Source organism: Eubalaena glacialis, chromosome 15, assembly GCF_028564815.1.
Source record: "Eubalaena glacialis isolate mEubGla1 chromosome 15, mEubGla1.1.hap2.+ XY, whole genome shotgun sequence".
Classification (NCBI taxonomy): Eukaryota; Metazoa; Chordata; class Mammalia; order Artiodactyla; family Balaenidae; genus Eubalaena; species Eubalaena glacialis.
The window spans coordinates 57,621,209-57,765,304 of NC_083730.1; the positions used below are offsets into that span (position 1 = coordinate 57,621,209).

At 37.4% G+C, this 144,096-nt stretch overlaps 2 protein-coding genes across 3 annotated transcripts; one reads left to right on the plus strand and one right to left on the minus strand.

Annotated features, from left to right (window-relative positions):
* Positions 1 to 24,168: 24,168 nt before the first annotated feature.
* METTL4 (methyltransferase 4, N6-adenosine) lies at positions 24,169 to 58,372 on the minus strand. Of its 2 annotated transcripts, none has more exons than XM_061169838.1 (9): positions 58,298 to 58,372; positions 57,170 to 57,566; positions 55,587 to 55,649; positions 46,517 to 46,886; positions 44,290 to 44,359; positions 33,148 to 33,322; positions 30,685 to 30,791; positions 30,209 to 30,300; positions 24,169 to 24,422 (listed from the first exon to the last, which is right to left on the minus strand). In XM_061169838.1, the coding sequence occupies exons 2-9, from the start codon at positions 57,557 to 57,559 to the stop codon at positions 24,277 to 24,279; spliced, it is 1,413 nt and encodes a 470-aa protein (XP_061025821.1). In that variant the 5' UTR covers positions 57,560 to 57,566; positions 58,298 to 58,372; the 3' UTR covers positions 24,169 to 24,276. The 2 variants fall into 2 exon arrangements, with proteins under 2 accessions (XP_061025821.1, XP_061025822.1); XM_061169839.1 differs by having other exon boundaries at positions 58,275 to 58,335.
* A 118-nt stretch (positions 58,373 to 58,490) lies between these two features.
* On the plus strand, positions 58,491 to 119,625 carry NDC80 (NDC80 kinetochore complex component). Its single transcript, XM_061169950.1, has 17 exons — positions 58,491 to 58,565; positions 59,881 to 59,990; positions 61,388 to 61,465; positions 64,325 to 64,448; positions 64,553 to 64,725; positions 65,419 to 65,521; positions 84,854 to 84,943; positions 87,101 to 87,194; positions 88,669 to 88,775; positions 89,521 to 89,665; positions 92,074 to 92,279; positions 95,183 to 95,335; positions 98,231 to 98,320; positions 105,563 to 105,655; positions 106,179 to 106,309; positions 107,125 to 107,227; positions 119,356 to 119,625. The coding sequence occupies exons 2-17, from the start codon at positions 59,890 to 59,892 to the stop codon at positions 119,491 to 119,493; spliced, it is 1,929 nt and encodes a 642-aa protein (XP_061025933.1). The 5' UTR covers positions 58,491 to 58,565; positions 59,881 to 59,889; the 3' UTR covers positions 119,494 to 119,625.
* Positions 119,626 to 144,096: the final 24,471 nt, after the last annotated feature.

Genomic DNA, 144,096 nt, shown 5'->3' on the forward strand with positions numbered 1-144,096 from the left:
CACCTACACACAGAAGGCATGGTCACACTCTAGTCTCCCATCTGCTTCCCATGAGAAGGAAAAATTATTTCACAGGCATCAGGTCTCATGGAGGAAACTGTCCTGAGGTTCTTGCAATCCATATAAAATCACTTTGTCTCTACACCTTGGACTCTCACATCTTGGATTCAGCTTCACTCCCACAGCAGTAAAATTACATCTGACTGATTATGATAATTAATACGTTGAACTTCAACAAACTCAGTTTTGAAACTATGGAATCCTTTTCCATGATAGGCAGCCCTGTTAATCTGGATGATCCAGCATGTAGGAGGTCCAAATGGCAAGTGGAAAAGCTGGCAAAGAGAGCAGTGAAGGGATAGTTTGAGAGGAAAGAGTTGCAGCATGGAGCCAGGCTGGAATAACCACACTGGAAAGGGCACAGGCCTAAAGGGGCTGACATTTCAGGGACATAAAAGATGACAGAGCTGAGAGGCAAAGTGAGATTAACTAGTCATCGTTCTCACTGGGATGCATCACAAGTTACTGCGCTGAGACAGAAGAGTATTGTGTGTTGCCTTTACTAAAGGCAGAAATCTCTAACCTACAGAGGATTGATCTGATCTGGGCTCTGAACTGAACACTGGTTTAAAAAAAAAAAAAAGTTTTATGCTTTAGCAAATTATAGCTGCTAGTAGACTGAGTTGCCAGGTGAGGGTGAGGCCCATATCACAATGGAAGTAACCAGAATTCTGGTGACCTTTTAGGGAAGCAGAGTAAAATGACATCAAGGCGATGCTCTGTCCTCACACTCAAACTCACAGGACTCCGGTTCTACTTTTATCTTTACACATAATTTTTCAATCAATTTGCTTCTATTCTATACTCTATAAATCTGGCACTTATAAACTGTAAGCCCAGGAGGCCAAGGACTGGGTCTGCTTGTTCCATACCATAACCCCAGCACAGTCCCTGACAGGTAGGTATATAATAAATATTTGAACTAATAAATTAATTACATCGTTGACCCAAGTGCCAAGCACTCTATCATCATATCTCCCACTTTTTCAAGATGTACTGAAAAAAGTCAAGAGAAAACATCTAGAATATTCTCATGTCATTTTTTAGGCCCTTTTTCTTGGGTATGAGCAAAACTATTATGTCACAGATTAAGGACTTAAAGCAAATTTTAACACTCGAAATTACAAGTAGGATACTTAGAATATTATAAAAATAAAGTATATCAATACATGAAATCTTCTAGGTTTCACTGAGGTGGGCACAAGTTCCGGATATTCATTTCCCTATGGACACTTCACCTCCATCAGGTGAATGCATGCTCTGCTATATTTAGATAGGGGGTAGTAGTGGGAAGTGGGTGGTACATGACTATCAAAACAGCAGCAGTTGTATAATTTTACACAGAAATGTCTTGACATTTATAGAAGAAAGTTTTCTAAAATATTAAGTTCCACAGATATTTCAGCAATAAACTATGAAACATTAAAAAAAATGACATGAAAAATTTGAATGGTGACATAAGAAATTCAGTAAAATCGTAAAGTATATTTTGCATAATAACAATTCTTACCAATATATGTCTTTTAGCAAATGTTTATGAATACCTTAGAGAAATGGGGTACAGATTTGTAGCCTTTAAATATTTCAGAAAATAATTACTTCTAAGTACAAAACAAATTGACTAATACTCCCCTACTATTGTAAGTTACTTACTTTAGCAACTTTAAATTGTTTGTAAACTATACATTTACAATTGAGCTAATATTATAGAACAGCTTGTGGAGTTATTCAAATCATTAACTTTCCCCAGTTAGTAAATATGTAAGAAAACAATTTTACTTGGAAAGGATTTTCCCCCATGAAGAAAGTAAGAGCGTCCACTCTTACAGTAATCTGCCCATCCTTAGGTCTTCCAATCTTTCTGTCCCACTGAAATGTCTTTTCTCAGGAAAGCCATGAAGGTTATTGAAAAATTATATTTTCCTTAATATTTCTGCAGCTCTGAAACCTCTGCTAATCCCCTCCTTCTGGAAAACTTTCTCTCTTCCATTTGGGGAGAAAGGAGAACTGGGTTTGAGACCTAACTCTGCCTGTAGGTGTAACAAGTCACTTAACCTCTCTGTGCCGCATAAGTAAAAGAGGAATACCGATATCCTATAGGATTGTTGTGAGGAAAAGTAAGACCCTGTAGGTAGCAGTCCTTGGTAAACTGTAAAGTTATAGAGACACAATAATGTATTATATTTGGCAAGTAAAATTTCTGCTCACTCTGTCAAAGCTCTCTCTTCCCTCCATTCACCTTCAACTTTAATGCCAACATCTCCAATCCAGCATTAAACATATACTTATTGAGTTCCTACCACGTAATAAAGCACTGTGAGAAGAACTAAAGATCCAAAAAGGAATAGTCAAGAGGAAGGAGAAAATTGTATGGGCTCAGCTGTCCCATTGTATTTAATAGAAGAGAACAACCTTGAGACATGTTGTATACAAGCGTAATCAAAATGCTTGACATTTTTTTAACCTCAGCTTTTTTTCTCGTTTTCCTTTCTTTACGTTCGTTCACTTGCTAAATTTCAAGAATGCCAAGAAAGGAAAAATATATTTTTTTAATTAAAAGCTTTCAGAGCTGAACTTACTATAGAACACTGTACCCTTGGAGACAATGAACCATCCTTCCCATCAATACGATTAAAATCATAGCATGATGTAATAACAAAAATACTATATTTCTTAGTCTTAACAAATGGAAAGGTTGACAAAATCTCTCAAGTTCCTGATCCCTCCACTGACTGCCTAACCTCATCAGAGATCCTTGGGAGCATGTTCCTGGTCCTAAGCCCCTGAGACCTCTCCTACCCAGGTGAGCTTGGACAGACCATGAGTAATGCAAAGACTCCTTCCAAGGCTAGAATTGTACTCTCCACTCATCCTCTGTACTTTACTCTAGTGCCTGCTAGGCTTTCAAAGGATGAAAGTGAAAGGGGAGGTAGACCTGGGCCCTTCTTACCATCATATTGGAGAGAAAAGAAGGGCAATGAAAAGGAAGGGAAGGAAAAGGGAGAGGAAGAGATCCAAAATAGATGCCCACTCCCCCAAAAAATCATGCAGAAAAAAGCACTTTTAACCTCCTTATACTCCCCTCTGAAACTTTCCCCTTTATGCCAATTTCCACCCCACAGTCTAGCTGTATGCACCTGAGGACTCCATTAAATATCTCAGTTACTTTTCCCTAGAAGGCAGGGACGAGCAAGCGTGGTTCCTTGAGCCCACACAGAGTAAAGAGTAAGTCTCTACATTATCAATTTAACCACTTCAATCATGTTTTCTTTTATGAAACTCAGTCCTGAATTTGTCAAAATGATAAAAAACCATTCCCAATGGAGGAAATTTAAGTGTTTTTTTTTTTAATTTGCATGCAAATTTTATTTGGACCTGCCCATATCTGCTATGTCTATTAAGCTCTTATTTTTAGCTTCATTTTTGGTGAGCTAAGAGAACACAAACCTCTCCCCATCGAATGGCCTGAGTACCTCTCAAACTCAACTTTAATGAGCTGAATTGGGTCAAAATACATGTAAAGATTGGCCTTTGGAGAATAATTGCTACCAAGATGATATCAATAGAAAGAAAACTCCACATGTAATCCTACTGAAACCATACTTTATCAGAGCTGAAAGGAACCCTGGATTTCATCGACTCGAGTGCTTTGTGAAATGGGTTCTGTACTGTAGTGGAGGAGCTTGGGAATTACTGAGAGATAAAGGGATAGTTTAATGCACAGGACTCTGCTGCCCCTTCTCATCCCACCCCTAACTTTCACCTCTATCTTTCTTTTGAGAAAGATATGTTTCCATTGTTAAACATAAATTTGAAAAACAAAAGACCCCTCATTTTATAAGTAAGTAACAGTCCAGGGAGATAATTTGTCCAAGCTGCTTAATGGCATAGCCAGTTCAGAACACAGGTCTTCCCATTCCATGATACTATACTGCCTCCTCTCCAAAAACAGCTTAACAGAATCCACTACACAGAGACAGAGAGAAGCTGTGCACACTTAACATATTTTTTTGGTAACTCAAATTCCTTTTTTGTTGTTGTTTACAAAATACTACTTATGAAAAAAATCAAATTGAGAGTCTGAGTTGATAAAGTAACCATTAGTCACATGTGGCTACTTAAATTTAAATTTTAATTAATTAAAAGGAAAATTCCAGTTCCTCAGTCTACTAGCCATATTTCAAGCACTCGAGGGCTCCACATGACTACACTGTTGACAGCACAGATATAGAACAGTTCCAGTGCCACTGCTGCAGAAAGTTCTATTGGAAAAGAATGGTGTCGACAATATCTCAGCACGCCTAAACAAAACAGCACTTGATTCGTGTGTCACAAATGCCACCAAGAGATGCTAATCACCTCAATTCAGTATTATAATCCCTTTCAAAGAAGAATAGGGCAAGATGCACATTTCACTCCCCATTTTCTTCTATTTAGCTAAGAGTTCAATTGTACGTCATACATAAACGTTGGAATTTATCCTGTCACAATGGAACACAGAGTCAGTCATGTTCAAGGAGAAAGTTTATATATGGGAAAAATGATTATTCAACTCATTGCTAATATCTTTCCTAAATATAATTTTCATATGAAGCAAATAAAAAATGGAAATAACATTGTCAAGTTTTTTTTTAATAGGGTTAGGTGAGGAATCTAGGAACTCTATATTGATACTTTATTATTAAGCATTCTCCACAAAATCAATCCACAAAGTAGAGTTGGTTTTTTATAATTTAAGAGGAAATTCCTAGAGTAAGATTTATTCAAAGGTTACACACCTTTTTGACAATACTCCAAAGGACCATAAAACATTTGAGAAAATAATATTACCATTGTAAAGCAATTATACTCCAATAAAGATGTTAAAAAATAATAATAATAATATTACCATTAAAAAGATTTCAGTTTAATGTTGGGCTTGGTCCCAAGATAAGTCAAATTGCTTCAGAAATTCTTTGGGAGCATAGTAAAAGATAAATTAGTTCTTTTAGCATCAAGAGCATCTTAAAATGAAAAAGAAGGACTCTAAGATAAAAATGATATTAAAGACAGAAAGAAGGGGACCTGGGAATTTTACAGCAAGTCCTCATTTCCTGACATTACTAAGTATTACTTAAAGGTAAACATAAAGCTTAGCACCTTTGCTTTTCTTGCTGGAACTCTTAACAAATATCACAGTTACCTTTCTTACTAAACAAGGAAGTAGCCATTATTTAATACTTTTTTTTAAAACACAGTCAGGGGCTTCCCTGGTGGCACAGTGGTTAAGAATCTGCCTGCCAATGCAGGGGACACAGGTTCGATCCCTGGTCTGGGAAGATCTCACGTGCCATGCCGCGGAGCAACTAAGCCCATGTGCCACAACTACTGAGACTGCGCTCTAGAGCCCATGCTCTGCAACAAGTGAAGCCACGACAATGAGAAGCCCGTGCACTGCAACGAAGAGTAGCCCCCGCTTGCCTCAACTAGAGAAAGCCCATACGCAGCAATGAAGAGCCAACACAGCCAAAAATAAAAACAAATAAATAAATAAATTTATGAAAAAAAAAACCAGTCAGAATTATGATCTGATATTACAATATGGAAATGCCCATTCTAGGTAATGTTTTTATTAAAGTATGTAGGGCAGATTTCCTATGCACCTTAGTGGTTATAAGATTATATATATAACCATAAAGACTCCATCAAAAAAAACTGTTAGAACTAATAAACGAATTCAGTAGAGTTGCAGGATGCACAATCAACACACAAAGATCATTTGCATTTTTATACAATAATAATAAACTATTGGAAAGGAAAATTAAGAAAACAGTCCCATTTATAATAGCATCAAGAAGAATAAAATACTTAGGAATAAATTTCACTAAGAAGGTAAAAATTTTGTATGCTGAAAACTATAAGACATTGATGAAAGAAATTTAAGAATACACAAATGGAAAGATATCCCATGCTAATGGATTAGAAGAATTAATACTGTTAAATAGTCCATATTACCTAAAGCAATCTACAGATTCACTGAAATCCCTATCAAAATTCCAATGGCTTTTTTCACAGAAATAGAAGGACAATCTTAAAATGTATATGGAACCACAAAAGACTCTGAATAGCCAAAGTAATCTTGAGAAGGAAGAACAAAGCTGATTTCCTGATTTCAAAGTATATTATTTCAAAGCTAGAGTAATCAAAACAGTATGGTATTGGCACAAAAACAGACAAATAAACAGAACAGAATAGAGAGCCCAGAAATAAACTCATACATACATGGTTAACTAATTTATGACAAAAAAACAAAGAATATACAATGGGAAAATACAGTCTCTTTAATAAATGTTGTTGGGAAAACTAGAAAGCCACATGCAAAAGAATGAAACTGGACCCCTATCTTATACCATACACAAAAATCAACTCAAAATGGATCAAAGACTTGAATGTAAGACCTAAAACAATAAAACTCCTAGAAGAAAACAGAGGGGGTAACCTCCTTGACAATGGTCTTGGCAATGATTTTTTTTAACTTGACACCAAAAGCAAAGGCAACAAAAGCAAAAATAAACAGAGGGACTACATTAAACTAAAGAACTTCTGCACAGCAAAGGAAACCATCAACAAAATGAAAAGGTTAGTGAAGTAAGTCAGAAAAAGAAAAACAAATATCGTATATTAACGCATATATATGGACTCTAGAAAAACGGTACTGATGAACCTACTTGCAAGGCAGGAAAACAGACGCAGGCGTAGAGAATGGACTTGTGGACACGGGGAGAAGGGGAGGGTGGGAAGAATTGAGAGAGTAGCATTGACAAATATACACTACCATGTGTAAAATAGATAGCTAGTGGGAAGCTGCTGTATAGCACAGGGAGCTCAGCTCGTGCTCTGTGATGACCTAGAGGGGTGGATTGGTGGGGGGGGGGGGCAGTGGGAAGGAGGCTCAAGAGGGAGGGGATATATGTATACATATAGCTGATTCACCTTGTATTGTTCTAACACAATATTGCAAAGCAATTATACTCCAATTTAAAAAATAAACTTAAAATAAAATATCCATCTAATATCAAAAAAAAAAGAAAAAGAAAAAAGAAAAGGCAACCTATGGAATGGGAGAAAATACTTGCAAACCACATGTCTAATAAGGGTTTAATAACTAAAATATACAAGGAACTCATACAATTCAAGAGCCGAAAAGCAACCAAATTTAAAAACAGGCAAAGAACCTGAATTGACCTTCTTCCAAAGAAGGCCTACAAATGGGCATAGGTATATGAAAAGATGCTCAACATCACTAATCATCAGGGAAATGCAAATCAAAACCACAATGAGAGAATCCTGTGGCGGTCCAGTGATTAGGATTCCGGGCTTTCACTGTCAGGAGCCCAGGTTCGATCCCTGGTTGGGGAACTAAGATCCTGTAAGCCACGTGGCGCAGCCAAAAAAAAAAAAAGCCCACAGCGAGGTATCACATCACACCTGTTAGGATGCTTATTACCAAAAAGCTAAAAGATAACAAATGTTGGCAAGGATGTGGATAAAAAGGAACCCTTGTGCACTGTCGGTGGGAATGTAAACTGGTACAACCACTATGGACAACAGCATGGAGTTTCCTCTAGAAATTAAAACTAGAACTACCATATGATCCAGCAATCCCACTCTAGGTATATATACAAAGGAAGTGAAATCACTATCTTGAAGAAACATCTGTATTCCCATGTTCATTGTAGCATTATTCACAATGGCCAAGGTACAGAAACAACCTAAATGTCCACTGACAAATGAATGGATAAAGAAAATGTTATATATATAACATATGTGATATATGTATCAGAGAAAGACAAACACTGCATGGTATCACTTATATGTAGAACCTTTTAAAAAAAAAAGTCAACTTATAGAAACAAAACAGAACAGTGATGGCCAGGGTCTGGGGATTGAGGGGGGTGAGGAAAATAGGGAAAGTCTGGTAAAGGATACAAATTTTCAGCTATAAAATAAATAAGGTCTGAGGATCTAATGTATAAATGGTGACTGTAGTTGATAATACCGTATTGCATAATTGAAATTTGCCTTTAATGTTTCCATCAATCTAAGGCACTCAAAAAAAAAAAAAAAAGAGCCATTCAGATTATATGGCAAATGAGGAAGAATAATAAGCAACTATCAATACAAAATGCAACAGTTCAAGTACAGAGAATGAGAAAATGAATAAAGTTGAAAATTACTTACAGATGTCATAGAGATAAGGTAAAACTTTATAATGAAAGCTACATTTGGGGGATTTCATGTAATGCAATTAGAGGTATATTCTGGATATTCAGAGTTGTCATTTTATTGATCCTTAAATAATGTTTTTTACTGTAGCTTAAAAGAAAACTAACTGAATCATTTTATCCACCTGTCTCTTTCATCAGGACAGATGATACTTCCAGCTCTCATTGGTCTCAAGAAATATGCCATATTTCTCAACATTCTAAGTTTATGGTATCTGTAGGTTGGCATTTCAATGACAGCATATACCATCTCACTCTAGAGACCAGAAAAAATGGGTACATGCTGATTAATTTCCATATTTGAACCAGAAAGAAGAAACCTTTGTGCTAAAAGCAGCATATTCTGGCATTACTTAGAGCAGCTGGCATAATGCCTGGTGGGAATGCCTGTGCACAGTGGACATTAAAGGGTTTATAAACTTGCCTAATTGGCCTTGAGTCCTAGTTCTGCCATTTACTAGCTGTGAGACCTTGGATCTCCCTTTCATCATCTGTAAAACAGCAATAACAATAGCTGCCTTTCAGGATTGTTGTGAGACCTAGAAATAATTATGTAGGTAGTGTATCTCTTATTTTTAAACTAGCTTTCTTTATCAACATAAAATATTCTCATGGCAGGAAGACAGTTGAACAGTACTTAGGAGGACAAAATGGCATTCATACTTGTTCATGTTGAAATAGGTTACTTCTGTTTTAGGCTAAGATAATCTCAGTTGTGTCGTTTCAAAGCAAATTTGTCCCTAAAATGTTTAGTGCATCTCCTTTCACTTCTACCATTAGATGCCCCTTCCTTTCAAGAGAAGTTTGATGATGTAGCTGAAAGTGAAGTAATCAAAGGATTGAAAGTCTGTAATTCAGGCTTCATTACTTGTTAGCTCCATAAGCTATGGTCAATGACTTAACTTCTCCAAATTCTAATCTTCTCAACTACATAGTCCATATAATAACCCCTAAGCTGGTCTATCTCAAGGAAATATAAGGAAAAAATGCACAATTTATGGAATGGTTCTTTTTAATCAATAAAAGCATCAACTTTTCCATATCTGGAAAATATTTAGTGAATACATTGAGAAAATATTCAGACTATTTAGTGAAACACTTACATTGTCCAATTCACTCTTATGAAGATAATAATAGCAATGGTACATTGCTTTTCTAGCAAAGTAAATTTAGCAATGCAATTTTTAGTAATGGCAAGAGTATCTCACTTGAAATTAAGAGATTTGTGTTAATTTCCATTAATCATTTAATATGCAATAGTGCTTTATTCACTGTAATGTACAAGTAACATACAATAAAATATATTCATTTATTTGTTCAACAAATATTTATTGAACACCTACTAGGTGCCACCACTGTTCTAGGCACTAAGGATACAGCAAAAAACAAATTATTGTTTAAGTAGACAGTATATCTTCACATACATAGTCTCATTTTGATACTCAAAACCACCACATGAGGTGAACTGGTGAGGCCAGAGATGTCAGTAGATTTTACCAGGATCAATAACAAGTTGTGTCAGCTTCAGTCCAGTTCTTCTGATTCTTAATACAGTTCTTCCTATATTCTCTGTGAAAATGTAAGTGCTGATTCTTTCAAGTATAGCACTCTAGGGACTTCCCTGGCAGTCCAGTGGTTGAGACGCCGCACTCCCAATGCAGGGGGCACGGATTTGATCCCTGGTCGGGGAACAGGGATCCCACATGCCACACCATCCAAAATAATAATAATAATAAAAAATACATAAATAGATAGAAAATTTTTTAAAAGTTAGTTAAAAAAAAAAGTATAGCGCTCTACTGGACAAGATTATACTATCCCCAGATGACCTAAACCCAGCTAGAAGAAATACTCATTCCTGTAAGTCCTGGGAACAACAATGTTTTTTTGGTAATGAAATAGTAAGACATTTAAATTAAAAGCTGCTTCCAGTTACTGCCCATTTTTCTGCTCATTCTATATAACAAAATTCCTTAACAGAATGATTTATATTAATTCTCACCATCTTCCTCCCCTCCGTTATCTCTTTAATTCACTCCAGTTAGACTTTTATCCTGCTACTCCATTAAAATCACCTGTGTTAAGATGACCAATCTGGTGCGCATTCATGTTATTCCAAACGTATGCATCATTGATGCAGTTGATTACCAACTGCTTGTTTAAGCATTTTCTTTACTTGGTTTCAGAAATTTCAGTCTTGTTTCCTTTCCCAGATCCCCTTCCTTTGCCATCTTCCCATCTTTTCCCATTTTCCCTTTCCATTTTCCTTTCCTGGGGTAGAAGAATTAATGGCAGGCAGAAGTATGGAGGTGAGAAGAGGACATGTGAAGCATCTTGGCAGCACACCTACTGGTGTCCAGGATGTGGGATGTGAAGGAGTGAGGGAGGGAGCCACATGGAGGCATAACTTCAGCTTTCTCAACCATGCCCAAGAATGCAGGGGTGCTGCAGAAGGTGGGGGAGGGGCCCCACCTGCACAAAGAAATATTGGCAAGTGCCTCCAGATTGATTAATAGCTTCAACTTATCTCCAACCAAAACCCAGTAGGTATTTTTCTAGAAACTGTTATCCTGATTCTAGAATTTATACGGTAATTCAAAGTACCTACAGTAGCCAAAACAACATCATGCTAGGTGAAATAAGCCAGACAGAAAGATAAATACTGTATGATCTTACTTATATGTGAAATCTAAAATAATCAAACTCATAGAAGCAGAGAGTAGACTGGCAATTACCAGAAAAGGGAGGGGGAAATGGGAAGGTGATGGTCAAAGTGCACAAAATTTCAGTTGTGCAAGATAAGTAAGTTCTTGAGATCTGCTATACAGCATAGTGCCTAGAGCTAACAATACTGTATTGTATACTTAAAATTTGCTAAGTAGGTAGATCTTAGGTGTTCTTAATACACACACAAAGGCACACACAAAATAATAACAATAATAGAAGTGGGAGAAAATTTTGGGAAGGTGATGGACATGTTTATGGCCTTGATGATAGTGATGGTTTAATGGGTATATGCTTATCCCCAAACTCATCAAGTTGTATTCATTAAATATGTACAGCTTTGTACATGTCACTCATACCTCAATGAAGTGGTTTAAAAATAGAAAGAAGAAAGAAAGAAAGAAAGGAAGAAAGAAAGAAAGAAAGGAAGAAAGAAAGAAAGAAAGGAAGAAAGAAAGAAAGAAAGAAAGAAAGAAAGAAAGAAAGAAAGAAAGAAAGAAAGAAAGAAAGAAAGAAAGAAAGAAAAAGAAAGAAAAAGAAAGAAGAAAAAGAAAGAAGAAAAAGAAAGAAAGAAAGAAAGAAAGAAAGAAAGAAAGAAAGAAAGGAAGAAAGAAAGAAAGGGAGAGAGAGAGGGAGGGAGGGAAGGAGGGAGGGAGGAAAGATTGATTGATTTTGGAGTGAAACAGACTGGGGTTCAGGTCCCAGTTTTGCCACTTATTAGCCATGTGACCTTGGCCAAATCATTTAAACTCTCTGAATCTCACTTTGTTCATGTGTAAAATGAGGATACCACAGGAGGAATAATATGATGTCTGAGATTTTCTTTTTAACAATCCAGGTAGGAGTGGGCAGGGGTATGAATTAATCAAAACTGGCCATAGGTTGATAATTACTGAAGTTGGATGATGGATACACAGAGATTAATTATATCATTGTCTCTATTTTGCATGTATTTGAAATTTCTATAATATAAACCTTAGAAAAATTAATTTTAAAATATGAATGCCTCATCAGAAAAATGGATAATCAGAAGGAACTACTGATGATCCATGAAAGAAATATAAATGGCCAAACATTCTTAACTGTTTGATTTCACTAATTTTTAAATGTAAATTTACATACAAAGATAATATCTCTTAAGTGATGACCAAAAGTAAGAAAGAAGAATAAAGGTTGTGAACTGATCTTATTTGATTTCAAGCCTACAGTAATCATGATAGTGTGGAACTGACATAAATGAAGACAAAATTCAATGGAACAAAACTGAGAATCCAGAAATAGACACATATATCTTTGCCAATTGTTTTCAACAAAGATGCCAAGGCAACTCAATAGTGGAAAAGAAGTATTTATCAGCAATTAGTGCTGTAATTAACTGGTTATACATTTGGGAAAAAATGAACATTGACCTTTACCTCTATACAAAAACTCACACAGGAATGTTCATATAAACTTTATTTATAATAGCCCCAGACTAAAAACAACACAAATGTCCATCGACAGAAGAATTATAGTAGGAAAATTCTAAGAATGACCCCCAATAACCCACATCCTAATATACTCTCTTCTCTGATTATGAGCTGAACCTATGAATATGATTATGTGGCAAAATGGAGATTATCCAGGTGAACCAATTAATCACAAAACCCTTTAAAAGCTGAGTGTTTTCTCTGGCTGATGGCAGAAGGTGAAGTCAGTGAGACTGGAAACACAGGAAGGATTTGACACACTGTTGCTGGCTCTGAAGATGGAGGGGGTACAGCCTCTAGGAGCTGAGAGCCACCTCTGCTATCAGCCAGCAAGGAAACAGAGACCTCAGTCCTACAACCACATGGAACTGAATTTTGTCAACAATCTGAATGAGCTTGGAAGCAGTCTATTCCCTAGAGCCCCCAGATAAGAGTCCAGATTGACCAACAATTCCTTGCTTTGGCCTCCTGAGACTCTATGCAAAGAATCCAGTTTAGCCTGCCTGGAATTCTTACCTACAGATTTGTGAAATTAATTTTTTAAAAAAATAGTGTTGTTTTAAACTACTGTGTGGTAATTTATTACACAACAATAGAAAACTGATACATATTTTGGTACCTGGAAGTGGGGTGTCATGATGATAAACACCTAAAATGTGACTTTGAAATTGGGCAATGGGCAGAGAGAGACTGGAAGATTTTGAGGAGCATGGTGGAAATCTTGAACAGACGGTTAGTAGAAATATGGACTTTAAAGATACTGCTGGTGAGGACCCAGAAAGAACTGAGTGGAACTCAGAGGAACATGCAATTGGAAACTAGAAGAAAGGAAATCCTTGTGTTGTAGAGACAGAACACTTAGCAAAATTATATCCTGCAGTTATATAGGAGAAAGGAAAATTCAAAAGTGATGAACTTGAATACTTAGGAGATTCCAAGCCAAGTGTTGAAGGTGTTCCCTGTTTTCTTCTTGCTGCTTATAGTAAAATATAAGGGGAGATAAATTGAGGAAAGAACTGCTAAGGAATCAGGACTTGCTGATTTGGGAAATTCTCGGCCTATCCAGATGGAAAGAGATGCTAAAAGTAAGAGATTGCTTCTGAAATCATGGCATTAAGAACAGGCTGGGCATGTAACCATACAACCCTTTGCCAAAACCCTGGAAAGATCAAAGGGTCAGAGTATTCAGGCACACAAAAGATCCTTCCAAGTGATTAAGCGTGTTCCTAACAGATCTTCTCAGTCAATCAAGAGGGCCTTGAGAAAGTTTAAGAGAACTGCCCCTCAGCCAAAACACAGAGATCTTTAAAAGATTTGTGGATTTGGCTCTTGTCTGATGGGAGTGAATCCCCTTGAATTCCAAACAAGATCCATAGGTTTTTGAGAATTTTATATCAGCAGACACAATACCAGTGTGGATTGAACGGCAGAGAGTATAAAGTGAAAAAAAAGGCTGTCAAGTCCCCCAAATTCTACTGACAGGAGGAGGCTGATAAAATAATTCAGCTGTAAACACATGCTACCTTTCATAGAAAAGGATGGTTCAAACTATTCGGTATAAAATAAGCTACAAGGATCTATTGTACAACATGGGGAATATAGCCAATATTTTATAATAACTATAAATGTGGTATAACCTTTAAAAATTGTGAATCACTGTGTTGTACACCTGTAACTTATATAATATTACTGTACATCAACTATACTTCAACTTTTTTAAAAAAGAAAGAAAAGAATGAATCAAAAGATGAAAACAAAAGCCTAGAGAGCAGAATCAGAGCTCAGAGGATGGAGCCAAGAACCCAAAGTGCAGAGCTCGGAACCACCCATTATTGCCAGGCCTTGAAGCTTTAATCAAAGAACTCTGTCTGGAGTTTACCTGGCTGGATTTTTTAACTGCTTTGGACAAGGAAAATTGTTATCTTTTTCCATCCTCCCCTATTTTTCAACTGGAATAGCTATAACTCTTATGCTATGCCCATCCAACTACTGTGGGAGTGTTGGAGGCAGATCACTTTTTTCTTTAGTTCCACAGGTCCACAGACAGAGAGAATTTTGCCCAGGAGCTGTACTTAACACCAGAGCCTGTTCTAACCTGATTTAGATTTAGATGATGAGATTTGGGACTTTTAAGCCAGTAGAATTTATATGATGGAATGATACCATTTCGAACCTTAGGATAGGTTGAATGTATTTCACTTGTGGGACAGGCATGGATCGTTGTGGGCCAGAGGTTGGGTCATATTAGGCAAAATTCTAAGAATGACTCCCAATGACCTTCTCACTTGTATAACCTCCACTTTGAGTTTGGTGGGAACCTGTGACATGATGAACTATCACTCCCATGATTATGTTACATTATATGACAAAAGGGAGATTATCCAGGTCGGTCCAATCTAATCACAAAAGCCCTTTAAAAGCAGAGAATTTTCTCTAGATGGCAGCACAAGGCAAAGTCAGAGAGAGTCAAAGGGTAAGAAGCACTCAATGTGCTACTGTGACCTTGAAGATGGAGGGAATCATGGGCAAGGACCAGAGAGCAGCCTCTAGCAGTTGATTTGACTCCTAGCCAACAGCCAGCAAGGAAACAGAACTGAATTCTGCTATCAAACTGAACGAACTTCAAAATGGATCCTTCCCGGGAGTTCCCTGGTGGTCTAGTGGTTAGGATTCAGTGCTTTCACTGCCATGACCCGGGTTCAATCCCTGGTGGGGGAACTGAGATCTTGCAAACCACACGGAGTGGCCAAAAGTTAAAAAAAAAAAAGAAAGAAAGAAAGAAAGAAAGAAAATGGATTTTCCCCTAGAGCTTCCAGATAAGAGCTGAGCCCAGCCAACACCTTGTTTTTGGCCTTCTGAGATCCTGAGCCGTGAACCCAGCTGAGACTGCTCAGACTTCTGACCTACAAAACTATAAGCTAATACTCGGTGTTGTTTCAAGCCATTATGATTGTGGTAATTTGTTATGGCAGCAATAGAAAACTAGTACATGAGTAGGTAACACGTGGTATGTCCATACAACTGAATACAACTCAGTAATAAAAAAGAATGAGTTATCGATACACACACAAAAAATGGAAGACTCTCAAAATAATGACGCTGAGTGAAGGAAGCTAGGTAAAAATAAATAAGAGTACATGCTGTATGATTTCATCTATGTACAATTCTAGAAAATGCACACAACTCTATGATGCAGAAAACAGATCAGTGATTGCCTGGGGATAGGATGGGGAAGGGTGGTTAAGGAAGGTGGATTACAAGGGGCCATGAGAAAATCTTAGGAGATGATGACTGTGTTTATTATCTTGTTTCTGATGGTGGATTCACAAGTGTACACATAAATCAAAGCTCATAAAACTGTATGTTATAAAATGTGCAATTTATATAATTATACCTCAATACAGCTGTAAAAATGTTAAAAGTAAGCCTCCTAGACAACTGTAGAAAAGATGTCCAAATAACATTTTCATTCAAAAGGTAGAAAATGCAGAGAAGCAGATTTTTTTAATCCTGTTAATTTAGCCTCCAGTTAAAAAATAAATTGTGTGCACTATCTTCTATATTTCTATAAAAAGAATTTTTAAAGCTTACAATCTACAAAGAACAAAATGCTTCCTTTGTAACTCTTCTGAACTTGCACATTTTAGCTGCCTACTGTCTAGTAACATCATTACAGCCACTACCTAGAGTTAGAAAATAAACCAAAATTTAACCAGCATGTGGTTCCTGTTCTCCATTTCTCACATTGCTCAGCGATCTCTAAGTGATGTGCTTCTCTAAACTTCTGCATCACTTTCCATCTGTTCCCCAGCTTAGTGTTTACTGTATACTGTGGTTTGTTAAGCTCTCATGGTTTCTTGCAGGAGTCTTGTCTATTCCATTGAATTCAAAAATACCTGAAGGCCAAGAGTCCATTCATTCATTCATTAAATATTGGCAGTTCTAGATATGCTGATAAGAGAAACATAAATTAAAAATTGTCCTACCTCCCATAATCTACTGAGAGAGAAGATGTAAAATCTTTTAAAAAAAAAAAAAAAAAAAGAGAGCCACCTACAGAATAAACCACTTTCTGATTTCATGATAAATGTGAGGAAAAACCTAGCTAGATAATCCATGTATGTGAAAAGTGGCTCTAAAAGCAAGAATAAAGGCTTTTCTTTAGGAGACAAAAAAAAGGTGGATCACAAAATAAGAGGTGCTGCCAGGAAGACTGTGAATAAAGAGAAATAAGCATATATATTGAATACCTTCTAGGTACCAGGCCCTACACTAGGCACTTCACATATGTTATTTCACTTCATCCTCATAATAATCCTACAAGGTCCAAAGATTAGGCCTCTTAACCTCAAAAAAGGAAACAAAACAGGAAAACATAGTTTAAATAATTATTCAAATTCACTCAGAAGCTAAATATTAAGACTCAATATATAGATCCAGCTGATCCCAAAGCCTAGTTTTTTCCTGACAGAGGAAGGTCCATGAGCAAAAGCAGAGTCCTAAATTCAGATAATAGCAAATATCCAGTTAGACTAACATTTAAGGCATATATGGGAATGTTGGGAGAAGCAGCTAAAAATCAAGCTAAGTACCATATGTTTTTCCTTAAAGATATTGACCAAAAATGATGTTAACACTGCAAATGACCATTCATTTGCCTTAGTCATCCAAAGTTATCCCATTGTTGTGTCACAGTTACCTGATAATTAGTACAAAGTCTAATAAGAAAAAGTTGGTGAAAAAAAATTTTCCTCATGGTCTCCACTCCTAGAGATCAATTTGTTTTTATATAGTCCCAAGAATTTGGACTGATACTGAAAAAGTCCAACAAGTTCACTCAAGTTCACAGAAGCCCTAGAAAACCGAGGTTAACTCCTAGGAATATTTAGAGGAAAATATTTAGTGTAATTATCATGGTATTCTGGTATTCTGACTTGCTTTCAAGCTGGAGCAGACTGGTCAATAGATCCATGAATTTGGATTTCCTTGGTGGCACAGTGGCTAGGAATCTGCCTGCCAATGCAGGGGACACAGGTTCGAGCCCTGGTCCAGGAAGATCCGACATGCCACACAGCGACTAAGCCCGTGAGCCACAACTACTGAGTCTGCGCTCTAGAGCCCGCAAGCCACAACTACTGAGCCGTGTGCCACAACTACTGAAGCCCACGTGCCTAGAGCCTGTGCTCTGCAACAAAGAGAAGCCACCGCAATGAGAAGCCCGTGCACCGCAACGAACAGCAGTCCCCACTCGTGGCAACTAGAGAGAAAACCCGCGCACAGAAACAAGACCCAACGCAGCTAAAAATAAATAAATAAATAAATAAAACGTTTTTAAAAATAGAGCCATGAATTTAATTAAGACCCTCAATGGAGTTTTGGGTTGGTCTATACCCTGATAGCAGATAACCATGGTGCATTAAATAATTTGCACCTGTACTTACATTACTTAATCTAACAATTTGAACAACCACCTTCAAGTCCAAGTCTGTATCTTGCAGAAGGGCTTCCTTAAAAATGTAAATTTAAAATGGCTAATCTGATTGAGGAAAATACAATTGCATGGTAAATGTGCTAACAGCTTATGTCAAAGGGTTTAGCAGGCTATCTGATTCTGAGTGATTCTGAGTTGCACTCAGGCTATCAGTTCAACTAATGTCACTAAAATCTCTAACAAAAAATATTGAGTTAATAATCCAAGACTGATGATATCACATATTGAGAAAGGTATGTTTGGATGACTACATATGAACCATTCTAAATTTGCTTCAGGCCAAACAGTGGATCCTCTGATTAGTAGCTGATGAGCCTATTAAGATCTCAGGTTCATTAGCAAACATGGTACAACATAAAGTGTTTTAATTTAGGAAACAGAATAGAATTCAAGTCTTGGTTCCCTTATTAGCCATGTCAGCTCGCCTCTATGAACGTGTTCTCTCATTAGAACTACAACTTCATATGACTACTTTGAGAATAAAGTGATATAATTGAAGTAAAAGAACTCTGATAACCAGAAAACTATGCCAACAGTGCTGTGGTGCTTCCCAGCATGTGGTAAGCCAACGGTACATGATATGTCAAATGAGGTGAATAGAGCAGCATCTTCAAGGAAGGGAAAGCCATTGAAGGTGATTATAATCCTCCTCTGAATCACAATCAGTACAAAATCCAATGTCTCACTGAAGCTGAAAACACAAATTCGCTAAATATATGTCTCTAGAGTACTAAGCCTGAAAAGGTAAGATTTGGGGGCCTACAGTTTTCTGGTAAGAGTGAGTTTGAGCCATAGAATTTGGATGACTAGAACAGGACAAGGTAGATAGAGCCTACAGCGAGGATAGAGCAAAGGCAGCAACTAGAGCAAGGCTCAAAGTTAAGCCTCTGATATTCACATACTCAAAGAATGAACAAACTTCAAAAATAACAATTTTATTTGGCAAAATCAGTAAACAAATTGGCAAACTTGACAGATAATCATTTCAATCTAACATTTTACTTAGTAGATAAATATTTGTAGAAAATCTGTAAATAAACTCTTTTCTCAAAACGCTAAGTGAAAGGCCAAACACAATAGATTACATATTCTATGATTCCATTTATATGAAATTCTAAGAAAGCAAAACTAATGATACAAAACAAATCATTTGTCAAGGGCCAAGGGTGGGAGGATGGGATTGACTGTAAAGGGACACATCAATTTTGGGGGATGAAGGAAATGTTCTAGATCATGATTATGGTGGTAGATATATATGTATGCCTTCAAAACTCATTGAATTCGACACTGATAATTGGAGAATTTTATTATGTGAATAGTATACCTCAAAAAAATTTTAAAGCTTATATATAATAAATCAGCATGTTTTTCAAAGAACCATTTCAGTAAAAATATTTTACCTAGTAAACAAATTATTTGTAGAAAATCTGGAAATAATATAAAAAAATTTTTCACAATCATAAGCAGTAGTTACTTTCTTTTTTGTAATTTTTATTTTCTAATTTAATTTTTATTTTATATTGGGGTATAGTTGATTTACAATGCTGTATTACTTTCAGGTGTATAGCAAAGTTGTTCAGTTATATATGTACATATATCCATTCTTTTTCAGATTCTTTTCCCATATAGATTATTACAGAACACTGAGTATAGTCCCCTGTACTAGACAGTAGGTCCTTGTTGATTATCTATTTTATATATAGTAGTGTGTATCTCTTAATCCCAAATTCCTAATTTATCCCTCCCCCCACCTTTCTCCTTTGGTAACCATAAATTTGTTTTTGAAAACAATGAGTCTTTCTGTTTTGTAAATAAGTTCATTTGTATCATCGTTTTAGAGTCCACATATAAGTGATATCATATGATATTTGTCTTTCTCTGTCCAATTTACTTCACTTAGTATGATAATCTCTAGGTCCATCCATGTTGCTGCAAATGGCATTATCTCATTCTTTTTTATGGCTGAGGAACATTCCACTGTATATATGTACCACATCTTTATCCATTCCTCTGTCGATGGACACTTAGGCCGCTTCCATGTCTTGGCTATGGTAAACAGTGCTGCAATGAACACTGGGGTGCACGTATCTTTTTGAATTACGGTTTTCTCCAGATATATGCCCAGGAGTGGGATTGCTGGATCATATGGTAGTTCTATTAATTTTTTTAGTTTTTTAAGGAAACTTCCACACTGTCCTCCATAGTGGTTGTACCAATTTACATTCCCACCAACAGCGTAGGAGGGTTCCCTTTTCTCCACACCCTCTCTAGCATTTATTGTTTGTAGACTTTTTGATGATGGCCATTCTGACCGGTGTGAGGTGACACCTCATTGTAGCTTTTATTTGCGTTTCTCTAATAATTAGCAAAGTTGGGCATCTTTTCATGTGTTTTTTGGCCATCTGTATGTCTTCTTTGGAGAAATGTCTATTTAGATCTTCTGCCAATTTTTTGATTGGGTTGTTTTTGTTTTTTTGATATTGAGCTGCATGAGCTGTTTGTATATTCTGGAGATTAATCCCTTGTCGGTCACTTCGTTTGCAAATATGTTCTCCCTTTCTGTGGGTTGTCTTTTCATTTTGTTTATGGTTTCCTTTGCTGTGAAAAAGCTTTTAAGTTTAATTATGCCCCATTTGTGTATTTTTGTTTTTATTTTCATTACTCTAGGAGGTGGATACAAAAAGATATTTCTATAATTTATGTCAGAGTGTTCTGCCTATGTTTTCCTCTAAGAGTTTTATAGTATCTGGTCTTACATTTAGGCCTTTAATCCATTTTGAGTTTATTTTTGTGTATAGTGTTAGAGAATGTTATTTCATTCTTTTACATGTAGCTGTTTTCCCAGCACGTTATTGAAGAGACTGTCTTTTCTCCATTGTATATTCTTGCCTCCTTTGTCGTAGATCAATTGACCATAGGTGCATGGGTTTATTTCTAGGCATTCTATCTTGTTCCATTAATCTATATTTCTGTTTTTGTGCCAGCACCATACTGTTTTGATTACTGCAGCTTTGTAGTATAGTTTGAAGTCAGGGAGCCTGGTTCCTCCAGCTCCATTTTTCTTTCTCAGAATTACTTCGGCTATTAGGGGTCTTTTGTGTTTCCATACAAATTTTAAAATTTTTGTTCTAGTTCCGTGAAAAAGTCCATTGGTAATTTGATAGGGATTGCATTGAACCTGTAGTTGCCTTGGGTAGTATAGCCATTTTGACAATACTGATTTTTCCAATCCAAGAACACAGTATATCTTTCCATCTGTTTGTATCATATTCCATTTCTTTCATCAGCATCTTATAGTTTTCAGAGTACAGGCCTTTTGTCTCCTAGGTATTTTGTTATTTTGATGCAATGGCAAATGGGATTGTTTCCTTAATTTCTCTTTCCAATCTTTCATTGTTAGTGTATAGAGATGCAAGAGATTTCTGTGTATTAATTTTGTATCCTGCAACCTTACCAAATTCATTGAGGAACTCTAGTAGTTTTCTGGTAGCATCTTTAGGATTTTCTGCAAACAGTGACAGTTTCACTTCTTTTCCAATTTGGATTTCTTTGGTTGTTTTTTTTTTCTTCTCTGATTGCCATGGCTAGGACTTCCAAAACTATGTTGAATAAAAGTGGTGAGAGTGAACATCCTTGCCTTGTTCCTGATCTTAGAGGAAATGCTGTCAGCCTGATCTCACTGATCTTAGAGGAAATGCTGCCAGCTTATCACCACTAAGTATGATGTTAGCTGTGGGTTTGTCATATATGGCCTGTATTATGTTGAGGTAGGTTCCCTCTATGCCCACTTTCTGGAGAGTTTTTATCATAAATGGGTGTTGAATTTTGTCGAAAGCTTTTTCTGCATCTATTGAGATGATCACGTAGTTTTTATTCTGCAATTTGTTGATGTGGTGTACCACACTAATTGATTTGAGGATATTGAAAAATCCTTGCATCCCTAGGATAAATCCCACTTGACCATGGTGTATGAACCCTTTAACGTATTGTTGGATTAGGTTTGCCAGTATTTTCTTGAGGATTTTTGTATCTATGTTCATCAATGATATTGACCTGTAATTTTCTTTTTTGTAGTATCTTTGTATGGTTTTGGTATCAGGGTGATGGTGGCCTCACAGAATGAGTTTGGGAGTTTTCCTGCCTCTGTAATTTTTTGGAATAGTTTCAGAAGGATAAGTGTTAACTCTTTTCTAAATGTTTGACAGAATTCACCTGTGATAGAATTCATCTGGTCCTGCACTTTTGTTTGTTGGAAGTTTTTTAATCACAGTTTCAATTTCAGTACATGTGATTGGTCTGTTCATATTGGTCTGTGATTGGTCTGTTCTTCGGTGGTTTAGTCTTGAAAGATTGTACCTTTCTAAGAATTTGTCCATTTCTTCCAGGTTGTCCATTTCATTGGCATATAGTTGCTTGTAGAAGTCTCTTATGATTCCTTTGTATTTCTGTGGTGTCAGTTGTAACTTCTCCTTTTTCACTTCTAATTTTTTGATTTGAGCCCTTTCCCTTTTTTCTTGATGAATCTAAAGGTTCATCAATTTTGTTTATCTTTTCAAAGAACAAGCTTTCAGTTTCACTTATCTTTTCTATTGTTTTGTTCATCTCTATTTATTTCTGCTCTGATCTTTATGATTTCTTTCCTTCTACTAACTTTGGGTTTTGTTTGTTCTTTTTTCTCTAGTTGCTTTAGGTGTAAGGTTATGTTGTTTAATTGAGATTTTTCGTTTCCTGAGGTAAGACTGTATTGCTATAAACTTCCCTCTTAGAATTGCTTTTGCTGTATCCCGAAGGTTTTGTATTGTAGTGTTTTTGTTTTCATTTGTCTCTAAGTATTTTTTTATTTCCTCTTCGGTGATCCATTGGTTGTTTAGTAACATTGTTCAACCTCCACATGTTTGTGGGGGTTTTTTATTTTTCAAATATTTATTTATTTATTTTTGGCTGTGTTGGGTCCTCGTTGCTTCATGCAGGCTTTCTCTAGTTGCAGTGAGCAGGGGCTACTCTTCGTTGCAGCGCACAGGCTTCTCATTGTGGTGGCTTCTCTTGTTGCGGAGCACTGGCTCTAGGCGATCGGGCTTCAGTAGTTGTGGCACACAGGCTCAGTAGTTGCAGCTCATGGGCTCTAGAATGCAGGCTCAGTAGTTGTGGCACATGGGCTTAGTTGCTCCACAGCATGTGGGATCTTCCCGGACCAGGGCTCGAACCCATGTCCCCTGCATTGGCAGGCGGATTCTTAACCACTGCACCACCAGGGAAGTCCCATGTTTGTGTTTTCTACAGTTTTTTCCTTGTAGTTGATTTCTAATCTCATAGTGGTGTGGTTGGAAAAGATGCTTGATATGATTTCAATTTTCTTAAATTTACCAAGGTTTGCTTTGTGGCCCAGCATGTGATCTATCCTGGAGAATGTTCCATGCGTGCTTGAGAAGAATGTGTATTCTGCTGGTTTTGGATGGAATGTTCTATAAGTATCAATTAAGTCCAAGCAGTGTTTACTTTCTGACATTATTAAGAATTTATTTTTCTTCTAGAAAAACAAGCAAAACTAAAAATTGAAAAGTGACCCTGAATGAAATTTAAAACCCTCCAAAAAATGTTTCATGAACTCAGTACAATGATGCAGTACTTAGCAGGTCTTTGAATACATTTTCCAGAATGTAGCAGTATACTAGACGTTCTAAATTCAGGTTGTACAGGGGTCAGGTAGACAATATAAGTGAGTGGCATGGGACAAGGGTTACTGTGGTAAACTGGAGAGTACATGGCCCTTCCCAAATGAGCTGCCACCACTGGGTCCCATAGACTGATGCCAGGAAAGAACACAGGCCGCAGTGTAGCCAGAGTTTCTGATGTTTAAAGAAAGGCAGAAATATGGACTTATTATGTGAAATTTCCTGATTTTTTAGAATGATGGCTCCAATTTTTTTTACAACACCATATGGGCCAAACAAAACACACCCATACATAGAATTGTGACTTCAGGTCCACAGTGCATGCTTTCTGAACTTTTTCAGTAACAAAGTCTTGCCATCATTCTAACTGCTTACCTCTTTATTCGTAGAGCCCAGAATAATGTGAAATACTAGTGCAACTGAAGTAAAATTCATCTCAAAATTATATGACAGCTAGTCACTTCTAATCATTTTGCTGAAAAACCAAGTCCTGTTTACATCTCTAAGCATATTGGTTGGTAATAAAAAGGAAAAATCTATTAGAATGAAGGGAGAAGGAGGAAAAACTGAAGAAAAACACAATTTTAAGAACATAGTCAACTTTTAGACTCCAGGGCAACAAAATAATCCACATGTTGAAATTTGAGAACTTCATTGCCCCAACTAGTCCAACCTGGCTGTAAATTTCGAGCAAACAATTCCAAACATTCCCCCTCTGGCTTGATATAGTCTTTTAGAACCTCTGTCCAGAAAAAAAAAGAGAAAACAACACAAAAATTATTATTAAGGAAGGAATCAATTTCCTTTAGCAGTAAAGAGTAGAAAAGCAGGGATGTTTCCTTAAAAAAAAAAAAAGGCAAGTTAATTTCAAGGATTTCATCACAGGCTTTACTATTTATAGTTAGAAAGTAATTTGAAATAAACACCCTTGAGATTGGGAACAATACCATCAGAACTTTCAATAGTCCTGATTTATCAGTTTTCATTTGTAGATAAGAAATGAGGATTTTAACACCCACACCAGTGACTTTTCAGTCTTCCAATAATGCTGACATAGCTCCTGAGTACTAACTTAATTTATTTTTTAATAAATGTAATCCATGCATGAAAAAAAGTCTATAGGAACAATACAAAGACAACCCACTTTAAAAACTAAGATAAAACATAAGTCTCTGCAAAAACATACTTTAGTGTAAGAGTTGGAAACACAGAGAAATATTCAGAACATATATCTAACAAATAACTCTACCTCCTCAGCTATAACTTGGTAGTACTGAGAACACTCCTTCACTTCCAAATTACAGATCTTTCTTTACCTCAAATTTCACCATATTATTTCCACAGTTAAGTATTCCTTATTCAATGTATTCATAACTACTGAAAATTATATTTTGTTAGGAAAATGACATCTCATCTATACCTTGGCTAAATAGCTGTGATCTACACTAACAGAAAAAAAGAGAATACCGTAGAAGCTTTTCTTTAAAGCACATGCTCATTTGAATGACAAATATTTAAATCAATTTAACCTTGATCACATTGCTGCTTAGCTATATTTTTTTCATATATGTATATTCTACGACAGGAACTGAGTATGAAAATAACGATTCAGGGATGAAAAGTCACTGGAACTGGCAAAATATAGTTCTTAATTGCTATATAAGATTGAGCTTGGAAGAAACCCATCAAATTCCCTTTAGCAATGATAAGGCTTCCTTAGAAATACTTGATATAGGTTAGATGTAAAAGATAATATATTTTAAAATGTATATTTCATGTTCTTCAGATGCTCTCACAGCAAAATAATTGTTTATTTGTCTGAAAGCACTGGTCCTGATTATCAAAAATCAAAGAATTTAAAGTATTCATTGTCTATAACTCACTCAAATCTGGGCTTTGATAGCTTCTAGGTGATGCTTACATGAGACTTCTAGTCCTTTCATAAGTATATAATTAAATGCTATTAAACTTGAGTGAGAAAAATTACCCCAGAGTCTTAGAACAATAAACTTTTGTATCACTTTTCCATTTTTGCCCCATGAATTCAATGCCTTACTGGCCTCAATTCACTTTTAATGTGGTCTAAGGTTATACTGAAGGCAAGGTTTTGTTTTCTTGTTTCTGCTTGTTCAGTTCTTTGGTACAAAGATGTTAGCAACTCTATTTTGGAATTTTAAACTGGAGTTAAACTGGAATCAGCCAGTCAATAATGTTTACTATTTCTGAGGGACTTCCCTGGTGGTCCAGTGGGTAAGACTCTGTGCTCCCAATGCAGGGAGCCCAGGTTTGATCCCTGGTCGGGGAACTAAACCCTGCATGCATGCCGCAACTAAGAAGCCTGCATGCCACAACTAAGACCTGGCACAGCCTAGATAAATAAATAAATAAATAATTTTTAAAAAAATGTTTACTATTTCTGAGCACCCATTATAAGTGCTATGGGACTTAACAAAAGAAATAGATATCCATGTCTTCTAAGAGTTCACAAGCTAATAGAAAAAGATGGCCAGGTACTTGGAGTGGAAAAATACATAAAACCTAAACCCATTTATCACCTTCTACTTTATCAATGGAACACATTTCTGCATGGCTTTTTTCCTTTCTAGTTGAGAAACACAGAAAATCAAGGAGTAATGTTTTTGTAATGTTAACCACATATGTTTAATTTCAAAACAAAGCAAAAGAAATAGAGGCAAATTAATGGAAATATTTTATTCTTACTAATTTTAAATATCAATTTAAAAGAAAATGCAAGATCTTAAAAGTTCTCATCACAGGAAAAAAATTTTGTAACTATGTATAGGCTTATTGTGATCAGTGAATATGTATATATTTCTTGAATCATTATGTTGTACACCTGAAACTAATACAATGTTATATGTCAATTATCTCAATTTTAAAAAAACAAATTCAAATGTATAAATTTAAATATGAGTATGACATATATATAAATAATTATATAACATCTGGCATTAGTAGAACATACTTGTAACCAATGGAGAGGAAGTAATTCATACATAGCCCGTCATTCCCCTTCTGCTTGGGAGCAAAGGGCATGGCTGGGGGAAAAGTGGCTCAAACGTCAGTGCATAGAATCTCATCAAACTATATTTAACTGTTCAGATACAAATTGTTGCGAGTAAAGTAGTAAAAAGGAGTAGAAATTCCTCTAAGGTACAATATGAAAAACAAAATTTTCATTCAAATACTTTTATTTCATGATTTTCCTACCTTCAATCTTTAAACTTAAAATATTATACATTTATGTTAGGTTATAAGCCATAGCTATTGTTGGCTTATGTTTCAGTCTATAGGAAGAAATTTCAAAACTTAAAAAGAGTAAATGTCTCATTTTGAAACAGAATATGCTTCCAATTTGGTGTTTTTTACATTTTGCAGTAGAAATAACAAATTAAAACTTTTTAAAAGAAAAAAAAACTTGGTGTTTCTAGAAGCAAAAGAGAGAACATTTCATTTTGTGAATTGGCATAAAGCAGTTTAAGAACATTTACATGTAAAAGTTCTAAGCATTATATAGAGAACATGTATTATCCCAAATCCTAGGGTTATGATTCAGAGTAAAATACTATTCTATTTATTTTTATTTATTTATTTTTTAACATCTTTATTGGAGTATAATTGCTTTACAACGTTGTGTTAGTTTCTGCTGTATCACAAAGTGAATCAGCTACATGTATACATATATCTTAATATCCCCTCCCTCTTGCACCTCCCTCCCACCCTCCCTATCCCACCCCTCTAGGCGGACACAAAGCACTGAGCTGATCTCTCTGTGCTATGCAGCTGCTTCCCACTAGCTAGCTATTTTACATTTGGTAGTGTATATATGTCCATGCCACTCTCTCACTTCAGAGTAAAATATACTGCAGAAATCTTAAGGTTGCTTTCTGATGGCTTTGTGTGGCTCTATATCCAAAATACAGGCACTTGCTATCCAGTAACATGAACTCAAAAATAAAGGATTATAAATACTTCTTGTCTACCAGTACTTAACCGAAACATAAGAATAACATATATTGAGTCACACAAAATTTTCCCCCCCCAAGATCTAACTTTTCTTTTTAAATATTCTCAATGCTAAAAATGTGTTTGTGCTGCTCTCTACTGGGAATACAGCAGAACTGCACTTCATAAGTACAGGCCGTAATATGTACTAATTTTTATTAGTATTAATAAAAGACTAATTTTAATCACTATTTTATAAAACCTTATATCTTAAGACTACTCTTTAAACATAATCTATGTAAAATGAATTAAGAAATAGTTTAACTATCATTTGGGAATGAAAGGTTTTTTGGGTCTGGCGCTTGGATTTTTAAAAGTAAAAAAATAAGCCCTAAGACAAACCCTAAATTAAGCTTTGGTACTCACCAAATGATAAAGAAAATTCAAATGAGAAGAATACAAATTAGATTTCCTCCAATGAGTATAACTGGTGGCAAACATAATTTTTTTCTCAAAGAACAGTACAGCTTCACTTTTCATTTAAGTCAAATGTTTAATGCATTAAAGAATCTATAACAGTCCAAAGTTCACAGGCAATTATTCACTGAGAATCCCTCTAAGTCAAAGAATGGATCAACAGGTAGACATCTGAACATTTCTCAAATGAATTAACACTAAAGACTCTCTGTATAAGCAATTTAAGATAACAGAAATCTTAAATGCTACCAATAAACATTCTCTTCGGAATCTGAATTCACCTTCCTATGTATCCTAGCTCATGAACTATCCCACATCCTGCAAAATCAGGTGATAAGCTGATAGCCTGTAGTCTTCCTGAGTGGCAGCTTGAAAGTTATGGTTTATTTAAGCCAGGACCACCAAATTAATAAAATATATATTTCTAAAGAAAAAATTTTAATAGTAAACTTTGAATGTCAAATTCAGTATCTCTCATATTCCTATCCCTATTACATTCCTATTTTTTAATTCTTTCACTTGAAAAATTTAGCATTTACTGATCTACTATATGCTACAGAATTTCAAATATAACCAATCCTCACAACTCTGAAAGATTAAATATCATTATTCGCCCTTCAAATGTCGACTTTGAGGTGAGGAAAATTATTAGAAAATTATTAGAGTAACTTGCTCAAGCAGCAGAACCAGGATTCAAACTCATGTTAGTCAATCTGAAAAGCTAAAGCTTTCCGTTATTCCTTGCTGCTTAGTTTCATTAAATGATGGACATTATACTAAAGCATTAAGACTAGTAAGAATTGCAGGCTGCAGCAATTATCTTTCCAATGGGTCAGAAAAGCAACACTACCTCAACATAAAACTGAGAGTGTCTACCAACTATCAAGGGAATTCTAACCATCTCTCTGACTGCTTTCTGCGCTCTTGGCTTTAGAGCCAGCAAGGGATAGAACCCCGACAGGACAATAAAGCACCTAGCAGAACTAGTCCTTACATGCACCATTAGTCTTCATTCTGCTGAGGGCAGTGATGGGATAACAACCCGGTTAGTAAGGGGAACCTAAAAAATGGCGATGAGGAAAGGCTGAGGTAATGTAAGACTAATCTGCACGGGTGCGCTGGGTGGTCACGCGGCTCCGTCTCCACTTCAACAGCGTTTTAACATAACAGACCCTTTCCAACCACCAACCACCCTCCAGACTCCTTTCCAGTTGCGACCTCCGGAACCAGGCAACACCGCTTTTGCGGTCAGCTCCTTAGTGCCACCCACGATGACCTCCCAGATTCGTGAGAATTATTCCACCCAAGTGGAGGGTGCAGTCACCCACCTGGTGGACCTGCATCCGCGGGCCTGCTACACCTACCTCTCTCTGGGCTTCTGCTCCGAGCGCCACAACGCGGCTCTGGAGGGCCAGGGCCCTGCCTCCTTCAGCGGGTTGGCCCAGCACCTCTCCAAGATGCAAAACCAGCGTGGCAGCAGCGCCCTCTTCCGGGACATGCCGAAGCCGCCCCAAGATGAGTGGGGCAAAGCCCTGGACGCCACAGAAGCTGCCATGGGCCTGGAGAAGAACCTGAACCAGGCCCTTTTGGATTTGCATGCCCTGGGTTCTGCCCACACAGACCATCTCTGTGCCTTCCTGTGGAGCCACCTCCTGGATGAGGAGGTGAGACTCAAGAAGATGGGTGACCACCTGACCAACCTCCGCAGGCTGGCCGGCCCCCAGCCAGGGCTGGGCAAGTACTTAGGACCAGTAGCCTTCGAGCCCAGCGGCCCTTGAGGGCCTGTCTCCACCTCCTGGTCTCAGGGTCTCTGCCTGAGCCTCTCCCTGCTGCCACTAGGCAGCTATGTAACCGCCTGGAGCCCTCTCCCAAGCTACGGACCAATTGGAAACAATAAAGCTTTCTGTAGCAAAAAAAAAAAATCTATTCTCTATTTCATAAATTCTGCTATATGATTTTAGAATATTAATTAAAATAACATATATCTGATTTAATTTCCAAATTTCTAGACTATTCAAATACTATCAATACATTCAACCCTTTTGTCAATTTCACAGACGTCGTAACTATTTTATAAAAACATACCAGCAAGAGGTGGCTTATGTGAGTGAAGCGTACAGGGCACACTGACAATTAACTTGTGATCTGGAATGGGGAGCTCTTTTACATCTGCATTCCTATTAAAACAGAACAACAACGTAAATTATATTTTAAAGGACAATTTTTTACATATAAGCCACAGTTGCCTTGATTTTTTTTCACCTTTCCAATAGTATCTGAATTTATAATAAATTTAAGAATAGAAATAATGGAAATCAACAACCTAAGTATTAAGAAATTTCAGATAGTTTCCTTTTCTACAATAATGACTCTTACACATTAGATAAAGCAAAAGATAATATAAAATTTCATGTGCCATACCATTCACACTTTTCTCATCTCGGCCATTTCCAGATTTTCAAAAATGTAAAAATTAACAAAAACTAATGATCACTGTGTTAAACTTTTAAAAGCCTTAAAATTAATACATTTATACAATTTTGAAAAATCACCTTTCCTACCTTAATGGTAAAGCAGCTTTTTCTCGAACTCTTCCCAGTATAAGACCTTCGTAAGGTTTTTTGTGTGGAGAATCTAATGGGAACACAAACTCTCCTGAACTGGTGATCTGATAAAAAGGAGTCAAAAACAAAAACAACCCATACATGTGTAAATATCCAGGAAAAGGATTGGGTTTTTTTTCCTACCACTATACAATTTCCACTAAAGAAAAAGAAGTATTAAACCTCAAGGCTACTGCAGTCCAATAAAAATATAATGTGGGCCACAAATTTAAGCCACACATGTAATTTAGATTTTCTAGTACCAACATTTAAAAAAGCAAAAAGAATGAGGCAAAATTAATTTTAATTGTATTTTAAGTTTTAAATAATTTTTAATTATTTTTAATTCAACCTAACATATCTAAAATATTACCATTTCAATATGTAATCAATTCAAAAAATTATTGAGGTATGTTATATTCTTTCTTTCATACTAAGTCTTTTAAATCCAAAACACTTATATTTTACATTTAGCACATCTCAATTTGGACTAGTCACATTTCAAGTGCTGAAGAGCTACATACTGCTAGTGACTACCATAATGGACAAGGCAGCTATGAAGGACTAAAAAATTTTAAATATCATTTTATCATCTTGCACACAAAAATCTCTATTTTTCATTAAAATTTATTATGGAAACCATGCCATCATTAATTCATTTATTTGTTCAAATAACATTTACCTATTACTGGCAATGTGACTAAGTCGATTACAATAAAGTATTTTCCTTTACTTATAGGAAACAATGTCATTAAATACTGTCAGAGCTAAAATTAATAATGAAAGAAGCTCAGGGATTGATGAGATAGACAATATGTGGTCCAATTTCTTGGCATTATAAATCCAGAAATTCGATCTTATCATTTCATCCTGGAGTAATCAGACTCCCAAAGACTCACTTTAGCTAATCAAACTCAAAACACAATTTATAATAATAATATCAATTCATTAATTAAGCATGGAAGAAAATATTTTCACTATCAGAATATTCATATCTATTCTCTGTGGAACCCTTTACGCTATGTCGAGGTACCTAAAAAACCAAATCAGTAAAGTCCTTTTATCACCTCTAGGGCCCATGAGAAACAGCATCTATTCCACACAGCACTGTATAAACACTGGCAAATTCTTATTCTTTGGACATCCTTTATACTCAATGCAGATTACTCCTTCTGATATAACAATATGTTCAATTACCTAATAAGTATTTCATAAAACATATTTTTGTTTTAAGCTATAGTCATATCATACCGTCTCATAGAACTGATTACTACCAGAAATGAACAGTGTTAGTTTTCATGTATTAACATTTTACTGGTTTTGATTTCAGAAGGTAACCTTTTCGTGACTTTGGCCCCAGTCTCTGATTATAAAAGAACTGCCATAATAGACAGAGTGGAATGGAGTTTTATATTCCTGTTATGGTCCTACAGCAAATCAACCAAAGCTAAGCCCAAAGCACAGCTGTAAAAGCAAAGACACAACTATAAGTGTTTGTTTGCCAAGTCTCACAAAATAGGTGCAAATAAATAATGTACACAGCTTTTAGAAGATATTCCAGTACACTACAAAGTACACAAAGCACATAAAAATAGAACCTGTGTCTAAATGAATATACAGTTATATAAATATTATATAAATGTTAAACATTCAACCCATAATAACCTGGTTTACCTTTTTTAAATTTAGGAGGGCTTTTGTGGAATTCACCTGGTAGACAATGTATCTTTAAAAGGATGTCCAATGCACTCTGAACTGATGCAAGCAAAGATATTAAAGATCATTCAACCAATACAAGAGTTGGAATCATTTCTTTCAAAAACAGGCACTGAGGACCTAAGTTAAGATTTAAAGTATAAAAGGTCCTTGCTTCTAGCATTTTCCCAACTCTTCCACGGTAGGTTTCTTTGCTATCTCCCTCTCATCCCCAGAAACATAAGAAAAAAAGAAAGAAAGAAGGAAGGAAGGGAGGGAGGGAGGGAGGAAGGAGAAGAAAAAAGAAAGAAGGACAGAAGTCACAAAGGGCAGCTGAAATTTTGGATGAGTAAAGAGGAAGAAGATGAACAGTAAGACAATTTCTATGTTTAGTGATGGACAAATCCCCCAAAGTTTTTGTTTGTTGTTTCTTAAACTACAGACATCAGAGCTTTTTAAAATGTCATCCTGATATCTCCGAGTGATTTCTGAAGGCCAGCAGTTTGGGATTCTACTACAAAAATATACAGAACAAATAGGTAAAAAGTCTTGAGAATAAGAAGACAAAGGTATTTAGCAGCAAAGTAAACATTTTAATTAGACCATGTTGAAGGAGTAGAGCAGTGACATGTTACGCATTAAAAAGTAGATGCTACCTTTATGTGACTCGTATGTCACACCTTATTAACAAATAAAGTTAACAAATACGTTAACTTCTAAACTTACTTTTACCCAGTGCCATTCAGCAACTATCTCCACAGACCAAGAAGGGTAAAGCTCTTCCTTAACAAAACGTAGGTGCTTCTGTCTATTCGTCACCCAAGTAACAACAAGACAGTTTGGAGCAGCCAGCTTAGGGATAGGTATCTGCTTTATTTGCAGTGGTGATAAATAACTATATCTAAAAATAAACAGAAAAAAATATTAGCAAAATTTGCTGCAAAAAGAAAAATAAGCAGGGAGAAGACCTGTATAACATTGACTCCACAAACACAAAGCTCCTATATTTATTTGTGCAACTAAATATGAAGCCACACTGACACCCAGTGGACACATTATTACACGCAAGTCAGAAATAATATTTTTAGTTTTTACTAATTTAAAATGATGAAGCCATATTTCTTTATCATTTCTAAATGTATTACATTTCAGTAATTTTACTAATATTTTCTATATGCTTTTCTAACGTTCAAAATTAAGCAAATATTATGGTTTGATAATCTGTACATTACAAAGGGACCCCATTAACAGTCTTGAAACTACTGTCTCAATATCCCACCAACATCTTCAATCTATCATCCTGTTTCTTTCATCCTTCCCAATCAGTTCTACTGGGCTCTCTGAAACTCTCATGCTTTCATTACAAAAAAAAATTCTACAGTCTTGCACCTCCTGGTCATTAGTAGTATGAAGTCTAGTTTCTCTTGCTAAAACACTACTTGCTCTACAATAACCCATTAAACCAATGTGGCCCTTTCTCCAGCACCCAACACACACAACAGAAAGAGGAGAGGTCAGTATTCTCCTAGCTCCCCTATTGCCAGTTCCAGGCTATCAGTCATCTACCTCTGTGTAAAATCCCCTTCTCTTTGAGAAGTACGCTATCTAGCCTCCAATGTTCCTTATCGAACCTATTACATCCTCATTCTCCATATTCAATGAGGATTTAAGTTCTGAGATCCTTCTACCTCACCAACATAAATCTTGCCAGTACCCTGGGCAATTTCAAAGCACAAGCTAAATAATGTACACACTCACCTATTCTTCCCCTAAATAAATACAGTTGCATTCACCCCACTTCAATAATCCATTCGAGGGGAGAAGTTAGGAAGATGGCGGAAGAGTAAGACGCGGAGATCACCTTCCTTCCCACAGATACATTAGAAATACATCTACACGTGGAACTGCTCCTACAGAACACCCACTGAACGCTGGCAGAAAACGTCAGACCTCCCAAAAGGCAAGAAACTCCCCACGTACTTGGGTAGGGCAAAAGAAAAAAGAAATAACAGAAACAAAAGAATAGGGACGGGACCTGCACCTGTGGGAGGGAGCCGTGAAGGAAGAAAGGTTTCCACACACTAGGAAGCCTCTTCGCGGGCAGAGACTGCGGGTGGCAGAGGGGGGAAGCTTCGGAGCCACGGAGGAGAGCACAGCCACAGGGGTGCGGAGGGCAAAGCGGAGAGACTCCCGCACAGAGGCTCGGCGCTGAGCAGCACTCACCAGCCCGAGAGGCTTGTCTGCTCACCCGCCGGGGCGGGCGGGGGCTGGGAGCTGAGGCTCCGGCTTCGGTCGGATGGCAGGGAGAGGACTGGGGTTGGCGGCGTGAACACAGCCTGAAGGGGTTAGCGCACCACAGCTGGCTGGGAGGGAGTCCGGGAAAAAGTCTGCAGCTGCCGAAGAGGCAAGAGACTTTTTCTTGCCTCTTTGTTTCGCGGCGCGCAAGGAGAGGGGATTCAGAGCGCCGCCTAAACGAGCTCCAGAGACGGGCGCGAGCCGCGGCGATCAGCGCAGACCACAGAGACGGCCATGACACGCTAAGGCTGCTGCTGCCGCCACCAAGAAGCCTGTGTGCGACCACAGGTCACTCTCCACACCGCCCCTCCCGGGAGCCGGTGCAGCCCGCCACAGCCAGGCTCCCGTGATCCGGGGACAACTTCCCCGCGAGAACTCACAGCGCGCCTCAGGCTGCTGCAACGTCACGCCGGCTTCTGCCGCCGCAGGCTCGCCCCGCCTCCTCCGTACCGCTCCCTCCCCCCGGCCTGACTGAGCCAGAGCCCCCGAAGCAGCTGCTCCTTTAACCCCGTTCTATCTGGGCGGGGAACAGACGCCCTCAGGCGACCTACATGCAGAGGCGGGTCCAAATCCAAAGCTGAACCCCGGGAGCTGTGCGAACAAAGAAGAGAAAGGGAAATCTCTCCCAGCAGCCTCAGAAGCAGCGGATTAAAACTCCACAAACAACTTGATGTACCTGCATCTGTTGAATACCTGAATAGACAACGAATCATCCCAAATTCAGGAGGTGGACTTTGGGAGCAGGATATATTAATTTTTCCCCTTTTCCTTTTTTTGTGAGTGTATATGTATATGCTTCTGGGTGAGATTTTGTCTGTATAGCTTTGCTTTATAATAGCTTTATTTTACTTCACTATATTTTATCCTCTTTCTTTCTTTCTTTCTATTTTTTCTCCCTTTTACTCTGAGCCGTGTGGATGAAAGGCTCTTGGTGCTCCAGCCAGGCATCAGGGCTGTGCCTCTGAGGTGGGAGAGCCAACTTCAGGACACTGGTCCACAAGAGACCTCCCAGCTCCACGTAATACCAAACGGCGAAAATCTCTCAGAGATCTCCATCTCAACATCAAGACCCAGCTTCACTCAACGACCAGCAAGCTCCAGTGCTGGACACCCTATGCCAAACAACTAGCAAAACAGGAACACAGCCCCATCCATTAGCAGAGAGGCTGCCTAAAATCATAATAAGGCCACAGACACCCCAAAACACACCACCAGACGTGGACCTGCCCACCAGAAAGACAAGATCCAGCCTCATCCACCAGAACACAGGCACTAGTTCCCTCCACCAGGAAGCCTACACAACCCACTGAACCAACCTTACCCACTGGAGACAGATACCAAAAACAACGGGAACTACGAACCTGCAGCCTGTGAAAAGGAGACCCCAAACACAGTAAGGTAAGCAAAATGAGAAGACAGAAAAACACACAGCAGATGAAGAAGCAGGGTCAAAACACACCAGACCTAACAAATGAAGAGGAAATAGGCAGTCTACCTGAAAAAGAATTCAGAATAATGATAGTAAGGATGATCCAAAATCTTGGAAATAGAATAGACAAAATGCAAGAAACATTTAACAAGGACGTAGAAGAACTAAAGAGGAACCAAGCAACGATGAAAAACACAATAAATGAAATTAAAAATACTCTAGAAGGGATCAATAGCAGAATAACTGAGGCAGAAGAACGGATAAGTGACCTGGAAGATAAAATGGTGGAAATAACTACTGCAGAGCAGGATAAAGAAAAAAGAATGAAAAGAACTGAGGACAGTCTCAGAGACCTCTGGGACAACATTAAACGCACCAACATTCGAATTATAGGGGTCCCAGAAGAAGAAGAGAAAAAGAAAGGGACTGAGAAAATATTTGAAGAGATTATAGTTGAAAACTTCCCTAATATGGGAAAGGAAATAGTTAATCAAGTCCTAGAAGCACAGAGAGTCCCATACAGGATAAATCCAAGGAGAAACACGCGAAGACACATATTAATCAAACTGTCAAAAATTAAATATAAAGAAAACATATTAAAAGCAGCAAGGGAAAAACAACAAATAACACACAAGGGAATCCCCATAAGGTTAACAGCTGATCTTTCAGCAGAAACTCTGCAAGCCAGAATGGAGTGGCAGGATATACTTAAAGTGATGAAGGAGAAAAACCTACAACCAAGATTAATCTACCCAGCAAGGATCTCATTCAGATTTGATGGAGAAATTAAAACCTTTACAGACAAGCAAAAGCTGAGAGAGTTCAGCACCACCAAACCAGCTTTACAACAAATGCTAAAGGAACTTCTCTAGGCAAGAAACACAAGAGAAGGACAACACCTACAATAACAAACCCAAAACATTTAAGAAAATGGGAATAGGAACATACATATCGATAATTACCTTAAATGTAAATGGATTAATTGCTCCCACCAAAAGACACAGACTGGCTGAATGGATACAAAAACAAGACCCATATATATGCTGTCTACAAGAGACCCACTTCAGACCTAGAGACACATACAGACTGAAAGTGAGGGGATGGAAAAAGATATTCCATGCAAATGGAAATCAAAAGAAAGCTGGAGTAGCAATTCTCACATCAGACAAAATAGACTTTAAAATAAAGACTATTACAAGAGACAAAGAAGGACACTATATAATGATCAAGGGATCGAGCCAAGAGGAAGGTATAACAGTTGTAAATATTTATGCACCCAACATAGGAGCACCTCAATACATAAGGCAAATACTAACAGCCATAAAAGGGGAAATCGACAGCAACACAATCATAGTAGGGGACTTTAACACCCCACTTTCACCAATGGACAGATCATCCAAAACGAAAATAAATAAGGAAACACAAGCTTTAAATGATACATTAAACAAGATGGACTTAATTGATATTTATAGGACATTCCACCCAAAAACAACAGAATACACATTTTTCTCAAGTGATCATGGAACATTCTCCAGGATAGATCATATCTTGGGTCACAAATCAAGCCTTGGTAAATTTAAGAAAATTGAAATCGTATCAAGTATCTTTTCCGACCACAACGCTATGAGACTAGATATCAATTACAGGAAAAGATCTGTAAAAAATACAAACACATGGAGGCTACACAATACACTACTTAATAACGAAGTGATCACTGAAGAAATCAAAGAGGAAATCAAAAAATACCTAGAAACAAATGACAATGGAGACACGACAACCCAAAACCTATGGGACACAGCAAAAGCAGTGCTAAGAGGGAAGTTTATAGCAATACAAGCCTACCTCAAGAAACAGGAAACATCTCGAATAAACAACCTAACCTTGCACCTGAAGCAATTAGAGAAAGAAGAACAAAAAAACCCCAAAGCTAGCAGAAGGAAGGAAATCATAAAGATCAGATCAGAAATAAATGAAAAAGAAATGAAGGAAACAATAGCAAAAATCAATGAAACTAAAAGCTGGTTCTTTGAGAAGATAAACAAAATTGATAAACCATTAGCCAGACTCATCAAGAAAAAAAGGGAGAAGACTCAAATCAATAGAATTAGAAATGAAAAAGGAGAAGTAACCACTGACACTGCAGAAATACAAACGATCATGAGAGATTACTACAAGCAACTCTATGCCAATAAAATGGACAACCTGGAAGAAATGGACAGATTCTTAGAAATGCACAACCTGCCGAGACTGAACCAGGAAGAAATAGAAAATATGAACAGACCAATCACAAGCACTGAAATTGAAACTGTGATTAAAAATCTTCCAACACACTAAAGCCCAGGACCAGATGGCTTCACAGGTGAATTCTATCAAACATTTAGAGAAGAGCTAACACCTATCCTTCTCAAACTCTTCCAAAATATTGTAGAGGGAGGAACACTTCCCAACTCATTCTACGAGGCCACCATCACCCTAATACCAAAACCAGACAAAGATGTCACAAAGAAAGAAAACTACAGGCCAATATCACTGATGAACATAGATGCAAAAATCCTCAACAAAATACTAGCAAACAGAATCTAACAGCACATTAAAAGGATCATACACCATGATCAAGTGGGGTTTATTCCAGGAATGCAAGGATTCTTCAATATACGCAAATCAATCAACGTGATACACCATATTAACAAATTGAAGGAGAAAAACCATATGATCATCTCAATAGATGCAGAGAAAGCTTTCGACAAAATTCAACACCCATTTATGATAAAAGTCCTGCAGAAAGTAGGCATAGAGGGAACTTTCCTCAACATAATAAAGGCCATATATGACAAACCCACAGCCAACATTGTCCTCAATGGTGAAAAACTGAAACCATTTCCACTAAGATCAGGAACAAGACAAGGTTGCCCACTCTCACCACTATTATTCAACATAGTTTTGGAAGTGTTAGCCACAATAATCGGAGAAGAAAAAGAAATAAAAGGAATCCAAATCGGAAAAGAAGAAGTAAAGCTCTCACTGTTTGCAGATGACATGATACTATACATAGAGAATCCTAAAGATGCTACCAGAAAACTACTAGAGCTAATCAATGAATTTGGTAAAGTAGCAGGATACAAAATTAATGCACAGAAATCTCTTGCATTTCTATACACTAGTGACGAAAAATCTGAAAGTGAAATTAAGAAAACACTCCTGTTTACCATTGCAACAAAAAGAATAAAATATCTAGGAATAAACCTACCTAAGGAGACAAAAGACCTGTATGCAGAAAATTATAAGACACTGATGAAAGAAATTAAAGATGATACAAATAGATGGAGAGATATACCATGTTCTTGGATTGGAAGAATCAACATTGTGAAAATGACTCTACTACCCAAAGCAATCTACAGATTCAATGCAATCCCTATCAAACTACCACTGGCATTTTTCACAGAACTAGAACAAAAAAATTCACAATTTGTATGGAAACACAAAAGACCCCGAATAGCCAAAGCAATCTTGAGAACGAAAAATGGAGCTGGAGGAATCAGGCTCCCTGACTTCAGACTATACTACAAAGCTACAGTAATCAAGACAGTTTGGTACTGGCACAAAAACAGAAATATAGATCAATGGAACAGGATAGAAAGCCCAGAGATAAGCCCACGCACATATGGTCACCTTATCTTTGATAAAGGAGGCAAGCATATACAGTGGAGAAAAGACAGCCTCTTCAATAAGTGGTGCTGGGAAAATTGGACAGGTACATGTAAAAGTATGAAATTAGAACACTCCCTGACACCATACACAAAAATAAACTCAAAATGGATTAAAGACCTAAGTGTAAGGCCAGACACTATCAAACTCTTAGAGGAAAACATAGGCAGAACACTCTATGACATAAATCACAGCAGGATCCTTTTTGACCCAGCTCCTAGAGAAATGGAAATAAAAACACAAATAAACAAATGGGACCTAATGAAACTTAAAAGCTTTTGCACAGCAAAGGAAACCATAAACAAGATGAAAAGACAACCCTCAGAATGGGAGAAAATATTTGCAGATGAAGCAACTGACAAAGGATTAATCTCCAAGATTTACAAGCAGCTCATGCAGCTCAATAACAAAAAAACAAAGAACCCAATCCAAAAATGGGCAGAAGACCTAAATAGACATTTCTCCAAAGAAGATATACAGATTGCCAACAGACACATGAAAGAATGCTCAACATCATTAATCATTAGAGAAATGCAAATCAAAACTACAATGAGATATCATCTCACACCGGTCAGATTGGCCATCATCAAAAAATCTAGAAACAATAAATGCTGGAGAGGGTGTGGAGGAAAGGGAACACTCTTGCACTGTTAGTGGGAATGTAAATTGATACAGCCACTATGGAGAACAGTATGGAGGTTCCTTAAAAAACTACAAATAGAACTACCATACGACCCAGCAATCCCACTACTGGGCATATACCCTGAGAAAACCATAGTTCAAAAAGAGTCATGTACCAAAATGTTCATTGCAGCTCTATTTACAATGGCCAGGACATGGAAGCAACCTAAGTGTCCATCATCGGATGAATGGATAAAGAAGATGTGGCACATATATACAATGGAATATTACTCAGCCATAAAAAGAAATGAAATGGAGGTATTTGTAATGAGGTGGATGGAGTTAGAGTCTGTCATACAGAGTGAAGTAAGTCAGAAAGAGAAAAACAAATACAGTATGCTAACACATATATATGGAATCTAAGGGGAAAAAAAAAAAAAAAAGGCCATGAAGAACCTAGTGGCAAGACGGGAATAAAGACACAGACCTACTAGAGAATGGACTTGAGGATATGGGGAGGGGGAAGGGTGAGATGTGACAGGGTGAGAGAGTATCATGGACATATATACACTACCAAATGTAAAATAGATAGCTAGTGGGAAGCAGCCGCATAGCACAGGGAGATCAGCTCGGTGCTTTGTGACCACCTAGAGGGGTGGGATGGGGAGGGTGGGAGGGAGGGAGATGCAAGAGGGAAGAGATATGGGAACATATGTGTATGTATAACTGATTCACTTTGTTATAAAGCAGAAACTAACACACCATTGTAAAGCAATTATACTTCAATAAAGATGTTTAAAAAAAATAATAATAATAATAATCCATTCGAGTGGCCAAAACCTGGACCTTGGCATCACTCAAACTTGCTCCATTTCTGAAACCATATACACTGACACTGATCTCTGGCCATTACTTTTTTTTTTTTTTCATCTTTATTGGAGTATAATTGCTTTATAATGTTCTGTTAGTTTCTGCTGTACAACAAAGTGAATCAGCTATATGTATACATATATCCCCATATCCCCTCCCTCTTGAGCCTCCCTCCCATCCTCCTTATCCCACCCCTCTAGGTCGTCACAAAGCATCGAGCTGATCTCCCTGTGCTATGCAGCTGCTTCCCACTAGCTATCTATTTTACATTTGGTAGTGTATGTGTATGTCAATGCTACTCTCTCACTTCATCCCAGCTTCCCCTTCCCCCCCACCCCCGTGTCCTCAAGTCCATTCTCTATGCTGCGTCTTTATTCCTGCCCTGCCACTAGGTTCATCAGTACCGTTTTTCTAGATTCCATATACATGCATTAGCATACAGTATTTGTTTTTCTCTTTCTGACTTACTTCACTCTGTTTGACAGACTCTAGGTCCATCCACCTCATTACAAATAACTCAATTTTGTTCCTTTTTATGGCTGAGTAATATTCCATTGTATATATGTACCATATCTTCTTTATCCATTCATCTGTCGATGGACATTTCAGTTGCTTCCATGTCCTGGCAATTGTAAATAGTGCTGCAGTGAACATTGTGGTACATGTATCTTTTTGAATTAGGGTTTTCTCAGGGTATATGCCCAGTAGTGAGATTGCTGGGTCATACGGCAGTTCTATTTTTAGTTTTTTAAGGAACCTCCATACTGTTCTCCATAGTGGCTGTACCAATTTACATTCCCACCAACAGTGCAGGAGGGTTCCCTTTTCTCCACACCCTCTCCAGCATTTATTGTTTCTAGATTTTCTGATGATTGGCCATTACCTCTTCTCCGTCACCAATTCTTTGACTTTATCAAAGCATTCAGTCAGTGCCCCATTCCTCCACTTTACTGAGTCTATCAGTTTCTTCCTGCCCACACTTTCTCCTCTTCCTCACATACTACCAACCACCAATCACTTCACTGCCTTCTCACTAGCACCCTTAACTCCAATCTCCCCTTTACTCCTTCACCCCATAACTCTTGCAAACCTCCAATCTTAAATTCAATTCAATTTCAACACAATTCAATTCAACTTCTTCATATGGAAAAAATCAGGTGGAGAAAAATGCTAAACTGAAGAATTGGCTCAATTAAGTCCATTCTCAGGTTCTCAAAACTATTCATCAATTCTTTTACTTATCCTTGGTCAACTACTACAAACCTTCATCTCTTTTCAAGTCTCTTGCCCAAACTCACTCTTGGCAGATGAAGTTAACTCATGTATCAATTAAAAAAAAAAAAGCCATCAGATTGCTTCAACTACGTAACCCTCTCCCGCCTGGTTATACGCTTTCACTTACCCATTGCTATACATTTCCTCTTAAAGGATAGCATGGCTTCATATATTTAAAGCTTATCCCTCCAGCTGTGTTCTCTTATTCCCATCTTCTAGTCTATTAGTGATGCTATTTACTCCCCTCCTTCTGTATTTTCAACCTCTCTAGTAGTTCCTTACCATCAGCCTATAAATATGCTTATACTATACACTTTTACTTTCTTTTTTTTTGGTTAGTTTTTCTATATACTATATACTTTTAAAGGAAAAAAGAGGAGAGAAGACTTGGGTGGGGGGAGGGTGGAGAAGAGGGAGAAAGAAAAGAAGAGAAGAAAAAATAACAGAAAAGAAAAAAGGGAGAAATACCCTCAGTTAGGTCTCCTGTCTACAGCTAAGCTAAGGACTGGCCTATGCAGATAATGCATAGTAATCTCCTTTTCTTAGCAGCCTTAATTCCATTTGGAATTTTAATTCCCCTTTTCCATGTAACCTAACATATTCACAAGTTCCAGGGATTAGGACAAGGACATGGAGGTGGGTGTGGGGGCAGGGGGGACAATAGTATTCTATCTACCACAGATGCTAAAAACTGGTTAACAAGATATTTACATATATCACAGTATCTCCCTATATGACTAATAAAAGAAAAATAGAAAATTAAAAAGGAAAATTAATTACCTATTTTGATAATTACATTATGATTATATAAGAAAATATTAATATCTTTGTTTTCAAGAAATACAGAATAAAATATTCCAGAGTAACTTACTTCTTCCTAAATAATTTATTCTCAAACAGTTCAGAAAAAAATTATATATACATAGATATCTACACACATGCACAAATACACACATATAGAGAATAGCTACAGGAATTCTTTGTATGATCCTTGAAACTTTAAGAGAAAAAAGTCCAATTATTGGTACAGCTCATAAACAAAAAGCATAAGAAAACAAGATAATTGTGGAGAAGAAATTTCATATGAAGTTTAAGTCAAGGTAATAGGAACTGTTCAGTCTAGAAAATCAAAGAGTGAGAGGAAATACAACTGAAGACATTCACTAGAACTAGAGGGAAAAATTTAGTTTTTTAAAAAGCTATTAAAAGGAAATGTCATCTTACTAACTAATTGAACTTATCACTCTAAAAGGTTACATAAACTAAATGGTGGCATAAATAAAAACAAATTTCAGAATGAAGTAGACCAATTCATTCATAGCAGTATTAAGGAATACTATATTTTGGCACATATTTCTAAACTTTAGAATTTGATATCAAAGAAGGCAAAAATGTTGCCTTTTGGTGTTATAGAAACATCCCTGAACTGGACAGTGAGTAACCTTAATCATTAATAAATATATTACTTTTAACATTCTTACCCTACACCTACATATAGTTCTAGTTCAAGAGAATTATCTATTTAAGGGAATTAAAACCTTAAAACGGAAGTGTTTTAGTAGTTTCAGACAATCTATTATCATAAAGTAATGCTTTTAGCATATGTAACTAGAATGTACAAAGGACAATAGCTTTGAGAAAGCATATCTAATAGATAAATTATTTATACTTACCTGTTACTTCTTTTAACTGATTTGTTCTGCCATGGTGGATCTATCACAATTACATCATATGTTTTCTTACCTGAAAACAAAGAGACAATTTCAGAAAATATCTTCTATATGCATCACTTTAAAAACTAAACATGTTCTGAGACTTCCCTGGCGGTACAGTGGTTGGGACTCTGCACTTCCACTAAAGGGGGAATGGGTTCCATCCTTAGTTGGGGAACTAAGATCCCACATGCCACATGGCCAAAAGAAAAAAAAAAAAAAACTAAACATGTTCTTCAACAATGAAGTGCATTCACTACAGACACAAATATACTGGAATGCAAGAAAAGGATTTGTGGCATTTATTCAAATAATTTACCTAAAAAAATTAAGAGATTCCCCTTATAATTTAGTACCTCTTGGATTTCAACATAATTTCACCTATTGCAGAGACTTCCTAAAAATAACTACAGCTCCCTTACCTAGACATCAATGATTTATAAATGTCCTATAAGTCTTGGTAGCCATATTAACATGGTCCTTTCAAGCCTAGATAGGGTAGGTGTGGTTTTTTTACTTTTGTTTTTCAACTTTTTACATGAAATAAAACTTGCCTTTTAACTGATATACTGACTACAACAAAATGTCCCCAATTGTCTACTAGTGTCCTTTTCTCTGGACCAGGATCACACATTGCATTCAGTTCCCATGTCTCCTAAATTTCCTCCAATCTGGAAAAGTTCCTCCGTCTTTCTTTGTCTTTTATGACCTTGATACTTTTGAAGACTACTGGCTAGTCATTTTATAAAATGTCCCTCAAGTTTGGGTTTGGTATTTCCTCGTGATTAAATTTAGGTTCTTTATTTTTGGCAAGAGTACCACCACGCCCTTATCAGAGCAACATTATCAGGAAACACAGTGTCAAAATGTCTCATTATTAGTGATACTACCTTTGATCATTTGGTTAAAATGCTGTCAGCCAGGTTTCTCTAGTTTTACTTTTGTAATTAATAAGTATTTTGCAGGGAGATATTTTAAGACTGTGCAAATATCCTGCATCTCATCTTTTCATCCACTATTTTGACACCCAAATACTATGATATGTGCCAAATGGAAATTTTCTAGTTACATCATTCTACCTACATTTATTAATTGGAGTTTTACTGCGAGGAAGAGCTGTCCCTTTTCCTTTTATAAACAGAGGTATGTTTTTGTAAATGTACAATCTCATAAGTGATCAAAAGAATGCAAATTAAAATAAGGAAGTGATGGTTTTTAAACTATTAGAGTAACAAAGATCAAAAAGAATGGGGAAAAAAATGTTCAAATATAGCATGATTTTCTCATTAATTTGTTATCTTGTCATTTACCCTGAAGAATTTATGACACTGTGACATGAATAACCAATCATTTATAAGACGGTTTGAAAGTAATTAAAAGAAGCTTTTCATTAATAAGCTATGTTATGTTAATAATGTAAAATTTTGCTAAAAAATGTCCAAATAACATTAAATAGCAGATTAAATTCAATTTGATCAATACACCTCTCATCTACATCATCCCTTAGAATATTATAATAGTTATAATTTGTTAGAAATATATAAATCACTGAGCTAAGCTCATGATGCAGATTATCTCATCTAATCCCCAAAATTACCCTTGGAAGTAGGTATTATCATATCCATTTTATAGACTAGGAATCTGAGGCTCAGTTTTGTGAAGTGCCTAAAGACTCATAGTTAGGCTTTAGAATCTAAATTCAAATTCAGGTGTATATGACTCTGGACTTAAATATCTAAATTTTTAACTTTATACAGGAAAATATTTTGAGAAACTTTAGACAATAAACTTGAACAGTAGCTTAAAATGTAACCTAAAGGCTAGGAATGGTTTGGGAATTAACATTCATATATGAAGTGTTTCTACTTTGCTATGAATAAAAGCTAAATAAAGTTATTTGGTCAACCCCAACTGTACCCTGAATTCATAAGTACAGAACAGTAACTATGTTTACTCTCTTGGGGACTAGTTAAGTTTTTGACCCTTTGTTTGTAATAAGAATTTTTTTAATTTTTAAGACAGAAATAAGCACTTTAAAATTGAATTTAAAAGGAAAAATACACTGAGAAAATTAAGTGTTTACCCTATCACAAAATGCTGGTGCTCATTCAACATTCAGACTTGTTCTTGACTTCTGAGGCCACAAAAAAATTATCTTTTTCTAATAATAAACATAATAATTACTTACAGTTCAGAAGCAGGTGTATACAAGAAATGTCAGACAAAAGAAAACTGCTTTTTGGTGGCAGCAGGTATTTCTGTCCCATTAAAGTAATCATTTTTGTAAAGCTAGAGTTGTTATCAACAATCCGTGAAAATAAATACTGCTCTGTAACAGATATATCATCTTCCATCAATTGTAATGTCTGAAGTTCCATTTCATTCAGAGAAGGCAAATGCTTTGCCATTTCACATAATTCTGACAAATTGCAGGTATCAAGTGGTAAGGTAACGGGCTCACTATACTTGTCCCGTTTTTCATAAAGTGGATGAAGAAAGCCACTTTTGAGACCTTCTTGGATTAACTGTGAAGATCCATCCAAAATCAGCCCCCTGATCTGTAAGAGAATTTTTTTTAAGTACATTAAAAGGTCACTGACATTAAAACAATTTTCTAAATAATAAAGTTCCTACTATGCTTTGAATACTTCAATTCTTGGATTAAAATCAACATTCTTAATGCTTACAGGAAAATAACTTTATACTACAAAAGAAGTTAGAAAGTGTGAATATACCTTTGAAATGCTATTTCTTAACTGTGGAATGAAACAAATCTCATAAACTCACTGAAAATTAACTAACCAAACAATATATTGAATACGTAGAAAATGTATCCTTAAAACTTTATAAGATAAATTTGATAATGTTTCTAAAAGAAAGTGGAATTTCTAATTTATAAAAAGAATTAAGGGAATTCCCTGGCAGTCCAGTGGTTAGGTCTCCACGCTTTCACTGCCAAGGGCACGGGTTCAATCCCTGGTTGGGGAACTAAGATCCCGCAAGCTGCGCAGTGTGGCCAAAAAAAAAAAAGAATTCAGTTTAAATCACATTTAATCTTAAATTTTTCTAGTAACTTAATTTTTTACATATTTATTTATTTATTTACTTACTTATTTGGCTGCACCGGGTCTTAGTTGCAGCACGCAGGATCTTCATTGCAGCATGCGAGATCTTTAGTTGCAGCATGTGGGATCTAGTTCCCTGACCAGGGATTGAACCCAGGCCCCCTGCATTGGGAGCATGGAGTCTTAGACACTGGACCACCAGGGAAGTCCCCCTAGTAATTTAATTTTAAAATAAATATACCTTTGATTTTATAAAATATAGCTTGAATTGTAAAAAAAAAAAAAAGAAAAAAATTAACTCTATAAAATGAATATATAAACAAAGGTTTTCAATAATACAAACAAAATAATTATAAAATTAAAAGCCAAGTTCTGCTTCTGGACAAGATGGAGTACCTTTAATCTGAAATTACTTTTAAAAAATTATTTTTAAAAAACGGTTTTCAGACCTTGGATGGATGTCAAGCAGTGTAGAACAGTAGTCCCTAAAAAAGGAGAAACCAGCTGCTCCAGCTTACTGCCTTGAGAAAGTTTCTAGGTAGCAGTACAGGAAAGAGACCCATTCAGAGTCCAACAGTCTCTCTGAGTTAAGGAGATAGAGCTGGGAGTCTGGAAAGGCCAAGGCAGCTAGAGTTTGTAGGGCAGGATACCAGAGAGGAGAGAGCTGCACGGACAGAGAGCTGTTGAGAGCTGCAGAGGGTCAAGTCTCCAGCTGAGTAGTGATCAGCACATGTATGTGATGAAATACCCAAGGTCAGGGAAAGAACCAGATAAAATGATCAGAGGGAGAAATCCCCAGAGTTCACACAGGGCTTGTGCAGCCCATTTTTAAAGATTAGGAAAAAAAAGTAGAAAGGGGTATTAAGGCACTCATTATAACCATATTCATATGTTCAAAAATGTAAAGAAAAAAATGAACCTGTTAAGAAGAGATAGGGAAACTATAAGAAAAGACCAAATTGAGTGTCTAGAGATTAAAAACTACAATGCACAAGTGAAAAATACACTACATTGGAATTACAGCAGATTAGACACTGAAGAAGAAAAGGTTAATGCACTTGAAAACAATGAAATAAAAGCGCCCAAAATGAAGGCGACAGAAAAAATATTTGAGGAGATAACAGCCAAAAATTTCTAAATTTGCTGAAGACTATGTATTCACAGATCCAAGAAGATCAACAAATGGAGGAGGAGGAGGAAGACGAGGAGGAGAAAACTACATTAAGGAACATCACAATTAAATTGCTGAAAACGCTCAAAGCAGCCAGAGACTTCCACTTCCAACCAAGATGGAGTAACAGGGACAACAGCTTTCAAGACACTGGACATCAGGCAACAAAGGAGAGTGAAAGAAATCATATGACTGCCCCAGCTAACTGCCTGGAGATTTTCCAAGCCACAGGAAGAATCTGGGCAGAGTCTAGAAGAAATCCAGAGTTGAGGAGACAGAGCTGAGAATATGGGGAGGCCAAGACAGAGTACACAGGAGAGTATCAGAGAGGAAAGAGCTGTACAGAGAGAACTCTGTAGATCTGCAGGTAGTCACACTGGAGAAATTCCCCTAAATACTGATCACTCCAAGTGTGTGGGGGAACTATCCAAGGCCAAGAAAAGAACCACCCATGAGGACTAAAAGAAACAGTGTCTTGAGCTCTCACAGGGCCAAGAATAGTACCTGTTTCCAACACTCAGACCAGAAAACATCATGATTCACAGGGCAATTGGAGGACATTTCACCATGGGTCTCTCTGTGTGAGCAGAGGCACTGATAGCTTTTGTTCCAGAATAAATTTTCAAGGTGTTGGTTTGTAACCTCAAGAGCTTCCCAGGTGAAATCTGAAACTGGCCCCCGTACACAGAGGGCAAGGAGAGACCAAAGAAAAGACGCAGACCACTCTAGATGGGAAGACGGCAGGTTTAACAACAAGAGAACTTACAAACGAGGCTTGTCTTGGGAGGCTGCAAGACAAGTAGATCTCTGTACCTGTCACCCAGAATCCTAAAAGCTTATATAGAGTTCTTAACTGGGTTCAGTCACATACACAGTCCAGATCGTCTCAACAACAGCTTACTCTCTCAAGGCTATGTCCTTGAAAACAGCTCCCACTGTGGGAACGGTGGGCAGATTGTACAGTCCAAAGACAAAGGAGGGGTGAGGAGCCTCCAAGTGTCCAGGTCAACCAGTGGTCATATCCTCTCGATCAGTTCCTCCAACACAAGGATATTCATACAGCATGGAAGACGGAGATCATGTCTCCCTCCAAGCCAGAAGGCAGATCTGTTTGCTGTCCAGGTTAATAAAGGCTGACTCTGGGACAAAAAGTTGGACAGGTTTGTTTGCAACCCATTTTAAAAAACTGGGGTTCCCTAACCTTGGGGTTCTTTAGCTATGAACCAAATCTACTGCATGCAGAGCATACACCGAGGCTCCTTGGCATCGTCCCCATGCAGTACAAGGGAAGTCTGTGAACAAAAAGCAAATGCTTCCTGCTATGCAGGGAGCAATAAACTCCTTATTTTAATAAAATCTTAGGTCTAAATCTACTTTAATAAAATCTGAGATCTAAACTTGCTAACTTGTTAGTTTCCAAATAGAGTAAAATCTCAGACAGTTCATCCCAGTTCTTGACAGGGGTATTGGGTAGATAACAGATTTCGTGTCAGTAAAAAGGAATAATCAGCCTTAGTCTAAAAACATCATTCTAAACTCACCTAAGAAAAATCTACCCAGCAATTGATAGACCAATTAAACCAAAAATCTCTAAAGACGAAGTTCTGAACAACACTACCAACTTAACCTGATATTCATAGAACACTGCATCCAACAACTATAGAATACATATTCAAAAATACATTAAAAATAGCACACAATACAGTCACAAAGATAATTCATATGCTGGACTATAAAGCAAGGCTCAATAAACTTAAAAGGATTGAAATCATCAGAGTATATTCTTATACCCCAACGGATTTAAGTTAGAAATCAATAACAAGAAGATATCAAGATAAACCCCAAATATCTGGGAATGAAACAGCAGACTTCTAAATAATTCATATAGGTCAAAGATAAAATCACAGAGGAAATTAGAAAATATTTTGAAGTGAATGAAAGTGAAAATACAAAATATCAAAATATGTGGAATGCAACTAAAGCAATGATTCAAGGCAAACTTATAGCTTTAAGTGCTTATATTAAAAAAAATCTAAATTCACTGACAAAACCTTCCACTTTAAGAACGCAGAAAAACAGCAAAGTAAACCAAAAGGAAGAAAATAATAGAGAACAAATATCAACAAAATAGAAAATAGATAGACAGTAAAGAAAATTAACTAAGTTAAAAGCTGGTTCTTTGAATATACTTGACATCAATTCATGTGTCTGATAAGGGATTGATATCCAGAATATAAAAGAACTCCTAGGAATTCCCTGGCGGTCCAGTGGTTAGGACTCCTGGCTTTCGCTGCCAAGGGGGCAGGTTCAATCCCTGGTCAGGGAACTAAGATCCCAAAGGCCGTGCAGCATGGCCAAAAAAAAGAACAAAACTCCTAAAACTCAATAACAACAAAAACCCAATTTAAAAATGAGCAAAGGACACGAATAGGGACATGAACAGACATTTCTCCAAAAAAGACATACAAACGGTCAACAGTACATAAAAATATTCTCAACATCATAAATCATCAGAAAAATGCAAATCAAAACCACAGTGAAACACCACTCACACCCATTAGGATGGCTGTTAAAAAAACAAAAACAGAAAATAAGTGCTGACATGGATATGGAGAAACTAGAAACCCTTATGCATTGCTGGTGGGAATGTAAAAATGGTACAACCACTGTGGAAGACAATAAGGCAGTTCCTCAAAAAATTAGAATTATCATATGATCCAATAATTCCATTTCTGGGTATATTCCCCAAAAAATTGAAAGCAGGGACTAGAACTGATATTTGTACACTCATGTTCATAGCAGCATTATTCACAATAGCTAAAAAGTGGAAACATCCCAAATGTCCATTAACAGAAAAATAGATAAATAGGCACTTCCTTGTTGGGGGAAAAAAAAATCATTCAGGAGATAAATAATGGTGATGGTTACAAAACAATGTGAATGTACTCAGTACAACTGAATTGTACACCTAAAACTGGTTAAAGTGGTAAATTTTATTTTACGTATATTTTGCCACAGTAAAAAAAAAAAGCTACAAAAAAAAAGCTGGTTCTTTGAAAAAACAACAACAACAAAATAACAAGCCCTTAGCAAGAAAAGGAAAGAATACAAATCACCAACATCAGGAATGAAAAGGGGTATCACTTATCATCACAAATCCTACGGACATTAAAAGCATGATAAGAGAATACTATGAACAACTTCATGCCAATAAATTTGACAAGTTGGATGAAACAGACAAATTTCTTAGAAAATACAACTTGCCAAAATTGACATAAGCAAAAGCACAAAATGTGAAAATCCCTGTTATCTATTAAAGAACCTTATATTGTTCCTAAAAACCTTCCCCAAAAGGAAACTCCAGGCTTACATAATTTCACTGGTGAATTACTTCAAATATTCAAGGATGAAAAAACACTGATCCTATGAAAACTTCAACAAAGAATGTGTAGCAGATGGATGTATACGGATGTATAGCAAATGAAAAGATTCTCAACATTATTAGTCATTAAGGAAATGCAAGTTAAAACCTCAATAAAATACCACTACACACTTAAAAGAATTCCTAAAATCAAAAATCTGATGATATCAATGCTAGTGAGGATATGAAGCAAACAGAGCTCTCATACTTTGCTGGTGGGAAATGCAAAACAGTACAACTACTTTGGAAAGCAATTTGGCATTTTTTTATGGAGATAAATATAACATTAACCATCAAACCAAAAATACCATTCCAACATGGAAATTTAAAACTCTATTACAAACAACTCTTAAGCAAATCTCTAGAAAACCATGATATTTCAATGAAATTTCACATCATGACAATTACAACACAACATATCAGAACCTACGGTATGCTGCAGTGCCCTGAGAAAAAAAATCATAACATTGAATACTTCCATCCAAAAAAAAAAAGAAGAAAAAAAATGAACTAAGACAACTCAAAAAGTCAAAAAAAGAAAAAAACAGAAGGAATAAATTAAAATGGATTAAAGCAGAAATAAGTTAGACATTTTTAAGGTAAATTAATTTCAAAAACAACTAATAAATTAGGCAAACCATTAGCTAATCTATCAAGGAAAAGGGAGTAAATATACAACATAAATAGTGAAGGCAAAATAACCACAGAAACAGACTATGCATAAACAAATTTGAAAAATTAGATGAAATGGATAATATTCTAAGATAACATAATTTACCAAAATTGACTACAAAAGAATTTTTTTTAATCTAAAATTCATTTCCAAAGAGGAAAAAGGAAAAGCTGTCAAAGAAGCATCCCCACAAAAAAGCAACATACTGAGATGAATGCAAAGGGGAGCTCTACCAAACTTTTAAAGAACAGATTACTCCAGAGAATTGGGGAGAAAAAAAGAAAAACTTCCAACTTCCAACACTGAAATATGTAAATATCTGTATATAATTATATATATAAAACAAAAAAATTAAATACATCAGACCAATCTCACGACTGTCCCAAATAAAACATTAGCAAACAAAATCCAGCAGAACATTTAAAAAATAATACATCATGGTCATTTGGAATATATACTACAAATGTAAGGTGGTTACATATGATTAAAAATCAAAGGAAAATATTAGGAGAAAAATCATCCATTCAATCTCCATAGATGCTTAAAAAACATTTGATAAAATTCAGTAACTACATTGATAATAACACTCAATAAATAAGAATACAAGGAAACTTCTTTAACATGCTATTTCCAACTCAGCCCAAAACCCAGTGGAGAGGAAATCATCTCCTACAAAGTCAGGGACAAGGATAGGTACTCTCACAAATGTAACTTAATATTGTATCATATTTTCCAGCCTATACAATTAGAGAAGATAAATAAATTACAGATATAATAATTAGAGAGGTGTAAGTAAAACTATTAATATTTGCAAGAGTTATAATTATTACCTGAAAAATCAAGACATTCAATTTTTTTTAATTAATGCAAGATCTATATAAAGAAAATTTTATAGAAACTTAAACAAATGAAAAGACACATTTATGTTTTGGAGTAGGATCACAACATCTTAAAGATGCTAATAGTAAATGTTTATAAATTTGATTGCCATAAAAATTCCAATAGGTTGTTTTTTCTAACCAGACACCAAAATTGATCCTAAAATTCATATGGGAAAATAAACAAAAAGCCCAGGAAAATTCTGTAAAAAGTAGCAATGAGAAGATGGCCCAGGGTGGGGGGTGGGGGGTGGAGGGTGGGGAATAAGTACTACCAGATAAGATATTAAAACATATTCACATTATAAAATCTCAAAAGAGATTGGCAAATAAATAGTGAGACAAACAAGTAAGACTTAAAGTCCAGAAATAAACTCAAATACTTATGCGAATTTAGTATATCAAGCATCTCATATAAGGAGGGGAAAACTGCATGAATAATGGTAGGACATATAGGTAGTCAATTGGATCCATACCTCACACTGTATACCAGGATAAAGTCTAAATGGATCAAGATATAAATTTGAAATAAAATCATAAATGTTCTAGAATAAAACACAGGAAATTATTTTAAAACCTTGAAGAAGGAATACTTCTCTAATTATGATTCCAAAATTCAGAAGTCATAAAAGAAAAACATGAATAAATTCAACTAAATGAAAATATAATATTGTCTGCATGGCAAAACCAAAACCAAAAAAAATCATAATTAAAATTAAAATGACAAACTGGGAAAAATATGCTTGTAATTTACATGATAGACAAAGACCTAATTTCCCTAGCATATAAAGAGCTCCTATAAATCAGTAAGAAAAAGAGCAATCCAATTTTTTTAAGTATGCAAAGGAAACAAACAGTTCACATAAAGAAATACAAATGAATTTTAAACATACAACACTTAACTACATTCATAATAAGAAATGCAAATTAAAGCCATACTAAAATACTATTTTTCAACTATTAGATTGGCAAACATCAAAAATGATAATATACTGTAATGGTGAGGATGTGGGAAAACAGGCAAAATTATACATTTCTAGTGTGCTAATAAGATGATACAATCTCCATAGCAGCAATTTGGCAGTATTTATCAAAATGTTCAAACCCTCTGACCCAGAAATTTGACTTGTCGAAATTTATCCTGCAGATAGCACACATAAATATAGAAAATGACATGTGCATACTATACCTAAATGTCAGCAATTAAAGATTAAGTAAATATAAGTAGGAAAGACAAGGAGATCTAAAACAATTTGTACCCTCTGTTTCCTCTCATTTCTTTAACTCCCAGATCTCAGTAACCTCTAAGTTCTAGAAATACATCCTTCATATTATTCACTTTCTTCTGCCACTATCGTACGTTGTTTTACCTACTGACAATAGGCTTTTATAACTCAGAAATTTTCTGGATTTAACCAATATAGCATAAGTTTACTTATGTTAAATATGTAAATGAGAAGTATATGAGGTTTTAATAAAAATTGGTTTAAATTGTTCATTACAATAAAAGTAATGATAAATCACTCCACTGTTAAATTCTAACCTTGATCAAAATGATTGCTTGAGGGACTTCCCTGGTGGCGCAATGCTTAAGAATTCACCTGCCAATGCAGGGGACACGGGTTCAAGCCCTGGTCCAGGAAGATCCCACATGCTGCAGAGCAACTAAGCCTGTGCGCCACAACTACTGAGCCAGCGCTCTAGAGCCCGTGAGCCACAACTACTGAGCTCGCAAGCCACAACTGTGAGCCCACGAGCCACAACTACTGAAGCCCGCACGCCTAGAACCCGTGCTCCGCAACAAGAGAAGCCACCGCAATGAGAAGCCTGCGCACCATAATGAAGAGTAGCTCCCGCTCGCCACAACTAGAGAAAGCCCGGCAGCAGCAATTAAGACCCAACGCAGCCAAAAATAAATATAAATAAATAAATCATAATTTTTAAAAAATGACTGCTTGATTTTTAAGAACATCCTTATTTACGTTGTCCATGTATTTATACTAGTTCACATTAACCTTCTCAAGTCATCAATGAATATTTTACACCGTACCTTTGTATGGTATTCCATAGCATCCAATTCACCTTGATTGAAATCAACACATCTCTTACGCTTCTAAAGAGTAAATTACAGGGAAAAAAATTATGTGGCCATCCATCAAAATAATGATATTTTGAAATATATTAGTACTTCTTTTTTCTTTATCACATTTTCCATATTGTGTATCTCATTCTTTAAGAGGTAATAATTAACTACTGAGGTCGAAATAAGTGCAAAGAGTATGGACTAAGGAGGTAAGATTTCCCAAATAATAATAATTATTATTATTACTATTACTACAAACTTAATGGGTGATAAAAGGCCACGTAGGCGTTATCTACTATTAGTAAGAACTAGTACGACATAAAATGGCACTGACATCCACAGAACACAAGGAAACTGTGACACTGTATAAGAGTCACCAGTGTCATCTATCAGTTGATATATGGTATAATTATTCTGAACTTTTCTTAATTTCTACAACAAAAAAAAATTGCAATGTACTTTTAATAGATCTTTATGTGTAATCTGAGGATTAGGTATAAATAAGATATATTAACACTGTTCTACATCTAACAACTCCATAGCAAAGAACATGTAAGACTGCAATATAGAGCAGTCTTTGTACTTTTTTGTACTTTGTACAAAGCAGGGACTTTGTACTTTTCATTGCTGAAATCTCAGTGCCTACATGGTGGCAAACTCCTAGCGGGCTAACAACAAAAGCTCGTTGGCTGAATAAATACATGGACTCTCTATTACTTTCCTTATTCTAATTCTCAACATGCTTTCTTATTTAGTATCTTTCTTCCCCACTCAATTGTAAGATCGAAAAAGGCAGAGATTATATTTATCTTGTCTCATCACTCTTTGTACAACAGCACACAGAAAGATCTCAAACATTTATTGGGTGAATAATGAATGTAATTCCTATCTCTAACAAAGAAAATGTTAATATAATCTATCTGAAATGGACTTTGTATAAGCACCTCTGAGCTCTTCAAATACATAAAAAGTATTCAAGCATAATTAATTTGACTCTATATGACACTCTCAAAACTTTTGATTGCACCAATGTGTATACAAATATATATACTTTAAGAATATATATTTTCCATAGTAGCTGTCTAGTTTTATCACTAGAAACTTTTCAAAAATATCACCCTTCTTCCAAATTTATTATACAAGCTTATCCCCAAAGGATAAATCTCTAAAATTCCCCCTTCATACTGCTATATACTGCTTTAGAATTTTACAGAGAAAGAAACATATTTTTGAGCAAAAATAGGTGTAAAAACATGCAATTAATACGAAAACCTAGGCAGACAGGGTTTCTTTTTTTGTTACTTAGTTTTGTTTGTTTAATTTACAGAGCATTCACTTTTGAATCAACTTTGCTTCTGAAATACGCAAATTTGGTCTTCTAAGAATGGCAGAATGTTAGCAAAAAGTTAAAAATCACTCTGGATATGCTAAAGTCTTATTATGCTTTATTGACTATTCTTTATACTTAGTAAATCACAAGATATTTGAGATGCTGGAATAATAAATTTGTGTTCTCTGTAGAAAAATTTAAATTTCTTAAAACTTATTACCTTCCCATTAACAGAAATGGAGATTTCTTTCTTAACATCATTTACTAGATCTTCCTTTTCATTACTTTGTTGGCATTCTTTGTGAATAGCAGAAGTTATATAAGGTTTGGTGACATCAAACAGTTCAGATCGAAAAACATATTTTTGTATGAACATTTCACAATTTCCTCCATCATCATTTTCTGGCTTAGTGGTAGAGGCAATACAGGTAGCAGAGGCTTCAAAAGAGGACATAGAATCCATGTGAAGAGTATCAGGATGAACAGAAGAAGTAGGCTCATTTTTACTGTAACAAGGCTCATGATGCTGGTGAAGTTCATAACTTATCTTGTTAATGAAAGAAAGATGATCCAGTAACCATCCTGGTGATAGCTCACGCACCACAGACATACTCTTCCTTTAAAACAAACAAACACCTCTGAGAATTAGACACTAGAAGTAAAACCCAACTTTCCAAATTAAGTTCTAAACTCAGACAGGAAAGGTGACGTGCCCAAAATTACAACTGGTTGATGGTACAATTGCTACAAGACCCTGGTATCCAGACTTCAGCTCTGAGCTCCCCTCCCGCCACCCACCACTCTCCAAGTTTGGGGCTGTGTTTGCCTCTGAGTTCAAACGCAGGGAAGCGGGGATGTCATATTTTAGCAAAGTAACCTACTGTTCTCAGGTCCCTTTTCTCTCCTAATTCTCGGCTCCACACTAGATCCTCCAGCTTTCCGCAGGCCACCGCTAGAGCACCTGGAACCCCAGAGAGCACTCAAGCTCTGAGCCCGAACCCTGGCGGCGGCCTCAGCAGCGCGACCCTGGGGCCGACTGCGCCCACACTCGGCCGTCACTATCTCCTACCTCGCCGCCTCCCTTGTCAGAAAAGTGCACACCGCCTTCCCAGACTTGCTTCATGAAACAGCACCCATCTAAACAGTGGTCCTGAAAGACACTCCTTTCAGGGCACAGGAAAAAAAAAATCTCCTTTTCTAACAGTCAACGGGAGCCGCCATGTTGCTGTACGGAAAAAACGTTTCCAGGGCTGCCTGGAGCGCTCTGCTCGCTACTCAGGGACATAAAGCGCTCGGGTGTTCACAGCTAAATTTAAGGGACGGACCAGACTTCGCACAGGACGCTTACAGCTGCCGGGAGACGCCCGAGCGCCGCCGTGAGGCGGCGGCGCTTCACCAACACGCAGAGTTCCGGCGACGAACGGCGCGCGAGAGTTGCGCACGCGCGCGCATGTTGTGCGCGATGACGTCAGCGCCGCCGGAGATTTTAAAATTCGAACGGCGCCGGCGGGTGGAGGAAGGAGTTTGTGTTTTGGCGGCTGACGTCCTGTCTAGCGGGCAATAGCACGGTTTACAGCAGTTCGGTCCCTGCGTCGTGTCGGGAAGCTGGAAGAAAGGTGACTAATGACTTTGGGTTAATTTTGTTCCGGCAGCACTGGGCTAGAGGGAGAACGCCAGGGCGCCAACAAGTTAGATTCACGGGCCCTGAGGAGCGACGTTTTGGTGTTTGCTGTTGTAACCGGCCCCCGGGCCCCATCTGTGCGAGGCGCTGGTTTCCCGGAGTCCGGTAAATTTCTTATGGCAGTGATTTTCCAAGGGAGAAGGGGAAGGCCAAGGTGACACTGATAGGGTAAAGAGGACATGGAGAGAGGAAAAGGGGAAGAATGGATGGTAGCAGGGAGAGGAAGAGCGAGATGAAGAACTGTTTGCTGTGGTGCGTTTGAGATACTAGTGTAACATCCTGGTGGCCGTTTAAGGAGTACATCTTAAAGTCTTAACCTCAGATTTTAAGAGTACATTTTAAGTGGAGATTGGGAGTGGACAGATAGGTGAGAGTGGAAAAGTTTAATAGATCAGAAGCGTATACTGAAGAAGAAATAGCCAAACAAAGAAGGAAAGAGTGTAATCAGTTTAAAAGACAAAGGAGAGCCCCAAGAAGTAAAAGGATAACCACAGATGTCCACTTTCTTGGAAGGGGCAGGACCTGGAAGGGCTAGGTGTATAGTGTCTAATGCGTCAGAGTTAAGATAGGATCAAAAGATGTGTCAGTCATGAGTATCTCAGGAGGAAACCGTTTCAGTAGATGGGAAGGGAATGAGATGTGAATGTGGTCTGAGAAAATGGAAGCAGTCTGTAGACCAGATAATTTGTCCTTGATGAAAGGGAGATTGAAGCACGAGGGGCAGTAATTGAATAATGTAAATGGGAAACAGTAAGTTAAGGACAGAGCAGGAGAGATGGACATTAGGAAAAGAAAACTGAATAGCTCTGTTCCAAGACCAAAGAAAAGGAAACATCAGAGGTAGTTCTTGTCAGTAGCCTCTGACTTCCCATTGAAATAGGCACAGCCAACAGTGGTGATGTGGTCTGAGTTAGGATTTAGGAGTTTAACTACCATAAATACCCTGTGAAGGTAGGAATCATACCTTATTCACCTTTGTATTGTTTGCATTGCTTGCACACTCCCTCGTACATGGTAGGCAGTTAGTAAGTGTTTATGTGTGTTGAATATTTTTAAATGGAGTTAGATAGATGTTCCCTGCAAATGAGGACTTCACCTTACATGAACAAGCAAAGATAGCCCGGGAAAGATTATCTTGAAAAAACAGTGAAACTTGGCTGCCTTTTGTTTGAGGGTAAAGATAATAGTTGTTGCTTAATGTACCATCTATGTCTGGAAAGACTTGTTCATTACCAAATTCGTGAATGCAGGTCATAAGCATGAAACGCAGTTCATTTTCCACCGGTGGTGCTGGCCGCCTCTCTATGCAAGAATTAAGATCCCAGGACTTAAATAAACCAGGCCTCCATACCCCTCAAACGTGAGTACCTATGTCTTATTGTCTTTGGCAAAGAAATCTGTAAAGGAGATTAATACAATGATGTAGTATGAGTGATATTGTGATGAATCTTATCTGTTCTCAGTGGTACCTAATTTGGAGTCAGTGAAGGCTAAAAGTGGGCATGTTACTAGGTGTTGTGTTTTATCTCATTTGATACTTAAATCTCCAAAGCCACGTCTTTTGCTAGGCAATCCCTGAGGGACTGCTAATTCCTTTTCAGCACTCTTTCACTCTTTTATTTTCCTCCTTTACTGTAGAGCTGCTTGTTTGAGCAGGTTCTCTGCTGTAACTTCTATTTACTGAGGTGTATCCAACTAGCACAGTTCTCAAGGGTATTATTTGCCCTGACAATTAGCTGCAGTTTAGTAGCAGCCTATAGAATACCACTTCTCCAAACTATTTCCTCAGGATTCACTGGAAAAAAAAAAGGTGCCCAAAAGAACTTGCTATCACTATAGTCAATATCCTGTAATGATCTGTAATTGAAAAGAATCCGAAAAAGTATGTGTGTGTGTGTGTGTGTGTGTGTGTGTGTGTGTGTGTATACATCTCAGTCACTTTGCTATACACCTGAAACATTGTAAATCAACTGGACTTCAATTCTTTTTTAATTTTTTTAATAAAAAATAAAATGAGGGAAAAAAAGAACTTAAAATCATAAACTAATTTTTCCCTATGAATGAATTTCTTACAATTGAGAGAAGGCTATTTGTAACCATGTTGAGTTCTGTCAGTCCTTCTCTATTACCAAGGTACAAGTTACTTGCTAATTGTCCTTAAGTTACTTGGGTTTACATAGTATGAGCCTCTGCTACTTTTAGAAATTTGAAATATTTGTACATTTTTTTCTTCTGAAATCAGAGAAATGTTTTGTACTGTTGCACATTACTACTCCAAAAGATTTGTGCCTTGAATTGCATTCAAAGCTAAAAGGCTGCCTTTGTCAATGTTTCTGGTCTGTAGTTGACGTAATGTATGTTCTTAAGTGTAGCTGCAGTCTAATAAAGAGTGAGCCTCAAAAGAAAAAATTTTAAATGTGGCTATCATTCTGTGATTGAAAATATCTATTTTTAAGTCATTTCTTTTCCTTTGAAGTTGTTATCCATAAATGTACATATTTTAGGATAATTAAAATTACAGTGTAGATATGGGGGTTTTTCCTCCTTTTTTCTTAACATTTTAGTGTTAAAACTCATACTATGTTGTAAGCCTATCCTATTTTTGGTAGCTATGATTGCTGCTAAAAATTTTCATGATTTTGAATTATTCTTATAGGTAATGAGGAAGAGGGGTTGGTTCCAATGTATTTACAAAAGTTTCTGGAACTAATATTTTTCCACTTATTTAAAGAGTTTGTTTTTCTCCTTTTCTTAAAGCAAAGAGAAATCAACCTTTGGAAAATTGAATATAAACAAACCCACATCTGAAAGAAAAGCCTCTGTATTTGGTAAAAGGTAATGTTTTTTAAATTAATTCTAATGGAAGGGATTCTTATAGCCATGGATTGAGCTAGATGCTGTCAAAGTACAAAAAATTAAATGGCATGGTCCCTTTCAAGAGAAAGTTATAATCTAGTTTTCCTCTGTTTTAAATGGTTAAAATGGTTATATTTGCTTTAGGTTATGCTGAGATATATCAGCACATTTAGACCACTATTTCATTGTTACAAGTGAATACTTGGTTGAAAATTCTACACATAGCTTTCACATACTATGGAATCATAGCATTTTAAAATTAGGAACCATCATCTAGTCCAACATTTTAGCCAAAGACTTTTTTATACTCAAATATTAAAGACTCCAAAGAGCTTTTATCTTGTGGGCTGTATCTATTGATATTAACTATATTAGAAAATGAAACTGAGAAAAAAAAATTAGTATGTATTAATTCAGTTTAAAATAACAATAACCCAGGACTGCGCTTGTGATCCAGTGATAAAGAATCCATCTTCCAATGCAGGGGACACGGGTTCTATCCCTGGTCGGGGAACTAAGATCCCACATGCGGCGGGGCAACTAAGCCCACACGCCACAACCACTGAGCTCGCGCACCTCCACTAGAGAAGGGAAAACCCGCACGCCACAACTAGAGAGAAGCCTACATGCTGCAATGAAGAGCCCGCACGTCGCAACGAAAGATCCCACATGCTTCAACGAAGATCCTGCGTGCCGCAACTAAGACCTGAAGCAGCCAAATAAATTAATTAATTAAATAAGTAAATATTAAAAAAATAAAGTAAAATAACAGTAACCCATTACATGTTAATATAAATAACATGCTTTAATTTTTTAAAAACAAAACTATTTCAGTAAGAAGAGTGACATTTATATTTTTGCAAATCTCTTTAATGTCTGGCTTAATAGAAGATAGCTAAATTCTCATATCTGCTTCTGAATTCAGTCTGTTATAATATCTGACATCATGTAGCCAGCCTCTGGAGAACTCTACTGTACACTCAACGAAAGAATGAGAATGAAAAGTGTGAAAAAAATCTTAATTTTATTGTGAAAATAGTTTTGACTTCTCGATCCCCTAGGGCACACTTTGAGAGCCACTGTCTAGGGTAGATCAGTAGTTGCCTAGGCTGGGGGTAGGGTAAGGATTGACTGGTAAGGGGGATGAGATTTGGGATGATGGAAATGTTTAATATCTTGATCATGGTAGAGATTACACAGGTGTAAATATTGTCAAACCTCATCAAATTGTGTGCTTTAAACAGGTGCATTTTATTCTAAGCAATTATACCTCAATAAAGTTAATTTTTTAAAGGAATTTCCAACTCCAAAATAGAGAAACTGTTCATCTCACCAAAAACAAAATATAACTTTGTTTTAAAACAAATGTTTATTTAATTATTTTGAAAATATTTAGAGATGACATATTTGTTACCTTATGAAAAGTCTTTGTCATGAACCCAAGTTAAACTGTTTCTGGTGTTTATTCTAGTTGATAAAAAATCTTAAGGCATGTTTTGTAATGTAACTTTCATCTCAGAGCTGAATGTCAGAGATAATGATGATAATGATTATAAAATCTAACTTTTGCTGAGCATTTTTGTAAGCCAGAAAAGTGCTATTTTATATCTCTTTTAATCAATCCTCAGAACTGCCCTATGTGTAGATACTGTTATTGTCTTCATTTTAGACATTAGGAAATTAAAGCACAGAGGTTAAATAGTTTACCCAAGGTCATACAACTAGTAACAGAGACAGAATTTTTAACCAGACTCTGGTTCTAGACCCTATTCTCTTAAACTATAAGTTGAATGATACAGTATTTTGACTGGTTGGGAAATTTTTTTATAATTTAAAAAGCTATCTATTAGTGCAGTTTTGTGTAGAATAAGAGCTGAGTCTATACATGTATTCTTTCCTAGTAAAAAAAATATATTAAAGATTAAGTAATAGCAGTATGTAGAAAAATGGATCTCAAATAGCAAATTCTCAGGGGAAGAATTAGCTAATTAGCTAGTTAATCAGAGCAGTGGCATCAGAGAGCCCAAGCTAAAGAACTTTTAGAACCTGGTCAGGAGAGAACTTGAAAGCAGCAAGCAAACATGCAGGGAGAAATTGTTTTGATGAACAGAGTTCAGACATTACAGCAGTGTTCATTGTAACTCAGTTTTGTGGCATCTGTCCAAAAAGGAAAATTATTGTCCCAAGGATATTTAATAAACTACAATGGTTAGGTAAATTGGGCCACAAAGAGAAGCAAAAGAAACCATTATAAAGATTTAAACAAATGATGTTTTGTTTTGAGAGGAGGGGCTTAAGATGGAGCATATATGCTATAGCTATTAATGACTAAAAAGTAGCAACATATTTATGGTAAATAACAATCAGATACATAATATTGCACGACACAATAACGTTCATGAAAAAAAGCACAATCTGTTTCAACATCTCAAATTTTCCCGCAATAAATAATGGCAAATAAAGGGGTTGGAAGTGAAGGAGCAATCATGGAGGGGCAAGTAAGATGTTGAAAGAATCTGGGTTATTGAGTAGATCTGGAGAACAGTTGGTGCAGAAGACCTAGTGGACTCAAAATGCACAGTTTTAGAGGATGATGTATGTGTTAGCAATGCAGAGCACCAGAAGTGTATTTTTCTTCCCACCTCATTTTCTACTTTAATCTTCATTATTTGCTCTTTTTTTCTCTGCTTTGAGTAAGAAATCTTAGTTAAATAAAAACCAAAGAATTGAACTTTCATGTTTGATGCTGATGTTAAAATATAAAATTGCCTTGAAATAATTTAGGCTTGACCACAGAAGGAAATAATTTTGACTGACTTTTTAAAAATATGTTTACAGAACTAGTGGACCTGGATCCCGGAATAGTCAATTTGGTATATTCTCCACTTCTGAAAAAATCAAGGAGCCAAGACCACTTAATGACAAAGCATTCATTCAGCAATGTATTCGACAGCTCTGTGAGGTATTTTATAATCTTAAATATTCGAAATTGTGAGTGTTTTCTTAAGTATTTTTCAATAATTTTCCTATTGTAAAATGTTTGATGTTTCATAAAAATTATTGTAGTTTCTTTCAGAAAACGGTTATGCATATAGCGTATCCATGAAATCTCTACAAGCTCCTTCTGTTAAAGACTTCCTAAAGATCTTCACTTTTCTTTATGGCTTCCTGTGCCCTTCGTATGAACTTCCTGACACAAAGTTTGAAGAAGAGGTTCCAAGAATCTTTAAAGATCTTGGGTTTGTATGTTATATTTCTCATTAGCCTAGAGAGATTGTTGGAACACAGAAGAGAATGAAACTCAATAAGTGTGTAAAGATTTTGAGTTAGAGAAATAATATATTTTAAGATGGTCACTATGGGCCACATATGCAAGATAAATTGAAAAGGCAAAAAAAACAACTTTTTGGAGATTATTACTGAACTACAGATGATAGATCATAAAGCCCTCAACTACTGATGTGACGAGGAATAGATAGAATAGGCTAGATACTGCAGATTTTATAGAAACAGAAAAGATAGGATTGAAGGCCTGGTGAAAATGGAGTAAGAAATTCCAGAAAAGCCTGTGTAGAATAAACGCAGGGGGAGAAATGGATTTGAGGAGGAGAAATACATACATGTGGTTTATTTGGGGTACATTGGATTTGAGGGAACAATCTTTCAGGAGAGAAGTCCAGCATGTTGGTTGTAAATCAGGTTTTGCAGCTTAGGGGATATATGTACAAAGTAATCTGCAGAGAAAAAAAAACAAAAAATACACAAAACCGTTTGAGGGTAAGAAGACGAAGGAGAGAATCTCAACAAGTATCTTGCTTCTAAACAAGTCGACACTGATAACGTGGAATTTTTTTTAATGTAACTTCTTGCTTAATTTAGCCATTATTTTTACAAAATTAACATACTGGCTTATGTTTTCTGATTTTTCATAGGTATCCTTTTGCATTATCGAAAAGTTCCATGTATACAGTGGGGGCCCCTCATACGTGGCCTCACATTGTGGCAGCCTTGGTTTGGCTAATAGACTGCATCAAGGTATTTGATTTCTCGTTTTAATTATATATATAGGAAAGATTTTTTTTTCTCTCAGGATATTTATATTTCTCTCCCAATCTTGCTTTTACCAATTATCTCAAAATCTGCACAGTTTTCAGTTTTCAAAGCATGTTTGATTTTAAGTTCTTCAAAATGTTAATATATGATTCCAGAGGTGAGGAAAGGAAATATAATGGCAAGGAGATCATTTGCCTTCATGAGGTTTTACAGCTCAAAAACAAACAAACAAACAAACAGAAAAAAAAAACACAGCAAAATAAGTCAGTAGGAATTTCCCCCATAACATTAATTTGGTTTTCTTCCCCTTTTTATTTAAAATCCATATTCATTGCGAAAGTTCTGGAAAATACATAAACGCGTACACAGAAATTGGTATACTCATAATCCCACAACTCAGAGGCAACAACTTAAAACATTTCCTTAGGATATAGTTTTAAAGGTGCATTTTTGCTATGCAAATTACGTGTATTTTTTCAACTTTTGATACATATTGACAAATTTCCCTCCAGAAAAATTGCACCAGTTAAAAGATCCTCAACAATGTCTGAGAATACCCATTTTCCCACATGATAGGCATTATTGTTTTAAAATCTTTATCCATTTGGGAGGTGGAAATGTAGCTTGTTTTAATATATTATTAAAGTGATTATGTTTTTGTATGATTTATCATTATCACTGCTATTTCTTATAACTTGCTTATATGTGCTTTTTTGGCCTATTTTATATTTCTTTATTTTTTTCTGGTATTACTATAAGCCTTTATATATTGAACCCCTTACATATTAAGCTTATCGATGTTTTTAATAATTGACAACATGACAAGCAAAGATAATTTTTTTTGTTTGCAATTTTTGGTTTTTGTTTTGTTTTGTTTTGTTTGTTTTAAATTTTTATTTATTTATTTATTTATTTATGGCTGTGTTGGGTCTTCGTTTCTGTGCGAGGGCTTTCTCTAGTTGTGGCAAGCGGGGGCCACTCTTCATCACGGTGCGCGGGCGTCTCACTATCGCGGCCTCTCTTGTTGCGGAGCACAGGCTCCAGACGCGCAGGCTCAGTAATTGTGGCTCACGGGCCCAGCCGCTCCGCGGCATGTGGGATCTTCCCAGACCAGGGCTGGAACCCGTGTGCCCTGCATTGGCAGGCAGATTCTCAACCACTGCGCCACCAGGGAAGCCCTCAATTTTTGTTTTTAAACTTGAATATTCACACATTATAACTGCATATTCATGTCTTTTGACTTTTTTATCTTGTTTATTTGCAAGATCGCCATTTTGTATGTCAAAAAGAGTTGAATTGGGTAAATAAGCTCTTATGTATGTGGTGCAAATGTTTTTCCCTCATTATCCTTTTGATTTATGAGCTGTATTTTAATTGGTTGCAAATGTAAATATGTACATGTTTACCTAGTCTAATGCAGTCTCTTCCTTCTATAGCTTCTGAGATTCCTGTCCTACTTAGTGCTGGAATCCTTAGAACTAATACTGTCCCCTGACATTGTCTTGGCCGTCAGCAAGCCCATAACTAAATGTAGGCAGGCATTGGAGATGGATTTTGACCCAGGAATATACTGGTACATTCAGCACCACCAATTTTCAAGAGAGAAGTAGAAATCCACTACCATAGTCCATTAATACAACTTAAGTTTTATTGAACTTTATGTATAACTTTTATGCGTTCAGTTTGCCTCTCCTCAGTGATACACGTGGACATTGGGTAACCACCTCTCTGCTCTTCCCTCCAAATACCCCTATTGTCATTAGAACACCTTACCCTTGTTTGCCTAAACAGCTTAGGTCATTGTTATGTTTTTGGGAGATAGCATTTCCACAGTGATACAGGAGCTTCTGTATGGAGTACCTGCTTTGGCTTCTGTCGGGGAAGGACCTCTTGAGATGCCTCCAAGTCCGTTACATAGACTTGGAGGCATAGGTTGAAATCCCCTCCTTCCTATCTTAATTTGCTTGAGGTAGTGCAGCTGAACACTATAGCAATGTAAGAATCAATGAGAGAGCATTCATAGGTTTCTTATGCTTTCTTTCCCACTTAACGGAATCCTAGGTAATTAGCCACACTTAGGATGGTCTCCTTTACTCCCATGTTTTTTAAAAAGTGCTTTCGCTTTTTTCCCTAGTATTTTTATGGCTTGTTTGTATTGTGTTTAAATCTTAAACCATCTGCAATTTATTTTAACATTAAAGAAAAGGAAATTTTATTTTTTAAATGGCTCACTCGTATACCTCAATACCTTTTATTGGATAACCCATCTTTTCCCCTTGGTTTTTTTTTTTTCTTTAATTTTGTTGAGATATAATTGACATACAGAACTGTAAATTTTAGGTGTACAGCGTAATGACTTGACTTACATTGCCAAATGATTACCACAGTAACTTTAGTTAAAATCCATATCTCATATAGATGCCAAAAAGAAAAAGGAAAAAAAATGGGTTTTTTCCGCATGATGAGATCTTTTAGGATCTACTCTCTTAGCAACTTTCAAATATACCAAACAGTAGTGTTTGGTATATACACATGTTGTATATTACATTCCCAGGACTTATTTACCTTATAGCTATAAGTTTGTACCTTTTGACCTCTATCCAGTTCTCCCACTCCCTAACCCCCTGCCTCTGGTAACCACAAATATGATCTCTTTTTGTTGGCTTGTTTTTTCAAAATTCCACCTGTAAGTGAGATCAGGTAATATTTGTCTTTCTCTGTCTGACTTGTTTCATTTAGAGTACTGCCCTCAAGGTCCATCCATGTTGTCACAAATGGCAGGATTTCCTTCTTTTTATGGCTGGATAGTATTCCATTGTGTGTACCTATGTGTATGTGTGTATATATATACACATATACCACATTTTCTTTATCCATTTATCTGTCAGTAGATGCTTAGGCTGTTTCCATGTTGTAAATAATGCTGCAGTGAACATACGGGTACAGGAATCTCTTCAGCATAGTGATTTTGTTTCCTTCAGATACATACCTAGAGTGGAATTGTTGCATCATGTGGTAGTTCTAGTTTTAATTTCTTTAGGAACCTCCATGGAAACCAGTGTTTTCTGTGGTGGTTGTACAAGGGGTCCCTTTTCTCCACATTCTTACCAGCATTTATCTCTTGTCTTTTCCATGTAAGACATTCTCAAAGGCATGAGGTTTTCACTGTGGTTTTGATTTGCATTTCCCTAATGATTCGTGATGTTGAATACCTGTTGTCCATTTGAATATCTTAGTAAAAATGTATACTCAGGTCCTTTGCCCATTTTTTTAATTTCATTATTTATTTCTCGGCTATTGTTGTATGACTTCTTTATGGATATTGGATAGTGACACCTTATCAGATAAATGCTTTGCAAATATTTTTTCCCATTCCATAGGGTACCCTTTCATGTTGTTGATCATTTTTTTGCTGTGCAGAAGCCTTTTAGTTTGATATAGTCCCACGTGTTTATTTTTGCTTTTGTTGCCTTTGCTTTTGGTCTCAAATCCCAAAAAATCATTGCCAAGACCACTGTCATGGAGCTTACTGCCTATGTTTTCTTCTAGGACTTTGTTTTGTTTTGTTTTGTTTTTAACATCTTTATTGGAATATAATTGCTTTACAATGGTGTGTTAGTTTCTGCTGTATAACAAAGTGAATTAGCTATATGTATACATATATCCCCATATCCCCTCCCTCTTGCATCTCCCTCCACCCTCCCTATCCCACCCCTCTAGGTGGTATCAAAGCACCAACCTGATCTCCTTGTGCTATGCAACTGCTTCCCACTAGCTATCTACTTTACATTTGGTAGTATATATATGTCAGTGCTACTCTCTCACTTCGTCTCAGCATACCCTTCCCCCCTCCCTGTGTCCTCAAGTCCATTCCCTACGTCTGCATCTTCATTCCTGTCCTGCCCCTAGGTTCATCAGAACCTTTTTTTTTTTTTTAGATTCCATATATATGTGTTAGCATACAGTATTTTTCTCTTTCTGACTTACGTCACTCTGTATGACAGACTCTAAGTCCATCCACCTCACTACAAATAGTTCAATTTCATTTCTTTTTATGGCTGAGTAACATTTCATTGTATGTATGTGCCACATCTTCTTTATCCATTCATCTGTTGATGGACCCTTACGTTGCTTTCATGTCCTGGCTATTGCAAATACTGCTGCAATGAACATTGTGGTACATGTCTGCTTTTAAATTATCGTTTTCTGAGGGTATATGCCCAGTAGTGGGATTACTGGGTCATACGGTAGTTCTATTTTTAGTTTTTTAAGGAACCTCCATACTGTTCTCCATAGTGGCTGTATCAATTTACATTCCCACCAACAGTGCAAGAGGGTTTTCTCCACACCCTTTCCAGCATTTATTGTTTGTAGATTTTTTTCATGAAGGCCATTCTGGCCGGTGTGAGGTGATACCTCATTGTAGTTTTGATTTACATTTCTCTCATGATTAGTGATGTTGAACATCCTTTCATGTGTTTGTTGGCAATTTGTATATCTTCTTTGGAGAAATGTCTATTTAGCTCTTCTGCCCATTTTTCGATTGGGTTGTTTGTTTTTGGGTATTGAGCTGCATGAGCTGCTTGTATATTTTGGCGATTAATCCTTTGTCAGTTGCTTCGTTTGCAAATATTTTCTCCCTTTATGAGGGTTGTCTTTTCATCTTGTATATGGTTTCCTTTGCTGTGCAAAAGCTTTTAAGTTTCATTAGGTCCCATTTGTTTATTTTTGTTTTTATTACCATTTCTCTGGGAGGTGGGTCAAAAAGGATCTTGCTGTGATTTATGTCATAGAGTGTTCTGCCTATGTTTTTCTCTAAGAGTTTTATACTGTCTGGCCTTACATTTAGGTCTTTAATCCATTTTGAGTTTATTTTTGTGTATGGTGTTAGAAAGTGTTCTAAATTCATTCTTTTACATGTACCTGTCCAGTTTTCCCAGCACCACTTATTGAAGAGGCTGTCTTTTCTCCATTGTATATTCTTGCCTCCTTTATCAAAGATAAGGTGACCATATGTGCATGGGTTTATGTCTAGGCTTTCTATCCTATACCATTGACCTATACTTCTGTTTTTGTACCAGTACCATACTGTCTTGATTACTGTAGCTTTGTAATGTAGTCTGAAGTCAGGGAGCCTGATTCCTCCAGCTCCATTTTTCGTTCTCAAGATTGCTTTGGCTATTCGAGGTCTTTCATGTTTCCATACAAATTGTGAAACTTTTTGTTCTAGTTCTGTAAAAAATGCCATTGGTAGTTTCATAGGGATTGCATTGAATCTGTAGATTGCTTTGCCAATCCAAGAACATGGTATATCTCTCCATCTGTTTGTATCATCTTTAATTTCTTTCATCAGTGTCCTATAGTTTTCTACATACAGATCTTTTGTCTCCTTAGGTAGGTTTATTCCTAGGTTGCAATGGTAAATGGGAGTGTTTCCTTAATTTCTCTTTCAGATTTTTTATCATTAGTGTATAGGAATGTGAGAGATTTCTTTGCATTAATTTTGTATCCTACTACTTTACGAAATTCATTGATTAGCTCTAGTAGTTTTCTGTTAGCATCTTTAGGATTCTCTATGTATAGTATCAAGTCATCTGTAAACAGTGACATTTTTACTTCTTCTTTCCCAATTTGGATTCCTTTTATTTCTTTTTCTTCTCTGATTGCCGTGACGAAAACTTCCAAAACTATGTTGAATGATAGTGGTGAGAGTGGGCAACCTTGTCTTGTTACTGATCTTAGAGGAAATGGTTTCAGTTTTTCACCATAGAGAACGATGTTGTCTGTGGGTTTCTCATATATGGCCTTTATTATGTTAAGGTAGGTTTCCTCTCTGCCTACTTTCTGGAGAGCTTTTATCTTAAATCGGTGTTAAATTTTGTCAAAAGCATTTTCTGCATCTATTCAGATTATCATATGGTTTTTATCCTTCAATTTGTTAATATGGTTTATCACATTGACTGATTTGCATATATTGAAGAATATTCACATGCCTGGGATAAACCCCACTTGATCATGGTGTATGATCCTTTTAATGTGCTGTTGGATTCTGTTTGCTAGTATTTTGTTGAGGATTTTTCCATCTATGTTCATCAATGATATTGGCCTGTAGTTTTCTTTTTTTATGACATCTTTGTCTGGTTTTGGCATCAGTGTGATGGTGGCCTCATAGAAGGAGTTTGGGAGTGTTCCTCTCTCTGCTGTATTTTGGAAGAGTTTGAGAAGGATAGGTGTTAGCTCTTCTCTAAATGTTTGACAGAATTCACCTGTGCAGCCATCTGGTCCTGGGCTTTTGTTTGTTGGAAGATTTTTAATCACAGTTTCAATTTCAGTGCTTGTGATTGGTCTGTTTTATATTTTCTGTTTCTTCCTGATTCAGTCTCGGAAGGTTGTGCTTTTCTAAGAATTTTTCCATTTCTTCCAGTTTGTCCATTTTATTGGTATACAGTTGCTTGTAGTAATCTCTCACGATCCTTTGTATTTCTGCAGTGTCAGTTGTTACTTCTCCTTTTTCATTTCTAATTCTGTTGATTTGAGTCTTCTCCCTTTTTTTCTTGATGAGTCTGGCTAATGATTTATCAATTTTCTTTATCTTCTCAAAGAACCAGCTTTTAGTTTTATTGATCTTTGCTATTGTTTCATTCATTTCTTTTTCATTTATTTCTGATCTGATCTTTATGATTTCTTTCCTTCTGCTAACTTTGGAGGTTTTTTGTTCTTCTTTCTCTAATTGCTTTAGGTGTAAGGTTAGGTTGTTTATTTGAGATGTTTCTTGTTTCTTGAGATAGGATTGTATTGCTGTAAACTTCCCTCTTAGATCTGCTTTTGTTGCATCCCATAAGTTTGAGGTTGTCGTGTTTTCCTTGTCATTTGTTTCTAGGTATTTTTTGATTTCCTCTTTGATTTCTTCAGTGATCTCTTGGTTATGTAGTAGGGTATTGTTTAGCCTCCATGTGTTTTTATTTTTTACAGTTTTTTTCCTGTAATTGATATCTAGTCTCATAGTGTTGTGGTCGGAAAAGATACTTGATATGATTTCATTTTTCTTTTAATTTACCAAGGCTTGATTTGTGACCCAAGATATGATCTATCCTGGAGAATGTTCCATGAGTACTTGAGAAGAAAGTGTATTCTGTTGTTCTTGGATGGAATGTCCTATAAATATCTATTAAGTCCATCTTGTCTAATCTGTCATTTAAAGCTTGTGTTTCCTTATTTATTTTCATTTTGGATGATCTGTCCTTTGGTGAAAGTGGGGTGTTAAAGTCCCCTACTATGATTGTGTTACTGTCAATTTCTGCTTTTTTTGGCTGTTAGCATTTGCCTTATGTATTGAGGTGCTCCTATGTTGGGTGCATAAATATTTACAATTGTTATATCTTCTTGGATTGATCCCTGTATCATTATGCAGTGTCCTTCCTTGTCTCTTGTAACAGTCTTTATTTTAAAGTCTATTTTATCTGATACGAGAATTGCTACCCCAGCTTTCTTTTGATTTCCATTTGCATGGAATATCTTTTTGCATCCCCTCACTTTCAGTCTGTATGTGTCTCTAGGTCTGAAGTGGGTCTCTTGTAGACAGCATATATACAGGTCTTGTTTTTGTATCCATTCAGCTTGACTGTGTATTCTGATTGGAGCATTTAATCTATTTACATTTAAGGTAATTATTGATATGTATGTTTCTATTACCATTTTCTTTATTGTTTTGGGTTTGTTTTTGTAGGTCTTTTTCTTCTCTTGTGTTTCCTGCCTAGAGAAGTTCCTTTAACATTTGTTGTAAAGCTGGTTTGGTGGTGCTGAATTCTATTAACTTTTGCTTGTCTGTAAACGTTTTAATTTCTCCATTCAAATCTGAATGAGGGGCTTCCTTGGTGGTGCAGTGGTTAAGAATCCGCCTGCCAATGCAAGGGACACGGGTTTGAGCCCTGGTCTGGGAAGATCCCACATGCCGTGGAGCAACTAAGCCTGTGCGCCACAACTACTGAGCCTGAGCTCTAGAGCCTTCGAGCCACAGCTTCTGAAGCCCGTGTGCCTAGAGCCCGTGCTCCGCAACAAGAGAAGCCACCGCAATGAGAAGCCCGCGCACAGCAATGAAGACCCAACATAGACTTAAATTAATTAATTAATTAATTAATTTTAAAAAATAAAAACGGAAATCTCTTTTATAAAAAAAAAAAAATCTGAATGAGATCCTTCTTGGGTATAGTAATCTTGGTTGTAGGTTTTTCCTTTTCATCGCTTTAAATATGTCCTGCCACTCCCTTCTGGCTTGCAGAGTTTCTGCTGAAAGATCAGCTGTTAACTTTATGGGGATTCCCTTGTATGTTATTTGTTGCTTTTCCCTTGCTGCTTTTAAGATTTTTTTCTTTGTATTTAATTTTTGATACTTTGATTAATATGTGTCTTGGCTTGTTTCTCCTTAGATTTATACTGTATGAAACTGTCTGTGCTTCCTGGACTTGATTGACTATTTCCTTTCCCATATTAGGGAAGTTTTCAACTATAATCTCTTCAGATACTTTCACAGTCCCTTTCTTTTCCTCTTTTTCTTCTGGGACCCCTATATTCGAATGTTGGTGCATTTAATGTCCCAGACGTCTGTGAGACTGTCCTCAATTCTTTTCATTCTTTTTTCTTTATTCTGCTCTGCAGTAGTTATTTCCACTATTTTATCTTCCAGGTCACTTATCCGTTCTGCTTCAGTTATTCTGCTATTGATTCCTTCTAGAGAATTTTTAATTTTATTTATTGTGTTGTTCATCATTGTTTGCTCTTTAGTTCTTCCAGGCCTTTGTTAAACGGTTCTTGTATTTTCTCCATTCTATCTCCAAGAGTTTGGATATCTTTACTATCATTACTCTGAATTCTTTTTCAGGTAGGCTGCCTATTTCCTCTTTTATTGTTTAGTCTGGTGGGTTTTTACCTTGCTCCTTCATCTGCTGTGTATTTCTCTGTCTTCTCATTTTGCTTAACTTACTGTGTTTGGGGTCTCCTTTTCGCAGGCTGCAGGTTCATAGTTTCCGTTGTTTTTGGTGTGTTCCCCCAGTGGGTGACGTTGGTTCAGTGGGTTTTGTAGGCTTCCTGGTGGAGGGGACTGGTGCCTGTGTTCTGGTGGATGACGCTGGACATTGTCTTTCTGGTGGGCAGGACCGTGTCTGGTGGTGTGTTTTGGGGTGTCTGTGACCTTATTATGATTTTAGGCAGCCTCTCTGCTAATGGGTGGGGTTGTATTCCTGTCTGGCTAGTTGTTTCTCATGGGGTGCCCAGCACTGGAGCTTGCTTGCCGTTGGGTGGAGCTGGGTCTTAGCGTTGAGACGGATGTCTCTGGGAGAGCTCTCGCCGATTGATATTACTTGGGGCCAGGAGGTCTCTGATGGTCCAGTGTCCTGAACTCGGCTCTTCCACCTCAGGGGTTCAGGCCTGACTCCAGGCTGGAGCACCAGGACCCTGTCAGCCACACGGCCATGTACGTAGGGATTTTCTTGCCTTTTGGGAAGTATGAGGTCTTCTGCCAGCATTCAGTAGGTGTTCTGTAGGAGTTGTTCCACATGTAGATGTATTTTTTTCTTTTTATAAATTTATTTATTTAATTTATTTTTATTTTTGGCTGTGTAGGGTCTTCGTTGCTGCGCGCGGGCTTTCTCTAGTTTCGGAAAGCAAGGGCTACTCTTCGTTGTGGTGCGCAGGCTTCTCATCGCAGTGTCTTCTCTTGCTGCAGAGCACGGGCTCTAGGTGCGTGGGCTTCAGTAGTTGTGGCTCATGGGCTCAGTAGTTGTGGCTTGTGGGCTCTAGAGCGCATGCTCAGTAGTTGTTGTGCACGGGCATCGTTGCTCTGCGGCATGTGGGAACTTCCCAGACCAGGGCTTGAACCCGTGTCCCCTACATTGGCAGGCAGATTCTTAACCACTGCGCCACCAGGGAAGCCCTGTAGATGTATTTCTGATGTATTTATGGGGAGGAAGGTGATCTCTACATCTTACTCCTCTGCCATCTTGAAGGTCCTCCTACAATAGGAGACTTCACTGAAGATGCCAACCTCTGCAAGAGCTAGAGGTGCAGAGGCATTTTTTTTTAATTTATTTTTTTATACAGCATGTTCTTATTAGTCATCCATTTTATACACATTAGTGTATACATGTCAATCCCAATCTCCCAATTCATCACACCACCACCCCCACCTGCTGCCACTTTCCCCCCTTGGTGTCCATACGTTTGTTCTCTACATCTGTGTCTCAATTTCGACCCTGCAAACCGGTTCATCTGTACCATTTGTCTAGGTTCCACATATGTGCGTTAATATACAGTATTTGTTTTTCTCTTTCTGACTTACTTCACTCTGTGTTACAGTCTCTAGATTCATCCACGTCTCTACAAATGACCCAATTTCATTCCTTTTTATGGCCAAGTAATATTCCATTGTATATATGTACCACATCTTCTTTATTCATTCGTCTGTCGATGGGCACTTAGGTTGCTTCCATGACCTGGCTATTGTAAATAGTGCTGCACAGAACATTGGGGTGCGTGTGTCTTTTTGAATTATGGTTTTCTCTGGGTATATGCCCAGGAGTGGGATTGCTGGGTCATATGGTAATTCTATCTTTAGTTTTTTAAGGAACCTCCATACTGTTCTCCATAGTGGCTGTATCAATTTACATTCCCACCAACAGTGCGAGAGGGTTCCCTTTTCTCCACACTCTCTCCAGCATTTGTTGTTTGTAGATTTTCTGATGATGCCCATTCTAACTGGTGTGAGATGATACCTCATTGTAGTTTTGATTTGCATTTCTCTAATAATTAGTGATGTTGAGCAGCTTTTCATGTGCTTCTTGGCCATCTGTATGTCTTCTTTGGAGAAATGTCTATTTAGGTCTTCTGCCCATTTTTTCATTTTAATATTGAGTTGTATGAGCTGTTTATATATTTTGGATTTTAATCCTTTGTCCATTGATTCATTTGCAAATATTTTCTCCCATTCTGAGGGTTGTCTTTTCGTCTTGTTTGTAGTTTCCTTTGCTTTGCAAAAGCTGTTAAGTTTCATTAGGTCCCATTTGTTTATTTTTTTTTTTAACTTATTTATTTATTTATATTTATTTTTGGCTGTGTTGGGTCTTCGTTTCTGTGCGAGGGCTTTCTCTAGTTGCGGCGAGCGGGGGCCACTCTTCATCATGGTGCACGGGCCTCTCACTGTCGTGGCCTCTCTTGTTGCGGAGCACAAGCTCCAGACGCGCAGGCTCAGTAGTTGTGGCTCACGGGTCTAGTTGCTCCACGGCATGTGGGATATTCCCAGACCAGGGCTCAAACCCATGTCCCCTGCATTGGTAGGCAGATTCTCAACCACTGCGCCACCAGGGAAGCCCACCATTTCTTTATTTTTGTTTTTATTTCCATGACTCTAGGAGGTGGATCAAAAAAGATCTTGCTATGATTTATGTCAAAGAGTGTTCTTCCTAGGTTTTCCTCTAAAAGTTTTATAGTGTCTGGTCTTACATTTAGGTCTCTAATCCATTTTGAGTTTATTTTTGTGTATGGTGTTAGGGAGTGTTCTAATTTCATTCTTTTACATGTAGCTGTCCTGTTTTCCCAGCACCACTTATTGAAGAGACTGTCTTTTCTCCATTGTATATCCTTGCCTCCTTTGTCATAGATTAGTTGACCATAGGTGCGTGGGTTTATCTCTGGGCTTTCTGTCCTGTTCCATTGATCTATATTTCTGTTTTTGTTCCAGTACCTAATTGTCTTGATTACTGTAGCTTTGTAATATAGTCTGAAGTCAGGGAGTCTGATTCCTCCAGCTCCGTTTTTTTCCCTCAAGACTGCTTTGGCTATTCAGGGTCTTTTGTGTCTCCATACAGATTTTAAGATTTTTAGTTCTAGTTCTGTAAAAAATGCCATTGGTAATTTGACAGAGACTGCATTGAATCTGTAGATTGCTTTGGGTAGTATAGTCATTTTCACAGTATTGATTCTTCCAATCCAAGAACATGGTATATCTCTCCATCTGTTGGTATCATCTTTAATTTCTTTCATCGGTGTCTTATAGTTTTCTGCATACAGGTCTTTTGTCTCCCTATGTAGGTTTATTCCTAGGTATTTTATTCTTTTTGTTGCAGTGGTAAATGGGAGTGTTTCCTTAATTTCTCTTTCAGGTTTTTCATCATTAGTGTGTAGGAATGCAAGATATTTCTGTGCATTAATTTTGTATCCTGAAACTTTACCAGATTCATTGATTAGCTCTACTAGTTTTCTGGTGGCATCTTTAGGATTCTCTATGTATAGTATCAAGTCATCTGCAAACAGGGACATTTTTACTTCTTCTTTTCCAATTTGTATTCCTTTTATTTCTTTTTCTTCTGTGATTGCTGTGGCTAGGACTTCCAGAACTATGTTGAATAATAGTGGTGAGAGTGGACATCCTTGTCTCGTTCCTGATCTTAGAGGAAATGCTTTCACTTTTTCACCGTTGAGAATGATGTTTGCTGTGGGTTTGTTGTATATGGTCTTAATTATGTTGAGGTAGGTTCCCTCTATGCCTACTTTCTGGAGAGTTATTATCATAAATGGGTGTTGAATTTTGTCCAAAGCTTTTTCTCCATCTATTGAGATGATCATACGGTTTTTATTCTTCAGTTTGTTAATATGGTGTATCACATTGATTGATTTGTGTATATTGAAGAATCCTTGCATCCCTGGGATAAATCCCACTTGATCATGGTATATGATCCTTTTAATGTGTTGTTGGATTCTGTTTGCTAGTATTTTGTTGAGGATTTTTGCATCTATATTCATCAGTGATATTGGTCTGTAATTTTCTTTTTTTGTAGTGTCTTTGTCTGATTTTGGTATCAGGGTGATGGTGGCCTCATAGAATGAGTTTCGGAGTGTTTCTTTCTCTGCAATTTTTTGGAAGAGTTTGAGAAGGATGGGTGTTAACTCTTCTCTAAATGTTTGATAGAATTCACCTGTGAAGCCATCTGGTCCTGGACTTTCGTTTGTTGGAAGATTTTTAATCATAGTTTCAATTTCATTACTTGTGATTGGTCTGTTCATATTTTCTATTTCTTCCTGGTTCAGTCTTGGAAGGTTATACCATTCTAAGAATTTGTCCATTTCTTCCAGGTTGTCCATTTTATTGGCATAGAGTTGATTGTAGAAGTCTCTTAGGATGCTTTGTATTTCTGCGGTGTCTGTTGTAACTTCTCCTTTTTCATTTCTAATTGTATTGGTTTGAGTCCTCTCCCTCTTTTTCTTGATGAGTCTGGCTAATGGTTTATCAATTTTGTTTATCTTCTAAGAGCCAGCTTTTAGTTTTATTGATCTTTGCTATTGTTTTCTTTGTTTCTATTTCATTTATTTCTCCTCTGATCTTTATGGTTTCTTTCCTTCTGCTGACTTTGGGTTTTGTTTGTTCTTTCTCTAGTTCCTTTAGGTGTAAGGTTAGATTGTTTATTTGAGATTTTTCTTGTTTCTTGAGGTAGGCTTGTATAGCTATAAACTTCCCTCTTAGAACTACTTTTGCTGCATCCCATAGGTTTTGGATCATCGTGTTTTCATTGTCATTTGTCTCTAGGTAGTTTTTTATTTCCTCTTTGATTTCTTCAGTGATCTCTTGGTTATTTAGTAACGTATTGTTTAGCCTCCATGTGTTTGTGTTTTTTTACGTTTTTTCCCCTGTAATTGATTTCTAATCTCATAGCGTTGTGGTCAGAAAAGATGCTTGATATGATTTCAGTTTTCTCAAGTTTACTGAGGTTTGATTTGTGACCCAAGATGTGACCTATCCTGGAGAATGTTCCGTGTGCACTTGAGAAGAACGTGGAATCTGCTGTTTTTGGATGGAATGTCCTATAGATATCAGTTAAATCTGTCTGGTCTATTTTGTCATTTAAAGCTTGTGTTTCCTTATTAATTTTCTGTTTGGATGATCTGTCCATTGGTGTAAGTGAGGTTTTAAAAGTCCCTCACTATTATTGTGTTACTGTCGATTTCCTCTTTTATAGCTGCTAGCAGTTGCCTTATGTATTGAGGTGCTCCTATGTTGGGTGCATTTATATTTATAATTGTTACATCTTCTTCTTGGATTTGATCCCTTGATCATTTTGTAGTGTCCTTCCTTGTCTCTTGTAACATTCTTTATTTTAAAGTCTATTTTATCTGATATGAGAATTGCTACTCCAGCTTTCTTTTGATTTCCATTTGCATGGAATATCTTTTTCCATCCCCTCACTTTCCATCTGAGTGTGTCCCTAGATCTGAAATGGGTCTCTTGTAGACAGCATATATATGGGTCTTGTTTTTGTATCCATTCAGCAAACCTGTGTCTTTTGGTTGGAGCATTAAATCCTTTCACGTTTAAGGTAATTATCGATATGTATGTTCCTATTACCATTTTCTTAATTGTTTTGGGTTTGTGTTTGTAAGTCTTATCCTTCTCTTGTGTTTCCTGCCTAGAGAAAGAAGTTCCTTTAGCATTTGTTGTAAAGCTGGTTTGGTGGTGCTGAATTCTCTTAGCTTTTGCTTGTCTCTAAAGCTTTTGATTTCTCCATCGAATCTGAATGAGATCCTTGCCGTGTAGAGTAATCTTGGTTGTAGGTTCTTCCCTTTCATCACTTTAAGTATATCATGCCACTCCCTTCTGGCTTGTAGAGTTTCTGCTGAGAAATCAACTGTTAACCTTATGGGAGTTCCCTTGTATGTTATTTGTCATTTTTCCCTTGCTGCTTTCAGTAATTTTTCTTTGTCTTTAATTTTTGCCAATTTGATTACTATGTGTCTCGGCGTGTTTCTCCTTGGTTTATCCTGTATGGGGCTCTCTGTGCTTCCTGGACTTGGGTGGCTATTTCCTTTCCCATGTTAGGGAAATTTTCGACTATAATCTCTTCAAATATTTTCTCAGGTCCTTTCTCTCTCTCTTCTCCTTCTGGGACACCTATAATGCAAATGTTGTTGTGTTTAATGTTGTCCCAGAGGTCTCTTAAACTGTCTTCATTTCTTTTCATTCTTTTTTGTTTATTCTGTTCTGCAGCAGTGAATTTCACCATTCCGTCTTCCAGGTCACTTATCTGTTCTTCTGCCTCAGTTATTCTGCTATTGATTCCTTCTAGTGTAGTTTTCATTTCAGTTATTGTATTGTTCATCTGTTTGTTTGTTCTTTAATTCTTCTAGATCTTTGTTAAACATTGCTTGCATCTTCTCGATCTTTGCCTCCATTCTTCTTCCGAGGTCCTTGATCATCTTCACTATAATTATTCTGAATTCTTTTTCTGGAAGGTTGCCTATCTCCACTTCTTTTAGTTGTTTTTCTTGGGTTTTATCTTGTTCCTTCATCTGGTACATAGCCCTCTGCCTTTTCATCTTGTCTATCTTCCTGTGAATGTGGTTTTTGTTCCACAGGCTGCAGCATTATTGTTCTTCTTGCTTCTGCTGTCTGCCCTCTGGTGGTTGAGGCTATCTAAGAGGATTCTGCAAGTTTCCCGATGGGATGGGCTGGTCACAGAGGCGTTTTTTTCAGAGGGTTAGCAGCTTGCTTTTTTTTTTTCTTTTCCTCTGTGCTTCATCTAGTTTCACTTGTTCACAGGGTGCTTCATGCAGAGGCCTCGCACCTTGCACTTCAGATCAGAGTGCCTAGGGAGAAACGGCTGCACTGACACCTCCTCTTCTAGGAGTTTTATAGTTTTGGGTCTTACATTTAAGTCAAGTCCAATTCAAGTTAATTATTTTGAATGGTGTAAGACAGTGTTCTGGCTTCATTCTTTTTTACATGTGAATATCCAGTTTTCCCATCACCATTTATTGAAGAGACTGTCTTTTCACCATTGAGTATTCTTGGCTCCCTTGTCAAATATTCATTGATGTATATACATGGGTTTATTTCTGGGCTCTCTATTCTATTCCATTGGTCCATATGTCTGTTTTTATGCTAGTACCATAACTGTTTTGGTTACTATATCTTTATAATATAGCTTGAATTCAGGAAGTGTGATGCCTCCTACTTTGTTGTTCTTTCTCAGGATTGCTTTGGCCACTCGTGGTCTTCTGTGGTTCCATATAGATTTTTAAATTGTTTTCTCTAGTCAGCTTAAAAAAATGCCATTGGAATCTTGATAGGCATTGTATTGATCTATAGATGGTTTTGCATAGTATGGACATTTTAACAATACTAATTCTTCCAAGCAATGAACACGGGATATCTTTCCATTTATTTGTGTCTTCAGTTTCTTTCATCAGTGTCTTGTACTTTTCAGTGTAGAGATCTTTCATCTCTTTGGTTAAACTTGTTCCTTTATTGCTTTGATGCTATTGTAAATGTTATCATTTTCCTTTTTTCTTTTTTCAGATAATTTGTCATTAGTATATAGAAACACTACAGATTTTTGTATTTTAATTTTGTATCCTGCAAATTTACTGAATTTGTTGATTAGATGTAACAGGTTTTTTTGTTTGTTTTTTTTTTTGAGGGGGCTTTAGGATTTTCTGTATATAAAACCATGTCATCTGCAAATAAAGATAATTCTACTTATTCCTTTTCAATTCTGATGCCTTTTATTTTTCTTGCCTGATTGCTCTGGCTAGGATTTCCAGTACTATGTTGGATAAAAGTGGCAACAGTGGGCATCCTTAACTTTTTCCTGATCTTAGAGCAACAGCTTTCAGTTCTTTACCACTGAGTATAGTGTTAGCGATGGGCTTGTCATATATGGGCTTTATTATGTAGAGGTACATTTCCTGTATACACAGTTTGAGAGTTTTTATTATGAAGTGATGTTGAATTTTGTCAAATACTTTCTCTCTGTTGAGTTATTGTATGATTTTGGTTTTTTTATTCTATTAATGTGATGTATCACATTTATTGATTTGCATGCATTGAGCCATCCTTGCATCCCACAATAAATCCCACTTAATCATGTTGAATGACCTTTTCAAAGTGCTACTGAATTTGGTTTGCTAATATTTTATTGAAAATGTTTACCTCTATATTTTCATCAGGGATATTGGCCTGTAGTTGTCTGCTCTTACTGAATTGCCTAATTACTACTGTTCTTGATTGATTTCTGTTGGTACCACTGTTTTCAAACAAAAATTTTTCTGTTTTATCATTTAGTTGTGATGTTTCCAGATAGAAGATAATGTTTTTCATGTTGAAGCTTATCTGCCTCTTTCTAATTTTTATCAAGAATAATCATTGAACCTTATCATATGCTTTTACAGGATCTATTGAGATGATTGTTTTTCTCTTAACCTGTTGGTATGACATGATAGGGTATTGGTTCCCTAATAGTCTCTGTTTGTTAATTGTTGGTTATTCCTTTGCTATACTCCTGAATTCAGTTTGTTAATGTTTTATAAGTAAAGTTTTATTTCTGCTCTCACTCTCATTATGCCTCTTAGCGCAGAGCTCATAAGCACATCCTTATTACGGTGTTTGAGTGATAGGAGTTTTGCCAAAGTTGCCCTGTCTCCCCTCTACCAAGGAGCATGAGTAGGAGGGTGCATATGCTCCACTAGCTCTGTGATTAGCCTTTTGGTTAATAACCAAAGTGGGCTAGGGCATTACTCATCCAGATCCCTCTGAGTCCTTTTCTTTTCTTATAACATAATATCCTTTTATAATATGGAGGAGTAGTATTTTATTGGTAAATGCCACCTCTGGGTAAAAAAAGATTACTCAAGTCCATATTTCTGGTTATCTCTATCCAATTTCAGGTTGAAACTTTTTCAACCAAATCTTCTCAGTACAGAAGAACTTCTAGTTATTGTAGTAAGAGTCTTTCCTATAGTTCCTGGGGATCTGTTTGTCCCTTGTAAGGCTCTCCTTGAACCTTGCAGAGTAGCAAGAGTTTTCACAAGGACCTTTGACAAGGCAACAGAAACTCTGTCTTTATCTACCCTGATGATAAGATAGGAGATTCTTTTCTTCATCTTGGACTCTGCCTTACATGTCTTTAAGACTTAATTAAATCTGATTGTCACCCGAGGCTTTGTCAAGGGAGGAAGAGGTAAAGGATAAGTTGATAGAGCTTGCCTGCATCCACCCTAGATATACAAAAGGTCTTATGAGCGCCTTTGGAATAGGAAAGGAGCAGATAGGACAAGCTAGTCTAGACTAAGGACAGTATCCTCACTCAGCAATCCTATCTATATATGAATACTAGGATAAGAAAATGTAATGAAATATTTTCAACAGAAACCACATTCTTCTTTTACACTCCTAATGCATAGTCCATTTTTTTAGAGTTTAGTCTTCGTTATACTAGGTATACATTGATATCTTTACATTTTATAGCAATTTCATTTAAATTTTCTAATTTTCTTTTATTTTTAAAAGGTTATATTTCTAAAACAAGTTATGAAAACAAGTGTTCCAAAATGCAATTTATGTGCCTTAAAAACCTTTAGGCATTTTCCTTTTAGCTTGTTAATTATAACATCTGAATGTTTGCTATAATTTATTATCTGTTATCACTTTCAAGGTTAAATATTTGTATTTCTGAAGATTTTATATTGTAAAATTCAATCTAAAGTGCATGCTTATACAGTCTGAAGGAGTCAGTGGATAACATTTGCGCACCAAAATTGAGTTTATATAAAAGAGAAATAATTACTTTTGGCTTACCTTTTGTGGCAGTTCTGTTCTGGATTCTCAGAACTGCGTTAAAACGTGTGTAGGGCTTCTCTGGTGGTGCAGTGGTTAAGAATCTGCCTGCCAACACAGGGGACACAGGTTTGAGCCCTGATCCGGGAAGATCCCACATGCCATGGAGCAGCTAAGCCCGTGTGCCACAGCTACTGAGCCTGTGCTCTAGAGCCCACGAGCCACAGCTACTGAGCCCACGTGCCGCAACTACTGAAGCCCACGTGCCTAGAGCCTGTGCTCCACAACAAGAGAAGCCACCACCATGAGAAACCTGTGCACCTCAACGAAGAGTAGCCCCTGCTCGCCACAACTAGAGAAAGCCCGTGCGCAGCAACGAAGACCCAACACAGCCATAAATAAATAAATAAATAAATAAAATTTTTTTAAAATGTGTGTATATGTTCTCAATAATTGTATAAAAAAGATCAGCATATTTTTCGCTATAGAATAGAACTAAACGTGGAACCCATCCTTTTTTAATCCTAAGGGATTTAGTTACTAAAATATCAAAAGGATTATATTTTAAGGTTTAAAAGAATAACCTCTCATGAGACTTTGTCAGGCAGTAATGTGAATGCTCCTAAAAATGACACTGAAAACAAATTTGACAAAACATGAAAGCTATGTGTTTTCCTCAGAAACTTAATCAACTTAATATTTTGCTGTGTACTAAATAGTTACATAATGCCATGAAAGAAAGCTCACCTTTATTTGATGATGGACAGCCTTGGGGAGAAGAAACTGAAGATGGAATTATGCATAATAAGGTACCTTACATGACTGTAAACATTAGAGTTATCTTAATATTAACTAAATGTGTTATTATTGAAATTGATATATTCTTTTGTAGAACTTGTCTTTTTGCTTCCTGAAAAATCTGCTAAAACTGATTTTTGGAAATATTAGTCAATGGAATTACTCTTGAAATCACATTGTAGTTTCCTAGAAGTAACTAGGAACGGAAATTTGTAAATTTTAAGTAAATTAAAAAAGCAATGCAATTAGAATTATGTCATAACATTATTGTTATATGTACAGATGTAATATTTGTCTTTCTCCCCTATCTTTTATAATGAAGCCATCAATACTGGCATCATTATTGTAATATAGTATTTTGTCAACACAAAGCCTGAAAGACTGGGTCTTTAATTAGATGGCATGTGGGTTTTTTGCTTGTTTTGGCTTTTTAGTTAGGCATATTGCACTTAAGAGTTGCCACTTCCAAAAGTGATTGAGATAAAAGTAAATAGATGGTCTAAATTGGTTCCCAAACCATCCTGTATTGGAGCCTTAACTATGTAACTAACCCTACCCTATTTCCTAAAATACATAAATTTATATATCCAAAGGGAGCAAACACCGACTCCAAGGAATAAATTTATAGTATTGAGATTAAACATCAGTGTCCCCTAGCCTATATAAAAGACCAGGTACTATGCAGGTCCCTAAAGATTTAAAAAAATAAAAATTCTCTGTTCTTCACTCTTTGGAGCATTTGTCATAAAAAGAAAGTGGAAATAACCTCAGCTTCATCTTTTATTACTACCTGGGAAATAGTTCAAATAGATGTATCAACTGACTGGCATGGTAGTGTTCCTTTTTTTTTTTTTTCAAACAAAGAATATCATACCCCATTACTACTTCATTAGTGATCCTTGCTGGAGAAGCAGCTAGAAAGCCTTTGATCCTCTTGAGAGAATTCTCTTCCCATGTTGCAATATGTGTACTAGACTAGATTTATTTGTGCCTCAGTTCTCACCCAAATAAAATTATAATACCTACTAAATGACTAAATATTAAATTTATTGATATTCATCCTAAATGTTAAAACAGTAAAAGTTATTCTTGCTATTTTAGCTGTTATTTCAGATGACGATATATAAAGAAGCACTTGGGAAATTATAAAGTGCTATTTTTATTTTTTAATTTTAATTTTAAATTTAATTAAAAAGAGTTACCGAAGTATCCAACTTCATCAGATTCTGAGCCTCAGCTTTGTAGATCTAGAAATTCATTTTTTTTTTAACCTGCAAAATCAAAATTGACCAAACTTAAGGAAACGTTCACTCTTACCAAATTCACATCTGAAGAAGAATAAAAATGTATTAATTTACCACCAGTGACACATCTTTCCAGTTACAGAAATACTCATACTCCCTATTCAGGGCACCCCTTCAGTATCAACCAAGTAATAAGAAGATTGCTTAGTAAGCAGAGAATCAGCACAAAGGGAATTGGTTTATCTTGAGGGATGTGTACTTCATCTGGCTGTGGAAAATTCTGATCAGCCATCCTTGCCTCCTAACAAAGTACACATCTTCAGTAAGCAAAACACCTCAGAATTGCAAAATAGAGTATTATTTTCTCTTGGATAAATATTAAGAGTACTAATAGTCTACTGTTTAGGTCTCTACTAACCATACCATGTTTTAGCGTGAAGTTACAATGTAAATTATAGCCTTTATTAATTATGTTCTGGTTTTCACAACTAGATCTTGTCAGTTTAATTAGACTTAAATGATCAGCAATTCATTTAAATTTTTAATTAGTTAGATTATCCCTAAAGATGCTCAAGTTTGCATTTTATGTTGAATTATATTTATTAATAAGCTTCCTTGTCTAACCTTCTCAAAATTCTGAAGATATGGGTTTTTTTTTTACCATTTACTAAGTATCACCTTTATCCAAATTGAAGTATTCTTTTCATCCTTATTATTCACTATAGAAGTAGCAGAGTGAGTAAATCTGTGCAGCATAATTAATGATATTCCCTAGGTTTGTATCTCATTTACAGGAGTTCATGTAACCACTTAGTGTTCCTGACTTTTATTTTTTAAATTCAAATTTAAATTTCTACTTAGAAAAGTGAAATAAACTAAATAGAGAATCATGGCTTTGTTTTTAAATCTGCTTAACCCAATCAGTTGTTTTTGGACTACACCATAAAATGCTATGAGAGTTTCATGACTGGTGCCGACAGCTTTGAAGAGATGAATGCAGAGTTGCAGTCCAAGCTGAGTAAGTGTTCTCATTCCTAGAGGGCTTGCTTTGGGTCATTTAACTCCGCTCAAGGAGTTGTAGCCTATCTTACTATGCCTAATGTAAATGCGTTTAGATGCCTCCTGATTTTTATCATAACTGTTTCTTTGGTGGAGAGGAGTAAAGGTTAAGCAGAAAGAATACTGGTGTTGGAGTCAGACCTGAGGCAGGACCCCTTACTGCCTGTGTGACGTTAACAAACTACTTAACCTGTCTAACAAAGTTTTGCAGGATTAGATGGCCATGTTTATAAATGTCAAACGTGCTACCCGGAGCACACAATATAATCAGCAAATGGTATTCCTCTTGGGGGATGATACCCCTGTGATATCCTTGCTTTATTATTTTAGAAATTAAAGTACCAGTTAGTCAAAAGATCTATGGTCTCTTTCAAAATGTATGTCATATAGTTAATGGGCCATGATATTTCCTAAGAAAGAAATTATTTTTCCACTTAGCTAATCTAGTGACATTCGGTATTTACTGGCTTACTTTAAAATATTCCAGAGTATTATTTTACATTGTTGTTCCTTTTTTGTAATAGTCTTGTATATAAAATGCCAGAGTGGTAGGTAAAATAGATAAGTTTAAGATGTGTAAAGCGATCCTCCAAAGACTATGGAATCAATCAAAATAGGAGATCACCCTGCCACTCTTAGCACAAAAAGTGAAAGCATTCTCTTTTGTTTCCATGGGATATACTTTCCTGAAGAATAAGCGGGACAGGGACTTCCCTGGTGGCACAGTGGTTAAGACTCTGCGCTCCCAATGCAGGGGGCCCGGGTTCAATCCCTGGCCAGGGAACTAGATCCCACATGTATGCCGCAACTAAGAGTTCACATGCCACAAGTAAGGAGCCCATGAGCCACAACTAAGACCCAGCGCAACCAAATAAATAAGTAAATAAATATTTTTTAAAAAAGAAGAAGCGGGACAATTTCAGCTTGTCCACATGAGAAAGGGAGCAAAGAAAATGATGTTGTCTTTTTTTTAAAGAGGAAAATTCATAGTGATCTAACACTGAAAGCATCTTTGCTTTGATATTGTGTTATAATTAATTAAGCATATAAATTATATTCATTTATTCAAACAATATTTATTATATACATACTGTATGCCAGCCACCATGTAGGCACCAAGGATACAATAATGGATAAGAGGTAAAAATCTCTGCCTTTATGAGCTTACCTGCTATTAGAGACAATAATCAAATGAACAACTATAAGTCAAATGGTGATAAGTGCTCCGGAGGAAAATGAAGTAGGATAGGGAGGTAGAGAGTGCGGTGGACCAAAGGGAAGGGTTGCAGTTTTACAGACGGTAGGATGTCCTTCAGTGGGATGTTTTGAGTAGAGACTAGAGGAAGTGAGGAAGAGAGCAATGGTAAAAACCTGGGGGAGAATTTTTTAGGCAGATTTGAGACCTTATGAAGTTTCTGGGTTTTTTTCTCCAGAGGATTTATTTAATGTAGATGCTTCCAAGCTGGAATCATTAGCAGCAAAAAACAGAGCATTGAATGAACAGATTGCAAGATTGGAACAAGAAAGAGAAAAAGAACCGGTTAGTAAACATGCTTATCTTCAACAGGCTTATACACTTACTTATACTCTTGGGTCTCCTTGGACAACACCAGCTGTTTCTTTATTTTTTTTAAAAATACATTAACAAAATAAGCTTGTTAAAAGTTAATTTTTTTTACATAGGACAGAACTAATGAAAACGTGTTTGGTATCCTTAGAGTTTTGTTTTCCCTTGTGATCGATCAGTCTTGGACTAACAGTGTTCAGAATATGATGAAAGAGTCTTACCTATTTACATAAGACCAAAAAGATCTTTAGAACAAGGTCCGCATGTTATATACCTCTAGGGAGCACTACTTACAAGAGGCCCTGAGTTTTGTAGTTAGTGGAAAGAGAATGGTAATAAATGGGTTTATATAATATATTGTATCCAGAGGGCTTTCTAAAAGCTAAATGATAATATCCAGATATCTAATTTTATTTTGTGTTTTATATCACGGAAGCCCCTAGACTGTTCTGAAAAATAACAGATTTTAAATGTTTGTTCTTTTTCATTCTGGCCCTGGACTTTTTCGGTCCCAAACTGACTTCCGAAAAGTACGTACATCTTCTTGATTAGGTAATAACAGTAAGCTACCATTTTAGTTCTTTTGACTCCCTCTAAAAGTGAAAAAGAAACTAATTTACCTTTCTTTAAGATGAATTTAAATAATATTGCTTTAACTTTTAAGTAACGTATGGCATCATTATTGACGAGAATAATCGCACTTTCTCTTCTTTTAAAGAATCGCCTAGAGTCATTGAGAAAACTGAAAGCTTCCTTACAAGCAGATGTTCAAAAATATCAGGCATACATGAGCAATTTGGAGTCCCATTCAGCCATTCTTGACCAGAAATTGAATGGCCTCGATGAAGAAATTTCTAGAGTAGGTAAGCACAACTAATGCTGAAAGAGGTCATTCAGACTGGGATGGGGACCTGTGTGGGATTTATCACATGTAGAGACAGCTTTGTCATCTGTATCTTTTTACCTCTAATGGTAATGTATCAGGCAACCAAGTTTTTAGTGACATGTATTAGTTTTCTGAGGCTGCTGTAACGAAATACCACAAACTTGGTGGCTTAAAACAATGGAAATTTATTCACTCACAGAAGGCTAGAGGTTGGAAATCCGGCAGGGCCACACTTCCTCCCAGGACTCTGTGGGAGAATCCATTCCTTGCTTCTTCCAGCTTCTGGTATCTGATGCCATTCCTGAGATTGTGGCCCTGTCACTCCAGTCTCTGCCTCCATCCTCACATTGCCTTCTGTGTGTGTGTGTGTCTCTCTCTCTTCTGCCTATGTTAATTTCTCTCTGCCTTTATCTTTTAAGGACATTTATGATGGCATTTAGGGCCCACCTCGATAATCCAGGGTAATCTCCTCATCTCAAAATACTTAATCATATCTGTGAAGACCCCTTTACTAAATATGATAATGTTTACAAATTCCAGGGATTAGGATTTCCTATCTTTGGGTGGTCATTATTCAACCTACTACACCTTCTAACATGTTTTCAGACACCTGGCTTTTTAAAGCCAAGAGCGACCTTATCTAAGAACACAAGCTGCCTGAATATAAATATATTTTCTATTCCACCTTGTAATTAATAAGCCAGATTTTTAAATCTCTGCTGGCCTCAGTCTGCTATATTTTCCTTATCCTCTATCACCAGCTCCTAAGCTACTCAACAGCTTAAGTTGATTGAAAATAAGATGGAAAGATGCTAGTACTATAAAAGCCCAACTAAAAAAAGCATGTTTATATCTGGTATGCTGCTAACCTTGTTTTCATAAACACATATGGATCTTAATCATAAAACCTTGAAAATACTGTGACACATGAATTGATTGATGCTTCTATGGTGCCAAAAGGAGATCGAAGAAAGATATCTACACATCACAGAGCCATTGGCTGGCAGTTTACAAAATTAATAAATAACTATATGGACCTACTATACTATTTTCCCAGGCCTCTGCCTGCTTCAGTTTTATTCATTTAGGGTTTTACAGGCTGTGTCTGTGTCATGTAGGATTTATATAGATAGTCCTTAGGATATTTGATTTAGTTCTTAGTCTGTGGAATATTGATCATCTGTCTAAAATCAAGGACAATAATTATCTGGAGTATTTGCTAAATTGTTTTATTTTTTTCCAAATAAGTCTGATTACATATATTAGCTTTGCTGTAAACCAACTCTTTAAATAGTTTAAACTTGACCACTAATGTTTGTTCTCCATGACGACAAGGAGCCATAAACTAATTTTTTATTATAGCAATGTTTGTAATGCAATTAAATCAATACTTTATAATATTAATAATTTATCTTCCTTATTGGTATTTAATCTAGAGAATTTTTATCCTTCCCACTTTTCTTGTGAGACTTTTTTCCCAGTAATTGCAAACTGGGTAAGAGAGAGAGAAATACTTCAGCAGTCATTTGCCATTGCACAGTGATTTAGTTTGAGACAGCAATTTGATAACTGTTAACCTAAAATATTTTATTCTGAATTTTTTTAACTTTCTTGATTATTTAAAGTCATTCATGGCCAAGAGTGTGAATGAGACATATATAACTCTATAGATATTGCATATTGTGGATTTTTTGTGCCGATTCCTGTAATAAATGAAGTTTTACTTAAACCAGCCGTTTAATTCATTTTGAGCTCAGGTGTGGAGCTTCCCAACTACAGTACTACAATACGACTGAGTTATAACAAAGCCAAGATTTTGATCCTCTCAGCCCTCAGGATGATTTCCATGACCCCTTTGGTCATGAGCATCCTCATCCATTTATCCCAGCCTGCTTAAAAATACTGTCATATTTTTTATAAGCTATGAGTCATAAAATGTTGGCATCACTGTTCTATAGAACACCAAATATTTTAAATTTGATAACTTTTCTTCCCCTTTCATGATCATTTGCTGTTTGTATGCACCATCTTCTCTTGGTACAATATCATCGTTCATGATTACAAATTTTGGTAAAGCAAGAACCTAACCACTATGGTTGCTTAATATCTTATGAAACCACTGAAAATATCAGTGAAATAAGAATAAACTGATATATGTTTATTTAAATATTTTTTGTTTGTGAAGAACTTGTGGGTTTTCTGACTTTTTGCAGAGAATCATGTTGGAGTATTAAAAGCATTTTAACTGAACAACAGCAGACTATCTGTTAAGTCTAACAATTCTTAATCGTAATCATTATGTGTGGGAGTCAACTCTATTAAATAACGGCATCACTTTATTTGTAGGAATTGAAGGAACTTAACAAATTTTTTTTTTCAATGCAGAACTAGAATGTGAAACAATGAAACAGGAGAATTCTCGACTACAGAATATTGTTGATAACCAGAAGTACTCAGTTGCAGACATTGAGAGAATAAATCATGAAAGAAATGAATTGCAGCAGACCATTAATAAATTAACCAAGGACCTGGAGGCTGAACAACAGCAGTTGTGGAATGAGGAACTGAAATATGCCCGAGGCAAAGAGGCGGTATGTCATACCATTCCCAGAATGGCACCTCATTCAAACTTAACGTTTGTAAAAGTCTATCCCAGTTAAGAACAACTGAGTGGGTAGAATAAATTGGCTAAAAAGGTAAAATTTTTCAGCATTGACATTTTACTAAAAACACGCTCATCCCTTTATGTCAATTCAGTAACAGCCCAATTTCTCTGTCGATTTTAAGGTAGCCTGTATTTTCCAATAATGAACCAAGAAGTGAGCAAAAAAGTCTCTAAGGCCATGAAAATAATTTTCATAAATCCCAAGCCTTTTATTCCAGAAGTGGATATGAGTCAATTCTTCATTTACCTCCTCACTACTTAAACATTTATTTAACATCTGCTGTGTGCCACTTACCATGCTGGGTGTAGAGGGGAGATAAAAAGACATAGAAGCTTAAGAAACTTCCATTCTAGTAAATATTTTTCTACCATGAGATCAGACCTCCAATAGATGTTTGCACAGTGTACTGAGGGAGCATATAGTACACCTAACCAAGATTTTGGTGTGCATGGTGTGGGGAGATGGATGGAGGTAGATTTTAGAAAGGCTTCCTTGAAGATGTACACCTGAGCTGAATTGGGAAGTGTAAGGGAGAGTTAACATGGCAAGGCTAGGGGAGCCAGCAAACAAAGAAGTCTATGGGAAAGCTCAGGGAGAAAATAGCATGGTGCACTCTGGTACCCTAAGGTTTTCGTATGGCTGGAGCTTAATAGCAGGGGATGGGAGCATGTGCAAAAGATGAGACTCAAGGATAAGCAGAGACCAAGTGGTGAAGATCCTTTTCACGTTTAGAAGTTTGAACTTTATCCTGAAAGCTCCAGGAAGCCTTTAAAATTTTTAAACAGATAAGATCACATTTCAGAAAGATCTCATTTTTGGTAATGTGAAAAATGGGTAGAAGGGAGCAAACCAGTCAGATAAGGATCTGTGGCAGTAAGGTGGTAGAAATAACAAGCTGAATTGTAGGTAATGCTATTGGAGTTTCATCTGTGCTCCCTCATACTCCTGACCTGGTAATCTCTGTCCCCGTGTATTAAGGAGAAAAATATACATTTATAAGAAATAGGCTGTGGTGGTGTTCCCAAGTCTTTGAACCTAGAATTTGGTAAACCTGTGTTAGCCCTGGATTTGCCTCCACATGTTTCTGTGACCTCAGCGTGTCCTCTGACTTCTCATAGCCTCAGTTTCCTTATTTATAAAATAAAGTGTGGTTAGACTAGGTCGGGAACCTGAAATGTCACTTCAACAGTTATTAATATATCTTCTCTCTCAAGCACTGTGTGGGAAAGGGGAAGTTACGAGTCTCTGGACTTAAGCAAACTCTGTTTAACTAGCTAAATCTAGCTGTATGAATGCTATGTTTGATTTGGAGGATCAGGCTGAAAGGAGAAAGTTATCTGGGAAGTGGGTAAGCAGCGGCCTATGAGGGGCAAGAGTAGGGCCATGGACAGTAAGAAGAAAGCCTTAGGGTACTGAGTAGGAGAGATATTAAAGAATGGTAGCAGAAAGCAAAAGGCCAACATAAACATTCCACCCATTACCTTTATTTCTAGACCATGTGATTTTTATTCCACATGCCACCTCTGACTGGTAGTGTCCTTCTGGAGCTCTTTGTTGAGATAGACATTGAGGCTGCATCTAGACTCATCAGGAACGAGTGTGATGAGTTTTCACTGTCTGAATTAGCTGTGGGAAGGAGAAATGTGCCACATGTTTGCTCTCCCTGCAGTTAGGCGTGATAAAGTGCATGGGCTTGAGAAAGATGTTTTATTACAGAAATAAAATCCTAGTGAAAAAGAGAAGAAACTATCCCTGGGATCATTTACTGTAAAGACAAATAGACCTACATACTTTAGTTGTCCCTAGAGAGCTACTATAGTAGTTGAAATGATTTCCTGACTTATTAGCAAGGAATCTTAAATTTAACATATAAGTACTATTGCTTTTGAGAGCTGATAAATTTTTGGAAATTGCAAATTATTTAATCAGATTCCAATAGGTACTTTTGCCATTTCATTCTTTCAAAGTATTCAATTTTATGGGTGGATAACAGCAATGAGAAACTAAGTATGTATTAAATGGAGGAAGCAGTATGAAAATAAATTGCCTAGACTCTGCAAATTCATTTATTTAATCAAAAACTAGGTAGTGTATGCCAAGTACTGTTCTCGGTGTTGGGGATGCAACTGCTTTCATGGCGCATACTTTCAAGTAATGGAGATGAATAAATAAATAATATATGTCAGGTAGTAATAAGTGCTATGAAGAAGAGTAAAGTAAGAGGGTAGAGAAATTGGGGGTGTTATATTAGAGGGAAAGCCTTTCTGATGATGTAATTTGAACAGAGCCCTGAACAAAGGGAAGGAGACCAGGAAACGTGGAACATATTAGTAAAATATTTTTATCAAAACAGTTGAAATAATATTTTGAGACTTAAGTGACTACATTTCTCTAATTTTGGATAAAGGAAATATTTTGTACATTGACAAAACTAAGTTTGTTTTCGTTTCATAATTTCTCTGGTACTTTAAAAAGTAAATTTTAATTAATACCTAAACATGGACTTTTATTCCAAACTCTTTGTCAGATAAATGGAGGAACAGTAGTATATTACTTACTAATTAATTATGGTGTTAAAACTATCCTACAATTTAATGTGAAAAAAATCTTTCATTCTTTATATTTTAAAACTGCTATTCTTACTACTAAAAATGCTAAATTATAAACTACTAAAAAAATAAATTATAAACTACTATAAAAATACTAAATTATAAACTACTAAAAAACACATAATTTTGTGTAAAACTGCCAAAAAATGCCAATTGTAAACCATATGGAATGGGGCTCTGGGTTTTTTTAATGTTTGTTTTTGTGTTCTCTTCTTACAGATTGAAACGCAATTAGCAGAGTATCATAAGTTGGCTAGAAAATTAAAACTTATCCCTAAGGGTGCTGAAAATTCCAAAGGTTATGACTTTGAAATTAAGTTTAATCCTGAAGCTGGTGCCAACTGCCTTGTCAAATACAGAGCTCAAGTTTATGTACGTAATCGTGAGTACTTCACAAGGTTTTTAAATGATATGGTTGATGTCTGGCTCATAATATTTATAAGTAAGAGTTTAAACTTTAGCATGTCCATAACTCAGGACTGAACATAGAAATACAGCACTGAAACTTTTTATCTTCTTTCCTCTTGGTAGTAGACATCTGCTCTCTATTGTACCTTACTCTCCAAATTATGAAGCCTTGTCTTCCTCTCTACATACTTTACCTATTCAACTATCCAATAAAAGATACGATTACGTATAAAGTAGATGCCAGGATTATAAAGACAAAAATGACCTGATACTTGCTCTCAAGTTGCTACTAGTCCCCTCAGGGGAGAAAGACATAAAAATAAATGCTATATACGTGCTTTATTAGAAGCCTTTACAAGGTATGGTAACAAGATCAGTTCTCAGAATTGAGAGAAAAGTCCACACAGAGTTGGTGAACCTGGAATGAAATCTTCAAAGATGAGATGTTTATGAGGGTGGTCTGTGGAAAAGTTTCAGGCACAAGGACACACATGAAGGCATGAGATATAATAGAGCACTAAGTAACACCGAGAGTCAATAATGAGAAAACTGCACATAATTTTCAAATATGGTCAAAGGTGTAATTTGGGGAAGAAAAATTTTAATTTCAACTTCTCAGTTATTCACAGATTTTAGTATTTTAGTGGCCCCCCAAAATATGTCAGTTTTCAAAATAGTTTTTAATAGAAGCATGTCAATCAAAGTCTAAAGCCATACATTTTTTTTCCCTTTAGAATCACTCATTTATCCCATAAATTATTTATTGATTACATACTACGTTCCATACCCGCTAGATGCTGGAGATAAAATACCCAGAAAGAGGAATTTGCTGGCGGTCTAGTGGTTAGGACTTGGCACTTTTACTGCTGGGCCCAGGTTCAGTCCCTGGTCAGGGAACTAAGATCCCACAAGCTGTGCAGCGTGGCCAAAAAAAAAAAAAAAAAAAAAACCTAGAAAGATACAGTTCCTACTTTCCCAGATTACAGTTTGTTGGTGGACAGACTTTGATTAAATAAAGCTAAACTCATTTTTAATAGAAAAAAATGCATCCAGTAAACATTTAATCTTTTACTGTATTGTTTCTCAAGCAATAGCTAGGTAGGTAGATAGATAGGCAGGCAGGCAGATAGAGTTTACTCACCTCCATTTTGAGTAGTTTTTCATGCTAGTTCAAGAAAACAATTTCCTGAATTAAATTGCTGTAAAAAAGATTACCTGGTTCAAAAAGAATGCATATGCTCAGAAAAGAGGGAAATGTTTTTTTTTTGCTCCCTGGAAATAGTTTTACATAATAATAGGACAATAAAAATAGAAATAGCATCAAGAAGATGCAGTCCCAACTGTTATAAGTAGTATTTGGAGAAAAGTTCTTAAAGAGATTGAAGAGGCAATTGCATCTTTCAAAAAAGAACAGCCAAAATTAAAACTCAGCAGTGACTTCAAAAGACCTACTGAAAACATAGTAATATACAGGGTTTTCTTTTGGAGTGATGAAATTATTCTAGAATGGGAGTACATTGTGAATGTACTAAATGCCACTAAGTTGTGCACTTTAAAAGAGTTAATTTTATGTTAAATTAATATTTTAACTTAATTATTTCAGTTTAACCATTATAAAATGTGAGTTTCATCTCAATTAAAAAAAGGGGAAGGAATGAAGTACTGTGTTCAAACAAAATCAGTAGAATAGAGGATAAATATAAGAAATGCAGGCAGATAAGAGCTTGTTGGTGTACATGTGGAGATGCAGGGAGAGTGGCATGCCCAGAGAGCATAGAAGCGCTGCACCTCTTCCCACATACCTTGCCCTACGCATCTCTTCCATCTGGCTGTCCCTGAGTTATATCTGGACACCCACCTTGCATTATTCACGGATCAACCCACCCCAGATCTCTCATAGTAGTATGTTGTTGGGGAGGGGGAAGTTTCCCTCTCCCAGGCAGTTTTGGCAAGCGAGCCTGGAGAAATCACCAGCTGGAAAACTGCTGCCACTGAGAGATCCTGGGACATCTGCCAAAGCAGGCAGAAAGTAAGATTTCTTGCCATGTCAGCCTCCAGGGTCTCTGACTGCAGGATCTGGTGGAAGGGAAAGTGGTAAGAGTCCCTTTTCTCTCAGTTTTGTTATAAGTCCTGCCACAAGAACTCAAGAAGGGTAGAGGGGGAATTTCCCTCTCCCTGACAGTGTCGAGATCTTCCTCGTTCCTTTTGTAGCCTCAGTCCTACATTGTGTGGCTTATTCAACCAGTCCTTGCTGATGGACATTTGCCATGTTTCAAGTCTTCTGCTATTACAACAGAGTTAGAATGAGGAGCAAAAAAATAAAGAAGAGGGACTTACCTGGCAGTCCAGTGGTTAAGACTCCATACTTCCACTGCGGGGGGCACGGGTTCAATCCAGGGAACTAAGATCCCGCATGCCATGTGGCGCAGCCAAAAGAATAAATAAGTAAAAATAAAGAAGAAATATAAGCAGATAATTGTTAAGACTAAATAATTGAAAAGGATTAAAAGAAAAATGATGCATCTAGAGAGCATAGCGTAAAAATAAAACCTACATATAAGTTGTTCTCAAGTGTACTTGAATTAAACTAAGTGTACTTATAGAGTGTTTAAATAATGGCAGTGAATTTCCAGAGTAGAGAAGCAAATCTAGAATTTTGCAATTACTCAAAACCAAAAGCAAGTTACATTCTATAGTTATAGAAATTGCATTAAAAATTTTTTTGTTTTATTTTCTTACTGATGGTGTATTAGATTAAAGATACCATGGCTTCACTTTTTTTCTCCAAAAGATGCCTCATGAGAGAAATTTTGTAATTACATATGTCATATGTAACCCACATTCCTATGTATTTTATAGGTACCGCTCAAAGAACTCTTGAACCAAACTGAAGAAGAAATTAATAAAGCTCTAAATAAGAAGATGGGGTTAGAGGATACTTTAGAACAAGTAAGTAATGAAACAGAGTCATTATAAACATAACATTTTGTGTTTTCTGATTGCTGAGGAATGAATTTTTAATAAAATATTATGAAAAATGAGAGTCAGGTATACCCTTGACCTAGAAACACTTGAAGTAACTTTTTAAGTTACTTAAACATTCTAAGCTTCACATATCATTGATGATAAAGTGATATGAAACTGAGTAAAGCTCGCTTTTTTTCTAACGGAGAATTGCCTCCTTTAACTTAAGATAATTTAGTAATATTCCTTTTTATAGTAAAAGGGAATTGAGGAGGCTACCTAAAAAGTAAGTATGTTATCATTTGCTCTTAGAAGCTAACTAACTATGATACATTGAGACTTCCATTTGCCAGATTTTTCAGGACCATAGAATTCAGGGAGATTCAACTTTAAATGCCTATAAAAGTCTAGTTCCAAAAGTAGTTTCAGAAAATTCCTGCTTCTGAGATACTTGCAACATAATATCACCAATATACCTGAGAAAGAATACTATTATATTCAATAACCTTTAGATAAACATTGTTATAGTTGATTAAGAAAAGTTTAAAAAAAATTCTCAAATGCAAACAAAAGGTATTATTTGTATAACACCAAACAGTTAAAGGAAACCCCTAGCTAATTAAACTTTTCGAGAACTATTGTGTTCTGGCTAACAAATTTCAAGATATAAAAGAAATCCTGTCTTTTTTGAGAATAGAAACGTTTATTTTCTCTCATCTGGAAATAAAATCTATGCGTTTCACAGATAACTTTTAAAATAATTTTGTATTAGAAAGAATTTTTTCACACCTCCCACAAACAGAAAATGTTGTTAGATAAGTGAAGAGTTTCATGATACTATTGTTACTATAATTTGGGGTTTCTACAAATCAGTGCGTTTTGTAACATCACAGTATGAAAAGAAGATAGGAATTCGGACTGCTTTAACAGGTGTTCTCCAGGGGTGATCGTTATTTGAGGTAAAGTCTTCCTTTAGCCTGCTTCAGTTCAGTTTCTCTCTGGTTGGAATGGGCAATAAACCTGAAGACTCTGAAAAAGGTGTGAATTTCAAGCAATAGGAGCCTCTTGACTGAAACATATTTTCAACTGACTTGAAACTTTTTTATTGATTTTTTTATTTTTTGGCTGCATTGGGTCTTCGTTGCTGTGCGCGGGCTTTCTCTAGTTGTGGCGAGCAGGGGCTACTCTTCGTTGCAGTGCGCGGGCTTCTCATTGAGGTGGCTTCTCTTGTTGAGGAGCACAGGCTCTAGGTGCATGGGCTCAGTAGTTGTGGCACATGGGCTCTAGGTGCATGGGCTTCAGTAGTTGTGGCACGTGGGCTCAGTAGTTGTGACTCGTGGGCTGTAGAGCACAGGCTCAGTAGTTGTGGCACACAGGCTTAGTTGCTCCACAGCATATGGGATCTTCCCAGACCAGGGATCCAGGGATCGAACCCGTGTCCCCTGCATTGGCAGGTGGATTCTTTTTTTAAAGTAATTTAGCCTTGTATGGCTTCCTCTTTTCTTTTTTTTTTTTTTAATTTATTTTTAAATTATTTTTGGCTGCGTTGGGTCTTCGTTGCTGCGTGTGGGCTTTCTCTAGTTGCGGCGAGTGAGGGCTACTCTTAGTTGCAGTGTGCGGGCTTCTCATTGCGGTGGCTTCTCTTGTTGCGGAGCACAGGCTCTAGGTGCATGGGCTTCGGTAGTTGTGGCACGTGGGCTCAGTAGTTGTGGCACATGGGCTTAGTTGCTCCGCGGCATGTGGGATCTTCCTGGACCAGGGCTCAAAACCGTGGCCCTTGCATTGGGAGGCGGATTCTTAACCACTGCGCCACCAGGGAAGCCTCAACAGGTGGATTCTTAAACACTGCGCCACCAGGGAAGTCCCTGACTTGAAACTTTTTAAAGGCTATAGGCAGGAAAATTTGGGGAGGGTGGGAAGGCGATTATGAAATGCCTACAATAGGCTAGGCCGCATATTAATGTTCCAAAGATAAATACAACTAAAGTTTATATGAAATAAAAACCCATTTGGAGACAAAGACCAATATATGCAATTATGCTAATCAGAGTTGCATTTTTTTTTGCAAAACTCCTTTGGGCATAGAAAAAAAATGACTTAGTAGAGGGGAACTGAAATTAAGAGGTTAAACCATAGTATTAGAGTAGAAAATGAAGAAGGGGACAGGTTTAAGAAATGTTAAGGAGGTAGGACCCAAGCATTTCGTGGCCGAATGAAAGCTAGGAGAGGGGACTTCCCTGGCGGTCCAGCGGTTAAGACTCTGTGCTTCCACTGCAAGGGGCGCAGGTTCGATCCCTGGTCAGGGAATTAACATCCCATATGCCGTGCAGCCAGGCCAAAAAGTTAAAAAAAAAAAAAAATGAAAGCTAGGAGAGAAAGAAGGATCAACAGTGACTTCCATTTTTCTGGGGTGGGCAACCTAGAGGAGGAAAACCTAGTGCTGGGAGTAGCCGGGACAGCTTGGGAGATGAGCTTGCTGTCCATTGGCCGCAGAAAACCAAAAGGAAGTTGAAGTAATAGATTCAGAACATCAAAGAGATATTGGGTCTGAAAGTACAGATTTTACGGTCTCTAGTATATATGTGATTGTTGAAGCCAGGGATGTGGGTGATATTTCTTAGGGAGAATTGTAGAAGAAAGTGGCAAAGGATTGGCCAAAGAAGGAAATTGTAGGAAAAGCACTTAGAAGAAGTAGACAGAATAGTTGAAGAATAATCAGAAGAGGATATGCTATAAAAGGCAAAGTAGGGAAGACTTTTCAAGAAAGGAGTGATCCTAACTAATCTCTTTGTGGTAAATATTTCACAGTATATACATATATCAAATCATCTTGCTGTACATCTTAAACCTATGCAATGTTATATATCAATTATATCTCAATAAAACTGGGAAAAAAAGGAGTGATCAGTGACGTCATATGCTTGAGACTAAAAACTAAAACTATCTTTTTAATTTGACAAGTAGTTTAACCAAGTTAAGATGGCATAAGGTAAAATAGCATTTGAAATAGTAAAGGTTAAACAGAAATTAATAGATTAAAATAACAAAACTAATCAATCTGATAAGTACTTTAAAATAATTGCCAAAACCATTCAAGAAAAAGCAGGAAAAAAGAAAATGAAAAATAGATACACTATAAATACGGAGGGAATTTATAAGGCTAGTGTAACCCTCATACCGCAACCTGACGAAGATTATCACAAAAGAAGAAAATTAAACCAATCATACTTAGGAATAAAGTGTAAAGTTTAAATTAAATATTAGCAATTGAAATTTGTTTAGCAAACTTTTTTAAGGGTCTGCTATACATGCCTGTACTGTAATCAGTGTTGGTGATATAATATCTGCCTTTGTGAATTCTTATTTTGTGTGGAAAGGTAGACATGAAAACAATCACTTTCATCATAATACTTTTGGAGTGTAAATACAGCATGCTGTGGATTCTTATAATACACCAAAGATAAGCACAAGGTTCTTTCTGAAGGAAGTGGTAGGTGAGCTGAGTGATGAATAACTAGAAGGAGTTGGCCAGTGGATACGTGAAAGGATACACACACATCCCTACTGCTGAAGGCCCAGAGACCAAAGAGCATGGCATGTTAAAGAATTACCATGAAAAAAAAAAAAGAATTACCATGAGTTTGAGTATCAATAGGATAGAGGAGAAGCCTGGAGAAACAAAAACCTAATTCTGAAGAGACTTACTTGTTCTTGCTTACTGGTTGAATTTTTATTCTATAGGTAGCAGGGACCATTGAAGGTTTTTAAGCAAGGGAATAAAAGCTGTATATCTTAGTAAGCTCACAGTGTTGACATTTTGAAGAACAGGTTAGGGGTACATGAGACTAGAGACACACAATTAAGAGATCTAACAGTATCCTGAGCCGTAAGGATTCAAACCAATGCTATTGCAGTGAGGATGGAGAAAAGAGATTTAAAGATTGAAACAACAGGGAATTCCCTGGTGGTCCAGTGGTTAGGACTCCTCACTCTCACTGCTGAGGGCCCGGGGTTCGATCCCTGGTCGGGGAACTAAAAATCCCACAAGCTGCACAGCGCAGCCAAAAAAAAAAATAGAAACAGCATAATTTAGTGGTCCACTGGATGTGAAGATTAAGGAAGAGTGAGAAATTAAGAATGTCCAGGTGTCCAGCTTTGGTATATGGTATTAAAGAAAAATTATTTATGACACTTGGTGGTGGTGGTAAGGCAGACTTTATTCAAGGGGGCTATTACCGTGGGGTTTTGTAGTAGTCTAGGCTCATTCCAAATACAGCAAAAAAAAGTGGGAATTCACAGCCAAGGAGCAGAGTGGGGATCAGTGGATGGAAAATTACTTAGAGGAAATATCAGGGTAAGGGGGGATTCTGGCTAAACCAACCTAACAGGTTTCTTGCTGAAGGCGGGCCAAGGTGATCAGCCATCACCTGGGGCGTGGTAGAGGATGAGGAACCTGATCAGTTATTCGGGATGGGAGATTCTGGTTAAAGTGACTTAGCAGGATTCTTGCTTAAAATTGGATAATACAGAGACAAACATGAAAGCCTGAAAGTCAGCCTAACTGAGAAGAGAGTTCAGAAGATCCTGAGTAGTTTGGTCAAAGAGAGATTCTTTGTCAGTGGTGATGTCCTAAAACCTTGATAAAGAATACAAAGAAGGTTGTAGAACAGAGAATTTCAGGCTGGGATATGCTGTTTCAGGTCTCTGGGACATCAAAGTAGAGAATGTCCAGTAAGCAGTTGGGGTTTGGAAATAATATAGATAAAGACAGATATTTTTAGCATGCATGTAATTACAGCCAGGAGATTCCCCAGGTGTGAGAATGAGAGAGAGCGCTCCTAAGTGAGCAAATGAGAATACAGCCAAGGTGAGACTACTAGGAGAACATCCACATCCAAAGTACAAGCAGAGAAAGAGAAATCTGTAAGAAATAATTAGAAGGACCTCCCAAGACTTAAAGAGGAAACCAGGAGTTTCCATGGTCTTAGAAACCAAGGAAGAAGGTTTCAGTAGGGAGTGATCAGTAACTAAAAATGTTACTCAGATTAAGTCTGAAAGGTGCGTGTTGGCTTTAGCCATAAAGATGTTCCTCATGACATTTGCAAGAGCAACTTCATGAACCAGAAGAGCCAGAAAGCATATTACTGGTGGAGTTTGAATGGTAAAAGAGGAAGATACTATAATCCGAAAAGGTAATTCTTCAGGGACTACTACAAATCTATTGCAAATGTTTGAATCTAAGGAAGGGAGATGGAACAGTAGCTGGAAAGTGGTGTGTGGGAAAGATTTTTGGTTTTTTGTGTGTAGTTTGTTTGTTTATGGGAGGGGTTTGTTTGGTTTTAATGATGAGGGGGAGTTCATGGAAAGAGGGTAAAGTTTAAAAAATTAGGAACGAAAGGCATTGATGGATTTGAGTCTGGTTGTGAAGAAATAAAAAGACAGGAGATCCAGAGAAGAGCTGGAGGGGTTACTTCTCTTCATGAAGAAAATGTGTGCTCTGCATCCTGAAACTGACTGGAAGGAAGAAGGAAAGGTCTCATGCTGGTTGGTTGGTTGATTGGAGGCAGTCTAGTGGCTTCTGTCATCTCAATTATAGAAGAAAAAAATCATCTAATTAATTAATGGTATCTTCTTTGCTTATAAGCAACTTGAGAGCTAAGAAAGAAGGGAGGGAGGGAAAGAGGGAAGGAAATTTGGAAGGAGAGGAAGGGAAGAAGGAAGGGAGGGAGGGAGGAAGCCAAATCTTAATATGTCTTAGGGATTGCAGAATTATTGGTGATTGTTATTTTCTTTAATGCTTCCCCTGTTTACCACAGTGGAAATGTGTACTTTTGTAGTCGGGAAAAAAAATGTTCAGTTAATTGATGTAACTTTAGTAAAGCTGACATGGAAAGTAGAGCTGCTCAGATAAAAGTAAACACATTTGATCAACCAGGAGGGCCTAGTGGAAGTTCTGATTATTTGGGTGTTGATTGGTCTTATTGCAGATGAGTATAATGAAACATTTTTGTTCACTTCAGAAGTAGCATATCTTTAGACTGGAAGTAAAGTTTATAGCTTCAGTAGCTCTGGTCTTTAAAATGTGAAAGACAAGTGGTATAGAAAAAGACCTTGGAGTTAGTTTTGAGTTCTGGGCGTATGCTAATTGTGTGATCCTGAGTAAACAGCATTCTTTCCAGCCCACTCTTCTCTTCTTGTAAATAAAAAAGGAATGTCCCTTACAAAGGACTTTGGATGACTGAATGAGAAGTACTATATGCAAGAAAAGAAAAGGGAAAAGAAAAGTACTATGTGCAGGTTTCTTTAATAAGTTTGGTCATTTTACCATCCTATCTTTTGCCAAATAACAGTAGTTTCACTAAAGTTTTCCCAAAACGTATATATTTTTTTAATTTATGTATGTGTAGAATCATCCTTTTAAAGAAAGATGTCAACTATTTTCTGTTTCCTGTTGGAAATATTATCATCTTGATCTAGCTGAAAAACATTCTCTATTAATTACCAGTATCAACTGGTATCAGCACTTGTCAACAGGAAATGAACTTCAGAAACACTTTTTTTCTTTTTTTTTTTAGAAGCACTTTTTTTTTTCCCAGTTTTGGTTTCAGCAGATCTTAAAGCTCAAGCTTGAACAAGATTAAATGTAGTTACTTTATTACTCTTTGGAAGAATGCATTGACTATAACCAATTAGCAAATATTATCAAACAAAATCAATATAAATAGTTCTCTTTAACATCCCAGAAAGTGAACACACAAGTGAAAGCTAGATAACTAACTCAAGTAGATAAAATCTAAATAAAGTGAGACTTCAAAACTAGAGAGCAAAACAATTTATATTTATTAAGTTAATATAAGAATATTAATTATATGTAATACTTGTATAATATATATGAGATCTTAAAAAGTACTCCCACAGCTACTAGTGGAAAAACAGATATTGGTATCTTTATTTTAGTGAGAATTAGGCCAGATTTTTTATTCCTAACTAATGCACTACTATACCACTCTGCATTTAAATATTATGTATTAAAAAACATGTCTTCTTGAAATTAACTTCTCTTTGGGAAATAATAAATTTATAGGACAAATAAAAGGTAAGAGTCCACGAGAACTAGAAGAAATAACGTGGATCAGTTAGTTGATTGATAACATAAAAGTTTTATAACTTATTAAAAAATTTTTGATGTGTAGTTATGATTTCTCAACCAAAGTTTTATTCCTCAAGTTAAATACAATGATCACCGAAAGCAGCAGAAGTGTACGAACTCTGAAAGAAGAAGTCCAAAAGCTGGATGATCTTCACCAACAAAAAGTTAAGGTAAGAACTTTGCCAGTTTGTTTACATTATCCAAAGCCATGTCATGGTTGACGGACTAGGCATCTATTCTGACATCAAACTGAAATTTTTAAGCTATATCCTATAACTTGTCTTTAGTTTAATCTTCTCATCCAAAGTTTATTTTAAGGAGTTATTTTATTTTGTTTTTCTAAAGGACTTTTTTCTGGAATTCAGCTATTTTACCATAGAACATGTTCAGTATTCCATTAATATTTTATACTTGCATTTGTGACTCAGTATATTTCCTGTAGTACAGACTTGAAATTACTGCTAAATGAATTCTGTATAGGCCTATTGAAAAGGTCACATTTATGTTTATAGTATAAAATTTCCAAAAGACCATTTTAAAAGTCTCTTACATGTAAAGCAGTAAGCATCCTGCGAATACAAATGATGGTGCAACCTGATTTTTTAAAATGCTTTACATAAATTTTTTTAAATCCTCCCAGAGTGTATAGAATGTGAATACTGAAAAAAATTAACCATGACTTTATCCTGATAGGAAGCTGAGGAAGAGGACAAAAAATGTGCCAATGAGCTGGAGTCCTTGGAGAAACACAAGCACCTGCTGGAGAGTGCAGTTAACGAGGGCCTCAGTGAAGCTATGAATGAGTTAGATGCTATTCAGCGGGAGTAAGTTCATCTCGCCAAGATTTGTAATGTTTATTTTCAGTTTAATTACTTAACATTTATATAAAACTAGGCCTAAGTTTATTTGCTTTAATTTATATTATAGAGCTATTTGGGGGAGAGGGAGTGATGAGTAGAACTTAAGCAGAACAGCTTGAGACCCTTGAGATACTTTCCCTAGATAAATACATTCTGCTACCGTTATAGCTATTGCCCCCCTACTATCTTTTCAGTCAGAAGAGGACTGAATAGTTAACCCATAGGCTCTATGTTAATTTATATTAAAATACACTTTTTTTTTTTTAAGTGTTAAGGGGCCCTCAAAAAAACTACAAAATAATCTTTCTTTGAGGTTGGAAGTATAATCCTTAAGAAAATCACACCTCTTTGTTACCTTATTTGTAGCCTAGGGACAGAAAACTCTGTTGAAGGTATCTTTGGCATATAGTCTTTGTTTTTAATTTAAATTTGAATGCCTAAGACTCCTATTTCCTCATTCATATGTATTTAAGGTCTTGTCCCTGATTAAGTTTACAATCCTTTTAGAGACTGAGGTAAACAATTTGCTCCCAAGCTTTGTATATTAAAGCATGAGGTTTTGGTGCTGTTTTGTGCTGTTGCTTGCATGACATCTTTGAAAATGTTTTTATTTCTGTTTTAATGATTGTGAACTGGACCTTTGTGAATGATACACAGGGCAAGCAGCACCTATACCAGTCACAGCCTGGTTTTATTGAATATAAAAAGAAGTGAGCTAGCTAGAACTGATATATTAGGTTTTGTCCTAGACAATTCAAACAAGAGTTTTTATCCTACAGATGCCAACTAGTTGTGCAGACCACAACTGAAGAAAGACGAAAAGTGGGAAATAACTTGCAGCGTCTTTTAGAGATGGTTGCTACACACGTAGGGTCTGTAGAGGTAAGTGTGTGAAGGTCTTTCCTACATTCTAAGAAAGCTTTTTAAAACTTTTATGTATTTCTGTTTTGTTTCTACAGAAATTAAATGATAAATTTTATTTCTATGGAAAATATGATCTAGTAAAAATTTATCAGAAGAATTTTGTATAGTAGTGTGCATTTTGTAAAGTGATCTGTTTTACATAGGTTTGCTCTACAACCCAGCAGTTCCACTCCTAGGTATCTACCCACCAAAAGGAATGAAAATATATGTCCGTACAAAGACTTGTAGACAAATGTTCATAGCAACATTATTCATAATAGCCAAAAAGTGGAAACAACCCAAATATTTATTAACTGGTGAATGATATACCCATATATTGGAATATGATTCAGCAATAAAAGGAAAGAAGCACTTATGCATGCTACAACATGAACAAACGTCAAAAACATTATGCTCAGTGAAAGATGTGAAAGTCTCTACATATTTATGACTAACTAATATAAAATGTTCCGAAAAGACAAACCCACAGAGGTGGAAAGTAGATTTGTGGTTGCCAGGAGCTGGGGTGGGAATAAGGGCAGATGGGCACAAAGATTGTGGTGAGGGTTGTGCAACTCTGTCACTTTATTAAGTTACTCTTCTTGTTGCTTAAGGTACAAGCCCAGCCCTTAATAAAAAATAATCTGTTTTATTTGCATAAACAACATATAATGGTATTTATTACATCAACAGTATAGAATGATGTTGTGCCAGGCCATATTCTACATACTGAAAACATATTAGTACGTTTAAGATTTAATTATGATTAAGATGAAAGAGCATGTGTTAATAACAAATATTTTTCCTGTTACAAAGCAAAATTCAAGTGAATAAATTTGAAGATCGAATTGGCTCTATTCAGTGATTCATGTGTCGGGCAGCAACCCATCTAGCAAATAGAAAGGAGCTCCAAGGAGTACAGAAAGGAAAAGGTTTTTAAAGGCAGAGGGGGGGTGGGACAAAAGAAGACATAAATTTAAAAAGGATTATTTCAGGCAAGGTGGCAAGGTCACCTCCCTTTGTGGGACAAAGATTCTATTAGACAGATTACCTCACTGGTGCTGACCAGGAAATTCCAGAAGGACCAGTTAAGATTACAGTCCTGGGGTAGGTTGAAACTACAATTAGGTTAGGTATCGAGTCCTAGTTTGGTGACATGGACTTAGCACGAGTGACTCCATTTGGGGCCTGTTGTTTCTTTTTAACAGTGCCTCCCTTTTGATCACACTCTCAGCTTGTCTGAGAGAGACGTGATCAAAATATAAGGCGTTAGCACCACTCTCAACTATTGTTTGCAGTTTTTGTTGATGCTTTGTGTGGTATTCATAGGTCATGATGTTCTTGCTTAATCCATGTAATATTCACAGATCCCAGCTCCAAGTTCACAATTCTTGATTTGGTCATTCTCTTTGCTTCTTTACTGATTTTCCAGTCTTAGGGAAATCATTTGCTTGTTGGTTAGCAGCTGCAAACATGCATTTAAAGCTTTTAAGAGAATGCAACGCACTGGGGAGACCATTATGATTATAATAAGCAAGATAACCCCCAGTGTTTGAAGTGCACTTTGGAGCCGTGGTCCCCAAAACCCAAACCAATCGAAACCAAATAAGTCAAAGAAAGACCCCACTGAAGGAGTCGCCCTTTTAAGCCAAGTGGCTTGCTCAGTGATCTTACGTTAACTGAGTTTCAACTTCCGCGGAAGTGGTAATCCAGATGTAGCAGGTGGCGTTGGCCACAGCACAAACAGTTCCTGGCTCAGCTAAAATATAATCAAGGACTATCCTGTTATCAAGAACAACTTCAGCCAAAGAGTCTAAGGATTTTTGTTGGGCAGCTGTTGCTTTAGCGGCAAATTCCGTAATGCTTTCTAGAGTTAGCGAGAGGTTCCTGATCATAGCCTCAATTGCAGTTACTCCTACCCAGGGAAGGTAGGGTTCTCTCAAAGGAATCAGATCCAGAGTCATGAATCCCTCCTGGTAATTCCCGTTTGAATCTGTGGCTCAGTACTGGAAATGTGACAGCCATTGAGACCAGTAAAATTTTAAGGATCTGTAGAACACACAGGCAGCTTTATTCTGGTTACCCTCGCCTTGTGTCACTTTGTATAGAGCCTGGACGCCAAATTCCCCAAGTTTGGGGTTGTTAACCAGAAATGAAGAAACAGACCAAGGATCTGTTGCATCATGAACCTATCAGAGTGTTTTGTTTTTTTAATGACCGATCCAGCAGTTTGAAATGTTACCCCCCTGAGCAGTGACCTGGGAGATACGGATAATGGCATTATCTTTTCAGGCCAATGCCAGAATAAAGGAAAGAAAGAGAAGAAAGGGTTTCATGTTTAGTTAAAGCATGAATCTTGATCCAGCATCTTGGGAGGAAGCATTCTACCTCAGTGTCAGCTGCTTCTCTTCCTATCAATTTTATTTGGAGGTCTCCAGCATTTATATAGGACCAGATGTCAGGTGGAGCCTTCTTCAGCTGTGAGATGTATATCTGAGATTCACGTCCCTGAAATTTGGCTGCCATCTGGGTAGTGAGGACGATCTGTTATAATTCTCGTCCAAGGAAATTCAAGGCATTCTTTGTTATTACTGATTCTAAATTAGAAGTGTAGGAGAAATTTGGAAATGTTAGTTTGGAGGGTTGTAGCCAGATATTTGAGGAGCTAGAAGAATTTAGGATCCAGTCCAATTTACAGATATGTGACAAAACCTCAAAGACAATTAACAGGACTGGAATCTAATATCCACAAAGGTGCAGGCATAACTTTTCTCTCTACAATTATCCCTGTTTATTTTTTCCATGGGTAATCACAGTAAAACTAATTTGTCTGCATGAAATTTGGCTTGGTTATTTACAGAAGCGCAGCAAGAATAGTGATTGACCATGTAAGTTCTTTTTAAGACTGCTTTGCTGGAACCTTGTAAGCAAGGTACCAGGTCAAGTTTTCAAGGGCCTTTATTGGCTCCATAAAGTCAAACTTAATTCCTTAAAACTGTCTCGTCCCATCTGAGTCTATGTACATCTCTGTCAAATATGACAATCCAGTTAAAGCCTTGGTAATATAGCCAATGTTTCCAGTCGTATCCTGTTACAAGAAGAACAGATTCATATTGAACTTATGCAAATAACTTAATTATATTGCCATGAAAAGAATATTTAAGAGTTTCTGAATTCTGGAGTGTTCAGGTAGGGAGAAAAAGTAAATGTTTCATCTTAGTTTACAAAGGTATACTTTACCAATTGCTGTAAGTCATAAATGGCTTAAGAGAAAAGGTTTCTTTAAATCTGGAAAAACAAAAAAATTAAGAAACCAGCAATGTTTTAAAACAAAAAGTCATAAAAATTTTAATCATCCTCCTCAGTTCATTCAGTCCCATGTCATTAATTCTTGTTCTGCTTAAATCCTATATTTCCATTAATTCTGGAAATTCTTACACAGTTCATTTTTATGATCTTAAAGTTATCAGAAACCTGTACTTCTCAAAAGTCCTTTCCATGATCTTCTTGAAGATGAAGCACTTTTGTAGGAACACTTTTACAAAAACATCTGAGGAAAACAATAAGTGTCTGAAATGACAGAAGACTTTTTTAAAATGCCCATTGTTAAAGATTTAATAAGAGTTTATTATAATGGAATTGAGAAGGAAATTTCCTTATCAAAAGGTTTTAAAATACTTGGTCAGATAGGTCACTGTGAAACAATACTTAAGCTATTTATCTAACCATAGTGACAGAGTCTTAGAAGGCAAATGCGGAAAGTTAAATAGTTGCCAAAACAAACAAACAAAACCATAGCTGTTTTAATAAGGAAGACTCAGTTTTCTTGAGTAATCAAAGAACTGATTTAAAAAACATGAAACACAGGAAATTATTTTGACAAGACACAAAATCTTTCTTTTCTTGGCAGATTGCTTAAAAGATCAAGAAAAACCTTTGAATCACTTACTAGAAGCAGACCAATAGTCCAAGAAATTTTTGTTCTTTTAACAGATGAAAGAAATTTAAGGGGGTTTTTGGGGGGTTTTTTTTTAATTATTTATTTATTTCATTTTTGGCTGCGTTGGGTCTTCGCTGCTGCGCATGGGCTTTCTCTGGTTGCAGTGAGCAGGGGCTACTCTTTGTTGTGGTGCGTGGGCTTCTCATCGCAGTGGCTTCTTTTGTTGCAGAGCACAGGCTCTAGGCGCATGGGCTTCAGTAGTTGTGGCACGCGGGCTCAGTAGTTGTGGTACATGGGCTTAGTTGCTCCACGGCATGTGGAATCTTCCTGGACCAGGGCTTGAACCCGTGTCCCCTGCATTGGCAGGCGGACTCTTAACCACTGCACCAGCAGGGAAGCCCCAGAAATTTAAGTTTTAATTTTACATAAGTACACTACTGATTTTAAAGCTTATTTCTTAAATCCTTATAATAAATTCATTCAGTCTTTCCCAGTTTGATCATGCATAAATTCCTTTCACGAGATTCCTTTTCTATAAACCTTCTACAGCTATCTTTTTATAATTACATATGTATTAGAATTTTTAACCCTTAAAAACCTTAATTGCTGGTGGAAACTAAGAAGTAAGCAATTGTGGACCCTTACACTGGTATTCTGTGGCTTGGCAAATTTATAAATGCTTGTTATAATTTCTAAAAATTCATATTTTCTCATAGTAAATTTCTCTATGTGTGGCACTGGACATGTTTACCAATAGACCCAAATATCTTTAGTTTTTCTGTAAAAGTGTTACCTCAAAATTGGGTTTGCCTCTTGGTGGGTGTCGAGCCAAAAGACACAGCCAAGCCCAAGACTGGGGGAAGGAAGGATTTATGATTACTTGCAACAAGTAAGGAGAACACCAGGGATCTTTCCCAAAGCAGTGTCTCCCCAAACAGCAAAATCGGGGAAGTTTTAAGCTAAGGGTACATACATACTCATGAAGGGGCTTGGGCAGTCCACAGAGTCCAGGCTTTACTGGCTTCAAGCCACAAGTGTCAGAAAAGGTCAACATCATCGTCCCTTAGGTTCCAGTTGATCTGGAGGTTGAGCACTTCAGGCTAATGTTCCACATTGAAACAGAACTGGAAGTCTTTACAACAGATAAAATACCTTTGCTATTGTTATTTCTCTTGTCTGATAACAATTTGTTCCTGCATTCTTTTGTTCCCTTAAGATCATTAATTACTGAGACCTGTTCAAGGGTAAGCATTGTGGCCAGGCTTAGATCACAAAATGACTTAGGCCAAAAATGGTTTCTCTTATGTCAAGAAAGCCATGCCTGATTTTCTTTCTCTGGGGACCCCCTACTTTATCTGCTTACAAAATGAAGCCAACAGTGGATAAAACTATGTTCAGTAATTAATGTTCCAGTATTTTATCCTATTTGGAAATGATCTGAATATTCAATAAGTTTAACTTAATTCATCATTTAACTTAACTTAGCAAAATTTTAAAATTTCAGGTTACCAGAAAGATTTGGGGAAACTATTTAAAAATTTCATCCAAAAACGTCATTAGAGGGGACTTCCCTGGCGGTCCAGTGGTTAAGACTCCGAGCTTCCACTGCAGGGGCATGGGTTGGATCCCTGGTCGGGGAACTAAGATCCCGCATGCCACGCGGCACAGCCAAAATAATAAATAAAAAGTAAAAAAGTAAAAGCGTCATTAGACAATGTCAGTCATCATCCTAAGTTGTTTCTCTGGCTAACAAATTTTGTAACAGAGATAGCATGAACTTATTTGATTGGTAAACCCAGGTGGGAAAATGTTTTATACTTAATGCTGATAACTCCAAGGACATGCCTCTTTTAATTAAACTAACAAATTTAAACTAGCTTTTATTTACTAAAGACTATTTAGATCATAAAGATTATGAAAAGCATTTGGGTTAATTTTTAGGAATTTTATGAATATATAACTCATATAAGGGCTTAATTTTCTTTAGGCCAATTAAATACAGCTCTTTTACAAATTATTTTGGGTAATACCATCTGAAGGTAGGAAACACCACGCATCTATGGCACATATGTAGATACACATGAACATACAGACACAGAGACCTCATAACTTCCGTACATTAAGATTTCTCATTTGCCCATGTTTGAAATGACCTTTCCCCCTTGTTTGTTTGTTTGTTTGTTTGTTTAATGACAAGAATTACCTCCCTGGGAATTCCCTGGCAGTCCAATGGTTAGTACTCCTTGCTTCCAGTGCAGGGAGCACGGGTTCCATCCCTGGTCCAGGAACTAAAATCCCGCATGCTGCGCAGCGCAGCCAAAAAAAATTTTTTTTTATTTTTTAATTAAAAAAGAATTACCTCCCTGAACTTTGTGTTTTAACATTTACATCTCAAAGGCACAAGGAAAGAATGCAACTAACAAGCCTTTTAAGATAAATAAGGGAGGTTAGGGAATTGGTAAAAAGGAACAGGTGAACTTTGAACTGCCCCTAGAGCTGCATTTCTACTTTTGCAAAGATTTGTATGATTAGGACAGTTGCTCTCAATTCCTCAAGGAATTGGGTTGCAACTTAAACGACATCAAAGGATCCACTGATAAATTCTTTAACAAGGTTTTTCTTTTTCTTTTTTTAATTGACATATAGTTGAATATGTTTCAGGTGTACAACATAGTGATTCACAATTTTTAAAGGTTGTACTCCACTTATAGTTATTATAAAATATTGGCTGTATTCCCTGTACTGTATAATATATCCTTGCAGCTTATTTAATTTATATAGAGTAGTATGTACCTCTAAATCCCCTACCCCATCTTGCCCCTCTCCCCACTGGTAACCAGTAGTTTGTTCTCTATATCTGTGAGTCTGTTTCTTTTTTTGTTAGATTCACCAGTTTGTTTTATTTTTTAGGTTCCACATATAAGTGGTATCATACAGTATTTGTCTTTTTCTGTCTGACATTTCACTAAGCATAATACCATCCAAGTCCATCCATGTTGTTGCAAATGGCAGAATTTCATTTCTTTTTATGAATGAGTAGTATTCTGTTGTGTGTGCGTGTGTGTGTGTGTGTAAATGTCTTTTTTATCCATTCATCTGTTGATGGACACTTAGGTTGTATGCATATCTTGGCTATTTTAGATAATGCTGCTACAAAAATTGGGTTGCATGTATCTTTTCAAATCAGTGTTTTTGTTTTCTTCACATATATACCCAGTAATGGAATTGCTGCATTGCAGGGTAGTTTTAGTTTTAGTTTTTTGAGGAACCTCCATACTGTTTCCACAGTAGCTGTACCAATTTTCATTCTCACCAACAGTGTTCAAGGGTTCTCTTTTCTCCACATCCTCACCAACATTTATTATTTGTGGTCTTTTTGATGATAGCCATTCTGACAGGTGTGAGATGATATCTCATTCTGGTTTTGATTTGCATTTATCTGATAATTAGTAACGTTGAGGATCTTTTCATGTGCCTGTTGGCCATCTGCATGTCTTCTTTGGAAATATGTCTATCCCAATATTCTGCCCATTTTTAAATCAGGTTTGTTTTTTTTTTTTTGAATGTTGGGTTGTATGAGCTGTTTATCTGTGTTGGGTATTAACCCCTTATTGGCCATATCATTTGGAAATATTTTCTCCCATTCAGTAGGTTGTCTTTTTGTTTTGTTAATGGTTTCCATTGCTGTGCAAAATCTTTTAAGTTTAATTGGGCCCCATTTGTTTATTTTTACTTTTGTTTTCCTTGCCTGAGAAGACAGATCCAAAAAAATATTACTAAGACCAATGTCAAAGAGTGTACTGGTTATGTTTTCTTCTAGGAGTTTTATGGTTTCCAGTCATCCATTTAGGTCTTTAATTCCATTTTGAGTTTATTTTTGTATTGAATATATGGTGTTAAAATGTTCTAATATCATTCTTTTACATGTAGCTGCCCAGTTTTCCCAGCACCACTTAATGAAGAGACCATCTTTTCTCCAGTCTATATTCTTACTTCCTTTGTCATAGATTAATTGACCATAAGTACATGGCTTTATTTCTGGGCTCTCTATCTGTTCCATTGATCTATGTGTCTGTGCTTGTGCTAGTACCATACTGTTTTGATTACTGTATCTTTGTAGTGTAATCTGATGTCAAGGAACATGATACAGCTCTGTTCTTTCTCAAGATTTTTTTTGGCTATTTGAGGTCTTTTGTGTTTCTATACAAATTTTTAAATTATTTGTTCTAGTTCTATGAAAAATGCCATTGATAGTCTAATAGGGATTGCATTGAATCTGTAGATTGCCTTGGGTAATATGGTCATTTTAACAATATTCTTCTAATCCAAGAAAATGGTATATCTTTCCAACTATTTGTGTCATCTTCAGTTTCTTTCATCAGTGTCTAATAGTTTTCTGAGTATAGGTCTTTTACCTCCTTAGGTAGGTTTATCCCTAGCTATTTTATTCTTTTTGATGCAATGGTAAATGGGATTATTTCCCAAATTTCTCTTTCTGATAGTTCATTATTAGTGTATAGAAATGCAATAGATTTCTGTATATTAATTTTGTAATTAAGAGGCATCCCCCAAAATGGTGCAAAAGATATTTTATATTCCTCTCTCTGCTGGGTACTACAGACAGAGGTCCAGGAGATCTGACTATAGTAAGAATTCTTACCCTTAGGAAGCTTCTGCCGATTTTCCCAGGATCTCATCTGCAGACTCTGAGTGGGGTTTTAAAGTATTTTCATTTCCCTTGGCTGTTCAAGGAAATAATGTAGCAGTTTACCAGAAAAATCCCTGACTTCTGTCAGCTCTAGGAGGACCCCATATGGGGGCCCTCTCTTGAAGGCAGACATGGTTGCATCTGTAGGGCCATTCACTTGGCAGACTTGTTTATGGTTTTGTAAGTCTCTTCAGAGTAGAAAGAGAGAGGATTACTAAATGAATACTCAAATAAAGGAGGATAAAGGGCAGCAGCAGGAGTTATGTCAGTCTTCTAGTCTTTTGTTTTAGGTGCCTCTTATGTCTTTTTCATTAGCCTTTTGTAACAAATCTTTCAATGAACTATTTTGCAATTTTGAAGCTTTTTGGAGGCTTTTGCATACTTTTTAAGTGCCCTTCTTAAATTATCTATCTAATTGGAACTTTCCTCGTGATGGCCACTGTACTTTCCCTGAGGGCTGGTGGCAGTTTGGTAGGACCCTGGCCACAAATGCAGTTCAGCCCACATTTCTGTCAGGCAGGCCATATTTTGGGGCTCGCAATCTGATGGTTACCAAGCCAAGTCCTCAAGACACAAAATTCCAGGTTGTCTTTAGTAAAATTTTGGCCATCTTTGTAGATATTTATAGCTTCTGAGACCATAAGCAGGTATGCCTGAAGGTAGTATACTTAACTCTTTTGATTTTAAGGATCTTATTTTTCTTTCTATTTATTTTGTTTTTTATTTGTTTGTTAAAGTTTTGAGGGGTATTTTGTTTGGGTTTTTTATTTGTTTTTGTAGGGGTTTTTTTGGGGGGGGGACAGTTCTTCCAAGATCACCATTATAAGTAGTAGCCTTTACTTAAAACAAAATTTAATTCATCTGAGGCCTCACACTGGACCCAGTCCACGTAAATCAGACCCAGTCCGATTCCAGACCCAGTTGGTTCTTAAGTTGGACCGTGTCCTACTCCAGCTGGTAACACTGACAGTTTCCAGTGTGTCACCTGGGGGGTGGGAAAAGGATTGAGCCAGCAAACCTCAACAAATGGGATTGCAGACAGGGGCTCCACATAAATGGGAACTTGGAACTGCCACTAACAGTTCCCACGTGAACAGATTCTTGGGGTAGAATCAAGGGCTGGAGTTTCCAGTCAAATAGGAAACGTGTGGAAAGCCAATTATATCTGGAGCCTTGACACAAAGAGAGCAGAGTTCAGAACTGAGAGGAACTTACCCACGGCCCTCAGAAACAGTGAGAAAGACAGTGAACCAAAGGCTTCACGGGTACCACACCTGCATTTCTCATTGTCCCTGAGACCCTATCAGAAGTTCACTTCGGATCCCGTTGCTGCAACAAAAACTGTTAGAAAAATTCAACTGAGTAAATCTGAAGATCAAATTGGCTTTATTCAGTGATTCATGTTTCGGGCAGCATCCTATCTAGCAAATAGAAAGGAGCTCCAAGGAGCTACAGAAAAGAAAAGGTTTTTAAAGGCAGGGTAGGGGGTGGCGGGGGACAAAGAAGTCATAAATTTAAAAAGGATTATTTCAGGCAAGGTGGCAAGGTCACCTCCCTTTATGGGATACAAGGTTTTTATTAGGCAGATTACTTCACTGACGCTGACCAGGAAATTCCAAAAGGACCAGTAAAGATTACATTCCTGGGGAAGGTTGAAACTGTAATTAGGTTAGGTATTAAGTCCCTTTTAGTGACATAGGCTTAGCTCAAGTGACTCCATTTAGAGCCTGTTGTTTGTTTGTTTTTTTATAAGTTTTTTTAATATATTTATGGACTTTTTATTTATTGATTTATTTATTTTTGGCTGTGTTGGGTCTTCGTTGCTGTGCGGGCTTTCTCTAGTTGTGGTGAGCAGGGGCTACTCTTCATTGCGGGGCACGGGCTTCTCGTTGCAGTGGCTTCTCTTGTTGCGGAGCACAGGCTCAGTATTCATGGTGCACAGGCTTAGTTGCTCCGCAGCACGTGGGATCTTCCCGGACCAGGGAATGAACCTGTGTCCCCTGCATTGGCAGGCGGATTCTTAACCACTGCGCCACCAGGGAAGTCCCGGTTGTTTCTTTTAAACATTCCTTTCTGTTAATTTCATATAAACACAGAAAAAAGTATTTCAGAAACATGAAGTTTACCTTAGCTCCACCTTTCACATAGCTTGAAAGTTTAACAATAAAACTATTCCTCCAACCTGCTGTACAGAGCCCAAAAACTAAAATAAATTGCTAAATCTAAAATTCCTTGGTAATTTATTAGGAGATAATGTATTCCCAGTTGTGAATTGTTTAAGGGGAAAAAAAGTTCATAATATCACATTAATAGGCTTTCATTTATTTGAAAACAGAACATGTGATCTTATATCCCCTCATCTCTCCTGAATGACATGAACTGCTGCTTGCTTGCCAGTACTTTTCTCTGCTTAGTGGTAAGAACTAAGAAAAGCATCCTGGAATAAATACTACATCAGAAAACCTAGGTTCTACCCACTTCTTCCTAGTTCAACCACTTAGTGGCTCTATAACCTTTCATGGATCCTTTTTTAACAAGTATTGTTCATCTGAACCACAGACCAGAAAATGATTTGAGTGATTACATTTCTGGAGGTCAGAAGTCTAAAATGGTCCCTCCGGGCTGCACTCCTTCTAGAGGGAGGAATCCAGTTCCTTGCCTTTTCCACCTTCCAGAGGTCACCTGCAGTCCTTGGGTTACAGCCTCTTCCTCCATCTTCAAAGCCAGCAACACAGCATCGTCTGTCCTTTCTGAGCTCTCTTTTATCCTTATGTCTTCTCTCTCTGACTCCCACACTGCTGATTCCCTCTTACAAAGACCGTTGTACATTGGACCCACCAGGATAATGCAGAATAATCTCCTTTTCTCAAAATCCTTTACTCAGTCACATCTTCAAAGTTCCATTTACCATGTAAGACAGCATATTCACAGGTCTGGTGATCAGGACATGGACACCTTTGAGGAGTCAGCCTACCACACCTGGGAACAAACAAAAATTCATTAACAGTAAAATGGATAAGTAAATGTTGGTATATTCATTCAACAGAATGTTATATAGCACTATATGAATAAACTATAGCTATATGTATTAACATGAATGAATCTCAAAATTCTGTGTGGAAAAAAAACCAAGTCATAACACATTACATTTAATATCGTTCAATAAACATGAAGGTTAAAACCAGGTACCACTAAACTAGTATATCGTTTATATATTTAATCTGTGTGTGTGTAGTAAAAGTATAAAGAAAAGTACCTTGCAGGAGAATGGTTGTGTCTGGGAGAAAAGAGGGTATAAGATTAGGAAGGGGCACAAAAGGAGCCTGCCAGGTGGATGCAAGAGTATTCTTTTTATTCCTGTTCTTACAAATGTTATGCTCTTATTTGTAGATTTCACAATTGAACACTTTAAAAGGAATTAATGTTTTTACATTAACAATTGTTAATTGTTTCCACTAGAAACATCTTGAGGAGCAGATTGCTAAAGCTGATAGAGAGTATGAAGAATACACGTCTGAAGATCTCTTGGACAATATTAGAGAGATTGGAGACAAGTATAAGAAGAAAGCTGCTCTACTTAAGGCTTCTGATGACTGAAGATAAAATGTTGATTAAGCGAGAACTTTATTAACAGTGTAAATTTTGAAATGTCCTTTGTAGGTTTGAAAAATCTCTAGCATATCCTTTATCCCTCCTTACAATGAAGTCTCATGACCACATCTTCCCAAGCCCGTGAAATATTTTTATATCTTTTATAAATCTAGTTCATTAACTTAAGGTATGTATAACCTGAAATTATGATAACTGGTTGGATTGTTATCTTTAGATATGAAAGACCAATTATATTATGTACTTGGAGTTAATAAACTTACATCAATAAAGTGTGTTTTTCCCATGATCTCTCTGCCTAACTTGAGATGGTTAGAAAAATAGGTATTTTGAATTAAACCAGGAGTCAGCAAACTAACTGTGGGCCAAATCTAATCACACCCATTCACTTACATATCATCTATGACTGCTTTCCCATTACAAGAGCAGGGTTAAGTATGTGTGACAGATCATGTGGCCTGAAAAGCCAAAAATGTGTACTATCTGGCCCTTTACAGAAAGTTTGCCAATCCCTGGGATAAACCATACAGAGGTTGGCACTGACTGACTAAAAAACTTTCCTAATCACTTTGGACACAGAGACCCACTCCTTATCCAGAGCTAAGAAGCTAAAGTTCTTTCTGGCTTCATGCCATCTTTACTCTGAAGTACGTAGAAGAATATGGAATGCGAGAATCAGAAGAAATAATCTCGTTTAACCCCCTCATTTTAGAGATGAAAGTGTATTCCTAGAGAAGTTCTGATATACTCATGTCATGCGTCTTAGTGGTAGAGGCCACCCTGAGCTTCTTGAACCTGCGTGCAATCCTGAGTACACAGCCACAGGAGCCCTGAATCATGAATGTTCTGGATGGTGAGGGAGTCATGTTAGAAAGTGGGATTTTTAGACAGGTCTAAGTTGTTAGGAAGCTCCTCCTTAAATTGAACTAAAATCTGCCTCCAGTTGAATTTTCTATTCTTTTAACTTTATTCCAGCCCTAATATAAGTCAGAATGAAGAACGTGATAAAATGAAACGTAAGCAATATACAGAACGGGATTCCAGCAACATTTTATGAAGAGAGGGCATTCAGCCTGACAGCGTGGAAACAAAGACAGGTCGTTGCTGGGAGATAATTAATAGGTATGGCAAGATTAATGGTTACCAATATATTCAACAATCTTGACTCCAACATCCAATAGAACTTTCTTCAGTGTTGGAGATATTCTGTCTGCACTATCCTGTATGATACTTGCTATATGAATCTATTGTGTACTCAAATGATATATATATATGACAAAGACTCAGAGCTTTGCCACTCAGAACATGGTATGGAAATAGCATCAGCATCACCTTGGAGCTCGTTAAAAATGCAGACCCTTGGCCCCACCCCAAACCTACTGAATCAGAATCTGCACCTTTTACAGTGTATTGACATAGACTGTATGTATTTAAACTTTTTATTAAGTTCCGACATACATATACTCCCATAAAATCATCATCACAGTCAAGCTAATGAATATATCTATCACCTCTAAAAGTTTCCTCGTTGCCCTTTGCAATACTGTCTTGCCCCTACCTGATACCTGCCTGACACCCATCCCCAGGCAAGCACTGATCTCCCTTCTGTTACTACAGATTAGTTTGCATTTTCTAGAATTTTCTATAAATAGAATCATATAGTATGTACATTTGTATCGCTTCTTTCAGAAAATTGTGAGGTCCATGTTACACTGTATATCAGTAGTTCATACCTTTTCATTGCTGAGTAGTGTTCCATTGTATGTATATATCGAGTTTGTTTATCCATGTAACTGTTGATGGACATTTGGGTTTATTTACAGTTAGGGGCTATTATAAATAAAGTCATTATGAACGTTCATGTACAGATGTTTGCATGGACATATCCTTTGATTTCTCTTGGGTAAACACCTAGGAGTGGAATGGCTAGTTCACGTATGGTAGATGCATATTTAACTTTCATGAAACTTAGAAAATGTTTCCTAAAGTCGTTGTATCATATGTTCCTATCTGCAGCGTATGAGTTGCTCACGTCCTTAACCACACTTGTATGGTTTTAGTTTAGCCATCCTAAGGGTGTGTGGTTCTATCTACTGTGATATTAATTTGCATTTCCCTAATGACCAAAGGTGTTACACATCTTTTCATGTGCTTTTTTTTCAACCATATATGTTTTATATATATATATATTCTCCCAGTCTGTGACTTGCCTTCTCATTTTCTTAATAGTGTCTTTTGAAGAACAAAAGTTTTAAATTTTGATGAGACCCAATTTATCACTTTTTTTAAAAATACTTTCTGCATTTTGTGTAGTGTTTAAGGAATCTTTGCCAACATCACTGTGATTTACACCTATGTTTTATTCTAGAAGTCTTATAGTTTTGACTACTAAATCAAAATCAGAAGTCAAATGTGCATTTTAAAAAGGTCCCCGAGGGGGCTTCCCTGGTGGCACAGTGGTCAAGAATCCGCCTGCCAATGCAGGGGACACGGGTTCGAGCCCTGGTCTGGGAAGATCCCACATGCCGCGGAGCAGCTAAGCCCGTGCGCCACAACTACTGAGCCTGCGCTCTAGAGCCCATGAGCCACAACTACTGAGCCCACATGCTGCAACCACTGAAGCCCGCGCGCCTAGAGCCCGTGCTTCGCAACAAGGGAAGCCACCGCGATGAGAAGCTGGCGCATCACAACTAGAGAAAGCCTGCGTGCAGCAACGAAGACCCAACGCAGCCAAAAATAAAATAAATAATTTTTTTTTTAAATTACTATTAAAAAAAGGTCCCCGAGTTGCCGTATGTACGTTAAAATTTGAGGTGCACTTCTTTAAAAGAAAAAGTCACCACTAGTTAAATATTATCCATAATGTGATACTATTTAATAACGACTCTAGGAATGACAGAAAAATTATACTAAGTTTAAGCAAAGTGATAACCTCAGCACAACTTGAGACGTGCTCAAGAGACAAGTGATCAGTGTACTTGCACTTTTCACTTCACGTTTTTTACCTCACTCTACACGCTTTCTTCTGAATTCCTAAGCACACGCTTATCTCCAGAACTAACACCATTAAAGTACAATAGATGTTGTTCCAGTTACAAGTTCCAAGAATCCTAGAGTCAGAAAAGCCTTTAGATATCATACAGTTCAACCTTCCAATCAATGTGGAACACTTCCCACAGCATTTTTGTAGATGGTTACCTGGCCCTCTTCTGAATACTTCGGTGGTAGGACTGCTTCCAAATGGCTCGTTACTTCGAAGCACTTGATGGCTAAGCATCACTACTTGCCAGAAAGTTCTGTCTCATATTGGACCAAAATCTGCCTTCATGTAACTTCCTCCAGTCACAACTTTTAGTCATAGAACAGTAGGGTTGTCATAGTTTCCAGTTCCACTTAAGGACATCAATTGCCTATTATTGTTTATCTTATGTTTGATCCTGTGTTTAATTAAGTCAGTCTTTCCCGAATTGCTTTGATCTCTGTTATTTTACCTTGCTTTCAGTGTTACTATTTTAAGCCTTTCCTCTATAGAAATATTTTTTCTTTTCTTTTTTAATTTTGAAATAATTTGACTTTTAAAAAGTTGTAAGACCAATACAAATAATCCCCTTCACACAAATCCCCTAGCTAATATTTTACTACATTTATTTATCATTCTCTCCCCCGCCCTCCCTATTTTTTTAATTATTTATTTAACTAGCTAGCTAGCTCTGTATCTTGACTCACTTGTAAGTTGCAGACATGATACCCCTTTATCTCTAAATACTTCAGTGTATATTTCCTAAAAACAATGACCATCTCGTATAACCATAAGACAATTTCAAAATCTGGAAATTAATATTGGTACGTTATTACCTAATCTACAGAACTTACTCAAATTTTGCCAGTTGTCCCAATAATGTCCTTTATTAGGATTTTTTTCCTCCTGGTCCAGGATCCAATTCAGAATCACACATTGCATTTAGTTGTCAAATCTATTTAATCTTTTTTACACTGAAAGAGTTCCTTATTCTGTCTTTGACTTTCATGACCTAGACATTTTTGAAGAGTCCAGTGATTTATAGACTGTCCTTCAATTTTTGCTTAACGTGTTCTCATGATTAGATAAGATACGTATTCCTTGAAGGACACAACAGAACTGATGTTACATTCCTTTCAGTACATTGCATCAAAAGGTACGTGATATTTATGGTTCCATTAATGTTAACTTTTAATCACTTGGTTTGGGTGGTCCGCAAGATTACTCTTTTCCCCTTTGTAATTAAGGATATGGGACTTCCCTGGTGGTCCGGTGGTTGAGACTCTGTGCTTGCAATGCAGGGGGGCCTGGGTTTGATCCCTGGTCAGGGAACTAAGATCCCACATGCTGCACAGCCAAAAAAAAGGAATTGGGGAGGACTATGTAAATATAATGTTTTTCATCAAGTTTTCACTTACTAGTTTCAACATCTATGTATCTTGAATGAATTATTACTCTGTTGCCAAAGAGTGATTTTTTTAGAGATATAATTGACATATGATGTTTCAGGTGTACAACATAATGACTGGATATTTGTATATATTGCAAAATGACCATCACGAGTCTAGTTAACATCCGTCACCACAAGTAGTTACAATTTTTTTCCTTGTGATGAGAACTTTTAATATCTAGTCTTAGAAACTTTCAAATATACAATATAGTATTATAAACTATAACCACCATGTGGGGGGGACGGGGAACCAGCTTGGGAGCTCAGCAGGCTTCCCGGCCCCAGCAGATCACCCTCTGCTCCTCTCCCACTCTTCCCGGAGACTCCCTCCCACCTGCCTCTCCTGATCTCCCTGGCCTCAGGGGCGCCAATCTTGTCTGGCCTCCACTTCTCCTCCCCCCTCAGTCCCCCTGCGTCCTACCGGTTCACTCTGGGTTTCCTCCCGTCTCCTTGGGGGTCAGAGTCCCCCACCAGCGGCTGGCAGGTGCCCTAGTTGTAGGGAGACACTAACTCCGGGTCTTCCCGCACTGCCATCTTGACTCCTCCCCCCAGATTCTTTTATATATATTATATATATTATTGAATCACTTTGCTGTACACCTGAGATACTGTAAATCAATTAAGCTTCAATAAAAATAAATCAATTAATAATAAACCACACACACACAAAGAATAGGCACAGACAAAATCACTCGGCCAGTTGTTAAACAGAAGTGGTGTGATGGATACCTGAGGGAAATGGTCATGCTGTCAGAGATGGAAGTTCTGTGTAGGTCCAGTCGCGGAGACTCCCACTTACCAAGACTGATCTAGTTACTGCTCCCTCTGAACGTCCACCTTTCAGCCACAGAGACCAACACTGAGCCCCTGATACAGCACTATCCTTGGAGGAGACCAACTGGCCACTAGGTGGCAAATTGACCACATGAAGCCCTGTCCATCCTGGAAGGGCAGCACTTCATCCTCACCAGGATCAATACCTATTCTGAGTAAGAATTCCCCTTTCCTGGGACTTCCCTGGTGGCGCAGTGGTTAAGAATCCGCCTGCCAATCCAGGGTACACGGGTTCGAGCCCTGGTCCGGGAAGATCCCACATGCCGTGGAGCAACAAAGCCCGTGCGCCACAACTACTGAGCCTGCGCTCTAGAGCCCACGAGCTACTACTGAAGCCCACGCGCCTAGAGCCCGTGCTCTGCAACAAGAGAAGCCACCGCAATGAGAACCCCAGGCACCTCAACAAAGAGTAGCCCCTGCTCACCGCAACGAAGTACCCGACGCAGCCAAAAATAAATAAATAAATTTATTTAAAAAAGAAAAATAGAGTTTGCCTTTCCTGCCTGTGGAGCATCAACCATACGACTATCTGGGGCTTTTGGAATGCTTGACTCATAGGCATGGAGTTCCATACACTTAACATCTGATCAATGAAGGAAATAGAGGATTGAGCTCATGACCACGGGACACAATGGTCTATCTTGTACTGGACAATCCAGGGGACTATTCTTCTAAAGGTACAACTGAGATGCAAGAGGAAACACTCTGAAGGGATAGGTCCCCATCCTTTAAGATACGACATATTTATGGGAATTCCCTGGTGGTCCAGTGTTTAGGACTCAGCGCTTCCACTGCGGCAGCTGGGGTTTGATCCCTGGTGGGGGAACTAAGATCCCGCAAGCCGTGGAGCACAGCCAAAAAAAAAAAAGATACAACATACCTATTAAATCAGAGAGCTCTGTGTGCCGTGTCCCCAGTAGGAAGGCTCCATGGGACCGGGAATCAAGGGGTGGAAGCCAACGTTGTTCCACCTGCCGTCCCTCCCAGTCACCCATTGAGGACCCCCATGTGTGTGTCCCATGCCCCGAGCTGCAAGGTTGAAGCTCCTGCTCCTATAAGAGACACATTCTCCTTGTAGAAGGTGTGGTGGTGCCAGATCTTCCCCACGTCGTCCTGGTCGGTGATGATGCCCTGCTCTCCGAGGTACTTCAGGATCTGGACGCTGTGCCTGCTTTGCGTCCTGTCCTCCAGGTAGCTGTCCTTCTGGCCCACACCCACCATGAAACCCTGGTGTTGAGGCGCCCGAGGATGGATGGGAACACAGCTAGGGGGCATTATCTCCAGCAAAGCCAGCGTTGCACATGCCAAAGCCATGGTGGATGACAAGCACAGCGATTTCCTCCTGCCTTGGATCCTCCAAGGTTGGGAGCGAAGGAGGGAGAGCCTGAGCGCAGGAGCCCTCGGAGCTGAACTGGCTGAAGCAAGTCCTCCCCGGGTTCTTTTTTTTTTTTAATTTGGTTATTTATTTGACTGTGCGGGGTCTTAGTTGCAGCATGCGGGATCTTTTGTTGCAGCATGTGGGATCTTTAGTTGCAGCATGTGGGATCTAGTTCCCTGACCAGGGATGGAACCCAGGCCCCCTGCATTGAGAGCATGGAGTCTTAACCACTGGACCAGCAGGGAAGTCCCCTAGGTTCTTAGATGCTGTGTTTTCATCATCTACAGTTTCAGTTGGTGGTTTCTTTTCGTTCAAAGAATTGTTTAAAATGGGTTGAAATTTCCACGTAAAAGGAACTTTGTTGCCCTAACTTGTATTAATTTCTTTTTATATTGCATGGTGACCAGAGAATGCTATCTTTACTATTTATTGTATGCACTTTGCTGAGGTTTTTCTTTGTGGCCTAGCAGTTTTTGTGAACATTCACGGGCAATTGAAAGGAAAGCATATTCTCTTTTTTAGGATGTATTATTTGATATATCATTAATCAGATCTACCTTATCAATTATATATAATTATATATTATACATTATCAATTATATTACTAAGGTTTCCATAATTTACTTATTTTTATTTACTTGATCTCTCACAGATTGAGAAAAAGACAGGTTAAGTGATTTTGCCAAGTTCTCAATAGTAAATGGAAAAGTTCTTTAGTCAATGGCAAAACAGAATTCAGGCAGTACGATTTCAGAACCTCAGCTCTGAGCTATTATACCACCTGACTTCTGTGAGCATTCATTACATTTTTCTCTGTGTGTTATCACTTGGGGGTTAAACCATTTAGTAGGAGGAAGAGAGATCTCCCAGGGGAACAACATGAAACCAATGAAAAAGGCACAGAAGTTTGTGAAGCAATTTAGAAAAGTATCCGGGAAGTCAGGTTATTCTCTGGGAAGCTGAGTAATTGTACAAAATGTAACATTACATTTCGGGGATGTAAATGTAAATGTTACATGTAAATGTTACGTGTAAATGTTAGGGGCAGGGTGCATGCGGTCAAACTGGGGATGGTAAGTGGCTAATATCAAGCAACTGAGCAAGTCGGGGACAAGCTCCACCAACAGTCTGTAAGAGGGTTATGAGAGTGGGATATTTTATCCCTTGCAGACCTTCCAACCTCCCACTGGGAGGACGATTATCAGTTCTGGAGCAGGAGAGTCCACCCACCAGACAAGTGCAGGGTTAAGATACAAGGAGGGAAGGTCCTGAGTTGCTTGCCCGTGAAAGGGAGGTGACAGCGCCACTGTGGTGGAGGGCGGGGTGATGAATTGCTCTCCACTGGCAGGTCTTTCAACTAAGAAAGGAGAAAGATATCTGTGCTCAAGAAGCTAGTCTGTTCACGGGTAGAAATGGGTCTGTCTTAGGGAAGCCTTTGGGAATTATGTCTAAAAGAGGATACAAACAGAGCAATGTCATTATAGGGAAAAATTACTCCCTGCTTATCTTCCAGCCTCAGAAGTAGAGTGTCTGTTCTCTGCAAATTAGAGAATAATGTAGTTATCCAGTGGTCTTAAGAGAAGGCCCTTATGTCCTTTGCTCATGAGAGTAGAGAATGCAAAACTCCACCAGCATGCTGGGAGAGAAGTGGAATGGTTGTCAAACTGATTCCCTAGGTACCTGCCAGCTTTGCAGTAGGGGAGATGAGGTTAGGTCTGTTTGAGAGACTTGGATTTCAAGGCACCAGGAGGGTCAAGGTTCAAGTTATTTGGACCCTGGAAAAGGAATCCCAGATGTGCTCTTATACCTACACCCTCATGCCTCACCTCTTGGAAGAGGAATTTAGAGAGGTGAAACAGCTGATTATTTGAAATTGTCCATTCTCAGCCAAGCAAGGAAAGCTGTGGCAATGAGTCAGGCCAGAAATGAAGTTGGCCGTGGAGAAGGGGGCGAGGCTGAAGTGGCTCTGACACTTTGAGCAGGAAGGTAGTAAGGGGGCTTCTAGGGGGAGGGAGAGTTGGGGAACTCCAGTTCTATGAGACAGCACTCAGAGCTGAAGAAGCCACCAGAGCCAGCAAAAGCCAGTTAAAGCCACCAACCAAAGAAAAGACCACCAGGCCACACCTATAGAAAAAAGTTGGGTTTATTGAACTCACTGCAGTGAGGAAGAACTAATCATGGGATGTCTCAGTAAGACAGAGTGGGGTTCGGGCTCGTGCCGGTTGATTCTAAGAAAGGATGGCTTGTTAGTCATTTTTGCAACTGCAGCATACCCTTAGTTATGTTTGGTAACAGACACGGTCTTGTTGGCCTGACTGCGTCCTGTTGAAAACATTGTCTATCACAGTCTGACTGCTAGCAGAGTGGCTTTGCTCTTTCTCAGGTCCTAATTAGAGTTAGAGGTCCTGGTTGGGGAAAGTAGTTTGGCTGACCAGAAAGCCATGGAAAAGCCTCGGTAGGCTTGTGGTTCTAGAAGAGCACTCGAGGAAAAATTCAGCTGAGCAGAGGAAAATGGGGAATTAGCTTACGTGGAGATAAGAGGCCACTCAGCAGTTGTTGGAATATCTAAGGTGAACCTCACCTCGGATACCCAGAAGCTGTTTCCTGCACTTTCATGGGTGTTCTACTCTGTGAGAAGACTTAGGCACATGGGGAAAGAACAGCAAAATTATACTAAGCATGTACTGTACTTCCCCTTCCTGTTGTGGTTGGCTTTGAGTTAGAACACCTTGAGGAATTTGGCTTTGAGTAGCAAGCAGTTTCTGTCTCAGGCTAGCAAAGCTGGAGACAATACACTATTTGGTATAAACTTCCCTTTGTTCTGAAAAAGCAACAGGGTTGAACAGATTTAGTTTTGCAACGTAAGGCAAAAACGTTCTCGAAAATGGAAAGGGTTGAGATGCTATGAATCTGAAAGTCTAAAACATTCATGGGACCCTGTGTGTATATGTGCACGTGCACGTGTGTGTGTGTGTGTATACTTGTGATTCTGCTCGAGCTCTTTCTTCTTTTTTGAGAAGCCTTATTTTTTTTTAGATTTAGAGCACAGGAACAGGAGGAAGGACACACCCAACAGCTGTAGAAGCAGGAAACATCTACTCTAAAACTGAAGAACAAAAACATAAAAACTGAGAGAATTTTTTGCGTATTTTGCTCCAACTAAACTTCTTTGAAAAAGTCCAGGCTTCATCTATGTATGATTGGGAATGGAGATGCGATGTGCAATGAATCCAGTGTGATTTATGCAGTTTTATTTCTACAGACTTACTGTTTGCTTTGGAGAGTATTTCTTCTCTAGATTACATTCCAGAAGTATTAGGAGCTAAGTCCCATGGAAGAGCAGTGGGGCAATTATGGGAGTGATGTTCACTTCAAGCTGGGGGAGGGTCTATAAAGAGGAACTGGCCTGGGCTTGGCAAAGGTCAACTTGAATTGAACTATTGCTAAGAGTGTTTAGAACTAAAGGAAAAAAAAAAAGACTTGAGGAATGTGAAAAGTACAAGCCATCCTTGTTCTTCATAATTTATATGGTTATGTAAAAGTAAATGAGCTACTTGCTATAGTACTTATGTATCTCTTGTGGGGATGCTATATTCTAACTCTGTAACAGGCCAACTGCCCTGTAGGGGGAGGATGAGAAATATCCAGTTTTTAGGAAAGAGCTTAGATCTCTTTCAGGAAAGTGAAACCTAGATAGAAAATAGAAACTGTCCGTGGGGGAAACCTGTGTTTTCTCTCTGGGCTTAGTTTGGGGACTACATTTTTTAAAATTAATTAATTTATTTATTTTTGGCTGTGTTGGGTCTTCGCTGCTGTGCACGTGTTTTCTCTAGTTGCGGCGAGCGGGGGCTACTCTTCGTTGCGGTGCGCAGTCTTCTCATTGCGGTGGCTTCTCTTGTTGCGGAGCATGGACTAGGCACACGGGCTTCAGTAGTTGTGGCTCACTGGCTTAGTTGCTCCGCGGCATGTGGGATCTTCCTGGACCAGGGCTCGAACCTGTGTCTCCTGCATTAGCAGAAGGATTCTTAACCACTGCGCTACCAGGGAATCCCCTATATATTTTTTTTTTAATTGAAGTAAAATTGCTTTACAATGTTGTGTTAGTTTCTGCTGTACAATGAAGTGAATCAGCTATATGTATGTAGACGTGTTCCGGGAACTACCAATTGTTAGAAGAAGATTTCTCTGCCCATTTGAAAGCAAGTGCTATACGCTGCAAATGATTCAGCTGCATTTTGTAAATCAGACTATATAGCCTTTTATATATTCATCACCCTTTTTTTCTTCTTTGGTCCAATATTTCTCAAAATGTCGTATTTGGACTACCACTGTTAGAATCACTTGGAAGTTGTCAAAAATAAAAAGTCCTATCCCATACTTGATTGATTTAAAATATCTGGGTATGAGGACTTCCCTGGTGGTCCAGTGGCTGAGACTCCACCGTCCCAATGCAGGGGGCCTGGGTTCCATCGCCAGTGGGGAACTAGATCCCACATGCAGCAACTAAGAGTTTGTATGCTGCAACTAAAGGTCCCGCATGCCGCAACTAAGACGCAGCACAGCCAAATAAATAAATAAATATTAAAAAGTAAAATAAGGGACTTCCCTGGTGGCGCCGTGGTTAAGAATCTGCCTGCCAATGCAGGGGACACGGGTTCAAGCCCTGGTCTGGGAAGATCCCACATGCTGCAGAGCAACTAAGCCCATGCACCACAACTACTGAGCCTGTGCTCTAGAGCCTGCAAGCCACAACTACTGAGCCCACGTGCCACAACTGCTGAAGCCTGCATGCCTAGAGCCCGTGCTCCTCAACAAAGACAAGCCACCCCAATGAGAAGCCCACGCACTGCAACGAAGAGTAGCCCCTGCTCGCTGCAACTAGAGAAAGCCCATGCGCAGCAACTAAGACCCAACGCAGCCAAAAATAAATAAATTAATAAATAAATTTATTTTAAAAAATAAAATAAAATATCTAGGTATGGAAGCTACGAATCTGTGTCTTAAACACCCCTTACAGGTTTTTCTTATGCATACTACAGTCTGAATACCCCAGCAGAATCTCAGCTGTGCTGCCAGGAATTAAAGAGGGGATCTATGTTGATGAAGGTGTTAGAGTCTTAAAGAGGAGCTAGTGGTGGCAGCAGCAGAAAAAGATTCCCCAGGGGAAGTTTGGAGCTTTGAAGTCTTCTATCCTGTAGAGCCTGTGTATAAGTTTGCCTTCTGTTGCCAAATATGGAGCCTTTAGTTTGTTATTGCAGGAGGTGATGAGTTCCTGTAAGCTTTCAGTCTTTCTTTCTAAAGAAGCCTAGAAATACCTTATTTATTATTTGCCACCAGATGAAGCCTGAGGCGTCCAAGTTGGGCTGCTGTTAAATCGTTAAGAAGGTAACCCTCTTTGAGGCAGGCAACATCTTTCTGCAACCATTTGAGTAGGATCCCCCTTGGGTGTTCAGTTCCATTTTCCCCAAGTACTACAATCTTGGATACTTCCAGGTATCTACAATGTTGGATACTTCCAAGTATCCAACATTTTATTTGGAGCCCAAGTCAAAGGTTAGAAACTACTTGACCTGACTGCTATGTGTCTTCACAGGCCCTATGATGCACCTGAGTGACCACACAGGGCTGACAGGAGCCCCAGTAACAGTGACTACTTCCCCCTATAACACTTCCTCCTTGCCTCAGACACCTGCCATGCCCAACCCACTAACTCCATGCTTACGTGCTATCAGTCCTATCCTTGCTGCATCCTTTCTTTTCTTCTGCATGCTTTATCCTGTTACTAATCTCCTATAGAAGCAAAACTGGCACTTTGTTCTGCTTCCAAAATGATTAAGCACGTCATATACTACAGTTAGGAACATGATAAAACCATTTGCACTCCTAGATAAACTGAAAATAGTAGGGTCATCCTGACCGGTTCTGGTCTCCAGAATAATAAACCCTGAAAATTTTCCTACAAACCTGGACTCTTGAGACAATGTTATCCCTGATCTTTGTTATGCTGGTGTCTGAAAGCATAGGTGACTTTTGTAAATATGGTGGTTGTGTGAGAGAGTTGGTGTGTTTTTTTTTTCCCCACCATGAACAGACTAATGAAAACTTGGTACCCTTGATGGTTTTGCCTTTTTTTCCCCTTTAAATATTTGTGTTTTGAATTTGGTGAGCCAGTCTTTCTGGCTTCTTCAGAAAGAAGTCTGACACTCTTGCACTGAGGGCAAGTAAATTTGTCCTTCCTTTCTTCAAGGCAACAGTCTCTAGGGACTTCCCTGGTGGTGCGGTGGTTAAGAATCCGCCTGCCAATGCAGGGGACATGGGTTTGAGCCCTGATCCGGGAAGATCCCACATGCCGTGGAGCAATTAAGCCGGTGCACCACAACTACTGAGCCTGCACTCTAGAGCCCTCGAGCCACAACTACTGAGCCCACATGCCACAACTATGGAAGCCTGCGTGCCTAAAGCACATGCTCTGCATCAAGAGAAGCCACTGCAGTGAGAAGCCTGTGCACCGCAATGAAGAGTAGCCCTCCCTTGCCATAACTAGAGAAAGCCCACGCACAGCAGCAAAGACCTAACACAGCCATAAATAAATAAATAAATAAATAAATTTATTATTTTTTTAAAAAAAGAGTCTCTGGAGTCTTCCTGGGGCAATTCCAGTCTTTTGTATTGTTCCCTCCAGAATCCCTTCCATTGCATCAAGATCACTTACATGTCTCCTCCTCCTCATCTACCCAGTGGCCTAAACCCAAAACCTGGAGTCATCCTTGACTCCTACCTCTCCTCACTCCCTTCTCTTATCTTCTTAAAGTCTTTCATATAGGTCTATAACCCAACCATGACTTCTTTTATTTACTTATTTATTCATTTATTTGTTTAGGTGTGAGAGTTTTTATTTTTTTAATCTGTTGCTTTTTTGAAAACATCTTTATTGAGCTATAATTCCCATACCATAAAATTCACTCCTTTAATGGATACAAGCGATGATTTTATGCATATTCCTGGAGTTGCACAACCACTGCCACCATCTAATTTTAGATATTTTTTTATCACCTTCCCCACAAAAGAAACCAGTACCCTTTAGCAGTTAACCATAATCTCTTGCCTGGGTTTCTATAACAGCCTCCAACAAGTTATTAGGTAAGCCCTTGTAATCCATTCTCTATACTACAGCTCGAGAGAACTTGCTGAAGTGCAAATGTAAGCACGCCCCATCTGAGATTAAAAACCTTCAACAGCTCCTTGCTCCCATTGTCATCCTGACAGAGTACAGAATCTTCTGGTGAGTCCAGGCCTTTAAGGATCTGACTCCTTTCGTAATTCTGGAATAAACAGTATTTTAGTATCATCTGGGGACCATGATGGACCTCAGAAAATCAATGAACCCCATGAATGTGTATGCAAAAGTTGGTATGTTCTCGGACATGTCCAGTGTAATGATAAATTGCATTCGACTTTCAAAGGTTTAGAATATCTGAAAGAGCAGATTAATTATATATAGTTTTCCTTATTTTATAGTTTTGTATTGTTTGTATTTTTATCTATGGAGTGGGAAACAGTCATATTTTCAGAGCTTGAGGTGTCTAAAGATCATTTTGGCCCAGGAGGTGTTGGGGAGGGAGAGGCAGCCCCCCCGGGGCAGGAAAGTCTTACTTGGGGGGATAAGGTCTAAATTGAGTCCAGTGAGCTAAACTAAGGGTGTGGGGAGGTGGCTGGTAGCGAAAGGAAGAGCTGGGAAGGGCCACGGAAATCTGTGGGAGGGCGGAGTAGAATGTCAGTGCCACAGCAAGGCTGGTCATTATTTCCTGGGCCACTGGCTCCTTGGGAGGACAGAGGTGGGGGGCAGGGAGGGCTTTTTCTTGTTCATCTTTGAAACCCCAGCACCTGACACACGATAGGCGTGTAACTGGCAACAAATGCTGAATGGATTAATGAATAAATGAATGAACACTTCTAATAAGGCATCACAGTTTTCTATGTTCCTTGTCTGTTTTATTCATCTCTGCCTTGTTAATCTTGTGCTCAGTATTTGTGGAATTGCCCTGAGTTGCATAGCTTAGAGAGGGGGTAGGTTTGGCGCTTGGGAGTAGGTGTTCTCACTTCTAGCTCAGTTTTCATACCCCTAACACCACATCACCTCTCTAATGCTGTACCATTAAAACAAGGTGTTTATTATAACGTGCTCCTCCTCGGAGAGCTTCTCAGAGGCTCACAAACCGCAATTTCTTTTCTGACAATCCAGTTTCGTTCCTTTTTAGTCACTCCTCTTATTAGTAAGCAACATTTTTTTTTAAGCAGCGAGTTTCAAATATTCAAAACCATCAGCCAACCCTGTATTTTAGGTAACTATAGATATTTTAGCTAAGTTATTTAAAAGAGCACAAAAAGTGTGTGCTTTTGAGTCTGCTGTAGTACTTAATGTCAGCTCTCATACTACAATGTCTCAGTGGTAATAGATGCCATCCGGAAAAGAGCTTGGTGTATTTGCCAATATAGAACTTTACCTCCAAATTCTTACTGATCAAAACAAGATCTATTAAAACTGAAACTTTCAGAAAAGTTTGCCCAAATTTCAAACAAAGCTAACAAACATTAGTGTTTATTTTGAATTGGATTTATGGTTTTCACCAGACTATGATGAGTTTTCAAAACAATGACACATCTTACTATTTCAGCACTTCAGGATTTCAAGGAAATTTAACACTTGTGAATATACATAGAGGTTATACAGAGGGCTCAATGAATGGAAAAATGATAGTTCACAATATTATATGAACCCCAAATGAGCTTATCTGTAGTGTATAAGTGTTCAAGCTTTGGAGTCAGATAAATTTGGATTTTAGTCCTGGCTCTGTCAATTACTAGCCATATGACCTTGGGCAAGTGATTTATCCTTTATGTCTCAGTTTCCTCAATTCTAATATAGGAATAATATTTATCTAGCAGAATTAATTGATATAAGTGCCTCAATCACTTAATGAATGGCAGCTATTAATACGATAACATTCATAGTAGGAATATTAATCCCTAATATATCAACTGGGGTTTTTATTTACAAGGAAAAGAAACTATCTCTGGCTCTTTTAAAAGCAGAAACAGGAACTTCCCTGGTGGTCCAGTGGTTAAAACCCCATGCTTCTAATGCAGGGGGCCTGGTTCGATCCCTGGTTGAGGAACTAAAAATCCCACATGCTGCCTGGCATGGCCAAAATTTTTTTTAAAAATTAAAAAGGGCAAGCTGGGACGAAGTGAGAGAGTGGCATGGACATATATACCCTACCAAATGTAAAACAGATAGCTAGTGGGAAGCAGCCGCATAGCACAGGGAGATCAGCTCGGTGCTTTGTGACCACCTAGAGGGGTGGGATACGGAGGGTGGGAGGGAGACGCAAGAGGGAGGAGATATGGGGATATATGTATATGTATAGATTCACTTTGTTATAAAGCAGAAACTAACACACCATTGTAACGCAATTATACTCCAATAAAGATGTTAAAAAATAATTAAAAAAAAATAAAAGCAGAAACAGTATTTTTGACTAGGCAACTGTGTAGCTTGTAGATTTGCTGGGAGGCTGGCAAACCCTACTAGAAAATTACTTGGCCAGAGCATAGTTAACTTCATGAACAGGTCCCATGAGGACACCACTGCCCCTTGCACAGGGAACACCACTCCACACTGGGCTAAGGATATCTCTGTTGCCTTCACGAGCTGGACGCCCCATTAATGTCTGATTGGTCACATGGGTGTTCCTCAGCAGCCTGGGAGACTGGAACAAGTTGTTTCTGGCACTGGTAGCCACACCTTCAGTTGGTGTTGTGCTCTGTCTGACGCCTAGATTTATATGATGGGGAATTCTCCAAACATAAGAAGGGATAGAGAGGCTGGGTAGCCAAAAATATGCAAGTATGCACCGCACTTCCCAGGGAGCCACATGTTTTGGAGAATGGTTTGATGCCTCTCTCTTTCACATGCCACACATCCAAATCATTAGCAAATTTTTTAGCTTCCCTTCAAAATATATCCAGAATCTGACCACCTCACTTCAGCTCCACCATTACCAGCATAGATCAAGCCCTCTTATCTCTTGTCTGGGTTATTGAATCAGCCTCCTGACTGGTCTGTTGGTTTCTACATTTGGCCCCTTACAGTCTGTTTTCAACATAGCAGTCAAAGAAGTTCTCTTTAAAAATATGTCAGGGGACTTCCCTGGTGGTCCAGTGGTTAAGACTCTGCGCTCCCAATGCAGGGGGCCTGGGTTCGATCCCTGGTCAGGGAACTAGACCCACATGCCACAACTAAGACCTGGTGCAGCCAAATAAATAAACAAATATTTTTAAAAATTATGTCAGACACCCCCAAAAATAAAATAAAATAAAAATATGTCAGACCCTATCACACCTCTGCTCAAAGTCCCCCAGTACTTCCCATTTCCTTCAGCATGAATGCCAGAGTTATCATGGTGACCTATAAGGCCCTTCCCATTATTCCTTCTCTCCCCCATTTATCTGTCTGTTTGCATCCTCTATTACTGTCATAATGCCACCCATGCTCAGAACTTAGGATCTTTGTACTTGTTTTTCCCTCTGCCAGGACCATTTGTCTTATAGACCTTTACAACTTGCTCCTTCACTTCCTTCCGCTTTCTGCTCAAATGTCACCTTATCAGAAAATGTTCTCTGACCACTATATAAAATTGTGACCCTCCAGCCCCTGGGACTCCACATACTTTGAAATTCTTCTCCATAGCACATTGATCGCCACTTGACATTCTGTATATTTAATTGTTAGATTGTTTCCATCTACCCCTGTAGAATATGAGCATAGGGAAGATGGGAACTTTGATTTGTAACTTCACCATCTAGTTGGCACACAATAAGTATCTGATGAGTGAACAAATGATAATAGATCTTTAATAACTGTCACTTTACTGATCATGTGAATAAGGTATAGTCTGTACAAAATGGTGTCTGCACAGAATGTAACACTGTTGCCAAAGTTATATTTTTTAGAACAGATCATATTATGCCACTCACATGTAGAAAATTTTTCTATTGCTTCTGACTGCTGATAGCCGTCCTTCTCAGTTTGGGGCATGAGGGGATGGAGAAGTCACAGGATAAAGCAGCACATCATTCTCGTCCAGAGGGTCAATCTTGCTTTTAGAATTTGGGGGAGAACATTTCCAACTTTATTCCTCTTAAAAGTACTGCCACATGCATGTATATATACAAACAAAATCAGCAGAATCATGTTTTCCCATTTAGTTCAGTTGGGTGAAAATCATGAAAACCCAAGAAGGAGAAATTTTTATATAAGCAGTGAGTGATTAGAAAACTTGATCCTTCTGTGCTGTTACGGAACCTGGTGTTAGTGCTGTAATTGAATCAAAATGCACAGGGTACTTAAGAACAAGATGAAAAAGGGTTTGTGGCATCTCATAATGAGCACAGCTAAGTCCTTAACAGTAAGCAATACAGTCAGTTTAAAAAGCTTATAATGTACTCAGTTCCTTATTGAACCATGGGTTTTGCTACCATGGAAATGCAGTCGACCACAATCTCAAGTGTCTCTAAAGTGAGAAAACACTGAGTAAGAAGAGGAGGAAGTCATCATTCTTGCAGTGACACTTAAGAACCAACTGCATGACACTCCTGAAGAAGAATAAGGTGGTGTGGTTTGCCCAATAGGATCTCAAAACATAATAAAGCTAGATAATTAAGACAGTGCAATATTAGCAGAGAGGCGGGGGGGAATTAACCAATAGAACAGACTAGAAAATCCAAGAACAGAAGCATGCATTTATGGAAACTTGGTATGTGATGAAAGTTACACAGCTTATAGCAGGGAAAAGATGGACTACCTGTTCAATAAATGATGCTCGGACAATTATTCATTAAAAAAAGAAATTGGATCCCCTTTCAGTATCATGCATAGAAATCAACTCCATACGAAATAAAGACAAATTTTTTTAATGGAAAAAATTTAAACTTGAAGAATAAAATTTGAGAAAACCTTGGTAGTAGAGGAATTCTTTTTTTTTTTTTTTTTTTTTTCCATGTGGCATGCAGGATCTTAGTTCCCCAACCAGAAGGGATCAAACCCGTGCCTCCTGCAGTGAAAGTGCAGAGTCCTAACCACGGGACCGCCAGGGAATTCCCAGGAATTCTTAAAAACAGACAAACGATAATGGAAATGATTGATAAAGTTAATCACATTAAGATCAAGTACTACTGCTCATTGAAAGATCACAGAAAGAAAGAGTAAATACAAGCCACAAACTAGGGAAAGTTGTTAATAAGACATATAACCAACCGAAGTTTAGTAGCCATGATATATAAAGAACTCCTAGTAATCAATAGGAAAAAAATAAACGCATAGAAAAATAAGTACAGAGCATGAACAGGCATTTCACAGAAGAGGAAACACAATTAGGAAGTAAACATATGGAAGGATGCTCAATCACATTTATAAGGAGGGAACTGCGAATTACGACCACAATGAAATACTAATTTACATCCACCAGACTGACAAATTTTTTAAAGTAAAAAACACTCCTAAGTGTTGACAAGAAAATGGAGAAGCAGTAACTCTTCTATCCTACTGGGAAATAATTCGGCATTATCGGGTAAATTTGTAAATACACATACTCTATGACACTTGACATATATGCTGTGCAGTATATCCGTTGCATAAGAACATCAGAATACACACACAAATATTCATAGGAGCCTGATTTTTAAAAGGCCAAAACAAAAACAAAAACAAAATTAAAAAAAAAAGAGGCAAAAACAAGCAAACAAGAAACCCAAATCCTGGAAATAATTAAAATATCCATTGGTAGGAAAATGGAAAAATTGTGGTGTATTCATATAAAGAAATGCCATATAGCAGTAAAAAAAAGAATGAAACACAGCTACACATATCAACATGACTGAATCTCACAAATACGTTGAGCAAAAAAAGAGTTGCAGAAGAATGTATAAATGTATATGCAATATTTTGATTTGTAATATGGAATATATATTATTTAGTCTTTGTCCACTGTTCCTGGCACATAGTCCCCAAAACCCTGGATTTTCTTAAGTGATAAGAATGATAAGGGTGTTTTTTGTTATTTATAACAAGCCCCTTTCAACTACATCTGAGTTTATGTTAATGAGGGATACATCTGAGTTTATGTTAACGAGGGGATTTTTGGAAAGCCTCAAAGGATGGGGGCTCGTTGCCAAGGGAACCAACTGGGATTAGAAGGTTGGAACTTTCAGTCCTCCACTGTACCTCCCAGGAGGGCAGAGGAGCTGGATGTTGAATCAGTCACCAATGGCCAGAGATTTATTTAATCAATCTTGCCTACATAGTGAAGCCTCCAAAAAAACCCCAGAAGGCAGGATTTGGAGAGCTTCTGTGTTGATGAACACATAGAGGTTCTGGGAGAGCGGAAGCCCAAAGAGAGCAGGGAAGCTCCACAGCCATTCCCCATACCTCGCACGATGCATCTCTTCCATCTAACTCTTCCTGATTTGTACCTTTTCTAATAAACCTGTACACTAGTAAGTAAATTGTGTTCCTGAGTTCTATGAGCTTATCTAAAGGATTAATTGAAACTGCAAAGAGGGTCATGGGACCCTCTGACTTATAGCCATTGGGTTAGAAGCACAGGTAACAACCTGGACTTGTGATTGGGCATCTGAAGTAGGGAAGGGAGCAGTCCTGTAGGACTGAACCCTTAACCTGTGGGATCTGACACTTTCTCTAGGTAGATAGTGTCAGAATTGAATTAAACTGTAGGATGCCCACCTGGTGTCACAGATTGTTTGATGTGTGGAAAACCTACACATCTGGGGTCAGAAGTGAGATAGTGTTGTGGTAGAATATTGAGAGCAGGGACTTCCCTGGAGGTCCAGTGGTTAAGGCTCTGTGCTTCCAATGCAGGGGGAGCGGGTTCAATCCCTGGTCAGGGAACTAAGATCCCACTTGTTGTGTGGCTCGGCCAAAAATAAATAAATAAAATAAAATAAAAAAGAATATTGAGAGCAGAGGACACACACAGCAGGAGTATATTGTTTTTCTTTTATGGTATATAAATTCAAAAACATTAAAAAACCAAAGAATCTGTTATAAACAGAAGGAAAAAAATACCTACACATTTCAGAATAGAGATTACCTCAGTAGTAGAGAGAGGACATTTTGGGAGGGGTACACTGGGGCCTTCAAAGTAGCAGGAATACTCTTTTTCTTAAGTTGGGTGGTGGCTACACGTGTGTTTGTCTTTTAACAGACATCTAGATTATATATACTCTTTTATATATATGAAGTAAGTATAAAAATGTAAAAACTTCCCTGGTGGCGCAGTGGATAAGAATCTGCCTGCCAATGCAGCGGACACAAGTTTGATCCCTGGTCTGGGAAGATCCCACATGCCGCCAGATGGAACAAGAAAATGTAAAGTCCTTGTAGAAGTACTGGCAGTTGAAGAGCTCGATAAGTGCTAAGTATTATTTTTTGTATATAAAGAAAAAATTCAACTGCATGGATTTTTGAAGGAAAAATAATCAGTGTTTTATAACCAAAAAGTGAAAACACAAACAGTTAATTTTTAAAATTTAAGATGTTTTTTTCAAAGTTAGTTCCTTAGATGACATGGAAATTAAAGTTAATGCATCAGGAGAAAGTTGGTAAAGGCCTATATGGCTAGAGGTATATCTTGAGATATTAACATATTTTAACTTTTTTTTTTTCTTCTTTGATTTTCCTTTAACCAACCACAACCAACTCCCTACATTAATTCAAGAAAATAGCAGGCTCTGTGCTTTCTTGCCCCAGGAGAACTTTGATACAGACTATTACTCTGGTAGACCCCAAAGGACCAAGTTTCCCATATTCCAGCTTGTGCCATAGTCCCTCCCCTTCAATCCAGGATGGCCCTGTGACCTGCCTTAACCAACAGAGTATGGCAGAAGGAATGCTGTTCCAATTCAAGTCCTAAAACTTAAGGTCTACAAGCTTCCACTTTTGTTTGTGCTCTAGGGGAAGCCAGCCCCCACGTAAGAAGTCTGACTACCCCTCTGTGAGAATCCCAACCTAGCCATGAGGAGAGGCATGGGACAGAGGCAACAGCCCCAGCAGAGCTCCTGGCCAGCAACCAGCACCAAACTGCCAGCCCTGTGAGTAAGGCGTCTGGGAAGTGACTCCTCTAAAAACTGCCCAGGCTGATACCATGTGGACCAGGTTCCACCAAGCCCTGCCCAAATCGTGAGCAAATAAAGAGAATGACTGTTTTAAGCCACTGGGTTTTCAGGTAATTTGTTATACAGCAATGGATAACTGAAACAGGATGCAGGGTAGAAAAGATACTTTCCCCTGGGAATTTTTTTTTTCCCTAAAAACTTAAATTCTTAGGAGAATGTAGAGGGTTTTGGAGAGGGGATAGAGAAAAGGACTTTGGAGATGAGAAAAGGACTTAGAGGCATTGATAAAGTACCTTGAAGAATGATGAAGAGAGAAGAATTTTCTCCAGATTAAAAAAGATTCCTTTAGGCTGGTAAGAAGAGATGGTCCTCCCTACTCCCCTAAATAGCTATACAGTACATTTAGGGAGTTAGGATCAAAAGAAGGCTTGCAAGTGATTCCCCCATCCCAAGTGGCACAAAAGCAACAGGAAGCCACCAGATCTAAAGAGGGTATATAGACAAGGGTGAGCCTCTTCCGCCACCACCCAGAGCTTGGAACTTGTTAAAACTGGAAACAGGGACTTCCCTGGCAGTCTAGTGGTTAAGACTCTGCGCTTCCACTGCAGGGGCACGGGTTTGACCCCTGGTTGGGGAACTAAGATCCCGCATGCCCTGTGGAGCGGCCAAACAAACAAAAAAAACTGGAAACAGAAGGAGCCCCTAAATGTTCTCTACCAGTCTGGTAGATTGGGGCTCAGAGTCATAAACTGTATTACAGAAAGTAAGTGTTTTAGCTTGCAAAGTCTGAACTCATGTCACTAAAATTGTCCTTACATTTTCAGAAAGAAATATACTTAAAAAATAAATTTGAGAAAATAGGAGTATTTAAAAACTCACTTTCCATGCCCTTTATTTTTATTTGGGGGGAATTTAGTCTCATCAGCAAATCTTAACTAGATTTCTTCCCCCCACCCTCTACCTTCTGCCAACTATGTTATATCTGTAATTCTTTTTCAAACTGATTTCATCACAGTACACATATAGCAATGCTATCCTCCAGATCAGCAGGGATTTCTGTAAGCTTCCCTCTGTTATGGGAGGGAACCACTCAGGGGCTTGACCATGTGACTAGTTTTGGCCAATGAGATCAGTAAACGTGATGCAAGTGGAACTTTGATAGGCACTTGCATATTGGAGCTTTTTCTATTGAAGTTCTGTGACAGCTAAGTAGGAAACCAAGCAATCCTATTAGAGATGCCTAATAGAGGAACATGAGCTTCACTTCTCAACAGCCTCAGCTAACTGCCAGCCATGTGAGTGAGACCATCACGGACCATGCAGCCCCAGTCAAGCTGCCAGGTGACTGCTGCTTGTGATCTTAAGTGAGCACAGCAGAACTGCCCAAGTTCTTGCTCAGCCCAAGTTACAGAAACCTGAGCAAATAAATGGTTCCTATTTGAAGCTATTGTACTAGTTTTTTTTTTTATGTGAAACTATTTACTGACCACTGTCCACCAATATTTACAATATAATAAGCAATATACAGTTGGATAACATTCTGATTACTACAAAGTTAGTTTTTCCTGATTTCTGCTGAACCAATAACACATATACTGAAAAGAACGAGCCTATATGTAAGGAATGGTTGGGTAAAGAAAAAACATGCAGATGACTAGTTGAGACTGCAAAAGTTTGTCACTCATTTATGCTACTGGGTCCAACATCTCTAATCATCTGATTAGTTTCATGAGCAAACAGACAGTCCATGACTCATGATCTTTTAGTTAATGTAACATAAGGATTTCAAATTTTCATATAGGAATGGTTCTCTAGAAGGAACTTTAAATGCCCATTAAAGCCTTGTTTGGCTAATTAAACACACCAGTATTTGTTTAGTTTCCTAAGCAGTGGGGAGGTTGTTGGTAGTGATAAAATTTTTCCTTTCAGGGAGTTTTGCACATAAACTGTTGCATTTATATGACTATAGCTATAGATAGGAATTCTGATAAGACTGCTTTAAATTGTCCAATTTAAATTGCTTACATTATATTTAAATTATCCAATTTAAATTGTTTATATTTAGATTGACCAACTAATTACAGAATCATCTATTTGACCTTTTTTGTTTGTTTGTTTCATCACCTTTGGTGGACCCTCATTTCAACCAACATATTCTTTTAGGAAAGGCTTGTTTCCTTTCCATAAGTACGCATTAATTTTTTTTTTCACACACACACACTGTATTTTATTTTTACAAGAGATAAATAAACTGACACCAAGCATTGTAAATGGATGACCACAACAAAAGCAACAATGACTGCAATTACCAAACACGAAACACACTCATACTATGTCATAATATTGACATTCAGTCCAGTAATCCTCCACTGCAACAGCTCCTTTACTTTGCAGTGAAAATTGATTTGTATATTTTTTGCCTCTGAGTCCTTGTGGGATTTTTTTTTTTTTCAAACAGAAAGTCACAAAAATTATAATCATCCTCATCAGTTCACTCAGTCCCATGTAATTAATTTTTTTATTTTGATCTTTTGTTAGCACTTTTATGAATTCATCAGTTTTCCATTAGAGTTCTGAAAATGCTTATTCATTCAGTTCAGCAGTATAGTCAGTTACCAGAAACCTGTACTTGTCAGAGTCTTTTCCATGAATTCCTTGAAGATGAAACCCTTTTATAGGAATATATTTGCAAAAGCATCAGAGTACACCCAGAACTGT

What these genes read in the sequence shown, in the direction of transcription:
- NDC80 (XM_061169950.1), top strand. Translation starts at nt 59,890, where the DNA reads ATGAAACGCAGTTCATTTTCCACCGGTGGTGCTGGCCGCCTCTCTATG. An exon ending in GGCTAATAGACTGCATCAAG is followed by an intron (nt 65,522 to 84,853) that starts GTATTTGATTTC and finishes TGTACTAAATAG; the next exon opens with TTACATAATGCCATGAAAGA. An exon ending in AATACAGAGCTCAAGTTTAT is followed by an intron (nt 95,336 to 98,230) that starts GTACGTAATCGT and finishes TGTATTTTATAG; the next exon opens with GTACCGCTCAAAGAACTCTT.
- METTL4 (XM_061169838.1), bottom strand. Translation starts at nt 57,559, where the DNA reads ATGTCTGTGGTGCGTGAGCTATCACCAGGATGGTTACTGGATCATCTT. An exon ending in TATACACCTGCTTCTGAACT is followed by an intron (nt 44,360 to 46,516) that starts GTAAGTAATTAT and finishes CTTTGTTTTCAG; the next exon opens with GTAAGAAAACATATGATGTA. An exon ending in CTGAATGGCACTGGGTAAAA is followed by an intron (nt 30,792 to 33,147) that starts GTAAGTTTAGAA and finishes CCTTTTTATCAG; the next exon opens with ATCACCAGTTCAGGAGAGTT.